The sequence below is a fragment of the Bos taurus genome, chromosome 5 (genome assembly GCF_002263795.3).
Source record: "Bos taurus isolate L1 Dominette 01449 registration number 42190680 breed Hereford chromosome 5, ARS-UCD2.0, whole genome shotgun sequence".
Taxonomy (NCBI): Eukaryota; Metazoa; Chordata; class Mammalia; order Artiodactyla; family Bovidae; genus Bos; species Bos taurus.
In genome coordinates this window covers 111,151,723-111,257,736 of record NC_037332.1, presented here as the reverse complement: position 1 = coordinate 111,257,736, position 106,014 = coordinate 111,151,723, and the positions used below count along the sequence as shown (strand labels likewise).

Here is a 106,014-nt window from a genome sequence, read left to right as displayed (position 1 = left end):
TACTTTATAAAGTCCAACACCTTATCATGGCCTTCAAGGTCCTGAACCACCCGTTTCCAGACCATCTTTTCAATTTCCCTCTGCCTTCTGCTCTCATTACTCTATATTACAGCCAGCTAAATTGGTTATAATGCACCAATTTCTTTCGTATTTCCTATCATTTTATATTATACTTACCCATCTACATGCCAGTATCAACAATGTAGGCTGTTATTATAGTAATTATGATTGAAGCAGTAGGAACTAAAAGCAAAGGTAACTTTCATTTACTAAGCATTTTCCTATTCTCTACATGTGTTTTCGTCCATTCTAGTCAGTATTCCACACAGCCACCATGGTTCTTTAAAACATAGGTTTGATTACACTTTCATTGCCTTCTGGATAAAACCCACCTGGCAGTACAGACAAGGCGCTTCATGATCTGACTGTCCTCTGCCACTTCACCTCCCTCTGCTGTTTCACTAACAGTCTTTGTGACTGCCATGGTAGCTACGGAGCTTGCAGTTTTACCAGGATTATAGGCTCTCTCAGCTTTCAAGCCTTTACACATGATGCGTCCTTTGCCTCTAATAGCTTCCTCTTGTCTATGCAGTGAACTCCTGTCATCCTTTAAGAATCAGTTCAGATATAAATTCTTCTCTCAAGGCTGCCCTCAACTACTCCTTGGTAGAATCAGATGGTCTCTCCTCTCTCATTATGCTATGCATACCTTGTCACAATCTTCTGTGATGGTGCCTGTCACCTCCACTAGCCTGTCAACTTAATCGAACTCGATTCTATCTGAGTCCTTGATGCTTTAGGTGCTCAGTGAAAATCAGTTGCCTGTTTCAATGACTAGCCATCAGGGGTACCCAGGGCCCTCACTGGAAGCACTCAGTCATTTCCCATTACTTTTCATCTCTAGAGACTACTACTAGAGATTATATTCTTTGTCCTTCAGATCACGTTTCCAGTCAGTTAAAATTAGACTAATAACACGGATTGTAAAATTTATTCTTTCATTGAAGGATTAGGCAGTGCCACAGCCCAACTGATCACAAAAGGAAGACATCTGCCTTCATACCGCTGGATAGTCACAAGCAGGGATTATTTTAACCCGAGGCGTCTCCCTTCCTCGAAGTCCTGGGAGTACCGGGCATCAGCCGAAGGAAAGGCCGGAAGTGAAGAGCCGGAAGTGAGGAAGCGGAAGTGGGGGAGGGCGTGAGCTCTCCGGCCTGGTTGGAGGAGGCGGATCAGCTTGCGGGGGGCCGGCCTGGTGTTTGGTAGGGAAAAGGCCCAGATGCCAGGTGGCTGGACATTCCCCTCAGGTAGTAGCCTCTCATTTGGGGGTGGGGCTGGGGATGGAGGGGGCCTGGAGGGGTGCTCTCCGACTGCCCATTCCATGCGGGTCCCTACGCCTTGTCAGGCGAGGCGAGAAGGGGACAAGGCCCGCAGGTCTCCCTGAGGGAAGGTCACTGTTGTGTGATGGTGTTACATCACTCCCTCCTTCTAGAAGCTTCTCCAATACCCACTCCCACTACATTGCATGCTCTCTGAGGGCAGTCACTGGTCTGAGTCATCTGTGTGACCCAGTGTCCCCCACACGGCCTGCATGGAACACAGTGGTCGTTCTGAAACCACTGTTGAACGAATTAAGTGATGCCAAGGAATGGATACAGGAAGCGGATTCTTCCTCTGCTCTTTACCTTCAGTTCTTTGTGGAGCATGTCATGTCTTTCCCACCACCCCTTATGTGGTGATTTTTTCCCCTTATGCTGCAGATGGGGAAACTGAGGCTCAAAGAAACCTTAATAGGAAATGGCAGACTAGGACCTCAAATCCATGCCTCTGGAGTCCTAATTAAAGTAATGAGGTGAGGTACTGAATGCCTAGGTGTGAGCATGTTGTGAGCCTACAGCGAAGAGTAGCACTTACACAGCGCTTCACTGAAGGGACTCAGTGGTTAAGGATCCACCTGCAATGCAGGAGATTCAATCCCTGGGTGGGAAACATCCCCTGGAGAAGGAAATGGCAGCCCACTCTGGGATTATTGCCTGGGAAGTCCCGTGGACAGAAGAAGCCTGGTGGGCTACAGTCCGTGGGGTCACAAAGAGTGGGACACGACTTAGTGGCTAAGCAACAACAGCATGCCATTTACACCAGAGGGTGGAAACTGTGTCTTGTGCTCCTGTTTCTCTGTTTCTTAGAAATGGAGCCTGTCACACGGTAAACTCTGGGAAATAATAGTTGAGTGATTTAGTGAACGCACAGGCAGGACTCTAGTTTCTCTGCCTCTTGCAGTGTGCTTTCCATCAAAACAGTAACACCTGCTAATGCCCTGGTGATCTCTGTAATCCTTCTTCCAAAACAATCTTGGCCAGAGTTTATTTTCTCCTGAGTTGATCTCATGTCTGCAGGCAGAATCGGTATAAACACAAAAGTTGTTCTGTCTTCATAGCACTACCCTAAATGTGTCTTTCCAAAGATGCCTCTTGGTACTCAGCCTCTTAGATGCTGTTATAGTTAGTGTCCTAAATCTTTGGATAAAGTCAGTGTAGCCCCTCAATCTCTTATTCTCAATTCTGATATCCAAGAAGTTTTGAAAACCACTTTTTCCCCCCTAACTTATCTAGGTCCAAGATTTGAACTGAAACAGCCATTTGTCTTTACTTATTACAAATATTTGCAAATTTTTATTGCAGTCATGTTGATGTGTTTAATTGTTCAGACCTCTTTACTTACCCCAGACCTTTGTGTGGATATCATGTAATATATAGTGTAGGCATGGCATTACTTTTCAGAAGGTTTTCACACACCCCCCCCCCATTAAGTCTGAAGTCCCTAACTTATTTGGCCTCAAAAGATTCAGATAAGAGACTGTGGACCTGTAGTTTAATGTCAGTTGGCAACTTAAATAGTCTCCTGTTATTCAGGTAAAGTTGAGGGAGAAAACAGCCTTTGTCAAAGAGTTGAATAAGTGGGTAAATGGAGTAAGAAAATTAAGAGATGTTTTATACCTCATTATTTATCTTGGAAGTGTTAATGGGAGAAAGCTCCTTAACTAATTGATATTTTTAAATGTATGCAGCATGTTTTACATTTATTATTTCTTCCACAAAGCTATATAAAAATAAGTACTCAAGAAATACTTGTTGATTGCTTTGAAAATGTTTGCTTTAAACTCTAAAGTTAAAACTAGATATTAACTCTAGTTTTAATTCTAGATTCATAAGTAAACATTAGAACTTTACTTGACTGTTGCAAGGGTTGGATTATATTTTTAAATGTCATATTTATAACCCAAAGCTGTAGAATCAATTCATGTTTGTCCCAAAGCAAAATCAATCCACCACTTGGTCATTCATGCAACATATTTGAGTGCCTGCTAGGTACCTGTTTATGCAGTAGAATTTACTGATAAGATGATCATGGTTGCTGCTCTCAAGGAGTTTCTAATCTGGTGGTGGAGAAAGCCGAAGAGAAAATGACAAACACGTAATTATACATCCTGATAAGTGTCATGAAGGAAATAAACTGGGTCTGAAAAGAGCATGATGGGAGGACCTAAGTAGTAAGTGTGGTGGGTGAAGGCCTTTCAGAGGAGAAAACCCAAATTTACAACATGAAATATCTTACTTCCCTATATATTGTAAGGACTTGGGTAGCCAGGCAGCCAAAATTCAGGTGTGAACATTTATCCTCTCGGGCACTACGTTTGTCTCGTATCACTATATTTACAATCTCAAACTTTTGAAGGACTGAGTAAACTGAGTGTTTGCATATAGCCAGGCGTCTAAACACATAATAAACCAACCTAATTTACAGTGAACACAAATGAATTTCTTGTTAGCTTGAGAAGATTTCAAGATTTCAAGTAGTAGAATGGTGTGTTATGTATTCTGTGTTCATGTCACAATGTACTGTATGTTAGTAAATAATACTAATTCACTTATGTACTGTATGTTAGTAAATAATACTAATTCACTTATCCAGACATTTTTCTTTAGTTTTTTGAATGGTTAAGAATATATTTAATTTTGATAAATCCAGCACATCCCATTGTGAACTACTCTATTGGATGGAAGGCTATTATGTAGATAATTTTCTATGGCAGAAACTTCATCTAAGAAAGCATTTTTTTAATTTAAAAATGCAGGTTAAGAATAGAGGAAAACCTAGATATTACGATTTTGTCCCTCCAAAATATACATAGGTAGCTATTTGAAAAAGAAAAAAATTTTAACAACTGTATTCAATTCTAGCAAGTTATGATTCTAACAAGGCTTTTTTTTTTTTTAATAGACTTGTAAAGAAACAGATCAATATTTGTTGCTCCAAGCCAATGTCACAGTACATCGCTGCATTGAGTGAGCTTGGTAGAGGGCAAAAAAGGACAATAGAAAAAGAAAACCCTCATGACTGAAAATTTTAATAGCTTATTGAAACACATTATAAGTCGAGTTTTCACTGTAGGAGTGAGTCAGGTAAAAATGTCTGTATTCAAAGTGCAAACAGGAGAGAAAATCAGAAAATTGTAAAAATACACAATTTCTCTTTTTTTGTCTAGGGTTGATGATGGTCTCTTTAGGAGAAATCTTAATTAAAAAGATACATTTTCTGCCTTGTTTATTTGAGAATGCGTTGCACTTCTACCAAAAAAAAAAATGATTACTTATTCCCTTCTTTTATTTTTTAAAAAAGAAGTGATAGTTTATTTAGGTTGCTTCTGAAAATTATGTCTTCCTTAAATACATACAGAGAAATTCATCAAACCTGAGCTAAAAATCAAGAAGGTCAAGGAAGAGAAACAAAACTAAAAATAGCAAGCATATTTGTTATGGATTTTTAGCATTTTTTCTTTAGTATGTATGCAGTTTCTCTAGTAAAATCTGATTATAGATTGTTGAGCACTCATTGGGTCTGGATGCTTATCAGGGAATATGTTTCTAAAGCTGAGTAAAGAAAGTAATTTAACCTTTCCTTCGACATACCAGCCTTACCAGGACTAAAACATTGGTTTAGGGCACCGTGGGTTACATGTAGAGTCCACTGAGGACAATTTCTTAATAGTTGATGATCCTCCCTTCTTTTAGATTAACAAGAAAACAGACCATATTTAGATTTGATTCTAATGACTTGTAAGTTCTGAGAAGGATAGGACCAAAGGTCAGTTGATGATTGTAAGACTCAGTTTTCGCTTGATTAGTCTCGGGACATAGCATATTTATACGTGACAACAGATCTTGAGATGTCATAGTGCAAGTTCCATTTTCTTGTCCACCATTAATTTGTCCACTGTTCTTGTAATACTTTATAATAATTTTATTTCTGGCCAAAGAGGTTCAGGGATACTTTTTTTTTTTTAATTTTTGACTGTGCTGGGTCTCTGTTGCTGCGCCTGGGCTTTCTCTAGTTTTGGTGAGTTGGGGCTATTCTCTCGTTGTGGCGCCTGCGCTTCTCATTGCAGTGGCTTCTCTGGTTGCGGAGCACGGGCTCTAGAGCGTGCAGTCTTCAGTAGCTGTGATACATGGACTTACTTGCCTTGCAGAATGTGGAATCTTTGCAGACCAAGGATCGAACCCGTGTCCCCTGGCATTGGCAGGCAGATTCTTAACCGCTGGACCGCCAGGGAAGTCCCAGTGATACTTTCAATGGAAACTTTTAGGTCTCGAAAGACCACTTATGTTTCTTTAAATAACATAGGCTAATCCCTCGTGAGATATTTTCCCGTATTGATCCTAGGAACATTTACATGGTCCCCTCAGTTCTGGCTGATGTATGTGAGGCGCTGATTTGGAAACTACAGCTAGATTTTTCAGACTGAATTGCTCTTCTGGAGACTTTTAAAAAATGTTTAACTTACTTATTTTTCGTGTGTATTCCTTTGCAGAAAACTGAAACCTTGTCAAGATGGAGAGGAGTCATTTGTATTTGGGAGCAGCAGACTTGGGGACCAGCTACCTCTCAAGGGTTCTGTAAACCAATGACACAAGCACCTATTGTGTTGCTTTCAGCCCCCGTCCTACCTTCAGACTGGTCTTACCTATGGCATTCAGGAGGCAAGTGAAAAACTTCGTGAAGAATTACTCAGATGCTGAAATAAAAGTCAGGGAAGCAACTTCTAATGACCCTTGGGGTCCTTCCAGTTCTCTAATGTTAGATATCAGCGACCTGACTTTCAACACAATTTCTCTCTCTGAAATTATGAACATGCTATGGCAGAGACTCAACGACCACGGGAAGAACTGGCGCCATGTGTATAAATCCCTTACCCTAATGGATTATCTCATCAAGAATGGATCAAAGAAAGTTATTCAGCATTGCAGAGAGGGGTACTGTAACCTTCAAACGCTAAAAGATTTTCAACACATAGATGAAGCTGGAAAAGATCAAGGTACCAGATGAAGAAGTTTATACAGTGTGCTAGTAAAGAGTAAGAGTGTGGGAGGGGGGTTACTTTAAAGCAGAAGCTGGGGAAAAGTAGTTCTTAAATGTACGAGCTGCCTTTCCTCTGGGACAGTTTGGGTTTCCTGTTTAATCCTTTGTGTTGACTCTTGAGTGCCTTTGAAAACAATGTATGTATATTTTTCAAAATGATGTGTGAAACTAACACAGTTAGGTGCCTCATAAAAGGACACCTCGTAGACAATGAACATAAAAGAGAGATCATGTAGTATTCATCCTTCTCAGCCTGACTTATTTCACCTAGCATAATGCCCTCAAGGTCCATTCATGTTGTCGCACAAGGAAAGATTTTATTCTTTCGGACCTCAAGGGCATTATGCAAAGTGAAATAAGTCAGACAGAGAAAGACAAATATTGTATGATTTCTCTTACATGTGGAGTTAAAAAAAGGAAAAGTTTATAGGTACAGAGAGCAGATTAGCAGTTGTCAGAGGCGGAGGGAGGGAAGAAAATGTGTGAACTATTTTTGTTTTAGTCTAAATAAATTGATTTAAAAAATAAAGTGAAAAAAAAAATACACCAAAAAGTTAAAAAGTGGAACTTGAGTTCCTGCTTAATTTACATATGACAAAATAGCAATGAATAATTTTCCATGAGCAAGCTTCATGATTAAAGTCAAGGAACTATGTCCTTGGAGTAAATGTGTTATTTTAGGGAGCTAATCTAAAGTATTACTCCTGGTACGATTTTATAAAGATACAGGATATCATATTAAGATCTCTTTCATGAGTTAAAAGCTCAGAGTATTTTTTTATCAAATAGGGTTTTCTTTCAACCTGGGGTTGAATCCTGACTCTGCTGCTGCCTAACTGCATATACTAAGGTAACTTATTAGATTACCTCAGTTTAGCTCTCTGTACATTGGGATAAGAACAATGTCTGTCTCATAGGATGGTTGTGAGGAGTGTAAATATGTTTGCCTGTTTCTCCCCAAAGGATGTCAGCTCCATGAGGGCAGGGACGTTGTCTACCTTGCCCATTGCTGGTTCTCAGCAGAAGAGGCACCATCAACATTTGTTAAGAGAGATAATAAATGGAAGAAAGAATATGCAAATTGTCCCAATTTTGTTTAAAAAATTATATTTATGTATATGAAATTTATTATATAAGAGTTTAACAAGTGGTCCTGGTAGGACTAGAGATGATTTTTTTTAAATTTTGCTATTGTGTTTTTTGTTTGTTTTGGCTGCTGTGCACGGCCTGCGGGATCTTAGTTCCCATACTAGGGATCAAACCTGCGCCTCCTGTAATGGAAGCTTGGAGTCTTAACCACTGGAGTGCCAGGGAAGTCCCTAGAGATGATTTTTATTTTGTTTTATATAAACTTGTATGTTTTAAAACACAGTTTATAATTAGACCAAATAAAACTAACATGGCCCTGTGAAAAAAAAGAACAAAGTGAATAAACTAGGAAGCATGACAACTTAATATAATAATGTCACTGTAATTATAATTAGACTGGAATTTAGTCATAAGTGTGATAAACTGTTTCCAAAGACTATGGACTCTTCAGAAACTATGATGGGAGTAGTTTTATGAATACAGAAATTTAGGTCATGAAGTAATATTGTCGGGGGTGGAAGAGAAGTCGGGAAAGGCTGCATAGGGTATTGCACTGGGATGATTCAGTAGTGCCTGATATTGTTCTACAGTGGTAAAGAATCAGCACTTCCTCCCATCTAAAGTCAAATTATAATTTGTTGAAGTGAATAGCCTAATGAATCATGAGAAGAGGATAAAATTCAGTGCAGTCTCTGTTAAGTATACCTTTTAAAAATAGAGTCTTTTTTAGAGCAGTTTTAGGGTTACAGAAAAATGATGCAGAAAGTAGAGTTCCCACACGCCCTTCCCCACCCACACATGGTTTCTCCTGTTAACATCTTGCATTAGTGTTGCACATTTGTTACAATTAAACCAGTATTGATACAGTAATATTAACTAATAGTCCTTAGTTTACACAAAGTGTTCACACTTTGTGTTCTGCAGTTCTATGGGTTTTGGAAAATGCATGATGTCATGGATCTGCCATTCCAGTATTGTGCAGAATAGTTTCACCGCCTTCAAAGTGCCCTGTGTTCCACCTGTCCATCCTCTCTCCCCTGCCTTGAGCCCTTGGCAGTCACTGATCTTTTTATTGTTTCTGCAGTTTTGTTTTTTCCAGATTGTCATATATTTGGAATCATTCCATATGTAGCTTTTTCAGAATTTTTTTTCTCTTAGCAATATGCTTTTAAGATTCTTCTATATCTTTTATAGCTTGAGAGCTGATTTTTTTTTTACTTTAAAAAACAGCTTTATTGAGACATAATTCATACACAATACAGTTCACCCATTTAGAGGTCACAGTCCTATGACCTTTGGTGTGTAATTAATTTTTAAAATTGAGATAAAATAAATGTAACATAAACTTTGCCATTTTAAGTGTATGACTCAGTGGCATTCATTACATTCACACTGTGGCACAACCATCACCAGTGTCTGTTTCCAGACATTTTCATCACCCCCAACAGGAGCTCTGTAACCGTTCAGCAGCAATTCCCGTGCTAACCTCTAATCTGCTTCTGGTCTCTCTGATTTTGCTTATTTTGGGTGCCTCGTGAAGTGGAATCATGTAGTAGTAATTGTGTTTCTGTGTGTCTGGCTTATGTCACTTACCATGTCCGCCAAGTTCAGCCATGTTAGAGCATGTAGCAGAACTTCATTCTTTTTATACTGAATCACATTAATCTGCAGGTACTTAACCACATTTTGTTTATCTGGTCATCTGTTAATGGGCTGTTTTCACCTTTTGGCTGTTGTGAATAATGCTACAGAGAACTCTAGTGTACAAGTTACCAGACTCCTGCTTTCAGTTTCTTTCTTTCAGAAAGTATACTTAGGAGTGGAATTGCCAGGTCATGTGGTAAGTCAATATTTAGCTTTTTGAGGAACCACTAAACCGTTTTTCTTAGCAATGGCACCATTTTACATTCCCACCAGCAGTGTATTAATAGGAGGATTGCTGTTAACATCCTTGGTGATCCTGTTTTTGTTTTATCTTTTGTATTATAGCCATTCTGCTGGATGTGAAGCAGTATTAATACTTACTGTGGTTTTAATTTACAGTTTCCTGAAGACTAATGATGTTGAGCATCTTCTCATGTCTTTGTTGGGCCATTTATATGTCTTCTTTAGAGAAATGTCTATCCAAATTCTTTGCCCATTAAATTTTTTTTTGAAGAGTTCTTTATATATTTTGGATATAAGACCTTTATCCAGATAGATGATTTGCAGGTATCTTCTCCCATGCTATATAGGTTGTTTTCTTCCTTTCTTGATTAAATTTTGAAAAAGTCCATTTTATCTGTTTTTCCTTTGGTTGCTTGTACTTTGTGTCATAAGTAAGAACTCATTGCCTAGTCTAAAGTCACAAAGATTTACACCTATGTTTTCTTATAAGAATTTTGTAGTTTTAGCTATTACATTTATCTTGGGTCCACTTTGAATTAATTTTTATATATGGTGGGAGGTAGAGATCCAGACTCATTCTTTTATACCCAGTTGTCCCACTACTATTTGCTGAAAAGAGAATTCTTTCCTCATTGAATTATATTGACATGCTTACAGAAATCAATCAACCATAGATATATGGGCTTACTTCTGTACTCAGTTCTGTTCCGCTGATCTGTGCATCTATTCTTATGCCTGTGCCACACTATTTTGATTATTGTAGCTTTGTAGTAAGTTTTGAAATAAAGGAATATGACTTTATTTCCAACTCCAACTTTGTTATTTTCTGGTATTGTTATGGCTGTTCTGGGTTCCTTGCATTTCCATATCAAGTTTAGCATCAGCTTGTCAATTTCTTCAAAAAAGACATCTAGAATTTTGTTTGACATTACGTGGAGTCTGAAGATCAATTTCAGGAATATTGGCATATAAATAATATTATTTCCTCAAATTCATAAACATAAGAAATCATTCCTTTTATTTAGGTCTTCTTTCATTTCTTTCAAACATGTTTTGTAGTATTCATTGTACAAGTTTTATTTCTTTTGTTAAAATTTATTTCTAATTTTTTTTTTTGGTGCTACTATAAATGAAATGATGGGTACTTCCGTGGAGGTCCAGTGGTTAAGACTCCACACTTGGGCTGCAGTAAGCATGGGAACTAAGATCTTGCACAGACCAAAAAAAAAAAACCACAAACATTGTTTTTTTAATTTCATTTTCAGATTTTTCATTGCTAATGTGTAGAAATTCAGCTGGTCATCTGATTTTTGTATATTAATCTTATATTTTATTACTCTGCTATAATATTTTCTGTAATAACTATTTGCTGTAATACTTTTGGGGTATTTTGGTCTTTTTTTATATAGATTTCTTTGAATTTCCTACATACAAGATTATGTCATCTGCAAATAGAGATGATTTTACTTCTTCTTTTCCACTCTGGATGCCTCTTATTTCTTTTTCTCTCTTAGTTGCTCTGTCTAAAACCTCCTGTACAATGATGAATAGAAATGGTGAGAACAGACATTCTTGTCTTGTTTCTGATCTTAAGAGCTTTCAGTCTTTCACCATTAAGCATGATGTTCCATCCATCATGTGCTCAGTCGTGTCTGACTCTTTTTCGATCCCATGGACTGTAGCCCACCAGGCTCCTCTGTCCATGGGATTTTCCAGGCAGAATACTGGAGGGGGTTGTCATTTCCTCCCCCAGGGGGTCTTCCCAACCCAGGGATGGAAACTGAATCTCCTGCATTGTAGGCAGATTCTTTCCCACTGAGCCATTGGGGAAGCCTCGAGTATGATATTAGGGATGGGTTTTTCATAGATACTCTTTATAAGGTTGCTGGAGTTCTCTCCTGTTCCTAGTCTGTTGAGCGACTTTCTCAGGATAGGGTGTTGACTTTTGTCAGATGCCTTTTCTGCATCAGTTGATGTTATGTGTTTTTCCCTGTTTCCCTTGCATTTTTAGCAGAAATCCCATTTGGTCATGGTGAATGTCCTCTTTTTTTAAGTGTTTATTTTAGGTCTGGTTGAGGCTTGATGATAAAACTGGAGAATATCTTCTTGAGTCTTGAGCATGCTGTACTACTTAATCCAGAAATTACAAAGAAATTACAAATTATTAGTTCCCTGAGTCATACAGCAAATTCCCATTGGCTCTCTATTTTACATATGGTAATATAAGTTTCCATGTTCAGTTCAGTACAGTTCAGTTGCTCAGTTGTGTCCTACTCTTTGTGACCCCATTGTCTGCAGTACACCAGGCTTCCCTGTCCATCACCAACTCCTGAATCTTGCTCAAACTCATGTCTGTCGAGTCAGTGATGCCATCCAACCATCTCATCCTCTGACATTCCCTTCTCTTCCTGCTTGCAATCTTTCCCAGCATCAGGGTCTTTTCCAGTGAGTCAGTTCTTCGTATCAGATGGCCAAAGTATTGGAGCTTCAGCTTCAGCATCAGTCCTTCCAATGAATATTCAGGGTTGATTTCCTTTAGGACTGACTGGTTTGGTCTCCTTGCAGTCCAAGGGACTCTCAAAAGTCTCCAACACCACAGTTCAAAATCATCAATTTTTCGGTGCTCAGCTTTCTTATTAGTCCAGCTCTCACATCCATGTATGACTACTGAAAAGCCATAGCTGTTACTCTCTGCATACATCACACCCTCCTCCTTCCTTCTTTCCTACCCATAAGACTGTCTTCTATATCTGTGTCTGCAGTGAAAATGAAAGTCCCTCAGTCATGTCCAACTCTTTGTGACCCCATGGAATAGTCCATGGAATTCTCCAGGCCAGAATACTGGAGTGAGTAGCCATTCTCTTCTCCAGGGGATCGTCCCAACCCAGGGATCAAACCTAGGTCTCCCATATTGCAGGTGGATTCTTTACCAGCTGAGCCACCAGGGAAGCCCAAGAATACTGGAGTGGGTAGCCTAAACCTTCTCCAGCGGATCTTCCCGACCCAGGAATCAAACTGGGGTCTCGTGTGTTGCAGGTGGATTCTTTACCAGCTGAGCTACCGGGGAAGCTCTGCTGCCCTGCAAATAATTTCATCAGTACCGTCTTTCTAGGTTCCATATATATGCGTTGTGTGTGTACCAAGTTGCTTCAGTCGTGTCCAAGTCTTTGCGACCCTGTAGAAAGGTTTCTCTGTCCATTGGATTATCCAGGCAAGAATGATGGAGTGGATTGCCATTCCCTTCTCCAGGGGTCTTCCCGACTCAGGGGTTGAACTCGAGTCTCTTATGTCTCCTACATCAGCAGACGGGTTCTTTACCACTAGCGCCACCTGGAGTATATGATATTGTTTTTCCCTAAGAGTTAGGTTTTAAAGGCATAATTTTTTGGATAATGGTGAATGGGGTATAATCATTTTTGTACTTCACAAAACGGCTATGTTATTACTGTATTTACCACTATGATAATATCTTTTTAAATGGAAAGAGAGGGTCAGCCATTGCTTTAAAGAGTTTATGAGCTATTTTGAGAAAGTAGATAAGCATGCAGTTATCAATATATAGAAAAATCTATTTATTCATTTATACCTTTTATATGTACAAAGTATCATATGTACGGTTATGTTTGAATACACTGTCTTTCAGATTACCTAACGTTTGAGTTTAGGATTAAAGAAATACAACTATGCTGTGTTGGACTTTATAAATACTCGCTTTGTTAGCATCAAGAAAGAAAAAAAAAAAAGGCAAGTTAGAACTTTCAGCAGAAGTATACTACAGTTGACCCTTGAACAACTGGGGGGTTAGGGCGCTGACACCGTCCCCCTCCGGTGAACAGCGGAAAATCTGCACATAACTTTATAACCTGTTTTCAGTTTCACATTCTCAGGTTCACCCAGCAGTGGATTGTGTGGTATCATAGTACATATTTCTTGAAAAAAAAATCTACATTTAAGTGAACGCACGCAGTTCAAACCCGTGTTGTTCAAGGGTCAACTGCATATTCATTTGTTGATTATGGAAGGCATATTAGTTATCGATTGATAACTGGTGCACACTACTAATTTAATAAATATTAATGAAAAACTATTGCATTGGGGAAAGTATTACTTATTTTATGTTTTATACACTTCTCTTTTTGTGTTTGTTCTCTAGTGAGTGTAACATATTAGAATAGTAGCTCTTGAGATAATTCATACATAAGTAAATATACATATATTTAGGGGGTGGATACATATGTAAAACTTTGTTATTGAGATGTGCTGTTGAAATAGTTCAAAACGACTGGTTCTCATGATAATGTCAGGACCATTAATGTGTTTCCAATCTACCTTTCTACTCATTTCTTTAGTTTTCAATCTAGTGCATTGTATCACCAAGCAATCCTGATATATTATTTGCTTATACACCTCTACTTGTACTTAAGATGTTTCTTCTTCCCTGTAATATTCTTTCCTTGATATCTGCTCTTTGAATTCCTATTTAGCCTTCAGATCCTAGCTCAGAAGCGTCTTCCTTTGTACCCCCCACCCCCAACTCTCTTCCTTTCTTCATTGGGCAGAAATAATTGCTCCAGCAGTTTATGCATAATATCAGAGTGGTATTTTTATAGTGTATCTTATCTACTATGTATATCTGTTCTTATCTAAATTCTGAGGGTATATACCATATGTTAAATGATTAGTAAATTTTTATTGAATGGAAGTCATAAAAATAACAAGAGACTTGAAGAAAGGAATGTGATCCTTAAAAAACTGCTTGGTGCGAATAATTTTGTTCAATCAAAGAAGAAAAAAAGCAGAGTGAAATCTGTAGGGAGAAATTAATCAAGGAGAAATTGTAGTGACCCAAGTAATCTACAGCTGGATCATACCCTAGATACAGGTTATCAAGAAGAGACCGGAGAAAAGATAAAAGTAGAAGATATTATAGAAAAGAGTCTTTTTTTTTCCTCCATGGTCTTTATACTTGCTGTTCCCTTTGCCTGGAGTCCTCAGATATCTGTAGTGCTTTCTACATCCTTCAGATCTCTGCTCAAAAAGTCATCTTATTAGTGCAGGCTTCTGTGCTGTGCTGTGCTGAGTCGCTCAGTCGTGTCTGACTCTTTGTGACCCCCATGGACTATAGCCTGCCAGGCACCTCTGTCCATGGGGATTTTCCAGGCAAGAATACTGATGTGGGTTGCCATGCCCTCCTCCAGGGGATCTTCCTAACCCAGGGATCGAACCCAGGTCTCCTGCATTGTGGGCAGATTCTTTACTATTTGAGCCACCAGGGAAGCCCAAGAATACTAGGGTGGGTAGCCTATCCTTTATCCAGGGGATTGTCACAACCGAGGAATCAAACCCGGGTCTCCTGCATTGCAGGTGGATTCTTTACCAGCTGAGCTACTAGGGAAGCCCATGCAGACTTCTAGATCTACCCTATTTACAAAAAAGCAGCCCCGCCCACTCTTTGCACTGATAAGTTTTGCACCTTCTGTTTTCTTTTTCTTCATGATATTTCTTGTCAGATGTTGGTATGTTTTATCTTATTATTTATGACATAGCTTCTCCTACTAGAAAGTAAGTTTCATAAGGACAGGAACATTCTGTGTCTGGTTTGTTTTTTTTTTTTTTAAACTTTACATAATTGTATTAGTTTTGCCAAATATCAAAATGGATCCGCCACAGGTATTTGTCCAGGCTTCATCTCCAACGTTACAACGGTGCCTATCGCAAAGAACATGCTTAGTAATTAATAACAGAGATACTACTGGGGAAAAAAGTTGAGAAAACAAGTCAGAAGAGGTGGGAAACGAGAGAGACTTATTTGCAAATAGTACGTTAATATTTTCAAATGATATTCTCAGTACGGTTTTATTCAACCTCCAGACAGCTTTTCAGGTGAAGTAAATTTAAAGCAATGAATCAAATTGTTTATCTCAAAATAAATACATGACTTTTAAAATCTGTGCCTCAAGATTTTGACGAACTCTTAGAAAGCGTTTTCTGCCTCTTACTGGTTGTGGAAGCATTTTCCCTGCAAAAAGTTTTGAGCTGCTTGAAGAAGTGTCAGTTGGCGAAAGGTCAGGTGAATATGGCGGATGAGGCAAAACTTTGTAGCCCAATTCATTCAACTTTTGAAGCATTTTTTGTGTGATGTGTGGTCGGGTGTTGTCGTGGAGAAGTGGACCCATTCTACTGACCAGTGCTGGCTGCAGGCGTTGGAGTTTTCAGTGTATCTCATCGATTTATGAGCATATTTCTCAGAGGTAATGGTTTCACTGGGATTTAGAAAGCTGTAGTAGATCAGACTGGCAGCACACCACCAAACAGTCAGTGACCATGACCTTTTTTTGGTGCAAATTTGGCTTTGGGAAGTGCTTTAGAGCGTCTTCTCGGTCCAGTCACTGAGCTGGTCATTGCCGATTGTTGGATAAAATCCACTTTTCATTGAATGCCACAGTCTGATTGGGAAATGGTTAGCTGTTGTTGCATAGAATAAGAGAAGATGCTTCAAACGATTTTTTTTCATTTTTGGTCAGCTCATGAGACACTTATGGAGATTTTTTTCACCTTTCCAATTTGCTTCAAATGCCAAATGACTGTGGAATGGTCAATGTTGAGTTCTTTGGCAGCTTCTCAGTTGTAAGAGGATCAGCTTTGATGATTGCTCTCAGTTCATTGTTGTCAACTTCTGATGGCCAGCTACCACAATCATCTTCAAGGCTCTCGTCTCTTTTGCAAAACTTCTCAAATCACCACCGTACTGTATGATCATTAGCAGTTCCTGGTTCAGATGCGTTGCTCATGTTGCAAGTTGTCTCTTCTGCTTTACGCCCCATTTTGAACTCGAATAAGAAAATTGCTCAAATTTACTTTTTGTCTAACATAATTTTCATAGTCTAAAATACATATAAAATACAGAGCAAGTAATAAGTCATTAGCGAAAAATCATAAAGCAAGAAATGCACATTAAAATACTGTAAACATAACCACATTTATTTAAGAATATATTCCAATATCAAACAGTAAATTTCAACAATGCAAAACTGCAATTACTTTTGCACCAACCTAATAGTTCACACAGTGACAGAGCCAGGATTGCAGTCTAGGTGTTTCGGTTTCAGAATCCATGTTCTTAACTACTGCAGTGTATCGGTGAATGAATGAATGACATTATCCCCATCCTCCTGATGCTCGTCACACTTCTACTCCGTCTTGTCAACACGTGTCTGTCTCCAGACTTGACCAAGCATTTAACTAGTTACACAAAGCAGATAGGAAGGACCTAAGAACTGAACTAGCTCTATTCACTAATCTGGAGCAGGAGCTGAGCAGTTTATCCTTTTTTGCATGTTTCAGAGTTATTTATCTTATACCATTTATGGTTATTTATCTTATACCATTCAAAGATGGTATAAGAAATGTACCCCTTGCAGCTCTCATGGCTTAAAAAGTCCTTCACTCACAGGAAGCTCAAATCTGGTGTTCTGTGACAACCTAGAGCGGTGGGATGGAGTGGGAAGTGGGAGGGAGATTCAAGGGGGAGGGGACATATGTACTCCTATGGCTGATTCATGTTGATGTATGGCAGAGACCAACACAATATTGTAAAGCAGTTATCCTCCAATTAAAACAGAAAATGCTTCACTCAAGTGTAACTAATTTGGGCAAGTAACTTGATACAGCTAGCGTGACTGGCCAGTTTTCTTTTATCTTTGATTTAGGGCCCATTACAGGTAAGGCTCAAACTCATCAGAGAAGATGCCTTGTTTCCATAGTTGAGTCAAGAGTCCTGAATCTGCTTGACATCCTCAGGGAGAGTGTACCATCCTCTCCTTTATGTCCACAGTGTCTGTATACCTCTGTCAGAGTACACTGATATCCGTGTCTGTATCCCTTACAAAACTTGAATTTCTCTTCTTTTTTTAAAAAATACTTATTTCCTTATTTTTGGTGTGTTGGGTCTTAATTGTGGTTCTTGGGATCTTCGTTGCAGCACGTGGGCTCCAGTAGTTGTGGCGCGCGGGCTCAGTTGCCCCACGGCACGTGGGGTCATAGTTCCCTGACCAGGTATCAAACCCGCATACCCTGCATTGGAAGATGGGTCCTTAACCACTGAGCAACCAGGGAAGTTCCCCAAACTTGAATTTCTTAAGGGCGATAATAGTGTTCCTAGTACTTAGTATGATGCCTGGGTGTAGGATCACCCAATAGGTATTTGGTGAATGGATGATTAATACCTTTATGTATTTATACTTTCAGCAAATTTATAGCAATTGACTTTCTTTTAGGAATATAAAAACTGTAAAAGTGATAACTGACTCCTTTAATAATATTTTCCATTTCTTTACTATAAATTATTTTTAAAGTATATTTTTAATGCTAACAGTGCTTTATTGAGATGTAACTTACGTACTTTAAAACACATAGATCTTAAGTGTACAGTTTGGCAAATGTTGATAAACATATCCATCACCCACTTAAAATAAAGAACATTTCCATCATCCCAGAAAGTTCCTTTATTACCCTTTCCAGTCAAGCCTCCCTTTTTCCTAGAGGCAACGACTATTTGATTTCTTTTACCATATAAATTGGGCTTCCCTGTGACTCAGTGGGTAAAGCCTGGGGGAAGCCTGGGATGTTGCAGTCCACGAGGTTGTAAAGAGTTGGACATGACTGAGCAACTGAACAACATATGCCATCAAGTGATGGGACTGGATACCACAGTCTTAGTTTTTTGAATGTTGAGGTTCAAGTCAGCTTTTTCACTCTCCTCTTTCACCTTCATCAAGAGGCTCTTCAGTTCCTCTTTGATTTCTGCCATTTGGGTGGTGTCATCTGCATATCTGAGGTTTCTGATATTTCTCCCAGCAATCTTGATTCCAGCTTGTGAAACATGCAAATGTTTCTTAAGTTTCTCTTAAGAGAACAAGGATAGTTTTGGCCTTCATGGATATTGTACTCTAATAGAAGAAAAAGACATTTATCACACAGACAGTTACAAACCGTGGAAGCCTCTGAAAGACAGGTATTGGTGCTGTGAGTGTGTGAAAGTGAAAGTGAGTGAAGTCACTCAGTTGTGTCCGACTCTATGACCCCATGGACTGGAGCCTACCAGGCTTCTCCGTCCATGGAATTTTCCAGGCAAGAGTACTGGAGTGGGTTGCCATTTTCTTCTCCAGTGAGTGTGTGAAGGGGGGCCTAATGTGACCAGTGAGGCCCTGAGGTACGTGTAGGGTGAGGCGGAAAGGGGTTGTTATCTCTCAGTAGGAGGCTTTCCTGAAGAAGCGAAATCTGGGTTGTTCCCTCTGCCAGGAGCTCTCCCTGTGCAGGTCTGTGCAGCTGGCTTTTTCTTGCTGTTTAAGCCTCAGCTGATATGTAACTTCCTCAGTAAGACTTTCCTTGACCGCACCCTGAATTGATGTTAGCACATCTCTCTTCTTCATTTCCTGTAAAACATGAATTTTTATCTGAAATTATCTTTGTAAGGGATCTTGTCTGTCTTTTCCTCACCGGTGCCCCCACTACTTAGAATATTTCCTGAAACTTAAAGTATACAGGAAACGGTTAAACGACTGCGTAAGTTAACATCCTTGAGAATTACCTGTTGCGTAGTTAATCTAGAGACTTGCATGTTCTCATCCTTTGAGTTTGGGAGGATTGTTCATACTGGCTTTTTCCTCGTTCATTTTTCTATCCTGTTGATCCTCCTCTCACCCGACTGTGTCTTTTTAAAAAAATTTTTTTCTAGTTTTCTTGAGGTGTATTTGACATATGGGACTTCCGAGGTGGCATTAGTGGTTAAGAACCCGCCTGCCAGTAGCACTGTTTAAGTTTAAGATATACAGCATACTTACGTACATCATTAAATGATTACCACCAGAAGTTTAGTGAGCATCCATCATTTCATATGGGTACAAAATTTAAGAATTTTTTTTTTAATTTCTTATTTTGTATTGGGGTAAAGCCAATTAACAAACAGTGTTTTGATAGTTCCAGATGAACGGTAAAAGGACTCAGCCATACATATACAAACCCTCCTCTCATCCACGTTGCCACATACCATTGAGCAGAGTTCCATGAGCTATACATTAGGTCCTTGTTGGTTATCCATTTTAAATGTTACAGTGTGTACATGTCCATCCCAAACTCCCTAACTATCCCTCCCCCCATCCTCTCCCCTACCACAGCCCAGCAACCATAATTTTCTTCTCTTAAGTCTGTGTCTGTTTCACAAGTTCATTCGTATCATTTTTCTTTAGATTCCATGTATAAGGGATGCCATATGGTGTTTCTCCTTCTCTGTCTGACTGGCTGCGCTCAGTATGACAGTCTCTAGGTCCGTCAGTGTTGCTGCAGACAGCATTATTTCACGCATTTTAATCCACTGGGTCTTTCTAATGAGGGTTGCCAATGGTAGCATCCTACTCTCTGGCCATAGTGACGGGTAGATGACTTTCAAGCTGGGCCACTCAGTGTGATTCTCGTGGAATTTTCAAATTTGAATAATGAAGAAGGAGACTTCTCAGGTGACACAGTCTGAGGTGTGAGTATGGAGCTGTCTGTGGCCTTTTCCACATCCAGATTGAAGAAGTGGACCTGTGAGAAGAGAAAAGGCGTCACAGAGGGAAGCAGAGGTGGTTGGGCGAGGGTGCTGACAGTTTGCTAGTCTCTGCTTCATTTGTATCTGTAGCCCAGTTGCAACCCCTGATTTTCCCACAAGCAGTTCAAATTGAGGTTTTGTCACTAATGACCAGAAGATTCCCAATGAAATGGTATACAGCTTTGTTTTTGTTTCAACCTTCATCTCAACTAACAAGCTTTCCATCTTGATGTGTCTTATGTAGTATCTGGCTGTTGATCTGTTACGTAGTTTAATTTCCTATCTCAGAGAATCTGTTTTCTCTCTCCTCCCCATCCTCTCTTTGTCTCTCTGTCTCCCTCTCCTTCCCTCCTCCTCTCTCCCCCTCTTCAGTCCCCTTCACTATTCTCCCTTTTTCCAAACACAGAGCGGTTGCTGCCTAACTGTTTCAGCACTATCCTGTTTTAGTTTGTTGTTGTTGTTTAGGTGCTAAATCGTGTCTGACTCTTTGCGACCCCATGGACTGTAGCCCTCCAGGCTCCTCTGTCCATGGGGTTTCCCAGGCAAGAATACTGGAATGGGTTGCCACTTCCTTCTCCAGGGGATCTTCCCAACCCAGAGATCGAACCCATGTCTCCTGCACTGGCATACAGATTCTTTACCACTGAGTCACCAGGGAAGCCCATTATATTTTAGTACTATATATTCATCCTTTTCAGAAATGTATTGGTAAGAAGTAAGTAGATGCCATCTTATTACTATTGTTATTATTTACCTCATCATTGAAGCAGGTTTATTGGGTTCTTGAATCTTTTCACTTTCAACTCTGATCCTTTTAAACATCCAGGTTCCTACTCTCCAGTACCTAGGGGATGATGGGAGGTGGCTAGGGCAGTGGGCATCCTTGAATGGGAAGTTCACTTTGGGATGATTTCTTCCCAGTTTTCTGTGAAGTGTTGTGGCCTCACTGTCCTGATGCTGCAGACTGCTCAGGAAGGAGGCCTGAGGCTGTGGGGGAAGCCCCTCATCCTTGTATTTGACATTCCGCTCAAGGCACCTGCTTCTCCCTTTGAACTATTGCAGCTGTCCCCAAAGCCACCCATCCCTGCAGACTCTGAGTAGAATGTTCCACATCTGCCCCATAATTTGTAGTTCTAACCTTTTCCAATTAGGAAGGTTCTAAGAAATTACTTCAGGCCAAATAACTTTCTCAGGCAGCTAAGTTGTAAATTGCAACCAGTATTTTTCATCTGTCGGCTCCATTTGCACTGCATCAAGAAGAAAATGGAGACTTTTTGGTAATTTTCTCCTTTATTGATTCATTCACTCAGTAAATATTCAGTAAGTATTTACTATGGGCTTCCCTGATGGCTCAGTTGGTAATGAATCCGCCTGCAATGCAGGAGACCCCAGTTCGATTTCTGGGTTGGGAAGATCTGTGGGAGAAAGGGTTAGGCTACCCACCGCAGTATTCTTTGGCTTCCCTTGTGGCTCAGCTGGTAAAGAATCCACCTGCAATGCGGGAGACCTGGGTTCGATCCCTGGGTTCAGAAGATCCCCTGGAGAAGGGAAAGGCTACCCACTCCAGTATTCTGGCCTGGAGAATCCCATGGACTGTATAGTCCATGGGGTCGCAAAGAGTCGGACACGACTGAGCGACTTTTACTTTCACTAACTGTGTGCCAATCATCTTCTAGACACTAAAGAGTCTCTACCCTCATGGAGCTTGTATTCCAGGTGAGAAACTAATAAACAAGTAAACAGACGCCTATATAGTACAGTATTAGGTGGTGCTCAAGGCCACTTTGAAAAACGAAATAAATAACGTAGTGCTTTCAGAAGAGAAATTCAATGGCATATTTAAGATGAAAAATGTAATGCCAGTGCATGATGTGATTTCATCATATGCTTACTTCTCAAAGTGTAAGAATAGGAGTATAGTCATTGACAATTCTGATGAAATTTGGATTTCCCTCTACATTTGCTAAAGGTTTTTACAACTTTGCTTATTTTTTCTTAGAATAAAATTCTATGGTAGCCTTAATTAAAATTTTCTAAGCCAATTAATGTATTTTTCAGGTTATTATATCCGGGAAAAGTCAAAACAAGTTATAACGTTGCTGATGGACGAACAGTTGCTGCATAGAGAGAGGGAAGTGGCGTGTCGGACTAGACGGCGTACCTCCTACTCTATGACATTTCCTAAAAGATTACCTGGTGCGGGTAACTCACCAACAGCGTGCGCTTCTGCCCCCACACCAGAAATTCCTGTTTCAGAGAAGAAGAATAAGCTTCTTAAGATTGCACGGCTACATAATAAAAGTGCGTATAATGGGCATTGGCCTAAAGTGCAATAGATAGCATTTAAGAACAATTAAAAAGTAGAAAACATTGGGTTTTAGTACTGAAGTATTAATGCTATGTTAGTAGTACTGTTACTACATTAGACATCATAATGTAGACAACAGTGATGAAGGATACTGTTCAGTAGATAATTTTATGACAGTTTCTGAATGCAGTTATCTGGGATGCAAATAAAATGTTTTTGAGCTTTAAAGGTATTAACTAGTACTACCCTATTTGGCATCCGGATTGAGTTTTAAGATGTTAATCATAACTGGAGATGAAGGAGAAGTGTGTTCGGAGACTAGGGGTCTGGGTGTGCACACATTTGCATTCTTTGATCCTCCAAATCAGGACATTGACATTAAAAAATGTGCCTCCAAATTCTGAGAATGCTGTAAAACTCTTCTAGGAAAGTTCCCTGTGTTATATAACCCTTTCCTTTACCTAAAACGTTAAATCTGGACCACTGAAAAGTAGTCCTTCTTAGAAAAGAAGGCACTTATTTATAATGTTTTAATAGAAATCAGAAAGGCAGTTATCTTTTCTACTGAATTTGCTGAAACACAAAGGGAAATCCCACAGACAGATGAGCCTGGCGGGCTACAGTCCACGTGGTCAAAAAGACTCGGAAAGACTCGGACACAACTTAGCGACTAGACAACAACAAAGGAATGTCATTTGGCTCTAACTTCTCCAGTATAAACCCTGTTCATAAATTGTGTGTAAAGAATGGACAGTTTGAAGAAGCAAAAATATTAATGAAATGTGACTTAGGTAACTGGCCCTTGAAAGCAGCTACACACTTTGTGCCATAGTGAGGGGCATAGTAGGAGTAACATACACATATGTTATGTTACATATATATATGTATGTTACATATATGTTACATACATATAGGAGCACATAGTTGAAAGCATCTTCAAATGCCTGACTCCCAGCTTTATCATGTAACCATATTAAGCAAGATATTGAAAGATAGACATTCCAGGTGTCAGTTAAATATTAAAAATTTTAAATGTTAATATTAATGCCAATACAAAACAATCCTGCTAAAAATCATTAAAGTATAATACTATTCTGACAAGTCAAGAGTTCTCAAATGTTCACTCCATTTGCACTGGTGTGGACTGGGCAGTTGAGAGATAGTAAGAGAGGTGGGTGTTGTAATTATAATAGTATTAATAAATACCAACCAAATACTTCTAAAAAGTACTGGAACCTCTTTCTTTGGGGACCTGGTCCTTTGAAACAAATCTTGAAAGAGACACATTCTGAAATTTTCTCATAGAAGCCTTAAATTCAAACTGATACCTAAAATGAAGTAACAGAGTAAAATAACCAATTATGACTCACCTAGAGTTTCTGCATCTCTTTCACTACTTCTCTGTTATCATTTTTGTTCTTCCTTCTTCCATTTGCTTTCCTCTTCCTTTCTTTCATTATAAATATATTTATTAAATTTATAATTTGAAATTTGGATATCTAGCAGAACTTTGGAGTGAAAGCAGCGAATAAAACAAAGCCCCTCTCATCATGTAGCAAATATTCTAGTGCCAGAGATAAATATTAAACACACTTAAATAAAACAGATGTAAAATACTGTGTCAGATAGTGTCAAGTCCTGTAAAGCAAAGGGAAGCAGTGACAGGGCAGAGAGGGACAGGAATGGCTTTATTTTAGGTCAGGTAGTGAGGGGGGTTCTTTTGGAGGAGGCAGAGATGTAAACAGAGACCTGAATGAAGTGAGGGAACTGTCCAGGTATATCTGGGATCTTTGGGCAGAGGAAACAGTGGTGCAGATGCTCTGAGATGGGAGAAAGCTTGGCGCCCTTCACCGTCAACTCATGAGATGAATCCCTAAACTGCTGCAGAAGTAGCTCAGCTCTGAGCCATTTTCGTGATTCATATACGAAAATCCAGCTTATTGCCTTACAGTCACTGCTTTTTTTAAACCCAAAATGATACTTCCCAGCTTTATGATAGCTTGTTATTCAACTAGACTGAGCTCTGAATACCTTTTGACTATTAAAAAAAATCAGTCTACCTGCAAATGAAGAAGTTTTGCTACAATTCATTTTTTTCATACTACAAACATGTATTGAGTACCTGGCTACTATGTGCCAGGCACTGTTGGCTAGGCCTGGTAAACAAATCGGGTGTATTTCTGCTCTCACAGAGGTTATATCCGGTGATGGACTTTCAGTCCGTTTAAAAAAAAGATGTTCAAAAGGAGTTTTGGTGGATTGCAGCATCGCTGAGGTGCATTTGTAGCGAAGATTTAAAGTGAATAATGAATTTTTACATATAAAGCTGTAGTAAGTTTGTTAAAGAATCTGTTACATGATTTTAACATTTCATTTACCATCACTGTATATCGTATACATACAAAGGGGATATATAGAAGTGCGTGTTTGTGTTCAAAAAAGAGAAACTGGATTAAGTAAGCTTAGCAATACTGGCCATATCCATGTAGGCGTTTGAATCTGAAACTGTATTTTAAAAGAAGAAAAAAAAACTGTTAATTCGGCTGGGCCTGGGGAAGATAAGAAAGTTTATTAGGAGGCATTATTAATAGGACAGGAAAAACAGCAAATAAAAACTTGGAGATGTGTGGATCAGTTAAAATCAGGGGCACCCGTGAGTGACAGTATTAGGGCCACAGAACTGGTAGTGGTGTAAGCATAGTAAGAACTTCTCTCTTCTAAAAATAGTCCGGAACTAGGTATTCTAGGACCAGTATGGCTCTTCATGATGTCAGGGCTCTTTTCTTGTTCCACCAAACTCACCATGTAACTTCCACTTTATGATCCACAATGGCTGCTTGCCTCCAGCCATAACCTCTGCCTTCTAGCCAGCAGGAAGGAGGAAGGGTTGAAAATATGAATGCCCCTTCCCTTAAGGACGTTTATGGAAATTGCCTGTAACGTTTTGGCTTATGTACTCTTATTGTTTAGCACTTAGTTACATGGATGCTCCTAGCTTCAAGAAAGGCTAAGAAATGTAGTCTTTATATAACAGCAGCATGTGCCCAAATGAAAGAAAATCTGTTGTTAAGGAAGAAGGAGAGAATAAATATAGGGGACAACAAATAGTCCCTACCATAGTGGGAAAGAATACAAGAAATGAATTAATCATGGTAATACATGGTTGTCAGATTAAATGGAATAGAAAATATAAATTTTAATACATAGAAAAATGCGGGCAGATAGTTGAGAGTACTCTGCACCGTTTATAAATACAGTTTATTAGCAGTATTTGGAAATTTGTTTGATACAACTAGCAAGAAGGATCCATAGTAGGCCTTGGAGAACAGAAGGGATGTTCAGCTTAGTCACAGAACTTAGCTTTCTTATTACTGAAAACAGCTGTTGGTGGAAGATAATTCTTATTGCTTTGTGTAGAAATGAAGGAGCTACAAATTGGAGGGAAGCTTTCTAGAAGACAGTTGTTTGAATCTAGGACCCGCTCAAAGGTTATTGAAATGAGGAAAAGGTAATGTTTAAAGACAGAATATAGAGAGGGAATGGATACATAGATGATATATTGGAGAAGAAAGACAGAAATCGAAAATGACTCTAACATTTGAGTCAGAGAAAATGAAGGCAAGTTATAGTTTCATAAGGGTAAATTTCCATCAGAAGGAATTTAAAGATGCTTCTGAATTATTTAGTTATAATGAAATGTAAAATTGAATGCATTGCTAGAAATCTGATACCCTGGCTTTAGGATCCTGAGCTGAAACAGCTGTGCCTCACTTCTTTGTGGTGAATTAGCAAGGGAAAAAAGATACTTTAGAGAAGGTGTTATACACACACCGCTGCTTCTACTCCTTTTTTCCTATTCCTGGATGTTTTCCTCATGTTTTAATTCGGGTGGATAGCTTGGGTATTTTTTATTTAGATGATTTTGTTGTTTGAAGGAAGAGATGAGCTGAAGGATAAGTGCTGCTTGATGGCAAGACAGAAAGCTGTATAAAGCACAGTGATAACTCAGCTTTTCTGAGCTGTAAGCATCAGAGTTAGGGCCTTTCCTCAGAGGTAATAATTATAAAAACTATCACCGGAGACATTGCTTACAGCTAGACCAGCAAAGCATTACCTCTGTGGATCATCAGGTCTTCTATAAAGAGCTCTTTAGCGGTACTATTCTTTGCAGTGGAACTTGACCTGTATCAGAGAAGGATTGCTCTGGCCTGTGTTAAATGTAATAACATTTCACATCATGGAAATATTTCCCTAAAAATTGCACGATTCCTGCTGAACCAAAAGTTAGAATTCAAAGCAGCTGTCATACTTTAATAAGCAAAAACACCCATGTTGGACTTCCCTGCTGTCACAGTGGATAGAGTCTGCCTGCCAATGCAAGGGACACAGGTTCGATCCCTGGTTTGGGAAGATTCCACGTGTTGCAACTAAGCCTGTGTGCCACAGCCACTGAGCCTGTGCTCTAGAGCCTGCGAACCACAAGTCCTGAGCTCGTACACCACAGTTACTGAAGCCTGTGTGCCTAGAGGCCGTGCTCCATAGCAAGAGAAGTCACTGCAGTGAGAAGCCCACGTACCACGACTGGGGAGTGGCCCCCACTTGCTGCCACGAGAGAAGGCCCGTGCAGAGCAGTCGGGACCCACCACAAAGATAAACAAACAGTACATGCATCAAAAACAGAAAAACCACCAGCATTTTCCCACAGTGAACTTTATATTTATGGAGAGTTGATGTAGAGCCATATTTGGTGGCTTTATCACAGTCTCAGCTGCAGAGTGTGTGGTTCAAGTGTGATTGCTACTAAGACATTTACACTGATGAATGTTTAAGCAGTGATTTTTTTAAAATTTAAAAATAAATATACAAAAAAGAAACAGCAGCTTATACCTCTACCACCCTAAACCAACCACTATTCACATCTTAGAATATTTGCTTCTTTTTTTTTTTTTTTTCTTTTTTCTCCAATTTTATTTTATTTTTAAACTTTACATAATTGTATTAGTTTTGCCAAATATCAAAGTGAATCTGCCACAGGTATACATGTGTTCCCCATCCCAAACCCTCCTCCCTCCTCCCTCCCCATACCATCCCCCTGGGCCGTCCCAGTGCACCAGTCCCAAGCATCCAGCATCATGCATCGAACCTGGACTGGCAACTCGTTTCCCACATGATACTTTACATGTTTCATTGCCATTCTCCCAAATCTTCCCACCCTCTCCCTCTCCCACAGAGTCCATAAGACCGTTCTATACATCAGTGTCTCTTTTGCTGTCTCGTACACCAGGTTATTGTTACCATCTTTCTAAATTCCATATATATGCGTTAGTATACTGTATTTATGTTTTTCCTTCTGGCTTACTTCACTCTGTATAATAGGCTCCAGTTTCATCCACCTCATTAGAACTGATTCAAATGTATTCTTTTTAATGGCTGAGTAATACTCCATTGTGTATATGTACCACAGCTTTCTTATCCATTCATCTGCTGATGGACATCTAGGTTGCTTCCATGTCTTGGCTATTATAAACAGTGCTGCGATGAACATTGGGGTACACGTGTCTCTTTCTCTTCTGGTTTTCTCAGTGTGTATGCCCAGCAGTGGGGTTGCTGGATCATAAGGCAGTTCTATTTCCAGTTTTTTAAGGAATCTCCACACTGTTCTCCATAGTGGCTGTACTAGTTTGCATTCCCACCAACAGTGTAAGAGGGTTCCCTTTTCTCCACACCCTCTCCAGCATTTATTATTTGTAGACTTTTGGATCGCAGCCATTCTGACTGGTGTGAAATGGTACCTCATAGTGGTTTTGATTTGCATTTCTCTGATAATGAGTGATGTTGAGCATCTTTTCATGTGTTTGTTAGCCATCTGTATGTCTTTTTTGGAGAAATGTCTATTTAGTTCTTTGGCCCATTTTTTGATTGGGTCGTTTATTTTTCTGGAGTTGAGCTGTAGGAGTTGCTTGTATATTTTTGAGATTAGTTGTTTGTCGGTTGCTTCATTTGCTATTATTTTCTCCCATTCTGAAGGCTGTCTTTTCACCTTGCTAATAGTTTCCTTTGATGTGCAGAAGCTTTTAAGGTTAATTAGGTCCCATTTGTTTATTTTTGCTTTTATTTCCAATATTCTGGGAGGTGGGTCATAGAGGATCCTGCTGTGATGTATGTCGGAGAGTGTTTTGCCTATGTTCTCCTCTAGGAGTTTTATAGTTTCTGGTCTTACGTTTAGATCTTTAATCCATTTTGAGTTTATTTTTGTGTATGGTGTTAGAAAGTGGTCCAGTTTCATTCTTTTACAAGTGGTTGACCAGATTTCCCAGCACCACTTGTTAAAGAGATTGTCTTTAATCCATTGTATATTCTTGCCTCCTTTGTCGAAGATAAGGTGTCCATATGTGCGTGGATTTATCTCTGGGCTTTCTATTTTATTCCATTGATCAATATTTCTGTCTTTGTGCCAGTACCATACTGTCTTGATAACTGTGGCTTTGTAGTAGAGCCTGAAGTCAGGTAGGTTGATTCCTCCAGTTCCATTCTTCTTTCTCAAGATCGCTTTGGCTATTCGAGGTTTTTTGTATTTCCATACAAATTGTGAAATTATTTGTTCTAGCTCTGTGAAGAATACTGTTGGTAGCTTGATAGGGATTGCGTTGAATCTATAAATTGCTTTGGGTAGTATACTCATTTTCACTATATTGATTCTTCCAATCCATGAACATGGTATATTTCTCCATCTATTAGTGTCCTCTTTGATTTCTTTCACCAGTGTTTTATAGTTTTCTATATATAGGTCTTTAGTTTCTTTAGGTAGATATATTCCTAAGTATTTTATTCTTTCCGTTGCAATGGTGAATGGAATTGTTTCCTTAATTTCTCTTTCTGTTTTCTCATTATTAGTGTATAGGAATGCAAGGGATTTCTGTGTGTTGATTTTATATCCTGCAACTTTACTGTAGTCATTGATTATTTCTAGTAATTTTCTGGTGGACTCTTTAGGGTTTTCTATGTAGAGGATCATGTCATCTGCAAATAGTGAGAGTTTTACTTCTTCTTTTCCAATTTGGATTCCTTTTATTTCTTTTTCTGCTCTGATTGCTGTGGCCAAAACTTCCAAAACTATGTTGAATAGTAATGGTGAAAGTGGGCACCCTTGTCTTGTTCCTGACTTTAGAGGAAATGCTTTCAATTTTTCACCATTGAGGATAATGTTTGCTGTGGGTTTGTCATATATAGCTTTTATTATGTTGAGGTATGTTCCTTCTATTCCTGCTTTCTGGAGAGTTTTTATCATAAATGGATGTTGAATTTTGTCAAAGGCTTTCTCTGCATCTATTGAGATAATCATATGGTTTTTATTTTTCAATTTGTTAATGTGGTGTATTACATTGATTGATTTGCGGATATTGAAGAATCCTTGCATCCCTGGGATAAAGCCCACTTGATCATGGTGTATGATCTTTTTAATGTGTTGTTGGATTCTGATTGCTAGAATTTTGTTAAGGATTTTTGCATCTATGTTCATCAGTGATATTGGCCTGTAGTTTTCTTTTTTTGTGGGATCTTTGTCAGGTTTTGGTATTAGGGTGATGGTGGCCTCATAGAATGAGTTTGGAAGTTTACCTTCCTCTGCAATTTTCTGGAAGAGTTTGAGCAGGATAGGTGTTAGCTCTTCTCTAAATTTTTGGTAGAATTCAGCTGTGAAGCCGTCTGGACCGGGGCTTTTGTTTGCTGGAAGATTTTTGATTACAGTTTCAATTTCCATGCTTGTGATGGGTCTGTTAAGATTTTCTATTTCTTCCTGGTCCAGTTTTGGAAAGTTGTACTTTTCTAAGAATTTGTCCATTTCTTCCACGTTGTCCATTTTATTGGCATATAATTGTTGATAGTAGTCTCTTATGATCCTTTGTATTTCTGTGTTGTCTGTTGTGATCTCTCCATTTTCGTTTCTAATTTTGTTGATTTGATTTTTCTCCCTTTGTTTCTTGATGAGTCTGGCTAATGGTTTGTCAATTTTATTTATCCTTTCAAAGAACCAGCTTTTGGTTTTGTTGATTTTTGCTATGGTCTCTTTTGTTTCTTTTGCATTTATTTCTGCTCTAATTTTTAAGATTTCTTTCCTTCTACTAACCCTGGGGTTCTTCATTTCTTCCTTTTCTAGTTGCTTTAGGTGTAGAGTTAGGTTATTTATTTGACTTTTTTCTTGTTTCTTGAGGTGTGCCTGTATTGCTATGAACTTTCCCCTTAAGACTGCTTTTACCGTGTCCCACAGGTTTTGGGTTGTTGTGTTTTCATTTTCATTCGTTTCTATGCAAATTTTGATTTCTTTTTTGATTTCTTCTGTGATTTGTTGGTTATTCAGCAGCGTGTTGTTCAGCCTCCATATGTTGGAATTTTTAATAGTTTTTCTCCTGTAATTGAGATCTAATCTTACTGCATTGTGGTCAGAAAAAATGCTTGGAATGATTTCTATTTTTTTGAATTTACCAAGGCTAGCTTTATGGCCCAGGATGTGATCTATCCTGGAGAAGGTTCCATGTGCGCTTGAGAAAAAGGTGAAATTCATTGTTTTGGGATGAAATGACCTATAGATATCAATTAGGTCTAACTGGTCTATTGTATCGTTTAAAGTTTGTGTTTCCTTGTTAATTTTCTGTTTAGTTGATCTATCCATAGGTGTGAGTGGGGTATTAAAGTCTCCCACTATTATTGTGTTATTGTTAATTTCTCCTTTCATACTTGTTAGCATTTGTCTTACATACTGCGGTGCTCCCGTGTTGGGTGCATATATATTTATAATTGTTATATCTTCTTCTTGGATTGATCCTTTGATCATTATGTAGTGACCTTCTTTGTCTCTTTTCACAGCCTTTGTTTTAAAGTCTATTTTATCTGATATGAGTATTGCTACTCCTGCTTTCTTTTGGTCCCTATTTGCATGGAAAATCTTTTTCCAGCCCTTCACTTTCAGTCTGTATGTGTCCCCTGTTTTGAGGTGGGTCTCTTGTAGACAACATATGTAGGGGTCTTGTTTTTGTATCCATTCAGCCAGTCTTTGTCTTTTGGTTGGGGCATTCAACCCATTTACATTTAAGGTAATTACTGATAAGTATGTTCCCGTTGCCATTTACTTTATTGTTTTGGGTTCGAGTTTATACACCGTTTTTGTGTTTCTTGTCTAGAGAATATCCTTTAGTATTTGTTGGAGAGCTGGTTTGGTGGTGCAGAATTCTCTCAGCTTTTGCTTGTCTGAAAAGCTTTTGATTTCTCCTTCATACTTGAATGAGATCCTTGCTGGGTACAATAATCTGGGCTGTAGGTTATTTTCTTTCATCATTTTAAGTATGTCTTGCCATTCCCTCCTGGCTTGAAGAGTTTCTATTGAAAGATCAGCTGTTATCCTTATGGGAATTCCCTTGTGTGTTATTTGTTGTTTTTCCCTTGCTGCTTTTAATATTTGTTCTTTGTGTTTGATCTTTGTTAATTTGATTAATATGTGTCTTGGGGTGTTTCTCCTTGGGTTTATCCTGTTTGGTACTCTCTGGGTTTCTTGGACTTGGGTGATTATTTCCTTCCCCATTTTAGGGAAGTTTTCCACTATTATCTCCTCAAATATTTTCTCATGGTCTTTCTTTTTGTCTTCTTCTTCTGGAACCCCTATGATTCGAATGTTGTAGCGTTTAATATTGTCCTGGAGGTCTCTGAGATTGTCCTCATTTCTTTTAATTCGTTTTTCTTTTATCCTCTCTGATTCATTTATTTCTACCATTCTATCTTCTAATTCACTAATCCTGTCTTCTGCCTCTGTTGTTCTACTATTTGTTGCCTCCAGAGTGTTTTTAATTTCACTTATTGCATTATTCATTATATATTGACTCTTTTTTATTTCTTCTAGGTCCTTGTTAAACCTTTCTTGCATCTTCTCAATCCTTGTCTCCAGGCTATTTATCTGTGATTCCATTTTAGTTTCAAGATTTTGGATCAATTTCACTATCATTATTCGGAATTCTTTATCAGGTAGATTCCCTATCTCTTCCTCTTTTGTTTGGTTTGGTGGGCATTTATCCTGTTCCTTTATCTGCTGAGTATTCCTCTGTCTCTTCATCTTGTTTAAATTGCTGAGTTTGGGGTGTCCTTTCTGTATTCTGGCAGTTTGTGGAGTTCTCTTTATTGTGGCGTTTCCTCACTGTGTGTGGGTTTGTACAGGTGGCTTGTCAAGGTTTCCTGCTTAGGGAAGCTTGTGTCGGTGTTCTGGTGGGTGGAGCTGTATTTCTTCTCTCTGGAGTGCAATGAAATGTCCAGTAATGAGTTATGAGATGTCTATAGTTTTGGGGTGACTTTGGGCAGCCTGTATCTTGAAGCTCAGGGCTGTGTTCCTTTGTTGCTGGAGAATTTGCTTGGTATGTCTTGCCCTGGAACTTATTGGCCCTTGTGTGGTGCTTGGTTTCAGTGTCGGTATGGGGGCATTTGATGAGCTCCTGTCAATGAATGTTCCTTGGAGTCAGGAGTTCCCTGGAGTCAGGGTTTGGACTTAAGTCTCCTGCTTCTGATTATCGGTCTTATTTTTACAGTAGTTTCAAAACTTCTCCTTCTATACAGCACCATTGATAAAACATCTACATTAAAGATGATAAGTTTCTCTACAGTGAGGGTCACTCAGAGAGGTTCACAGGGTTACATGGAGAAGAGAAGAGGGAGGAGGGAGTTAGAGGTGACCCAAATGAGATGAGGTGAATCAATAGTGGAGAGAGTGGGCTAGCCAGGAGTCACTTCCTTATGTGCACTCCACAACTCGACCACTCAGAGATGTTCACGGGGTTATACAGAGAAGAGAAGAAGGAGGAAGGTAACAGAGGTGGCCAGAAGAATAAAAGGGGGGAATGAAAAGGAGGGAGACAGATCCAGCCAGTAATCAGTTCCCTAAGTGTTCTCCACCGTCTGGAACACACAGAAATTCACAGAGTTGGGTAGAGTAGAGAGGGGTTAGGGAGGAGACACAGGCGACCTGGTGGAGAAAAAGGAGGGTCCAAAGGGAGAGAGAGCAGTCAAGCCAGTAATCTCACTCCCTAGTGAAAAATGGGTCCTGAAGATTGGGTCCTTATAGGTACAAAATTGGTAACAAATACATAAAAGCAAAAATTAAAAATCTAGAGTAGAGTTTGGAATTTCAAAAATACGATGTTAAAGAAAAGAAGAAGGAAAAGAAAGAGAGAAAGAACGAACAAACAAAAACAAACAAGGTCGCGAAAATTATAGAGAAAGTACAGGTACAAAATTGATAACTAATACCAGAAAGCAAAAATTAAAAATCTAGAGTAGAGTTTGGAATTTCAAAAATACAATGTTAAAAAAAAAAAAAAAAAAAAGAAGAAAAATAAAGAGAGAAAACAAACAAATACGAACAATGTCACAAAAATTATAAAGAAAATACAGGTACAAAATTGATATCAAATACCAAAAAGCATAAATTAAAAATCTAGAGTAAAGTTTGGAATTTCAGATATACAATGTTATATAAAAGAAGAAGAGAAAGAAACAGAGAAGAAGAAAAAAAAAAAAAAGTCACAGAAATTATATAAAAAAAAACTATAGGTACAAAATTGATAACATATACCAAAAAGCGAAAATTAAAAATCTAGAGTAGAGTTTAGAATTTCAAAAATACAATGTTAAAGAAAAGAAGAAAAAAACAAAAACAAACAAAAAAAAACAAGGTCAAAAAATTATAAAATATATATATATGAAGTTTGCTGAAGAAGAAAAAAATAGGGTCTTTTTTTTTTTTGCAAAGTAATAGGATATAAAGGTGAAAATTAAAGGAACAATAGAGGACTTAAAATTTTTTTTTTTTTATTTAAAAAAAAAGAAGAAAGAATGATCGTAAAAATAATAAAAATATATCTAGGACTTTTTTTTTTTTTTTTTTGTGGGTGTTGTGGGTTCAGTTCATTTTTGGCTAGTTCCTTGGTCAGATTTATATTTCTCAAGATCTATAGGCCCCTTTCTATGTAGTCCGTAGTAACCACAGGGTTTTGATCTATTGCCTGTAGCTTCCAAGGCGTTTCCCTCTGTTATATCTTCTTCTGTTTGCTAGTCTCTTCAGTATCTGGTTTCCGCCCTGACTCAAAGGGCACGGTGGAGGACACTTTTTTTTTTTTTTTTTTTAGGCTTACTTGTTCAGTCGCGCTGTGGGGAGGGAGGGAGGGATGCTGCAAACAAATAACACTGGCGTGGGCTCGCAGTGCCTCAGCCACCCTGGGTCTGCCCCCGCTCACGGCGCGTGTAGCCTCCCTGTCCACACTGCTCGGACTCTAGGTTGTTCCACCGGGAACAATCCGAGGCTGGCCCTGGGCTGCATGCACCTCCCAGGTCCAAGCCGCTCAGGTTCAGGCACTCGGGTAGTCCTCAGAGGCGCAGACTCAGTTGGGCCTGCGTTTTGTGCTCTTCCCAGGTCCGAGCGCCAATTTGTTCTTCCCAGGCGAGCGCCAATGCTGCGACTTATCGCCTCCCCGCCACTCGGTTATCTGGATGTAAAACCGGCGCACCTTCTCAGGCAGATGTTGACCGTCCAGACCCCCAAGAAGTTTTAGTTAGCAAAGAAGCCTGCTTACAGTTTTATAGATAATGTCTCTCTGGGGCTGCGATTGCCCCCTTCCGGCTCTGGCTGCCTGTCACCGGAGGGGGAAGGTCTGCAGCCGGCTATCTCTGTTCAGTCCTTTGTTCCGTGCGCGGGCCTGGCGGTCTTAGGTTAGGGCTGGCTTTTCTCGTGGTAGGTATCCCACAGTCTGGTTTGCTAGCCCAAATTATTTCGCTCAGATAGCACTCAGGGTATTCAGGCCAGATTCTTACTCTCAGCGATGCAGCCCACGCCGCGCCTCCCTGCCCAGCCCCGGTTTGCTAATGGCGGATGCAGGCGTCTGCGCTGCTTCTCTGCTGGGGGAGTTACCGTAGGGCTCGCAATCTGCGAGTTTTAAATTGTTTATTTATTTTTTCTCCCTGTTATGTTGCCCTCTGTGCTTCCAAAGCTCGGCACAGATTCGGCAGTGAGAAGGTTTCCTGATGTTTGGAAACTTCTCTCTTTTTAAGATTCCCTTCCCGGGACGGAACTCCGTCCCTCCCTCTTTTGTCTCTTTTTTTTTGTTTTTAATATTTTTTCCCTACCTCCTTTCGAAGAGTTGGGTTGCTTTTCTGGGTGCCTGATGTCCTCTGCCGGCATTCAGAAGTTGTTTTGTGGAATTTACTCGACGTTTAAATGCTCTTTTGATGAATTTGTGGGGGAGAAAGTGTTCTCCCCGTCCTACTCCTCCGCCATCTTGGCTCCTCCCCCCAGAATATTTGCTTCTAGTCCTATTATTTTTCTTCTTTTGTTTCAGAAAAACCACCTTATTCTTGTAAAAAAAAAAATAGACCCACTGAAAAGCATCAATCACTTCCAATCCAATCACTCAGAAATAGCCATAATTGATACCAGATGAATGTAAATTCTAGGCATCTTGCTAACCATCCATCCATACAAATACGTATGAAGATGAATAACTAGAGAGAAACTTTTTATAAAAATGGAATTGTGCTAACGCTAAGTTTCACTGACGATATTTCAGGTCTGCTTCTGGTAATAACACTTATGAGGAGCTCCAAGAAACTCATTTATTGCACAATAATTAAAGACTAGAAATGATATACTGAGACATTTCTGGACTCACCAGAGGTATGGGAAGTCTCCAAGGATCTTCTAAAAACTTAAATAATGAAATATATATATGTATTTTTTATTGAAAGTCTAAAAAATAGTAAGTATCAGTTGTCTCCAAATTGCACAAATTTAGTGGAGGGTTTCTAAAGCCTGGTACTATTGACATTTTAAGCCAGATAACGCTTTGATGTGGGGACCGCCCTGTGCAATGTAGGTTGCTGAGGCTTATCTCTGGCCTATACCCACTAGATGCTATTATCTCACACCCCTTCTCTTTGTGAGAACCAGAAATGTCTGCAGATGTGGTCAGATGTCTCTTGGGGGCAAAAATTGCCCCAAGTTGAGAATCACTGATTGACTACATTTAAAATCAAAGTCCCAAAAGGATTTTAAACATGGAGTTTGATCAGCTAATTCCAGAACTCATCCGAAAGGAGCAAAAGGTCAGGCATATCCAAAATGTTCCTGAAGAAGAATAAGATGGAGGGCTTGCCTTTCTAGATCACAAGAACAAAGAGCTCTGATCATGGCAGTGTGGTAGTGATGCAGGGATAGGTGCTTGGCCAGTGGAGCCAACGATAGAGCCCTGAAAACAAGCCTGTACAACTGTGTTATCTTAGCGTATGACCGAGGTGGTGTTTCACATGGTGGGGGGAGGATGAACTGCTTAACAGTACCAGGACATTCATTTATCCATGCTGGGAAAAGTGAAATTAGGTCTCTGTCTCATATTGTGCACAAGAATGTGTGTGTGTGTGTGTGTGTGTGTGTGTGTGTGTGTGTGTGTATGTTAGTCACTCAGTCCTGTCTGACTCTATGCAACCCCATGCACTGTAGCCCACCAGGCTCCTTTGTCCATGGGATTCTCCAGGCAAGAATACTGGAGTGGGTTTCCATTCCCTTCTTCAGGGGATCTTCCCGAACCCAGGGATCAAACCCAGGTCTCTCACATTTCGGGCAGATTCTTTACCATCTGAGCCACCAGGGAAGCCCACACAAGAATGTATCCTGGAGGAATTAAGGACTTAAAGGTGAAAAAGCAAAACTTCAGAATGTTTAGAAGAAAATATAGAATATCTTTTCCACATTGGAATAGGGAAGGATTTCTTAAACCAAGAAAAGCGCAAACTATTAAATACTATTTTTTAAAGTATTTGTAAATTTGACTACTGTGGTAGGCAGAATTCTGTGAATAGACCTCAGTGACCCTTACCTTTGTTGAACCCCCTCTTTTGAATGTAAGGATAACCTGTGAATTATGATGAATTATCACTCCCATGATTATGTTACATTATATGTCAAAAAAGGGAGTATTCAGGTGGGCTTAATCTAATCACATGAACCCCTTATAAGCAGAATTTTCTCTCACTCAATGATCCCCCACCTTTTTGGCCCCAGGGACCAGTTCTGTGGAAGGCAGTTTTCCATGGGGAGGGGATGGTTCAGGCAGTAGTGGGTGATGGAGAGCAACGGGGAGTGGCAGCTAAATTCCATGGGGAGGGGATGGTTCAGGCAGTAGTGGGTGATGGAGAGCAGTGGGGAGTGGCAGCTAAATTCCATGGGGAGGGGATGGTTCAGGCAGTAGTGGGTGATGGAGAGCAACGGGGAGTGGCAGCTAAAGCTTCACTAGCTTACTCACCTCCTGCTGTGCAGCCTGTTCCTAACAGAGCAGGGGTTAGGGCACCCTGCTCTTGCTGGTGTTAGAAGAAAAAGTCGGACAGGTTCCAAGATTGAGAAGGATTTGATGCACCCTTTCTGACTTGAAGATGTGCACGCTCAGCCACTCAGTTGTGTCCAGCTCTTTGTGACTTCCCTGGACTGTAGCCTGCCAGGCTCCTCTGTCCGTGATACTTCCCAGGCAAGAATACTGGAGTGGGTTGCCATTTCATACTCCAGTGGATCTTCCCTATCCGGGGACTGAACCTGCATCTCCTGCGTTGGCAGATAGCAGTTTACCACTGCTCCACATGGGAAGTTTGAAGATGTAGTGATAAGCAGTGTAGGTGGCTTCTAGAAACTGTCCCTCTGAAGCATTTGTCCTGAGTAAATACAGTAGTAAAGTGAAATCACAGAGGTGGTGTCTGTAGTGGATGCTGTGGTGTTTCCCAGATTCCTGCTTCAAAATCAAGGCACTTATTCCGTCAGCTGCTGGGGGAGCTGGCGCAAGAGAGGTCTCGGCTGAGTTCTCTTCAAACTCCCTACAACTGAAGGAAACCTTTCTGCCTAAAGTTCTGCCCCATCCCTAAAAGAACCTACTTTCAATGACTTGTGGATATGGGCCAGCCACCTTGCTTCAAGGCAGGACAACTGTGAAGGGCTGTTCCAGCCCCAGAGCTCCCAGGAGGATTGGCCAAGAGCTCTGTTGCAAGCACACTGCAGTTCAGTTTCTCCCTTGGCCCAGGCCTGCCTCCTTCCCTACTCTAGATGTGGTTTCTGAGAGTGTTTCCTAATGAATCCCCCTCATACAAATCTGAGTCTCAAAGTCTTGTTTCCTGGGGAACCCAACCTACAGCAGTGACTTTGCCTCGAGACTCAGGATATAGGACAATGATATGTACATAAATGAGGAAAGAATTATAAAGCAAAATGTTAACAATTGGCGGCTCTGGATGAGAAGTCTTTGTACTATTCTTGCATCTTTTCTATCAGTCTGCTCCATGATATTAAAATTGTTAAGGTTCCAAACTCGTGATAATCTTAATCACCATGAGGCTTTGAAACCTTATCAGTTCTTCATTTTCTATGATTGATGCACTTGTTCATTTTTAAAAGTTAATTTTGGGGGCTCCCCTGGTGGTCCAGTGGTTAAGAATCTGCCTTGCAATGCAAAGGACACAGGTTCAATCCCTGGTCCAGGAAGATCCCACATGCCAAGGAGTAACTTAGCCCATGTGCCACAACTACTGAGCCAGTGCTCCAGAGCCCACCAGCCGCAACTACTGAGCCTCCGCACTGGAGCCACTGAAGCCTTCACACCTACAGCCTGTGCTCTGCAACAAGAGAAGCCACTGCAGTGAGAAGCCAGAGTGCTGCATCAAAGAGTAGCCCTTGCTCACCACAACTAGAGGAAGCCCGTGAGCAGCAACAAAAACCCACCACAGCCAAAAATGCTAATAATAATTAAATCATATTTTTAAAAGTTAAGTTTGTTAGGTAAGTGACTTAGTTTACTTCAATTACACCTAAAAGGACACTATTAATACATAGCCAAAGTGTCTATTAGATGCTAAATAATACATAGAACAATTTGTGCACTCACGGAGCATTTCAACTCCAAAATGCGCAGTGGCGTTGTCACTGTCTGATAGTTTGAACATCAGTTTGATATCTTATCTGAGAAGTATCACAAGCTTCACCAGTTCTGCTTTGTGTTATTATCTGAGTGATACAGGCTCAATGAGATCTATAGCTTCTCTCTAGATTGTTTCTGCCAAGTAACTACAGCCTCGGTATCTAAGCGCTCATCTTTGAATGACTCAATAGCATCACTTCCTGCAACATCTTGACTTTTTCCTTTGAGGTTTCTCATTCACATACTGGTCCTCCTTGGCTGTGACTTCACAGTCTCAATTCATAAATAGCTTGTGATATACAAGGTACTTCATTTCCACTAGGGAGCTAAATGTGTGCTGTGTGTTCTCCCCCTCTACTTGATTGTGAAAACCCAGAAAGCAATGTTGTGTAATCACCTAATTTAATTAAACACACTTCACTGGCAATGTTGTGCTGATACTAAAAAAAAAAAAATCTAAATGGATTTCTGTAGACTCACTGTATTCTGCCTGCCTTCTTGCCCCATAAGATTATTTAATATACATGCAAGGAGTATGTCAAGGCTGTATTTTGACATGCTGCTTATTTAACTTATATGCAGAGTACATCATGTGAAATACTGGGCTGGAAGACACACAAGCTGGAATCAAAATTGCCAGGAGAAAATACCAACAACCTCAGATATGCAAATGATATCACTCTAATGGCAGAAACTGCAGAGGAGCTAAAGAGCCTCTTGATGAAAGTGAAGGAGGAGAGTGAAAAAGCTGGCTTAAAACTCAACGTTCAAAAATGAACGTTCATCACTTCGTGGGAAATAATGATGGGGAAAAAGTGGAAACAGTGACAGATTTTATTTTCTTGGGCTCCAAAATCACTGTGGATGGTGACTGCAGCCACAAAATTAAAAGACACTTGCTCCTTGGAAGAAAACTTAGGACAAACCTAGATAGCATGTTAAAAAGCAGAGACATCCCTTTGCCGACAAAGTCTGTATAGTCAAAGCTATGGTTTTTAAAGTAGTCATGTACAGATGTGAGAGCTGGACCATAAAGAAGGCTGAGTGCCACCAAAGAATTGATGCTTTCAAATTGCGGTGATGGAGAAGACACTTGAGAGTCCCTTGAACTGCTTGCTAGGAGATCAAAGGAAATCAACCCTGACTATTCACTGGAAGGCCTGATGTTGAAGCTAAAGCTCCCAATACTTTGGCCACCTGATACAAAGAACCAACTCATTGGAAAAGACCCTGATGCTGGGATAGATTGAGGGCAGGAGGAGAAGGGGGTGACATAGGATGAGATGGTTGGATGACATCACTGACTCAGTGAACATGAGTTTGAGCAAACTCTGGGAGACAGTGAAGGACAGAGAAGCCTGGCATGCTGCAGTCCATGGGATTGCAAAGAGTTGGTCACAACTGAGCAACTGAACTACAACAACTTCTGGGATGTCTAAAACTTAAGTCCATATCATTTCAAGGATAATAAGTTGCTGAATGCTCAAAGACTGATAGTATAGATCTTCATTAAATCACTTGAAAGTCCATAGATGATCTAAACCTCAAATTACTGCTGTTTGCCAGGATTAGTTATAGAATCTCTAAGTCCAAAATAAGCTCATTTTAATGATTAATTTTTGGATAAAGTTATAAGAAAATGAAAAGTTAGAGCCATAAATGCAAAATTTGTGTTCTTCAGCATCTTTGGCTTATACCATACTTGCTCCTTTTGCCTATGGAGTTCCTTCTGCTTGGAATCATTTCTCCTCTGTATTTATCAGAATCCTAGCTGTCCATCAAAGCCTTGTTCAAATTTTCCTTCCAGTTTGAGGCTCTTTCTGATTACTCTGGGGCACACTGATTATTTTTTCCTTAGAATATCTATTCATTGTTGTTGTTGTTCAGTCCCTGAGTCGTGTCTGACTCTTTGTGACCTCGTGCACTGCAGCACGCCAGACTTCCCTGTCCTTCACTATCCCCCTGCGTTTGCTCAAAGTAATGTCCCCCAAGTCAGTGATGCCATCCAACCATCTCATCCTCTGTTGTCCCCTTCTCCTCTTGCCCTCAATCTTTCCCACCATCAGGGTCTTTTCCAATGAAAGTTATTTTAAGAAAGTTTGGCCTGTAATTGTTTTCCTCTAATTGTTTCCTATAAGTCCGTATTTTAGACTTACCTCACTAGTCAGTCTGTAAACATTTTGAAGGCAAAAATCAGGCTATTTTTCTTGTATAACTCTTAAAATGATTTTGAAAAATTATATACCCCCTTAAATATTTTTAATTGACATGTGAAATTCTGTCTTAGCTATAGCAAATGCAAAGGATATAATTCAAAATATTGACTTTAAAGACAAGAAAACAATCAGAAGTGTTTCATGAGTTTTTTAAGAGCATCTAAAGGAATATAGACAATGCACCCCACTCCAGTACTCTTGCCTGGAAAATCCCATGGACGGAGGAGCCTGGTGGGCTGCAGTCCATAGGGTCGCTAAGAGTCGGACAGGACTGAGTGACATCACTTTCACTTTTCACTTTCATGCATTGGAGAAGGAAATGGCAACCCACTCCAGTGTTCTTGCCTGGAGAATCCCAGGGACGGGGGAGCCTGGTGGGCTGCCGTCTATGGGGTCGCACAGAGTCGGACACGTCTGAAGCGACTTAGCAGCAGCAAAGGAATATAGATACTATTGTGATTGATATCTGTAATCGTTCATTTTAAAAAATGCATGGTCTTCTTTGTTAGAAATTTTGTATCATTCTCTTTTCTCCTTGAAGTCATATTTCTATTTCACATCTCACAGAATTTTTCCTAACAGAAAGTATGCTTATGCTTGAAAGCCTTCTCTACGTGAAATATGTATATAAATTGTGATTATTTTTCTAAATTGTCTGCAACCAGAGGCTTTAAGTGGAAAAATAGTCCCTTTAGATTGACTTATCATTGTAATTATTTTTAGTACACAGTCAATCACAACCACATAAATGTGTTATACATTTTTATAAATACTTATTAAACATAAAGAATAAAATTTTATTGGAAGGACATGTTTTTTATGAACTACATGAAACTGTTCATTTACCACATGTGAATATTACTTATTGCTTGAAATAAACAAGGTTCAATGAAAATTCTGTTTCTGTTTTACATTTTTATAGATATAAATGCTGAGAAGACTTGTTCACATAAAATTGTCGGTGGGAATAGAAGGTGTTTTATTATAGCAGTGTCAATCAATTCTATGATTTCTTTCCAAGTAATATGCCCAGAATTATACAGTGATTTATTATAAAAATGTTTTCCATCACTTGTCAACTGTTAACATGATTAGGTCTTTCTTCATTGTTGAAAGCAAAGGATTGGAAACAGCCTACTTAGGAAAAGACTTGTTAAACAGTCACTGGGAGCAATTTATGTTCTCAATTTCTGGGAATAATACCAAAAAACTTTCGCTAAAATGTATCAAATGACTATCAATTATACTGGTTACACATTAAGGTAACCCAATATACTCAGAATGTGTGGGAAAAATAAAAACACTAATTGCAATGTACCTGTCAACACAAATGTTTCTGAGAAATGATTCTTTGTGTGTGTCATATGCTTTAAATGAATTTTCATCAAATCTTCAGAACTGCAGGTTTGTTTCATTCAATTACTGGAAACTATTTATCATATTTACATAGTTTACAAAGCTGGTCCTCATTGTCAAAACAACCAGTCAAATCAGATTTAAACTTCCTTTCAGGAAAACATTTTACTTTATTTAAATACACATGGAAACAGCCATCACTCTGGTTGTATTAACACTCTCAAAGCTAAGGCACAAAGCCTCGCCCAAGTGTGTTGCATTGGTGGAACTCCCCTTAGGGCTTCCCTCATAGCTCAATCGGTAAAGATTCTGACTGCAATGCAGGAGATCCAGGTTTGATCCCTGGGTCGGGAAAATCCTCTGGAGAAGGAAATGGGAAGCCACCCCAGTATTCTTGCCTGGAGAATCCTATGGACAGAAGAGCCTGGCAGGCTCCAGTCCATGGGGTCATATGAGTCAGACACGGCTTAGTGACGACACCACCACCACCACAAAGGCTTGCCCTGAGTGTGTTGCGCTGGTGGAATGAGGTGCTTCTATGCCCGATGATTTCTTTGCTCTTCTCTTCTGGGACTCTTCCCCAGGAATGACGCATTCTTTGACAGTACCAGGGGGTGGGAAGCAAGAGGACACTGTCCTGCTTCTCCATACTGTGATACATCTGAGTACCACACATCCTGGTGTGGCCCCAAAGGCCCGTGACTTATGCCATGCTTTCTGAGAGAAAGAAATACGTGTAAGACGGGACAAACTTTGAAGCTGTGCTTTGGGTTTTTCATGCCTTGAAGAAAAGAAGCTTCCCTACACCAGTCTGTTTTACTATTGTTTGGTGCCTCGGAGATTCTTATTCTTGTAGCTGAAGGGAAGATGCTCCATGATTAGGTGGGTGAAGAAAATGTCTTTCTTTGTAAAGTGGGAGAAAATTGATGATGAAAGGAGGAGGAAAAGAACTAGCCAGATGCTTCTGCATAGCTGCATTCTCAGGCAGGTCAGTTTTTGGTAAGAATATATACAAAACTTGCGGATCTGAAAGTTACATCCTTTATAGCTGTCTTAAGTGAAGAGGAACTAAAAAGCCTCTTGATGAAAGTGAAAGTGGAGAATGAAAAAGTTGGCTTAAACCTCAGCATTCAGAAAACGAAGGTCATGGCATCCGGTCCCATCACTTCATGGGAAATAGATGAGGAAACAGTGGAAACAGTGTCAGACTTTATTTTTCTGGGCTCCAAAATCACTGCAGATGGTGACTGCAGCCATGAAAATAAAAGGCGCTTACTCCTTGGAAGGAAAGTTATGACCAACCTAGATAGCATATTCAAAAGCAGAGACATTACTTTGCCAACAAAGGCCCATCTAGTCAAGGCTATGGTTTTTCCTGTGGTCATGTATGGATGTGAGAGTTGGACTGTGAAGAAGGCTGAGTGCTGAAGAATTGATGGTTTTGAACTGTGGTGTTGGAGAAGACTCTTGAGAGTCCCTTGGACTGCAAGGAGCTCCAACCAGTCCATTCTGAAGGAGATCAGCCCTGGGATTTCTTTGGAAGGAATGATGCTGAAGCTGAAACTCCAGTACTTAGGCCACCTCATGTGAAGAGTTGACTCATTGGAAAAGGCTCTGATGCTGGGAGGGATTGGGGGCAGGAGGAGAAGGGGACGACAGAGGAATAGATGGCTGAATGGCATCACTGATTCAATGGACGTGAGTCTGGGTGAACTCCAGGAGTTGGTGATGGACAGGGAGGCCTGGCGTGCTGGGGTCGCAAAGAGTCGGACACGACTGAGCGACTGAACTGAACTGAACTGATGCCCACCTAACCCTTGGGAAGTCTTTAAATACCCCCTGAAGTGTGTATACTACTTTGAAGATAGATTCTTAGACTTTTTGTGGTGCCCAATAACATGCTGGGATATAGTTGATTCTAATACTTTCATTTACATAGTACTTAACATAGGAAGGAAAGTGATACTGACTACAAAAATCATTAAATTCAGCAAATAGATATAAACAAAAATAGCTTATCTTCATTGGCATGTTCTTTTTCTTTAAATTTTTCAAATAAAAAATTTGTTTAAAGTTTCTTTTTCTCAAAAAACCTGTATATTTCTGATTACTTTTGCCTAGAACACATGAAATTCACACCATAGTAATAAAGTTCTTTTAAGTATTAAAATAATTATAGATGTTACTCCTGCTTTGCTAGAATTTCATTTGAGTAATTTTCACATTTTCAAACTCTGTTTTCTATATTATACCTTATTTTTTAAATGATTCAAATAATAAAACTGTAAAATAGAATCATTGATGGGAGAAAGGGCTAGAAATGAAGCTGTATTTTTAAAATCTGTCCAAACTTGTCAGTTATGATAAAGGGATATATTAAATGATTAATACTCATTGGTTACCACTGGCGCATAATGTTTTGTAGACAAAATGGATCGTCAGAAGTGATTAACTGAAAAATTGTGAGCCAGTGTGAAAACATGACTACTTTTTTGTCAAAGTAAAATCTTAGCTTTATGTTGTTGACAGAAAACACTTCCAAGGCAGGACAGAAACAAGAGCAGTGTCAAGACATGGAGGTGCCCAGTGGAACTGTCTTGTCCCAGGAAACACCCATCAAGATTAATGCTTGGAAATCGACAGAGGTGAGTCGTCACCGTGGTTTCCTATTGCTGCTCTAACAAGTTCCCAGAAGCCTAGTGCCTTAAGTCAACACAAAAGTGGCATTTGACAGTCCTGTAGGTTAGAAGTCTGACCCAGGGATCACTGGGCTAGAATCCAGGTGTCTACAGGACTGCATTTCTTTCTGGAGCCCTGAAGGGAAATTTTGTTTTCTTTCTTTTTCGAGCCTCAGGGAAGAGAAACTATCTTCCTTTAACTTTGCTTTTGATACCTTCTGTTATTCAAAATTTTATTAACAAAGTTTTCCTTTATACTTTGTGTCTTAAAAAATCTTAAGAAAAAAATTTTTTATCCTAATATAAGAAAAGTCTCTTATTTTTTCTTCTAAATGAAAGTGAAAGTTGCTCAGTTGTGTCTGACTCATTGTGACTCCCATGGACTACATAGTGCATGGAATTCTCTAGACCAGAATACTGGAGTGAGTAGCCTTTCCCTTCCCCAGGGGATCTTCCCAACCCAAAGATCGAACCCAGGTCTCCTGCCTGGCAGGCGGATTCTTTACCAGCTGAGCCACAAGGGAAGCACTTTATGCACTCTAGGATTTTACTATATAGTGTTAAGATAGGGGTCTTATTTTATTTTATTTGCACGCCCTGTGGGTAAGCAAGGGCTTCCCAGGTGGCTGTCTTGTAAAGAATCCGCCTGCCAATGCAGGAGACACAGGTTTGATCCCTGGATTGGGAAGATCCTCTGGAGGAGGAAATGGCAACCCACTTCAGTATTCTTGTCTGGAAAATCCCATGGACAGAGGAGGTTGGCAGGCTACAGTCCATGGGGCTGCAGAGTCAGACATGACTAAGCAACAGAGCATGCACTCATGGATAAATAATATTGAATTTATCAAAGAGTCCATCTTCCTCTATTCATGTAAACATTTTTTATTGTGAAGTAATTATAGACTTATAGGATGTTGCAGAAATAGTACAGAGGCCCAGGTACACTTCACCCAGCTTTCCAGCAACAGTTTTAAATTTTAGTGAAGTCCAGGTTATCAATTTTTTACTTTATGGATCATGCTTTTGGTGTTGTATCTTAAAGCTCTTTGTCTATCCCAAGATCATGTAGGTTTTATCCTCTGTTTTCTTCTAAAAGCTTTATAGTTTCATGTTTTACATTTATATCTCTGATCTATTTTGGTTTAATTTTTGTGTAAGGTGTGAAGTATAGTTGAGATAAAAAAAAAAAACAAACATTTTTCTCTACTGATATCCAATTGTTTCAACACCATTGTTGAAAAGACTGAAATTTTACTCTAAGTGTTTAAGTGTAGATTTTCCTTATCTCTCTTCTTTCTCACCCTGCGAGACTCTCCAATGGACAATCTCTCACCTCTATTTAATTCTGAGACAGTTATCTCTGGTTCAAATATTTCCTACTGTTTATTTTTATTTTTCTCTCTTTCTTGAGCTCTTCTTATCTGAATATTAGTAATTCTATTTCTACCTTCATATCTCTTCAGTTTTCTTTATAAACTCAATTTAATGGTTTCTTTTTTCTTCATGTAGAGTTTCTCAGTCTGATCTTCCAGTTTGATATTTGTTCTCGGCGAATCCATTCCACTGTTTATCCTGACTGTGTTCTCTGTTTCCACATTCTGTTTTTACATTTGATATTTAATGTTTCTATTTCATTCTTTTTATTGTGTTTATTCCTGTTACATATTGCTTATCCCTTTATTTATTTTAGTTTGTATACTGACTTTAAGTTCTTGGTCCATCTTTTCTAATATCTATACTTTGACAAAACCTGTAATTCAGTGTTTTTTTAAAATCGTTTTGGTCCTCAAATGACTGTTAACCCCTCGAGATTATGGCTGCTTTGTCTAGGACTGCTAGAGGTCAGACCTTAGTCCGTGTCAGCTCTGTCAACTTAAGTGAGATGGGGGAGAAGTGGACTGCAGGATGGAGAACATGTCCTTCCCCTCCCCTCTCCGTCCAAGAATACCAGAGTTAATCATTGCTCATTCTGAGGATCAGTGCCTCGGATTAGGTCTGTATCCTTAGCACCCCAAGAAGCAGCTTTAAAGGGAGGTACTCCAGTGGTAAACCACCTGCCCCAGGGGATTGGAAGAGGAAGGGTGAAGAAGTGTCTTCTCAAGCCTGCCTGCTCAGTCCCACGGATTCTTCTCACCTGCTCAGGGTTTCTGCACTCACTGGAGGCACTCCCTTCAGAGGACAGCCCCTTTCTTTCACTCATGTCAGAGATACTCCAGATCCAGTCTCCAGACCAAGGGATACTGTGGCTCAGTTGCTGGTGAAGTTTAGTCTGTGTCCTCTCGAACCCACTTGTGTAATACTTTGAGAAGCCAGAGTCCAAGGCCATGACTGATGCCAGGTTAATTATTTCAGGTTCCTTTGTAAGTAGGGGAGCCCAATGCCCAGGCATCATTTTAAGCAGTCAGCCCATGTTCAGCACTCCTGTCCTCGATGATCATTTTAAATCTGTATTTACCCCTCTGGAACTGACCCTCTGGTTTTTTCTCTCTTTCTCTCTCTCTCTTTTTTTTTTTTTTTCACTCAAAGATCCACAGCTTCAACCTCCTCACTGTCATGTGTTTGCATTCATGCTCTCATCTGTGAAGATGTTCGTCTTGTCCTTTAGCATGATGATGCCTTTAATTCTCACACTTTTCTCTTTTCTTTTCCGTTGCTCTGTGTTTGGAGAACACATATCCCTGCAGTATGATCAAGTAGAACCATTTTGACTGGAAATCTGTTCCAGTCAAGGCCCTATGAAATTGTCTCATTCGTTCGTTTTTCTGTTTTATGTATTTCTCCTACTAGAAAGAAAGGTCCGTTTCTAGAGCTTTGGAGACTTTTCTGGTCCATTATTGAATCCTCAGTTGCCCACTTTGTGTTAATGAAAATGAAGTGCATGAATGAGGAGACAGTCAATGTTAGTGCCCTTCCCCTCTTTTCCTGTGATAGAGGCTTGTTCGGCCTCCTGCTCTGAGTGCTTCATTCAGGATTTTGCTGGAGGTCTTATGAGGGGGTTGGAACTATTTCCTAGTCTTCTGTTCCCAGCCTTTTCCCCGTAGCCACTAGGTATCGGATTTACCTGATTTTCTAGTAGCTCAGAAAAGTGCATAGGATTAAAATTCCACTGTATCTTAATTGCAAAGTAGCCCACAGATTGAAAATCTATAGGTTATTTTCAAAGTTATGAGGTTAAGTCAAAATGATTTTAAAATTTGCCATCAGTTTATTTGCTGCTGCTGGCTTTTAAGGGAGAGAATAGACTTGAATAATCTTATATGCTATGGAGTCTCACAAAGACATAAAATGTCACCTACTGGGTTTTTTTTTTTTTTTTAATATCAGTCTTTAAATTCTCATCATTATTATTTTTTCTTTAGAGGAATCCACTGTAATTGATTTACATCATTTCACATCTTATATCCATGAGCAGAAAATGGTGCCCATCTCTCGAAGTTTAAAGCTAGATTTTCCTTTTTCAAAGCATGACTATGTCAGAACACTCTTCCGTCATCCCATTGACAAACATTGCTGTTATTACTGTCAAGAATACTTGATGCAATCCAGCATGTCCTCTTCAGTAATCTTCTCTTGTAGCAGAAGACAAAACCTACCAAGATGAATAGTAAATCTAATTGTTGTTGCCAAATGTCCTGCATCTACATTAAAATTCTCATGTTCTTAATACAGAATGAGAAAGAAATGATATTGTTGATTGCTTTGGCAGAATGAGGGGTACTTAAAAATCTTTTAAAAACTTTTAATAGCAACTTCTTTAACTATTCTCTTTCTACAAATGCAAAAATGATCTAAAAGCAGTAAGTAAAATTCTGAACAGAATAGGACTTTCAAAACCGAATAGTACTTGCCTCTGATACATTCAAAACTAGAGAAAGCCTTTAAATTTATGACACTTAGACATGGATGAGTTCTGTCTTTGCATACTGTCCAGAATTTTTATTATTAAATTTGCTAATTAGTAAGGCTATTTGTAGCTTTTCATCAGCTCAAAAGACCTTCCTCTTTTCCTACTTGAGAAGATCCAACAATGAGGTTATGATTTTTTTGGCTCTCAGTTGTTTCCATAGCAACAGTTAGGGATGCTATAAATTGGTTCACACAAAATTAAAGCTGACCAAAGCCTTCAGTGTAGTTCTGAGTTACTAAATCGCTAGTGACAGAAGAAAAATGTTTATTTCTTACTGCCTCTGTTTATTATTTATTAAGTGAAGAGTAAACAATTTTTATTCTTGAGTCTATTAACATATATCATTTATGATATTTGCAAAAATTTGAACATATCAAAGCTGTTAGAGAAATGAACATTATACTTATTCTAATTATGTTAATTCATCTTCCTTTTACCTCTTTTTTGCATCTTTGCTTTGTGCTTAAAAGTCATTTGTTTCCATTTTTATATTTTTATTCTTTTTAAATTAGAAAATACTGAGAAAAGTTTAAACAATATAAAAGGGTAAGAACTTATTTATCTTATGTTGTATTCTTGATGTATAAATTAATCTTAATTTATTTAACCCATCCCTGTTGGTAATCATTTTGGGATTTTTTTAATGTTTTTGTCTATTAAAAGCAGTGTTGCAATAACAACCTTGTACATGCATTTTTATGATGCTGTCCCAAAAGTGGAATTGCTGAAAGGTTATATTTATTTTTAGTTTTGAAAAGTACTGCCAAATTGTCCTCCCAAAAGTTGCACCACTTTATATCCACCAAAAGTGTATCCCCTCATCTTTGTATATACTGAGTATTATCAAATTTCTACATCTTTGTCAATCTAAAAGGTAGAAAAATCTTGTTTAAATTTCTTTTATCTTAATTGTAAGTTTGAACAACTTACCACGTGTTTATTGGGCTTTGTGTTTCTTTTTATTTATTTATTAATTCATGTCTTTTGCCCATTTTTCCACTTGGTTTCTATCTTTTTCTTTATCAGTTACTAGAGCTATTTGTCTGTTAAATATTTAACCCATTATCTGGTCCTTTATCTAATCATTTTTAGTTTTCACTTGATTTTTTAAAATTTATTTATTTTTAATTGGAGGATAATTGCTTTACAGTGTTGTGTTGGTTTCTGCCATACATCAACATGAACCAGCCATAGGTACAATGGCCCCTACCTCTTGAACTTCCCTCCCACCTCCCATCCCATCCTAGCCCTCTACGTTGTCACAGAGTACCGGATTTGAGCTCCCTGCATCATACAGCAAATTCCCACTAGCTCTCTATTTTACATATGGTAAAATATGGGCCATAAAGAAAGCTGAGCGATCCCATAGACGGCAGCCCACCAGGCTCCCCCATCCCTGGGATTCTCCAGGCAAGAACACTGGAGTGGGTTGCCATTTCCTTCTCCAACTTCATATCTAGATGCCATATCTAGAGCAGAATTTGACTACATTAAAATTGGACTTCTATAAGATTGTGATATTGTGATCATAGGAAGAAAGACACATTTGGTCTTGTCCATGGGTCCTGAACTTCCCAGGTGGTACAGTGGTAAAGAATCTGCCTGCCAGTGCAGATTTAGAGATGTGTTTGATCCTTGGCTCAGGAAGATCCTCTGGAGACAGAAATAGCAACCCACTGCGGTATTCTTGCCTGGGAAATCCTATGAACTGCACCATGTCAGGCTCCTCTGTCCTCCACTCTCTCTCAGAGTTTGCTCAAATTCATGTCCATGGAGTTGGTGATGCTACCTTACCATCTCATCCTCTTTCACCCCCTTCTTTTGCCTTCAATCTTTCCCAGCATCAGGGTCTTTTCCAATATCAGCTCTTTGCATCAGGTGGCTAAAGTACTGGAGCTTCAGCTTCAGCATCAGTCCTTTCAATGAATATTCAGGACTGATTTCCTTTAGGATTGACAGCTTTGATCTCTTTGCTGTCCAAGGGACTCTCAAGAGTCTTCTCCAGCACCACAGTTCAAAAGCATCAATTCTTGCGTGCTAAGCCTTCTTTATGGTCCAACTCTCACATCCGTACTTGACTACTGGAAAAACTGTAGCTTTGACTATGCAGACCTTTGTTGGCTAAGTGATGTCTCTGCTTTTTAGTACTGTGTCTGGGTTTGTCATAACTTTCCTTCCAAGGAGCAAGTGTCTTTTAATTTCATGGCTGCAGTCACCATCTACAGTGATTTTGAATCCCAAGAAAATAAAATCTGTCACTGCTTCCACTTTTTCCCCTTCTATTTGCCATGAGGTGATGGGACTAGATGCCATAATTTTTGTTCTTTAATGTTGAATTTCAAGCCAGCTTTTTCACTGTCCTCTTTCATCCTCATCAGGAGTGTCTTTAGTTCCTCTTCACTTTCTGCCATTAGAGTGATATTATCTGCATATCTGAGGTTATTGATATTTCTCCCAGCAATCTTGATTCCAGCTTATGATTCATCCAGCCTGGCATTTTGCATGATATACCCTGAAGACTGTTGAGAGTCCTTTGGACTGCAGGGAGATCAAACCAGTCAGTCCTAAAGGAAATCAACCCTGAATATTGATTGGAAGGACTGATGCTGAAGTTGAAGCTCCAATACTTTGGCCACTTGATATGAACATCTGACTCAGTGAAAAAGACCCTGATGCTGGAAAAGACTGAGGACAAGAAGAGAAGGGAGTGACAGAAGATGAGATGGTTAGATGGCATCGCCAACTCCATGGACATGAATTTGAGCAAACTGGGGGAGAGAGTGAAGGACAGGGGATCCTGGCATGCTGCAGTCCATAGGGTCACAAAGAATTAGACATGATTTATCTACTGAACTCTACATTAGAAAATAATAAGCAGGGTGATGATATACAGCCTTGGCCTACTCCTTTCCCAATTTTAAACTAATCAGTTGTTCCATGTCCAGTTCTAACTGTTGCTTCCTTGACCTGCATACAAGTTTCTGAGGAGACAAGTATGGTGGTCTGGTATTCCCATCTCAAAAAATTTCCAGTTTGTTGTGATCCACATAGTCATAGGCTTTAGCGTAATCAATGAAGTAGAAGTAGATGTTTTTTGAATTCCCTTGCTTTCTCTATGATCCAGCGAATGTTGGCAATTTGATCACTGGTTCCTTTCCTCTTGGAAACCCACGTTGTACATTTGGAAGTTCTGCTGAAGCCTAGCTCAAAGGATTTCGAGCATAGCCATGCTAGCATGCAAAATGAACACAATTGTACAGTAGTTTGAACATTCTTTAGCATTGCCTTTCTTTGGGATTGAAGTGAAAACTGACCTTTTCCAGTCCTGTGGCCACTGCTGAGTTCTCCGAATTTGCTAACATATTGATTGGAACACTTTAACAGCAGTATCTTTTAGGATTTGAAATAGCTCAGCTGGAATTCCATCACTCCACTAGCTTTGATCCTTCCTAAGGCCCACTTGACTTCACACTCCGGTATGTCTGGCTCTAGGGGAGTGACCACACCATTGTGTTTATCTGTGTCATTAAGACCTTTTTTGTATAATTCTTCTGTGTATTCTTGCCACATCTTCTTAACCTCTTTTGCTTCTGTTAGATCCTTGCCATTTCTGTCCTTTATTGTGCCCATTCTTGCATGACATGTTCCCTTGACATTTCCGAATTTCTTAAAGAGATCTCTAGTCTTTCCCATTCTATTGTTTTCTTCTATTTCTTTGCATTGTTCATTGAAGAAAGGCTTCTAATCTCTCCTTGCTATTCTCTGGAACTCTGCATTCAGTTGGGTGTATCTTTCCCTTTTTGTCTTGCCTTTCGCTTCTCTTCCTCAGCTATTTGTAAAGCCTCCTCAGACAACCACTTTGCCTTTACTGCTTGGCAATAAAAAGGAACAAGTTATTGATGCATGCAACAACTTGGATGACTCTCTGGGAATTATGCCAGGTGAAAAAAACCAATCTCCAAAGGTTACATCCTGTATGATTCCATTTATATAACATTCTTCAAATGTCAGAATTACAGAAATGAACACACTAGTAGCTGTTGGGAGCAGGGCATGGTAATAAAAAAAAGCATCAGGAAGGAGACTTATGGTGATGGAAATCTTGTGTATTTTGACCATAACAATGTCAGTATCCTGAATATGATTTTGTTCTATAATTTCGCACAATGTTACTTATAGGGGAAACTGTGTAAAGGACACACAAGATCTCTCTGTGTTATTTCTTACAACTGAATGTGAATATACAATGATTTCAGAATATTGATGAATTATAAAAAGTTGCAAATCACCTGGAAAATCTATTCTATGACTGAGCCATTCTCCTCCCGTGTAGATATCCAGGAGTAACAAATACAGTTGTCCACAAAAAGATTCATGCAAGAATGTCCATAGAGCTTTATTCATAATAGCTGAAACGTGGAAACAACCAAAATGTCCATGTGCAGGAGAGCAGATAAACAAATTGTGATATTTTCATACAGTGTTATACTTTTTACAGAAAAAAGTACCAATACACCCAAAACATGGATGAATCTCACAAATACTATGTTAAGCAGTGGGAATCAGATACAAAAGAATACGTAATGTATGGCTACGTTTATATGAAGTCCAAGAACAGGCAAACATTGATGGTGGTATAAAGTATAATACTCTTTACTGGTGATGAGAGGATGGTATCAACAGGAAAGGATCTTGAGAGAACTTTCTGGAGTGAAGGAAATGTGATTACTTAAGTATACACAGAATATTAAGTTATTGAGCTTTATACTTACAGTTTTGCATTTTACTGTTTGTTAATTATGCCTCAGTAATTACTGAAAAAAACATTTTCCCCTATTCATGGGGGAAGAAAGACAAGTCATCCAATCCCACTGTGAAGACTTTGTTTGGATCCTTCTCCAGACAAGCTGTAGAAAAACCTATTTATGACAGTTGTGTTAAATTGAAAGTCTGAACAGTTTATCATTATTGATGACATTGAGTTATTGTGACGTTCATCAGTTCAGTTCAGTCGCTCAGTCGTGTTCAGCTCTTTGCAACCCCATGGACTGCAACACATCAGGCCTCCCTGTCCATCACCAACTCCCAGAGTTTACTCAAACTCATGTCCGTTGAGTCAGTGATGCCATCCAACCATCTCATCCTTTGTCATGCCCTTCTCCTCCCGCCTTCAGTCTTTCCCAGCTCTTTTCAAATGAGTCAGTTCTTCACATCAGGTGGTGGTCAAAGTATTGGAATTTCAGCTTCAGCATCAGTCATTCTAATGAATATTCAGGACTGATCTCCATTAGGATGGACTGGTTGTATGTCCTTGCAGTCCAAGGGACTCTCAAGAGTCTTCTCCAACACCACAGTTCAAAAGCATCAATTCCTCTGTACTCAGCTTTCTTTATAGTCCAATTCTCAGATCCATACATGACTACTGGAAAACCATAGCTTTGACTAGACGGACCTTTGTTGCCAAAGTAATGTTTCTGCTTTTTAATATGCTGTCTAGGTTGCTCATAGCTTTTATTCCAAGGAGCAAGCATCTTTTTAATTTCATGGCTGCAGTCACCATCTGCGGTGATTTTGGAGCCCAGAAAAATAAAGTCTCTCACTGTTTCTACTGTTTCCCCATCTATTTACCTTAAGTGATGGGACCAGATGCCATGATCTTAGTTTTCTGAATGTTGAGTTTTAAGCCAACTTTTTCACTCTCTTCTTTCACTTTCATCAAGAGCCTCTTTAGTTCTTTGGTTTATGCCATAAGGATGGTGTCATCTGCAAATCTGAGGTTATTAATATTTCTCCCTGTAGTCTTGATTCCAGCTTATGCTTCTTCCAGCCCAGCGTTCCTCATGATATACTCTGCATATAAGTGAAATAAGCAGGGTGATAATATACAGCCTTGACGTACTCCTTTCCCGATTTGGAACCAGTCTGTTGTTCCATGTCCAGTTCTAACTGTTGCTTCCTGATCTGTATACAGATTTCTTAGGAGGCAGGTCAGGTGGTCTGGTATTCCCATCTCTTTCAGAATTTTCCACAGTTTGTTGTGATCCACACAGTCAAAGGCTTTGGCATAGTCAATAAAGCAGAAATAGATGTTTTTCTGGAACTCTCTTGCTTTTTCAGTGATCCAATGGCTGTTGGCAATTTGATCTCTGGTTCCTCTGCCTTTTATAAATCCAGCTTGAACACCTGAAAATTCACGGTTCACATACTGTTGAAGCCTCGCTTGGAAAATTTTGAGCATTACTTTACTAGCATGTGAGATGAATGCAATTGTACAGTAGCTTGAGCATTCTTTGCCGTTGCCTTTCTTAGAGATTGGAATGAAAACTAACCTTTTCCAGTCCTGTGGTCACTGCTGAATTTTCCAAATTTGCTGGCATATTGAGTGCAGCACTTTCACAGCATTATCTTTTATAGGTGTAAACACAACTATTATTGTTAGAGTTCTTATCATTTGAGATACATATTGAAATAAGTGATATATCTAAGATTTGCTTCAAAATAAAATAGATGGGAAGTGGTAAAGATACAAATGAAACAAGACTGGTTGAGTTGATTCTTGTTTAACCTACTTGACTGGATTATTGTCTGCTTTCTTTACTCCGTGATAAAAAGTTTAAAATTTTAAACATGGATAAAAGACACACACAGGTAACTTTAAAACAGAATCTGCCTCTGAGATAGTAAGTTCTAAGGATGCTCAAGAAGTGGTAGGGAAAGTTAATCCCTCAGAGAAATCATTGCTTATCTGCACTAGGTAGCAAAGAGCAATTTTTTTCATACTTAGAAGGTACAGATTGCTTTTTTACTTATTTATTTATATTAATTGGAGTATAGTTGATTTAAAATATTTTGTTAATTTTGGACTACAGCATAGTAATCCAGTATTTTTACAGATATACTCCATTAAAAGTTATTACAAGACAATGGCTGTCATCTCCTGTGCTATCACAATATATCCTTGTTGCTTGTCTGTTTTATCCATGGTGGTTGGCATCTCTTAATCCCATGCTCGTAGTATGCCCCTCCGCCTTGCCTCTTCTCTTGGTAACCGTTAGTTGTTTTTTATATATGAGAGTCTGTTTTGCATATACATTTATTTGCATTATTTTAATATTCCACATGTAAGTGATGTCGAACAATATTTGTCTTTCTCTGTCTGACATTTCACTAAGCATAATATTCTCTTGGTCCAGCCACATTGCTGCAGGGAGAGGGGATTTTTAAGGGTAGAAAACCACTCAACACTCAGTGGACACCCAAGTGTAGATAACTTCTGTGCTAATTTTCAATCCAAATGTATGATAATGTTAGCACATACAGACACATTGTGTCTACGTAAATTGTCCATTTGCTGTAGCAAATTGGAGCAATGGGATTAATTTTTTTCTACTTTCGTGTTCTCTTTTGCTTTCCATAAGGACCTGATGTTATTTTGTGAGGATGATCCAAAGCCAGTTTTGCCGATAATTCCTACTTCCATTGTCTCATCAATGGCGCGGTTGTCAGAAGGGCAAACAGATGTTTATAATCTCTGGGATACAGGTAAATTAAAGAATAAACATTGTACTCAGAAACGTGAATAAGAAACACTGGACAGATATTGTTTTTCGTCAGATTTTATTTTGTGAAATATAGCAACAGTGGCTTTAACTTTGGTCCTGTGGGAAAAGATTAACATGGATAAATTCAGTCCACACAGGGTCCAAGAATCTTGTTTTACTGTTTGTTTCAATGTTTTTGTCTGTTTTGCTTTATTCATTTTCATTGTTTCATTTCAAAAATTATTAACTACAAATGTTAAATCTTTTATATTTGTAAATTTTTTTTCTTTAAAGCATAAAGTTCATTTTAGCACCTTTTCTTGTTTGTATTAATCTTCTCTTTGATGAAGAGCTTATATTTTTCAGAAGCAAGCATTAGATGAAAATGTGAGAAAGTGTGAAGCATGGTGTCCCACAGATTGGTTAATGATCTCTTGAGTAATTAACACTAGAGAATGGCACAGTGCACTACTGGCCTCCAGTAAATTACACTATCGAATTCCAGCCAGGCTCTACTGCTACTCAAGAGCTGATTGATCCACTGTCCAGCCACTCCAGCCTGTCTGTTCTCCATGAACTCAGTTTCCAATACATTCTTCCCTTGATTTTCTCAGGAAAAAAGGATAAAAGGTCTGTGAAGATGAACAAAACGTTCCGAGTAGTTTTTATCCGCTCATATATCTTTGCTTTTATTTTCATCCAGGCATCCTTTTCACAGAGTTGGCTCCTTATATTCCGAGTTTCATCTTCTCCCTCATCTTTGGACCATGCACCTTAGTTTCCCATTATATAGAGTCCCAATATCCAAAATATTAAAACTGAAGTTTATTAGTATAGTTTTACTGTAAAAGTTCACTTGTATATAGTTTTCTTATAAAGCCAGTTCTGAGACTGGTGAGGATATTTTAATCAACCCAGAAACAAGAAATTGTGGGTTATGGTGATATTTGTAGTATAAGGTTGGCGTTATTCACATAAATAATTGGTTATAAGTGGTAACAATTTTTTAGACAGCTTGCTTTTATTCTTAGAATACACTTTATGTAAATTGGTCCAGATCCAGAAATTTGAAAGAAAACGTAAGGAAAATGTTTTTGTGTTTTAATATCTCCTAACATTTCCATCCCCTAATATTTTTAATAGACTTTTCTAAGAACAGTTTTAGGGTCACAGCAAAATTGAGGGAAGGTACCAAGATTTCCCCATATACCCCTCTTCCCCAAACAAGCGCCACATTCTGCACTCTCAGCATCCCACACCAGAGTGCTGCATTTGCTGCAAACAGTGAACCTACATTAACACTTTTCTTTTTAATCATCCAAAGACCATACTTTTTGTTAGTGTTCACTCTTGGTGGTGCACATTCTATGGGTTTTGACAAATGTATACAACACGTATCCACCATTACAGTATCCTACAGACTGCATCTCTGCCCTAAAAATCCTCTATGCTCTGTCTGTTCTTTCCTCCCTCCTCTGTAACCCCTGAAAATCACTGACACTTTAAATATCTTCAGAGTTTTGCCTTTTTCCAGAAATTCATGAAGTTAGAATCATGCAGTATGTAACCTTTTCAGATGGCTTCTTTCAGTTAGTAATGTGCATTTAAGGTTCCTCCATGTCTTTTCATGGCTTAATAGTGCGTTTTTTTTTATTAGTGCTGAGTAAGATATATGAGGGAATTTATCCATTCACCTACTGAAGAACATCTTGGTTATGTCCAAGTTTTGGCAATTTTAGCTAAAGCTGCTGTAAATACTCCTGTGCAGGTTTTTGTGTGACATGCTTCTCTCTGCCAGCATTTTAAACAAGAAATTGAGTATAAATGAGCATCAGAAGCAACCCTTAAGAGGAAAAAAGTCACAAAGCATATCTCTTGAGAGATGATTCTACCCTTTTACTTGTTTAGGACTCATCTTAATTGGAGGAGCTTTTCCGATTTTTTTTAAAGATTTTTTTTTTTATGTGAACCATTTTTAAAATCTTTATTGAATTTCTGTTTTGGTCTTTTCTCCAGTCTTCCCTTCACACTGATCTCAGAGATAGCTTGCAAATGCAGATCTTAGCATTTCATTTTTTTCCAGCTTAAAACCTTTTAACAGTTCTCTACTGCCAGTAAGTCTAATTTTTTTTTTTTTTTTTACTGTCTTGTAAGACTTTTCATAGTCTGGTTCGGGCCAACCTTTACAGCCTCATCACCAATACTGCCAGTATTCACAATACTTTGTGACATTCTATTACTCTCTCCTTAGAATGTCTTTGTTCCAGTTACTTCAGCTGCGTAACACATCGCTCTAAAACTTTTGTGGCATAAAATAGCCATTTATTCTGCTCACAGATTCTCTGGGTCGGGAATTAGGACAGGGCACAGTGGGGGCGACTGGTCTCTGCTCCATGACGTATGTCTGGGCCTCAGCTCGCGAACACAGAGGCTGGGGACAGGAATCATCTGATGGCTCATCCACTCACTTGTCGGGTAACTGATGCTTGCTGTGTCCGCTGGGCCTCAGTTTCTCTCCACATGCGTCTCCTTATGTGGTCTCTCCCCGTGGGCTAGTTTGGGCATCCCTGTAGCACGGTGGCTGGGTTCCAAGGCTCAACATCCTGTGAAGGCAACGACCAAGCAGAGCGGAATAATTTCAAAAGCCACGCCAGGATACTTCCCCCACCCCATTCAGTTTATCAAGGCAATCGAGAAGTCTTTCCAAAGTTCAAGGGGAGGGTACGAAGATGCCTACCTCTCAATGGACAAGTGTCAATGTCATATTGAAAAAAAAGCATATGGAGTGGGAAGTGTATTAGCACAGTTGTCTTTGGAATATACAGTCTGCCACAATTCTTCACCAAATAATGAATGCTTAACAAAATCCTATTCAAACAGCAAGGCCCAGCTCGTTTGGCAGAAACCAACACATTTCTGTAAAGCATTTATCTTGCAATTAAAAAATAAATAAATTAAAAAAAAAAAAACAAAAACCAGCAAGGCACAGCTCAAATGTCACTATTGCTATAAAATCTTTCCACACACTAGTTTCTCCTTTCAATGTGTTCCCACAGGACTTTGCCCATACCCCCAAAATAGAATTTATAGTTTTGTATCATAATTATTTATTTAATAAGATTTATTTATTTTTACATTACCTAAATAATAAGTGAATATATTCTGATTTTTAAAATTCAAACCATGTAGATAGAACTAAAATCTCCCTTCCTTGTTTTGGCTGTTGTAAACAGTGTTGCAGTGAACACGGGGGTGCGTGTATCCTTTCAGACCATGTTTTTCTCCACGTATATCCCCAGGAGTGGGATTGCAGGGCCATCAGTGAGTTCAGTTCAGTTCAGTCACTCAGTCGTGTCCGACTCTTTGCGACCCCAGCACGCCAGGCCTCCCTGTCCATCACCAACTCCCGGAGTTCACTCAGACTCACGTCCATTGAATCAGTGATGCCATCCAGCCATCTCATCCTCTGTCGTCCCCTTCTCCTCCTGCCCCCAATCCCTCCCAGCATGAGTCTTTTCCAATGAGTCAACTCTTCACATGAGGTGGCCAAAGTACTGGAGTTTCAGCTTTAGCATCATTCCTTGCAAAGAAATCCCAGGGCTGATCTCCTTCAGAGTGGACTGGTTGGATCTCCTTGCAGTCCAAGGGACTCTCAAGAGTCTTCTCCAACACCACAGCTCAAAAGCATCAATTCTTTGGTACTCAGCCTTCTTCACAGTCCAACTCTCACATCCATACATGACTACTGGAAAAACCATACCCTTGACTAGACGGACCTTTGTTGGCAAAGTAATGTCTCTGCATTTGAATATGCTGTCTAGGTTGGTCATAACTTTCTTTCCAAGGAGTAAGCATCTTTTAATTTCATGGCTGCAATCACCATCTGCAGTGATTTTGGAGCCCAGAAAAATAAAGTCGAACACTGTTTCCACTGTTTCCCCATCTATTTCCCATGAAGTGATGGGGCCGGATGCCATGATCTTCGTTTTCTGAATGTTGAGCTTTAAGCCAACTTTTTCACTCTCCACTTTCACTTTCATCAAGAAGCTTTTTAGTTCCTCTTCACTTTCTGCCATAGGGGTGATGTCATCTGCATATCTGAGGTTATTGATATTTCTCCCGGCAATCTTGATTCCAGCCTGTGTTTCTTCCAGTCCAGCGTTTCTCATGATGTACTATGCATAGAAGTTAAGTAAGCAGGGTGGCAATATACAGCCTTGATGTACTCCTTTTCCTATTTGGAACCTGTCTGTTGCTCCATGTCCAGTTCTAATTGTTGCTTCCTGACCTGCATACAGATTTCTCAAGAGGCAGGTCAGGTGGTCTGGTATTCCCATCTCTTTGAGAATTTTCCACAGTTTATTGTGATCCACACAGTCAAAGGCTTTGGCATACTCAATAAAGCAGAAATAGATGTTTTCCTGGAACTCTCTTGCTTTTTCCATGATCCAGTGGATGTTGGCAATTTGATCTCTGGTTCCTCTGCCTTTCCTAAAACCAGCTTGAACATCTGGAAGTTCACGGTTCATGTATTGCTAAAGCCTGGCTTGGAGAATTTTGAGCATTACTTTACTAGCGTGTGAGATGAGTGCAATTGTGCAGTAGTTTGAGCATTCTTTGGCATTGCCTTTCTTTGGGATTGGAATGAAAACTGACCTTTTCCAGTCCTGTGGCCACTGCTGAGTTTCCCAAATTTGCTGGCATATTGAGTGCAGCACTTTCACAGCATCATCTTTCAGGATTTGAAATAGCTCAACTGGAATTCCATCACCTCCACTGGCTTTGTTCGTAGTGATGCTTTCTAAGGCCCACTTGACTTCACATTCCAGGATGTCTGGCTCTAGGTCAGTGATCACACCATCGTGGTTATCTGGGTTGTGAAGATCTTTTTTGTACAGTTCTTCTGTGTATTCTTGCCATCTCTTCTTAATATCTTCTGCTTCTGTTAGGTCCATACCATTTCTGTCCTTTATCGAGCCCATCTTTGCATGAAATGTTCCCTTGGTATCTCTGATTTTCTTGAAGAGATCTCTAGTCTTTCCCATTCTCTTGTTTTCCTCTATTTCTTTGCATTGATCGCTGAGGAAGGCTTTCTTATCTCTTCTTGCTATTCTTTGGAACTCTGCATTCAGATGCTTTTATATTTCCTTTTCTCCTTTGCTTTTTGCTTCTCTTCTTTTCACAACTATTTGTAAGGCCTCCCCAGACAGCCATTTTGCTTTTTTGCATTTCTTTTCCAAGGGGATGGTCTTGATCCCTGTCTCCTATACAGTGTCACGAACCTCATTCCATAGTTCATCAGGCACTCTATCTGTCAGATCTAGACCCTTAAATCTATTTCTTACTTCCACTGTATAATCATAAGGGATTTGATTTAGGTCATACCTGAATGGTCTAGTGGTTTTCCCTACTTTCTTCAATTTAAGTCTGAATTTGGCAATAAGGAGTTCATGATCTGAGCCACAGTCAGCTCCTGGTCTTGTTTTTGTTGACTGTATAGAGTTTCTCCATCTTTGGCTGCAAAGAATATAATCAATCTGATTTTGGTGTTGACCATCTGGTGATGTCCATGTGTAGAGTCTTCTCTTGTATTGTTGGAAGAGGGTGTTTGCTATGACCAGTGTGTTCTCTTGGCAAAACTCTATTAGCCTTTGCCCTGCTTCATTCCGTATTCCAAGGCCAAATTTGCCTGTTACTCCAGGTGTTTCTTGACATCCTACTTTTCATTCCAGTCCCCTATAATGAAAAGGACATCTTTTTTGGGTGTTAGTTCTAAAAGGTCTTGTAGATCTTCATAGAACCATTCAACTTCAGCTTCTTCAGTGTTACTGGTTGGGGCATAGACTTGGATTACTGTGATATTGAATGGTTTGCCTTGGAAATGAACAGAGATTATTCTGTCATTTTTGAGAGTGCATCCAAGTATTGCATTTTGGACTCTTTTGTTGACCATGATGGCTACTCCATTTCTTCTGAGGGATTCAGAAAAAGTAGTAGATATAATGGTCATCTGAGTTAAATTCACCCATTCCAGTCCATTTCAGTTCGCTGATTCCTAGAATGTCGGCATTCACTCTTGCCATCTCTTGTTTGACCACTTCCAATTTGCCTTGATTCATGGACCTGACATTCCAGGTTCCTATGCAATATTGCTCTTTACAGCATCGGACCTTGCTTCTATCACCAGTCACATCCACAGCTGGGTATTGTTTTTGCTTTGGCTCCATCCCTTCATTCTTTCTGGAGTTATTTCTCCACTGATCTCCAGTAGCATATCGGGCACCTAGGACCTGGGGAGTTCCTCTTTCAGTATCCTATCATTTTGCCTTTTCATACTGTTCATGGAGTTCTCAAGGCAAGAATACTGAAGTGGTTTGCCATTCCCTTCTCCATTGGACCACATTCTGTCAGATCTCTCCACCATGACCTGACCGTCTTGGGTTGCCCCACGGGCATGGCTTAGTTTCATTGAGTTAGACAAGGCTGTGGTCCTAGTGTGATTAGATTGACTAGTTTTCTGTGAGTATGGTTTCAGTGTGTTTGCCCTCTGATGCCCTCTTGCAACACCTACCATCTTACTTGGGTTTCTCTTACCTTGGGCGTGGGGTATCTCTTCACGGCTGCTGCAGCAAAGCACAGCCACTGCTCCTTACCTTGGACGAGGGGTATCTCCTCACTGCCGCCCTTCCTGACCTTCAATGAGGGATAGCTCCTCTAGGAGCTACCATATGGAGCAGGCCATATGGTAGCTCTATTTTTAGTTTTTTAAGGAACCTCTGCACTGCTCTCCATAGTGTCTGTACCAGTTTACATTCCCACCAACAGTGTAGGAGGGTTCCCTTCACTCCACATCCTCTCCAACATACATTGTTTGTGGATCTTTTGTTTATTCTTTTATTTATTTATTTTTGTTTGTGGATTTTTTGATGATAGTCATTTTGACTGGTGTGAGGTGATACTCGTTTTGATTTGCATTTCTCTAATAATTGGGAATATTGAACATCTTTTCTTGTGCCTCTCAGGCCATCTGTATGTCTTCTTTGAAGAAATGTCTATGTAGGTATTCTGCTCATTTTTTGATTGAGTTCTTTGTTTTGATGGTGTTATGCCTCATGAGCTGTAAATTTTGGAGATTAATCCCATCAATCACATCATTGCAAATATTTTCTTCCAATTTATGGATTGTATTTTCATTTTGTTTATTGTTTCCTTTACTGTGCAAAAACTTTTGAGTTTAAGTAGGTCCCATTGTTTATTTCCATTATTCTGGGAGTCAGAGCAAAAAAGATACTGTTGTGATTTATGTCAAGAGAGTGTTCTGCCTATGTTTTCCTCTAGGAATTTTCTTGTGTCCCGTCTTTAATCCATTTTGAGTTTATTTTTGTGTGTGGTGTTAAAAAATGATCTAAATACATTTTTTTTTTTACATGTAGCTGTCCAGTTTTCCCAGCACCATTTTTGTTGAACAAACTGTCTTTCCAACACTGTGTAATCTTGCTTCTTTTGTCATAAGTTAATTGACCGTAAGTGCCTGGATTTATTTCTGGGCTTTCTATCCTTTCCATTGATCTATATGCCTGTTTTTGTGTCAGTACTACACTGTTCTGATGACTGTAGCTTTGTAATATACTCTGCAATCAGGCAGTAGGATTCCTGCAGCTCCCTTCATCTTTCCTAAGATTGGTTACTCAGAGTCTTTTGTGTTTTCAAACAAACAAACAGAAAAATTTTGTTCTAGTTCTCTGAAAAGTGCCATCAGCAATTTGATAAGGACTGCATTGAATCTGTAGATTTCCTTGGGTGGTATGGTCATTTTAACTATTAATTCTTCCAACCCAAGAACACAGTATATCTTTCCATTTGTTTGTGTCATCTTCAGTTTCTCTCATCAGTGTCTTATAGTTTTTGGAGTACAGATCTTTTGCCTCCCTAGGTAGACTTATTCCTAGATATTTTATTCTTTTTGATGCAATGGTAAATGGGATAGTTTGCTTAATTTCTCTGTCTGATATTTCAGAACATGTACGGTTAATGTATGTTGTTAGTATATAGAAATGCAACAGATTTCTGTATATTAATTTTATATCCTGCAATTTTATCAAATTCATTAATGAGGCCTGGTAATTTTCTGGTAGCAGAAGTTCTTAATTTTAATGAGGTAGAATTTCATTCTTTATGATTTGTACTTTTTTGTATCTTGTGATCTATAAAATTCTTTCTTGTCTTAAGACCATAAAGGTTAAGATTTTTATAATTTTGCTTTCCACAATTAAGCTCTTAATGCCGCTGGAATTGGATTTTGTGTATGGTTGAAGCAGGAGTCCATTTTTACTTCTAAATGAATAACCAGCTGTCCCAGCATCAATTATTGAAAAGTCTGTCCTTTCCCTGATGAACTGAAGTACCATCTATAGCCTAAAGCAAGTTTACACATATGCATGGATTTTTGTTTCTCAGCTTTCTGTTCCACAAGTTCTGTTCTGTTCCACAAGTCATTTGGCTATCCCAGAACCAACAAATACTTGTAATTACTCAACCTTTGTAATAATTCTTGATAACTTTTCCTTTATCAGGAAGAGTCATTGTTTCTTTTCCTTTTTTTTAATTTTTTTGGCCCTTTGCTTGCTTTCCCACATAAAAGCTTGTCATGTTCCTTGAAAAAACCTCTTAGAGTTTTTTATTGGCTCGCCAATCTTTAAATCAATTTGGAGAAGTGACCTCTTTACAATATCAAATTATTCTGCTTATTTAAGTCTTCTTCATTGAATTGGCTTCCCTGATAGCTCAGTTGGTAAAGAATCTACCTGCAATGCAGGAGACTCTGGTTCGATTCTTGGATCAGGAAGATCCCCTGGAGAAGGGATAGGCTACCCACTCCAGTATTCCTGGGCTTCCCTTATGGCTTAGCTGGTAAAGAATCCTCCTGCAATGCAGGAGAACTGGGTTTGATCCCTGGGTTGGAAAGATCCCCTGGAGAAGGGAAAGGCTACACAATCCAGTATTCTGGCCTGGAAAATTCCATGGACTGTAGAGTCCATGGGGTCACAAAAAGTCGCACACGACTGAGCAACTTTCACTTCACTGTGTTGTATTTTATAGTTTTTCCCCATACAAGTCTTATGTATCTTTTGTTAGATTTAGTCCTATGTACTTTATGTATTTTTTGTTGCTACTGTAAAAGATATAATTTTATAAATTGCATATTCTAACAGATTGTTGATGATGAGAATGAGTAGAACTACTTTTTGTATATTGATTTTATAGCCAGTAACCTTGCTCAACTAATTCTTATCAATTTTCTTGTAGATTCTTCTCAGTTTCTTGGGTTGAAAATCACATCACTTGTAAATGATGGCAGATTTATTTCACACTTGTAAACTGTACCTTGTATTTCATTTTCTTACCTCACCTTGCTAGGCAGAACCATTCAGGGAATGCTGAGTAGAAACTGTGATCGTGGTCTTCCTAGATTCAGTCTGTATCTTAAAGAAAACGATTTCAGCATTTTGCCATTAAGATAAGTTTACTGTATGTTTTTTGCAGATCTCTATTCCTAATTTGTCAACAGTTTTATCATGAATATGTGTTGAATTTTATCCATTTTTAGTATCTATATTGATGGTTATAGATTTTTCTCCTTTAAGCTGTTAATTTGGTAAATTAACTGATTTCCAAATGTTGAAACAACCTTGAATTTCTGTAATACACTCAACTTGGTGATGATATATTATCTTTTATATATCTTGCTGGGTTTGGTTTGCTAATGTTTTATTTATGAGTTTTGCATCTGTATCCATGAGTGAAATTAACCAGGACTGTCTTTTCTCATATTTTATTTGTTATGTTTTGATACTGGGATGTTGCCAGACTCATAAAAAGATTTGGAAAGTGTTTGCTCTTTGTTTATACGCTGGAATAATTTGTGTAGGGTTGTTTGTGAGATGATATGAAAGTAGATAAAGTATTCTGTACCTTCAGTAATGGCGCTGGCAGAAGGACTGCAGGCAGGGAAGGCACGTGGCTACCCAGAATACATCTGTCTCCTCATGAAGACAAAGCACTGCCCCCTTTATAATGAGTAGGTCCAATATAATCAACCTGACACCAGGTAATTGGCTGCTTTTCCTGGGAAATGGTGACATGCTAGGGATATAGCATTAACTTCTACTCTTAACAGGTTGGGCATTCAGCAGCTATGGTAGCCATGATCTTGGTGACAGAAGACTCGTGTTGTTGAACCCATGCAGTCTCCACCCCTACCACACGGCCAAAGTCCACTGCACAGCTACTAGAACGACTAAGGGAAGAGGGCGGTTGACGTCCATTAAACAGAGTGTCTTGCCTGTCTGATTTTTGAGAGCCTCTTCTGCAGTGAATGTTCTCTGGCAGGCACTTCTATGGGGCGTGAGTGTCTTCACACAGTGTGCGCATACACCCTGAAGATTCATCCGCGTATTGGTCTCCAATCCTCCAATCTTTTTTTTTCCAGGTCCCTGATAGCCCCCATCGACCATGAACTGCTTCTTGCCTTCCATGTGAAGTGTGCATCTGTTTGCAATTCTGTCTTCTGGAGGATTTTCCTACTCTTTCAGGGCACTTGTGAGTGAGACTCTGATTTAGCAGTTAACTACTGCTGGCTACTCCTGGCATTCCAGAGATTCATCTGTAAACCAGCCCTATACTTTTCTCTGTTAACTGGCAGTTCTGCATGGAGCTAGAGGTGGAAGTTGAGCGGGGAGTAGTAAATAATGAGAGCAGATTCCGTGGAGTCTGAGCCATCTGTCTGTATAGTTTCCATGGGCCTTCTGGCTCGGTCTGGACTCGTCTGTTCCATTTGCTGTTACAATAGAATGCTGCTGTGCAATCCCAATTCTTTGTCCTTTGGACCAGGCAACACCCATTACATGATGGGCACACAGTTGTTTGGTGTTCTGAGGTGTAGGCAAAAGAAGACATGACTCCTGAGTCCTAGAGGTCAGCTTTGTGATTTTCCTACTGGGGCTCACTAGGTGCTCTGCTTACCATCTCTCTCTGCATCAGACACTTGTGTTGGTTCAAGGTTATATGGTCCAGCTGTCTGAGAAGCTTATGCAGTGGCCTCGGCCTGTGGCAGAACCTTTTCTTGCTTTGATCCCCACTAAAAAATGGCAGTAAATGGTCAGAGCAGCACAACCCAAATGTGGTATACATTGCCTCTGAAATTCCAAGACGCCTGTTTCACTGTGATTTATTTCTTTGTGTTGGATAATTCAAGGGGCAGCGACTTGTCTCTCACTGCTTTTTTTTTTTTTTGGCTGCAGCTGGGGTTGCAGCATGTGGGCTCTTAGTGCGATCTAGTTCCCTGAGCAGAGATGGAACCTGGGCCCCCTGCATTGGGAGCACGGAGTCTTAACCACTGGGCCACCAGGGAAGTCCCAACGACTTGTCTCTCACTTTAGAGAGGATATGTTAACATGCAACAGACCACTGAATACTCTAAAAACTCCACAAATGTTGCAACCCTAGAGCATTCTGAGGATTTATCTCCCACCTCTGCATGCATGAAGCGCTGAGGGCTTGTTTCTTCCTGCTTATTAAGTCCGGTTAGCACTGTGTCATCAACGTGAAGGACCAGTGTGATGTTCTGTGGGATATCAAGGAAATCCAGGTCTGTCTGGTCTCTGATGAAAGAGATTGAAGCAAGACAGTAAAGGTATACTCTGTCTCTGCCACATGAAGACTGATTCTCATTATTAATAGAGGTTTTTAAAGAAACATTTCTAGGCCAATAACTGGACATAAGATTCCAGGGGCTGTGTTGATTTGCTCTAAGGAAGATATCACAGCTGGAATTACAGCTATGATTGGTATCACCACTTGATTATATTTGCAATGATCTCTAGTCATTCTCTACAAACTATCTGGCTTTTCACTGCCCCTATAACTTTTAAGTCTTTGATGGTAGCACTAATGTCTGCTGTTTCCCAAAAAATATTTTTTGGAGTGAGGAGGTGTAATTAATTCTTGAGGTTTCTATGTGGTCTGTCTAACCGTAATAGCCTGAACTCCATGGGTTGTGAAACTAAAGTGGGGATTCTGCCAGTTACTAAGTGTATCTATTCCCATTATACATTCTGAAACCATGGAAATACTGGAGGTAGGTCTGTGATTTTACGGGACCCATTGTGAGCTGTTGCCTAGGTGGAGACTTCATGTGCTACCTGATTTCCATAAATCCCTACTTAGTACAGCATAATGGCATTGTTGGATCTCCAGAGATTAGTGTCAGTTAAGAGCCAGTATCTAACAAGACCGGGGAGTTTCTGTGTGTTTCCCTTCCCAAGGAGAGTCACTATTGTAAATGGCTTCGGGTCCTCTAGGGAAGGTTTAGGAGATTTACCATATATACCTGTGGTGGGCATTTCGGGATTCTTTCTCAAGGGGATCTGACCTTCCCCTCAATCAGGAGATTCTGGCTTTGTGAACTGGCTTGAGTTTAGGAATTGAGTAAAAGGCCGTGACTTCTCCCATAAGGACACTACTTAGGTTTTCCATCTGTGTATGTAGAGCAGCGTCTGCAATGTGGGAGACTTGGATTCAATCCCTGGATTGGGAAGATCTCCTGGAGGAGGGAAAGGCTACCCACTCCAGTATTCTGGCCTGGAGAATTCCATGGACTGTATAGTCCTTGGAGTCACAAAGGGTTGGACACAACTGAATGACTTTCACTTTCACTTTTTGCACTTTTTCATGTAGAGCAGCACTTCAGAAGCTGCCCACCTATTTTCTATTCATCTTGTCATTCATTAACCATTACCATATATCTGGACGTGAGTCTCAGTGAACTCCCAGAGTTGGTGATGGATAGGGAGGCCTGGCGTGCTGCAATTCATGGGGTCGCAAAGAGTCAGACACGACTGAGCAACTGATCTGATCTGATCTGATATATCCCTGAAAGTAAAAACAAACACACAAAAAAACCCCTGATATCATTGCATCCCTGTGGCCTGCTGTGGTTCTTGTGCCTCGCTTGTCTCTAAGATTAAGCTGTTGCCACTCCAGATGCCATTATCCCCATTGCGATCAGGGAACCCAGTCCCACTGCATCATCCCTGGGGTCCTCTCCAGCCCGCAGATGACAGCCACTACAAGCTCTGCAGTGATGCTGGTGTGCCGCCACGATAGTTTCTAGTGTGTTGGTGAAGAGAGTTTATTCCAGGGCAGTTAGAAGGTGTCTGAGCACACTGCACGGAACAGATCCCTTCCAACAGTCCCATCTCCCAGAGCCTTTACGCTTCCTTCTACAGCCTGCCAGGGGAGTGCGTTTCTTCTGGAGGCCACTTCTGAGTCCCACACACAGTGTTCTCTCACTCTTCTCTGGCTCTTGGCGTCGCTCTTTTCAGGTGCTGCTGAAGCGTCACAGCCTCGGGAGGCTTTCCTGAGCACAGTACCAAAAACTGACGCCTCACCACCTCCACTGGCACACCGTCTCCCTGCTTCCTGCTTTATCTTCCTGGAAATGCTTAGCATCATCCGATGTGTGTCACTTGTGTGTCTCTTTGATTCTGTAAGAGAATCATTTGACTCAGGGGTTTTGTGGGCCACCCCAGGGCATGGTGACTCTGCTCTGACTGTGAACTCTGCTCTTCGCTACTTCCAGGTGTATATGACGCTGTTCAGGCCGTTGCTCATGGGTTAGGTGCATTGCATTCATGGTTTCCATTTTGAGGGGGGTTGCTCCATGCTTTCACATTTCCCTGAAAGTATCTTTCTATCATCAGAGTATTGCAAGTTCAGTTCAGTTCAGTCGCTCAGTCGTGTCCGACTCTTTTCGACCTATGAATCGCAGCACGCCAGGCCTCCCTGTCCACCACCAACTCCCGGAGTTCACTCAGACTCACTACAGAAATTTGAGTGGTTATCAACATAGTAACTATGTTTTATATGGTTGGTGAAGAAATTCAGTTAAAACCTTTTTTGAAATTTAATTGTTCCCACCTTATTAACTTCAAAAATCTGGAAAACATGATTCGTGCATGAAAAATTGACATGAATGGAACTGTGAAAGGTTCTTACTAAAATGAATAGGGCAAAGCCACAATCATCTGCAGAAGTCAATTAAATAATTAAAAGACTAGAAAGATGGTAACTATATTTAAAGATGTCACCTTTTATTTGTCATGCAGTGGCCGACTCTTTTCATCATTGCAATGATTAAAAGAAACACTGACTTTTGAATTATTTATGCACATTAGATCAAGAGCCATCCCACCTAAATCTTTTTCTACATTACTAACAAGTGCATGCATTATAAAAATATCATATAACTCTCTGAGATTTCAAATTAGGAGAAACAGTCTTAATGTAAACTAAGGTGACGAGTTCTTTATCAAATGACTGTGACACCTGAGGTGTATATGTCCCAATTTGACTTTATTTGAGTGAAACAGGTGGCTGTGTGTCTATTTCCAAGTGAGTGAGTTACGCAGCCTACAGCTATTTACTGAATACCTACTGTGTGTCAGGCCCTGTGCCAACTGCTGGATATGCAATGATGACAAAGATCCCTGAGTTTATGTAGCTTCCAGTCCAGGATCTAATCAGGACTGATCAGGTCTGATCAGACAGATGAGGCAAGTGTCAGGATAGAGAGTGGGCCGGGAAGCACACGAGAGGGCACCTGACTTTGACTTCAGATGTTAGGGGAGACTTTCTAGAGAAAGTGATGTTCAGGAACCTAAAGGATAGATAATGACTAAACTGCCAGCCCTGGTGTCATGTGTGTGGTGGGTATACTTTTATGCACTTTAATTCCTTTACTCTTCAAAACCGTCTCATGAGATCAATGAAGAAAATCCACACAGAATTTTTAAATAACTTGCCCAAGATCACAGAGCTCGGAAATGGCAAAGTCAGGATTTAGACCAAAATAGTCTGATCCCCGAGCCTATGCTGAGTGTTTCAAACCTTTTAACTGTGATCTGCAGTCCGAAATTCCTTTTATGTAATGACCCAGTACACACACTCACCAGAAACAGTAGTGTTGCGATAGTTATTGGAAATGTACTCTGATCCATTCTATTTTATTCTAGACAGTTTTTTTTTGAATATTCGATGTGACCTACAAAATCGATCTCATAACCTACTAACAGATCACAACCTGCAGTTTGAAAAACACTTCACTACACTGTTTTGCCTGTTACACAGAATCAGCCAGACCAAGTGAGAGAAGAAGAACAGAGTATCTTGGTTTGTGAGAGGTGTGAGGGTGTGAGAGGACAAGGGGGTGGGGTAAGAGGAAGTCGGAAGGGGATCTTAGACCTCACACAGCTCCCCAGCCCTCCCACCAGCTGAATACACGGTGAGCAGTCAGCAGTCTTTACCTAAAAGAAGGCCTTGCAGGACCCAGCTATCTTGGTACCCTGACCTCAGACTTCAGCCTCTAGAACTGTGAGAGAGAAATTTCTGTTGTCTCTAAGCTACCCAGTCTGTGGTACTGTGTTATCGCAGCGCGAATGGACTAAGGCAAGCATGTGCTGGAGGAGTTTCAGTTGTGTCTGGATAATGATGGGGAGCCTTTGAAGTGATTTAAGCGAGGACATGAGACAACCAGATCTTCCTTGCTTTCAGGAAGATGACTGTGGATGTGGTGTAAAGAAAAGATTGGAGGAGGACAAGTTAGGAAGAGCAGTCAGGGGTCAAAACAGAACTGGAGACTAAGAACATTTCTAAAATGCAGCTCTGATCCGGTCAGAATTCTGAGAAGCTCCCCTTAGGATAAAGTCTGTCACCTTAGCCTGGCGGATAAGCTCCTTCCTCGTTGGCCTCCACTTTCCTCTGCAGCTTGCCTTTTGCCTCCTCCTTCCTCCATCACACGCAGTGGTCTAGCAGTGGTTGCTGAGCAGCTTGCCAAAATGCCGTGTTCTCTCCCACTTTGAATGTGCCCCTTACCCTGTTCCCCATTCCTGTTCATTTGAATCTTGAGGGTTCAGCTAAATGTTGCTTCTTCCAGGAAGCCTTTCCTAACATGCTGGAGACAGAGTTATTGCTTCTCTGGGCTCTCCGGTCCCATCACTTCATGGCAAATAGATGGGGAGAAATGGAAACAGTGGCAGATTTTATTTTCTTGGGATCCAAAATCACTGTGTACAGTGACTGCAGCCGCAAAATTAAAAGACGTTTGCTCCCTGGGGTTGTGCAGAGTCGGACATGACTGAGCAACTTCACTTTCACTTTTCACTTTCATGCACTGGAGAAGGAAATGGCAACCCACTCCAGTATTCTTGCCTGGAGAATCCCAGGGATGGGAGCCTGGTGGGCTGCCATCTGTGGGGTCGCACAGAGTCGAACATTACTGACATGACTTAGCAGCAGCAGCTCCTTGGAAGAAAAGCTATGACAAACCTAGACAGCACACTAAAAATCAGAGACATCGCTTTGCCAACAAAGGTCCGTCTAGTCAAAGCTGTGGTTCTTCCAGTACAGATATGGAACTTTTCCACAACTTTAACATGTATGGATGTGAGAGTTGGGCCATAAAGAAGGCTGAGTGCTGAAGAATTGATGCTTTCAAAATGTGGTGCTGGAGAAGACTCTTGAGAGTCCCTTGGACACCAAGAAGATCCAACCAGTCAATCCTAAAGGAGATCAACCCTGAATATTCATTAGAAGGCCCGATGCTGAAGCTAAAGTCCCAATACTTTGGCCACCTGATGTGAAGAGCCAACTCATTGGAAAAGACCCCGATGCTGGGAAAGATTGAGGGCAAGAGAAGAAGGAGCTGACAGAATATGAGATGGTTGGATGGCATCACCAAGTCAATGGACATGAGTTTGAGCAAACTCGAGGAGATAGTGAATGACAGGGAAGCCTGGCATGCTGCAGTTCATGGGGTTGCAAAGAGTCAGACATGACTTAGCAACTGAACAACAAGAACAAAATATAAGCCAAGGGGAAATGCGTTATGGAGAAAAGCAAAAGCAGAAAGACCAATGATGAGGCTCTGGAGACCGTCCAGATGACCATGGCTGAGGCAGAACAGTGGCTGTGGAGGAAAGTGGACAAATTTGACATGCAGTTTAAAGTTCAGCCCTGAGGATCTCCTGATGGCCCGTGGTCAACATGAGGAAAAGGATGGAGGCAAAGATGATTCCTAGTTTCCTGCCTTTGTGAAGTGAATGTGTGACGGTGCCATTCACTGAGAAGGGGAGGACAGGAGAGAAGAGGTTAGGGAAATAGTAAGAGTTGCATTTTGGAGTTCTATATTTGTTCTGGAAATATTGACTATCAGTACACTAGAATAACTGAATTCCACCTTAGACGATTATTTTTCCTATTTCTTGAATCAGTCTTTCCGTGAGACACCTAATTAAAGATTCTGTATGTGCTTTCTGGATAGTGGTTATGTCTACAGTGCATTTCAGAGATCTGAGAATTTTATTACTGTTTTAAAAAGCATGGCACATCTTGAATGTAGGTCATCATCAAACATGCCCAATCCCTTAATAAAATTCAGAGAGAAATCTAGAAGTTAATCATTTTGCCCTTCTTGTTGATCACAGTCCAGCATATCCAGCATGTTCAAGCTACAGCTTCGTTTCCCTCAAGTTAGCAGTTTTAACAAAATGGAAATAGTGGTGCTTGATTTTCCCTCTTCGTGTTACTATCAATACCGTCTGTATACAGGGCATGTCTTGGGAGGGAGCTAATGCCGTATGCCATGAGTCTCCACACACCGCCCCCTTTGGAGGAGCACTGAAGAGACTGCTACTCACTGACCCCAGTCCCAGTGAGAGGGGCTCTGAGATATATTCCCTGGAATTGGAGAACCGGTGCCTGACTCGTATCTGGAATTTCAGCCAGGATCTGACTCTGGCCTGAAGTGAGAGACACTGACCAGTCACGTTGGCAGTAAAGCCACTGAGGCCTGGTGAGTTGGTTTCGGCCTGTGCCCCAGAGTTGATCAGAGTGGGGAGCTGCCCAGAGGTGTGTTTGGCAGGACGGAGAGCCATCGTGGTCATCTTGGGTCCTGTCCAGTAGGGCTGCCTGGAGGGCAGAGAGACCTCAGCAGAAAGAGCAGTGACCGCCAACAGTATATGACCACAGCAGGGACCAGTGAGGAAGAGACAGACCCTTGTCCCTTACCTGTCCCTCACCCGCCCCTGTGAGCTCATAGGAGGGAGCTTTGTTCCTTTAAGTCGACCTCCAGAAGACAGAGGGAAAGAAAAGTAAAAGAGCGGCTGGAGCAAAAGCCAGGTGGGACAGCCCCTGGTGTGCGGGGGAACCTTTGAGGCACTTGAGAATGGCTGACTCGCATGGGGCAGGCAGCTGGAGACTGGAAGGAGAGTTGGAGCTCTGGCCACTTGGATGGAGCACCTCTCACTCCTCGCATCCGTACTGTCTCTCCCTCTGATCTCTGTGCTGTGCTTCTGAATCTTTGTACCTGTCTTCCAGTTCCCAGTTTTTTCTTCAACTGGAGTTAATCTGCTGCTTAAATCAACCAGTTACATTTAAATTTTCAGTTATTTTATTTTTCATTTTTAGAGGAGGGCATGCAACCCACTCCAGTATTCTTGCCTGGAGAATCCCATGGACAGAGGAGCCTGGTGGGCTACAGTCCATGGGGTCACAAGGAGTCAGACACGATTGAGTGACTAAGGATAGCACAGCACAGAAGTCTATTTGGATCTTTGTCAGATCTACTTGGTTTTATTTATTTACTTACTTTTAGCCATGTCCTGTGACATATGGGATGGGGGATCTTAGTTCCTCGCCAAGGGATTGAACCTGCACCCCCTGCATTGGAAGCACAGAACCTTAACCACTGGACCAACAGGAAAGTCCTGTGTTCTGTTTGTATAATTTCGTATTTCTTGCTCATGTTTTCAAGCTTTTATTTCTTTATAGAAGTTAAATGTATCTGTGGTCATTTTATATTCTGTATGTTATAATTCCAATGAATTAACAATGTCTGAAGGCTTTGCTGGTCTAATTCTGCTGACTTTTGCATTTTCAAGCACAATGTACAGTACATAATCCATCCTCAATATATTCATTGCAAAAATGAATGAATGAAAACATGTGAAATAAAAACAGCAAAGGAAACAATAGATAAATTATAGTGTTGTAAATCATATTATATTAAAATGTAAGCTGTGGAGGAAATAGGTGAAGGAGATTAAGAGGTACAAACCTCCAGTTATAAGTAAGCTATGGGGGTGTAGCATACAGCATAAGGTAATATTGTAATAACTTTATATGGAGACAGATGGTTACGAGACTGGTCATGGTGATCATTTCATAATGTATGCCGACATCAAAGCGCTATGTAGTACACTTGAAGCTCACATAATATTGTGCATCAATTATATTTCAATTAAAATGCATATATATGTGTATAAGCAGAAAGCTGTAAGAACAAGGACCATCCCCCTCTGCCAAAGGAAGAGAAACAGTACCTAGCATCTTAGGTGTTCTGTAAGGTATTTTCCAAAGGGACATATATAATTTGTGAAGTTTTAATAGTTGAGAGGTTTTCATGTGTGCTTATTTTGAGTAACTCATGCATCATGAGAAATAGTAGTTGCTTTTGAATTCACAATTTAAATTATATTTAAAGGTTTTTTGCAGTATTTCAGACTTAGGCATGATTTTTACTCAGTGTTAAGTAAAAAATAGTTTGTCACTGGTCTGTACATCTATGGGGAAAACGTTTGACAACTGTAGTTCTTCAACGTCATCTTTCCACAGCACGCCAGCTCCCGTGTTCTCAAATACAAGAACCAGCGCTCACAAAGTCTTGGTTATGCTTTGTGGTCTGCGAATGCAGAAATTTCTGGGGGGAAAGGAGAGTACCTGGTGTGTTCAGGTCCCCATCTGCTTCCAGACAGGGCCATGGCAGCAAGTCCCTCATAATGCCACTTCTTTAGACTGTCCCGGAATAACAGTACCTGTTTACTACATTTGTTTACTGTGGGCCAGGTACCAGTTCAAATGTTGCGTATGTTTAAGTCACGTCAGAATTAGACCGCTGGTCCAGTTCCGCTTAATATTTCACTCTCCTGGAGTCACATGCAGGGTTTTACTGTGCTTATAAGGGTTGGTTGGATGGTGACAAACACTTGCGCCCTCAGGCACCTGCCCATTGCAGTCAGCCTGGAGTGTGCTCTGTAGCACACGGAGACCTCGGCCTGCCAGACACCGGATCCACGTAAATGCTAGCCTAAAAGACAGAAAACGGCGCTCTAGGTAATGATCACCAGCTTCCCGAAGATATTTAGAGCTTCAGTTTTGATAATGATAATCTGTTAAGGGAAATTAGGATTTCTATTATTGGTGAGACCATAACTATGGTGTAAAATTTAATAATAAGCATCCAGTACCTATATTATTGGGTTGGCCAAAAAGTTTATTCAGGCTTTTCCATGATATGTTACAGGAAAACCCTAACATACTTTCTGACCAACCCAATATAATCCAATCATTATGATCTGTTTTCTTTTTTTGGGGGGGGGAGGGTGAAATTAGCAACTATTTATTGCTGTGTTCATTGAAAGGACTGATGCTAAAGCTGAAACTCCAGTACTTTGGCCACCTCATGCGAAGAGCTGACTCATTGGAAAAGACTCTGATGCTGGGAGGGATTGGGAGCAGGAGGAGAAGGGGATGACAGAGGATGAGATGGCTGGATGGCATCACTGACTCGATGGACATGAGTTTGAGTAGACTCTGGGAATTGGTGATGGACAGGGAGGCCTGGCGTGCTGCGATTCATGGGGTTGCAAAGAGTCGGACACGACTGAGCGTCTGAACTGAACTGAGCTGATTGCCGTGATCATCCTGTCTCTTCTGCTAGAGTTTTTATCAGTGACAGTGGACGCTGGCTTTTAGACCACTGTCCCTGAGTCCCCTTGCCAGAGGTGCTAATTTATTTGGTCTTGGTGTAACCTGACCCAGGGGAGTTTTAAAAGCTCCCCTGGTGGTACAGTCAACTTAGTAAAAGGTTGGGCAGGATTTATTCAAGTTGAACATACAGTCGTCTGGTTCTCTGAGGTCACGACAAACACTGACACCTTCCCTCCTGAATCCCTGCTCCTGGGAAACGGACTCAGGTTCCCATGATCTCTGGTCACAACATCACTGCCAGCCGATCAACACATAACCTTGTTTTATGTGTGTTCCTGTCTCAAGACACTTTATTTTATACAGTTGCTTCATTAGCATTGAACTCACAGCTCACAGCACAACATTACAATCCATTTTCATGGCCTGAAAGTCTCAGCTGTCCCATTTGATGATTTTTAAAGAAAAGCACCTTTAAATGTGTCCATATCTCTATTTCTCTATGCAAAGCTAAGCCATTACCTCAAACATATATCAAAAGAAGTAGTAAATATACTTGACATATTTCATAACTATAATTCCAAATATATTTCCTTATTTTAATATCTGGATATAATATATACTACAGTTAAGTATGATGATACATGATAAAAAATTCTCAGAATCCACAACTGTGTGTCTATACATCCACTATACACACACGTACATACACACACTTAACATAGATCGTAGGGAGAGTATAGCTATGCTACCTTATAATGATTATTTGGGGCTTTATGTAAATATTGTAAGGTAAATATATTAAAATGTTCATGTCAAACATGTTATTTAAGTTTCACGTTAAATATCCATTTTAAATTTATAGCTTGTCTACTCTAAACGAATATATTAATGAGCAATTCAAATCACCCCTCCGTGTTAATAATTTACAACTGTGGCCTCTTAGCAAAATGGCCTTACTATCTTCAGGTCCTATTTTCTCTGATTAACATAATTACTAAAGCAGAAGCGCCTTTAGTTACACGATTTTAAACTACAGAAAGACGCGGTGTGGCATCCGTCTTTTGTCATCCTTGCCAGCTCTCTGCTTTGTAGCTGTAATTAGACACTGTATCAGACCAACAGGAGAATTGACCACAGCAAGAGCGCTGTTGGAATATAACACCCATTATTAGATTCTCAGTATAATAGAATATAAAATAATTTGCAGTGATTATAGTACCTGAAACAAGGCAGTGGAATTATTGAAAATTGTAAAAGAGCTACCAGTATGGGAATGTTCCTGTCTGTAGGCAAGGTTTCTCAACTCAGAATTAAATCTGATGTTCTCTTTTAAAAATGATTTCATCATTGTCTCTGAACCAGCAAAAACATTTTCCAATACCTTCGGCAGCATAGCTATTTCTCTTTTGTCCTTAGGCTCAAAGCATGGAGTTGTGTTGTTGGCTGTCTTTTTTCCTTCCCTTGCTTCAGGCATTTTGGTGATATCTGTATTTAAATTTGCTGTCTGATGTCCTACATAGGGAATAAGCTTCTTCCTAAAGATAACTATCAACCAGTTTTAATATGACTGACATTTCAAGGTCCTGTTTTACATTAATCAAGGTTTTTAGCAGGTGTAAAGCACTGTTACAATAAAGAAACTGAGTACAGTCTCATAATTCAATTCTAGACTTCCCATCCAGGAGTCTGCTGGATAGATAACTTGAGAATAAAGCTTTTTGACATTCAGGTTTAAATGGAAAGAAAATGAGAAACCAGATAAAGCAAGCCAACCAAATTAATTCACTCTATATTCCTCTCTGCCTTTTCAGTGGAACTCACAGAAATTCTCTCCCAGAGAAATTTGGGAGTCCCTCATGAAACAATCCCTTTAGTGTTTTAGTGTTTACAGAATATCCACTTTTGTGCTTTGTGTTCAAGCATAAAAAGACAAACCTTTTGCTGTTCTCCATCAAGCCCCCACAGGTTCTCCTGGGCTTCTGAAATTTTTCCATAAATGCTATTCTTTCTTCATATGAATCGAAGAAAAAAATCTACCCCACCCACACCCCTTCCTAGGAGAAAACAAACAGGCACAGATACATAGGTCAACTGTGTACTTAACTCTGTCCCCCTCTGCAGGGTCCCGCATCCCTAAAGGCAGCCCCAGGGACAAATGTCCTGATCCCAAAGCTCCAGTCACTTCAGTTATGTACCATTACAACAGTTGTTGGTCAAGAAGTACTTGGTGCAGCTGGTTCTCGTTATTCTCTCTCATAGTCCCCTAATAAAAAGAGCATTGACTTAGAAATCAGGAATTTGGGCTTCTGGTCCTACTTCTGCCCTTGAATCATTTTGTGAGCCTGACAAGTCACCTGACCTCTAGAAATCTCAGGTTCTCCTGTGTATCACAAAAGGACTGAATTAGAATGTCCTCTAAGACATCTCTTGTCCTCTACTCATGTTCCTTTTAACAACTGGATCATCCAGATAAAGATTCCTGGAACAAACATTTATCAAGTGAGTGTTAGGTACTCTGCCAGTCACTTATGGATTGAACAAGTTGAACACAATATATGCCATGAGTGAGTGTGCAAACTCTAGGGGGTGTCAGAGCTGTCAACAAGCTCTAACGAGGTGTCAACAACAAGATTTGTTCATTGCTGACATCAGAGCTTAGTGCCTGCCACATACTAATACTTAATAAATATTTGGCAAATGAATGAATAATATTTGAAATATGATGTGTGTGCATGCTTAGTCATGTCCGACTCTTCACGACCCCATGGGCTGTAAATATTTGAAATGATAAGTGAAAACAAGAATATTCCCATTGTATCATGCAAAACAAAGAAAATAGGGGTTCATTTTAACTTGGATGATATATAAAGGATTTCACCAAGGAGGCAGTATTTGAATTGAGTTTAGAAGAGTGGAAAGGTTTTTGATAGAGAAGAAGGGTAAGGATGAGGATGTTCTAGATTGAAGGAAGAGCACAGAGAGACATGAAACCAGAGACGTGAAAGTGTATGTCCACCTGATGGCCATCAGCCTGGAGGCTGGAATCAGGTATAAAGAGGGAGGAGCATTTCGGGCAGAAGGAGCAGCATGGGTGAAGACTTGGTACTGGAAATAAACATGGTGAATGTGAAGAACTGGGAGAGGTTCAGCAGAACCGTACAGTCTTAGGAAGAGTATGCTGCAGTCCATGGCGTCGCAGAGGCTTGGACACGACTTGGCAACTGAACAGCAACAACAGCACAAAATGAGACGAGAGGTAAATGGGGACGGACTTACAAAGAGCCTTGTAAACCCTGTTAAGTAGTTTGAAGACGTGCTGGAAAGAAGTGACATGAGCAGGTTTTCAGTTTGGAAAGGCCACTCTGGCGGTACCGTGCAGAATGAACTGAGAGAACGGGCGGGGAGACCTCTTAGAGGCGGTAGTAGCAACTGTGCTCCAAATAACCTGCATGACCGGGGAGTTAATGGTCATGTTAATAGAGGTAGAACAAGCACCCAGGGTGAGCAGGCTGGAGGGTAGTGAGACCGCCCTGTACAGAGAGATGGGTATGTGCTGGGGGCTAGAACTCAGCAGAAGTCAGAGCTGAGAATTAAAATGTGTGAATTACTTGCATACAGGTGATGGATCTCATCCTCCTTTAAGAGCAGTAATAGGTGACATCACCCTGGGATATGGTAGAGGCAGAAGAGAAAGGGGCCGAGGATAGACTGTCTACATTTTGGAGGAGACAGAGCCAGGGAAGAATACTGAAAAGGTTGCTTAGTGAGATGGAGGAGTGCCAGCAGAGTTCACTTGAAGCATCCACAGAGGAATGAGTTTCAAGGAGTGTCTTGAGATTTCAGTTTCTTTCTTTCTTTAGATTTAGATGGAGTATTATTATGACTATTGTCATCAGAAAGTCACTGTCATTCTGAATTATCTTAGTTTACATGTTGCTAAATTTCAAGATGATTTCATTACTTATAGAAAGACTTTTCTCCTAAGAAAAATGAAAGTCAATGGAAAAATATTTGACTAAAATTCACTTCTTAGCCATGCTTTTATGTAAATATGGTGAGCACACATGCACTGTGGGATACCATTGATCTCATATTCTACTAAGAATATATTAATCTTTTTATCAGAACCTTTATCCACTAGATATAACATGATCATATGAAACCTGGAACATTTTAGATATTATTTTTATCTAACAATCTTCTGTTTCCTTTAATCACTATTAAGTGGTTAAACGATATTCAATTTAAAAACCAAAGCCATCACCTTTTTTATCCTTGTGCTTCAGTTTGGCCTTCCACTCAACAGGCATGTATCAAACACGTCCTATGGGAATGGCACTGTTGGGTGCTGGGGTACAAAGGAAACTCCTAGTGAGGTCTCCTCAACTAACCTGTTTTCAGGTAGGCGGCCAGACTTGTATTAATAGTTAGCGAGATGACATGTTACAACTGCTCACAGGGCTCCTGACAAGATACCATAAGATAAACAGTAATAGGATAGAGCGAGGAAAGACGGGATCAAAGCAAGCGTTGTAGAGAAGGCGAGAGTTGAACTGAGTTTTTAAGTATGAAAATATCCGGAGATGAGAGGGCTGGGGGGGCGGGGGATGGGATTCCTGGTAGAGGTAGAGATTTAGGTTTCTTGAGCTGTCTGATTCTGTGGTGAACCAGCAGCAGTTTTGCCCAGGTTAGCCTCCAACTGTGGATGAAATGGGAAAGAAGGTTAGAGTCAAAGAAAATTTGCTTTTCATTATAATAACTCACAGCCTGAGAGTGGTAGCGCCGAGCATCTCGCTGCTCACCGTGAGCTGCCCTTTGATGAGCACTGGGACGCGCCAGCACTTCATAGCAACTCGCACAGCTCCCATGCCTCCTGTCTTCGGGGGAGCTCAGACGAGACAGTCTTCCTTTTGCCCTCTGTCAGTTTCCTTTCTTTCCATATACTATTTCACGTGAAATTATTCGAGAGCGAGTCCCTAGCACTGACAGTGTTGGTAACAATTTACATCCAGAAACTTGGACCAGGCTCATAATTCATATTCAATAGATAAATTTCAATTCCTCTCCATTCTCTCAATCCCTTTGATTTGTAGTAAATATTACTTGTCTGTTATATTCCAGGTACTTTTCCCATTATATCCTAGGTACTTTGATGATATTAATGAATAAAAAGGACAAAGATCCCTGACCCAGTGGAATGTACATTTTAGTAATCGTCACAACGGTTCTGGAAAAATTGCTTCTTTTCTCCCACCGAGTTATTATGAAAATTAGGTTGCTATCTAAGAGAGTGATTTTCTTTCATGGGCCCTGGATTAGACACTGGGGCGAGAAGACATTTTTTATTTTGGGGCAAAAAGACTTTTTTGTAGCTGGGGGTTCTGTGAGGATAGACCAGTATGAGGTGGCATGTTTTCTCTAGTTTATCTTGTAAGAGATGAAAGTTTGAAGGAACTAAAAATAGAGTGGTTTCAGAGATGGAAAAGTGGGTGAAGGGAGAAATATTTAAAGACAAGTTATTTGAAGCTTGCCTGGCCTTGGCTTCAGTGAGGAGAGAGAGAGAGAGAAGACAGCCACAGAACGACTAGTCATCACTTAAGCTTGGGTATACTTTAAATAGACAGAATAGAAACAGTGAAAAAGTAGAATCGACTAAACAGCAGAGAATTCTGTTACAGCATAAAAATACCCAATTATTAAAAATGCAATAAAGTTGACATAGAGTACTTTCCATTTTACTATTTTTATAGCTCTTTCATTTGTTATTTTACAGATGCTGTGCCTGTTCCCTCAGAAAAAACCCCATCTCTGCAGACAAATGTGAGTCTGGTCAAGAACTTGGACAGTACCATTACAAAGACCGTCACAGGAAACCCTCTGCAAATGCCTTTAGAAAAGCAGCCAGCTGCAAAAAGCTGTGACACGTTGACGACTTTACAAGCACATTGGCCATCTAGTCAAGAAGAGTTCATTGGCCCTCATTTAAGGACATCAAAGTCGGATTCTACTTTCCGTAACCAGGCCTCCGTGGAGACATTGTATGTATCTCCCTCATTCACAACATTTGACCCAATGAAAGAGACTGTAATCAGTAAGGGTCATCAGAAAGCAACACGGTCCGGCCTGGTTCCGATGGAGGATGAAAACCTCAAGACCTTAGCCACATGGGGTGAGTCTACAAGAAACCCCTCTTTTGAAGTACTCTTCTTTTACTTTTCTCTGCTTTCTTTCTCCTCATTTGTTGCCTTCTCTTATTTTCCTCCCGTTGGTATGAAGAGAGGTACTTCTGAGTTGGGAAAGTGCCCCTTTTAAAAAGGGCTAATAGCAGATCATCATCATCATGGTTACATGTGCTTGAGTGAAGCCCAAGTTCTGAGCAGTTTTGATACAGAACAAATTAGAAAGAACTAGCATTAAATACGGAGAAGGCAATGGCACCCACTCCAGTACTCCTGCCTGGAAAATCCCATGGACGGAGGAGCCTGAGGGGCTGCAGTCCATGGGGTCATTAGGAGTCGGACACGACTGAGCGACTTCACTTTCACTTTTCACTTTCACGCATTGGAGAAGGAACTGGCAACCCACTCCAGTGTTCTTGCCTGGAGAATACCAGGGGGAGCCTGGTGGGCTGCTGTCTGTGGGGTCGCACAGAGTCGGACACGACTGAAGCAACTTAGCAGCAGCAGCAGCAGCACCAGCATTAAATAAGAGCTTCCTGTCAAACATTTAGGTTACTTATTTAAAATCTATATAAGAGAAAGTGATTAGTGTGTATATTGGTGTGTATGCATACACATACATCCATATGGGTATGTATGTGTGTGTTTTCCCTTTTTTAAAAGCGCTGTGTACTGATAACAAAAAAGGGGCAGGGGGAGTAGAGAATTGCTTCCCTCTTCTGTCTTACAAAACATGGAGAGGGTTGCAGTATTGTTAGACTGGTTGATAGAGGATAAAGCCAGTTGAGATCCCAGGTCATTGGCTTTCAGTTGTTAAATCCTACATTTCATAGTTTATACTTTCTTCTTAGAGTTAATTAGTAAAAGAATAACCCATTTGCTGGTACATACCCCTGGTGGCTCAGATAGTAAAGAACCTTACTGCAATGAAAGAGACCTGGGTTCAATCCCTGGGTTGGGAAGATTCCCTGGAGAACAGAATGGCTACCCATTCCAGTATTCTTACATGGAGAATTCCATGGACAGAGGAGCCTGGCCTTCTACAGTCCTCAGAGTCTCAAAGAGTCGGACATGACTGAGCGACTAACGCTTTCACTTTTTTTTCATTTCAAAGACTAAGTAGTTTATTGATTCTCATGTGTAATAATGCTTACTAACTCATAAATATAATTTTTAAAATATGAACTTTTAAAATATAAATCCTTTAAACTGCCTCAAATTCAGGTCAGAAGTACAATAGAAATACAAACAATGGAAGCCAAAATTGTTTGAGGTTAAAGAAACTTACCTTAATGCTAGTAAGGTCAGTGACTAGTAAGAGATTCTTCTTACTGCTCTTCCCAGAATTTTTTTTAATTGAGTACCTAAAAATAAAACTAATTCTTAGTTTTGTCACAAAATTAACTTTTCTGCTGAGACTACTGATGGAGAAACCAATTAGTGCTGGTTACAATAGCCAGTGCATGTTATGATTAGCTCATGTGCATGCTGTCCCCTGGGAAGCTGTTACTTTGGTCCATTTCTTCCACAAATACCACAAAAAGAAAACTGAGAATACTTTGGGTCATAGCTTGTATATCAAGTATATTTAATTATGAAAAATTACAAGAGGTTCCTCTAAAATCAGTTAGCAAGGAAGACTTTTCCTCCTACTTACAATGAAGTAGATAGCATTAGTCTAATCCTCCACGAACAATATTGGTTAAAGCTGGAAAACTATTAGAAATCATTATAAAACAACGAAGGTAGAAAACGCCTGATGGTCAGGCTCCTAGGGGAAAGGATTGTGATACTGTGATGCAATAAGTAATGTATATTTGGTCTTCACCCCTGGTTCCTAGCACGGAACTTCTGAAACCCTTGTCATTTTCCTGAGTGATAGAAGAGAAAGAGGCATTTTCTGTTATTCATCATAAACAGAATATGTTTATGTTTCAACTCCATCCCCGACCTCTGGGGAGAGGAGAAGGAATGGCCAATGATTTGATCAATCAAAAGCCAATGGGGACTTCCCTGGTGGTCCAATGGATAAGACTCCATGCTCAGGGAACTATTAATAAGATCCCACATATTCCAACTAAGCCCACATTGCAGCTACTGAACCACATGCCCTAGAAGCCTACACCACAGTTAGAGAAGCCCACATGCTCCAACGAAGACCCAGCGCAGCCAAAACAAATAGTAAATGCTTTTTAAAAAAGAGCAAGCAGGTGACAGTGATGGATAGTTTCAAAAAAACCAGGGGCCAATACTTTGATCAGTCATGCCTATGTAATGGAACCTCTGTAAAAACCGTGGGCCATGAGGTTGAGAGGGCTTCCAGGTTGGTGAGCTCATGAACGTTCTGGGAGGACGACCGCCCAGAGGAGGCACGGCAGCTCTGTGTCCCTTCCCCATACCTTGCCCCGTGCATTTCTTCCATTTGGTTGTTCCTTTATAATAAACCAGTCATAGTAAGTAAAGCAAGGTCCTGAGTTTTGTGAGCCATTCTAGCAAATTATCAAACCCAAAGAGGGTACCGTGGGATTCTTCAATTTACAGCCAGCACATCAGAAATAGAGGAGGCCTGGACCTGCAGCTGGCATCTGAGTAGTGTCTCAGTTTTCTCCCCCTTGCCTGTTTGCCTGTTAGCAGAGCAGGGTGATAGAAGCCAAGGAAACACGAGAGGCCTGGGCTTTCTGCTGTCTCAATGAGCTTGGGAGGTAGGGTTGGCGTTTGGGGCTTCCAAGGTGTCAGGGACTTAAGGGGCTAATATTTCAGAGGGGAGGGAATCACAGAGAAAAAGTCCACAAGTCTTTGTGTAATTTCTTACTGTTACTTTTGCCTGCTGCTAAACTGCTCAGGTTTTGGATAAGGTGCCGAGAAACTAAATGGGAAGAAGCCAAGAAGCTAACCAGAGATTCTGATAGTCTTGTGGTGCTAAGAAGACGGAGGTTGGAGTTTAGGATATGCAGAATTGTAGGGGCTATGGTAAATACACCGTCCTTTCAGCTGGGCCCTCTAAAGGGCTACACCCTATGCATCAGAGGTACATTCTGGAGTAAGGACAGCCTGGAAATAGAACAGCCCTCCCAAATGCTGAAACCCAGCTTCAGCTAGAGCAAAGTATCTGAAGACAATGAAATCCTTTCTTGAGTGGTGCTACAATTTTTCATGCATAAGGTTTGGCATTCACCAAAAAATTACCAGGCATACCAGGAAATGAACAAATGACCAGAAATACAGGATAAAATAAACAACAGAAACAGACTCATAAATAATCTAGATAATGAAGTTATAAGATACATACTTTAAAATAATTATGATTAATATATGTAAAAAAAAAAAAAAAGAAGAAAAGATGGGGGAATTTCATTGGAATAGAATACTGCTATCTGTAAAAAGGAGTCAACTGAATTCCTGAATTCCAAAGCAGAAAAATAATTAGCTTAAATTAAGACCTTGAGGATACTATTCCCTTCATAAAGGTTAAGGTGTCAAAAGAGAGAGCTCAGTACTGGCAACAAAGTTGAAAAGTTATAAGGGAAACCCTGAAAGGGAGGGAGACTCAGAAGGAGTCTCATATTCCATTTGTAAACTCTGCCCAAATTCTTGACCAATAAGACACACATTTCTACTTTTCTATAAAAGGCATTACTGGAGCCGACCCCGGCTGCCTGGGCCTCACCTACCTGCAGCTTTGCCCCGTGCCCTCCACAGTCAAGACTGGCCCCCATGGCAGGCCCACCCTGTGCCCTGCTGGGTGCCCGATGGCTTTGGCGTGGGGTTTGGACTGTCCTCCCACTGAATGAAGAGGGTGGAGCAGTTATTCTGCGTGGAATAAATGGTCCCAAGTAGAGCTGTGGGGAGAAGGCAATGGCACCCCACTCCAGTACTCTTGCCTGGAAAATCCATGGACGGAGGAGCCTGGTAGGCTTCAGTCCATGGGGTCGCTGAGAGTTGGGCATGACTGAGCAACTTCACTTTCACTTTTCACTTTCATGCATCGGAGAAGGAAATGGCAACCCACTCCAGTGTTCTTGCCTGGAGAATCCCAGGGACAGGGGAGCCTGGTGGGCTGCCGTCTATGGGGTCGCACAGAGTCGGACACGACTAAAGTGACTTAGCAGCAGCAGCAGTAGAGCTGTGTTAACTCCTGACCCCACTACAGCCCCACTCTCAAAATCAGGTCCTCGCTTCAACACAGTAAAAACCATGGTGAGACTCTTCTGCACCCCCGGTTCCATTCTCATGGTCTGGAACGGGCCCAGCCCTGGAGGCTGCTGTTGGGGAAGGCTCCCCCCGGCACCTGGGTGTTCCTGAAGGCCCCTGTGGTCTGTGGAGCCGATCCCTGGTAAGTTGGTCCTTTTGGGCAGCACTTGATGACCTGGCCTTGAAAGATGCTCTTGTCCGGCTCCATGGTGGCCTGGGCTGAGCTCTCAGTGGCAAACTCTATTACGTAGGCATAGCCCTTGAGGGTGTCCAGAGAACTTGCCACCCCGGATGGGGACCCAGTGGATCTCACCACAGTGGTTAAAGCCATAATATATGTCTAGGGGAAGACTCCAGTGAATCGTGGGGGAGGGGGGGAAGATAGCACTAGAAATTATAAGTATGTGGGTAAATAGAAAATGCCATATATTTTATTTTAAATTTTAGTGTTAAAAGTGTTGCTGTTGTTCAGTTATTAAATTGTGTCTGACTCTATGAGTCACCATGGACTGCAGCGTGCCAGGCTTCCCTCTTTCACTGTCTCCTGGAATTTGCTCAGATTGAGTCAGTGATGCTATCTCACCATCTCTTCCTCTGCTGCCCCTTCTCCTTTTGCCTTCAATCTTTCCCAGCATCAGAGTCTTTTCCAATGAGTCGGCTGAAGGAAAAGATTTGAGGTGAGAGATAGAGACAAGAGCTGGTGAGCAAGGTAGGGGGAAAGATCCTGAGACGGAGGGCGATATGGGGAAGGCAGACTAGAATCCAGACCAGAAAGAGAGTCACCTTGTGCTGAGAACCCATGAGGAAGGAGGAGAAATGGTGTACCGGATGTGAGGGAAGGGTCTTATTGTTCTTAATAATTAAATGTACTGAACATTCATGAGCTGCACTCCGTATGTCATGGCCTCCGTATCTTACTGTCTGGGGTCACCTGCCAAGCCTGAGGGTTTGGAGTGGTTTCGTTTTTTCCATGAAGAAACTGGAAAAAAATTAGAACAGCCACTGCAGAAAATGGAAGAAGGAGCTGCTGAGACTCTGAGAAGATGGAGGAGCAGTAATTTGTAGTGGTCCAGTTTTTCAGGTCTGGGCTTTTTTTTTTTTTTTTTTTTTTTCCTGTGCTGAGCATCCCAGGGATAGAAATGAAAAAGGCAGATATTTAAATTGAAATAGGCCTATGACAGGGATTGACCAACTTTCAGCCTGGACTGAATCTGGCCCACTGCCTGTTTTTGTAAATAAAAGTTTTATTGGAAAACAACCATACTACTTGGTTCACATATTGTCTTTGGCTGCTTTTGTGCCACATCAGCAGAGCTTAGTAGTTCAAACAGAGACCGTATGAACCACAAATCCTAAAAGGTCTCCTATCTTGTCCTTTATATCAAAGTTTTGATGACTCCTGAATTAGCAATTAGCAGCAAGGAGACTTCTCTGATGGTCCAGTGGCTAAGACTTCATTGTGGGGGGCACAGTTTCTATTCCCTGGTTGGGGACCTAGGATCCTGCATGCCACCCAGCGAGGCCAAAGAAAGAAATCAGCGGCAAGTAAGGTCCCTTGGACTGCAAGGAGATCCAACCAGTCCATTCTGAAGGAGATCAGCCCTGGGATTTCTTTGGAAGGAATGATGCTAAAGCTGAAACTCCAGTACTTTGGCCACCTCATGCGAAGAGTTGACTCATTGGAAAAGACTCTGATGCTGGGAGGGATTGGAGGCAGGAGGAAAAGGGGACGACAGAGGATGAGATGGCTGGATGGCATCACCGACTCGATGGACGTGAGTCTGAGTGAAATCCGGGAGATGGTGATGGACAGGGAGGCCTGGCGTGCTGGGATTCACGGGGTCGCAAAGAGTCGGACACGACTGAGTGACTGAACTGAACTGAACTGAACTGAAGGCAGAAGACATTCAGCAAGAGAGTAGCCAGAAAATGGCTAAAGTGATGGATCCTGGGATTCTAGACTGGTTTAAGAAAGGAGCCAGAACCAAGAGGACACTGATAGAAAGACAGAAAAGAGAAAGATCATTGCATCTTTGCATGGCATCATTGCATCAATGAGGCCAAAGTGCAGATGTATAAAAAGGAATGTAAAAGGAATCCATAGAGCTGGAAGAAACTGAGAAGAAAAAGTAATCTTGGAAAACAAGGTTTCAAAGTAGGGCAGTTGTGAGTGATGACATTCTAGGGAATACTCAGAGGAATGGCTGAAGGTCATTGTGGTTGAGGAATTCAAGAAATGATGAGACTAAATGTATGTTAGTCTCCATGGATACTGGGTGGTGGAGTATAACAACAGTACTTTTTTTCTGGTTTTCATTTAAGTGTTTGTTTACAGGAAGGGTCCAGGTCCAATGTCATAAAACTCTTTGGAGATAATGAACTGGACAAATTAAAAAAATACTTGCATATTTTAGCGGTTCTCAGATACCAGGGAGACTATCTAAGGCAGCCAGCTTTAATATCTTTACTGAATGAGAGGAATGAATTTGCTGCAGCAACCTCCTTTGACCTTTTGATGCTCAGTACCTCTGTTCTGAGAACAGCCCATTCCTTCTGCTCCTGTGCTTATTTGTCTGAAGCTCAAACTGTTGTTTTAGGTCGTTAGTTTAACACGCACTAAAAAGGAAGAAGGAGCTAGTACATACTTCGAAGCCAATTTGGTGGCAGGCAGCTTTCCTTATAGTCTTATAAGCCACAGTCAGGGTGAGTGTGTTAGACACACTGGATTTTACTTTCTAATTTGGGGGAGGAAAAAATTATCTGTACTTTGTCTTGTTGAGATAGCAGTGACCATTCTCACTGGCTTCCTCCTCTCTGTCTCATTTGGTTCCATTTTTTTTTTTTTACTCGATTTCAGCAGTAGTTGCTCTTTGTAGCTGTTTTTCAGTTCACCTTTGCTAGGAAAAGAAACTAAAGTGACACACACACCAAAGACTCATTTTCAATGCCTTTTTCTTTTTGCCTATAAAAGCCTTTGGAGTTAGAACGATTAACAGTGTCCCTGAAGCAATGGGGGAAATGATAGAAAGCAGTTCTACAGACCATCCCAGCTAACTCTGGTGAGCTAGTGGTCAGTGTGGTCCACAGGCACCGTGTGGAGAAGAGCGTTGACGGGAGAGGAAGGCTTATCACCCTCCAGGGAAGTCACGGCCAGGGTGCTCCCGCCCCCTAGACAGGGCCGCAGCAACCCTTCCAGCTGTGCAGCTCCTGCCTGCTCTTGTGCAGACAGAAAGACGCACCGATTTGATTTTTTTAATTTAATGAACTACATTTATACTTCATAAGTAAGTGAGAAAACTCATCTTTAATCCAATAATCCAATTTTCCCAATAAAAATCCAGCATAAGTGATTTATAACTACTTAATAATAAGCGGCAGACTTACTAGCATTTCTCTCTAGCCCCATGTTACTCCTAAATCTGGTTCTTTTATGTAGCTTATTTATAATAATGATACTAAAAATAAATTTTCAAATATGGCAGCTTTTAAAAATTGAGATCTAATTCCTGTACCATAGAGTGCACCCTTTGAAAATGGACAATGTAGTGGTTTTTCAGTGTATTCTCAGGGTTGTACAGTCATCACTACTAATGCCAGAGCATTCCCATTACCCTCAAAAGTTCTGTACACACGAGCAGTTGCTCTCTGCCTCCTTTATCCCAGGCCCTGGTAGCCACTGTCTACTTTCTGTGTCTTTGGATTTACCTTTTCTGGACATTTCACGTGATGGAGTCATGCAACATGAGGCCTTTTGTGATTAATTTATTTCACTGAGCATCGTGTTTTCAAAGTTTACCCACAATGTAGCATAAATCAGTAAGTCATTCCTTTTTGTGGCTGGATATTATTCCAGTGTATGGATAAACACATTTTCTTTATCATAATCAGTTCACAGACGTTTGGGTTGTTTCCACTTTTTGGCAGTTTTGAATAATTCTGTTACAAAGAATTTTGTAAATGTTTCATTCTTTAGCCATAGAACAAAATCAGGATAATATAATTCCTGTGTGTAGGTAACTTGACAGCCATTCTATATTAGTGAGGAAAACTGAAAGAGATGAATTGGAGAATGAGAAAAAGAAAAAAATCCCTCTCTTGTACAGTGAACTGTTTACCAAAGACCAGCTGCTTGCAGAAAAATTTACATTTACTGCTAAAGATAACTTTAAATATTTCCAGAAGTATTTGTTATCTTATTTTTTTCAACCCAGTACTTCCAAATGCTTTTTAAGTTTAAAATTGTAGTATAATAATTAACAGTGTGTGCCTGCTAAGTCGCTTCAATCGTGTCCAACTCTTTGTGACCCTAATTAGCAGATCCAGTGTTATTTGTGAGTATAAAAAATTAGAGATAACACATCAGCATTTGGAAAAATCTTGTCACTGCTATCTTCAAGCGAGTCTGGCATTCATTAGCATGCCTGTATCACACAGTGAGACTTTTAAATCCAGCCATTTGCTGCAGCTGATTTGCAATACTTGCTGCATTTCAGCTCTGGGGGGTCGACTGTATGAAGAGGATGCTCGTTAACAACCTCCGCAGTGAGCCAGAGAAGGGTCACTAACCGGGGAGGGAGATGCGCCCTGAGGCGCAGTGTGCAGTGGCTGGTACAGCTGCAGTGTGTTTGGAAACAAAAGTAAATTGGCGTGCAGCAATTAGAGATGAAGTGGGTTCTTATGAGCAAAAGCATCAAGCAGCCTACGAATCAAAGCTGCAGAACTATAAACAGTGAGAAGCTGTTTACTCAGCAGTTGTAGCTACGCAGCAGGATAAAGGTGGGCATACAGCAAGAAGCAGTGATTCTCTGACCAGAGCACGTAGCAGAAACACCTGCAGGTTTGTTCAAACCCAGTTTTCTGAGCCCCAATGCCCAGTGTCTGATTCAGCTGGTCTGGGGTGGGGCCCTAGAACTTCATTTTAACAAATTCCCAGGTGATGCTGCTGCTGGTTCAGGAACCCCACTTTAAGAAACACTGGCATTAAACTGTGGGCTTCCCTGGTGGCTCAGCTGGTAAAGAATCTGCCTGCAGTGTGGGAGACCTAGGTTCGATCCCTGGGTTGGGAAGATCCCCTGGAGAAGGGAAAGGCTACCCACTCCAGTATTCTGGCCTGGAGAATTCCATGGACTGTATAGTTCATGGGGTCCCAAGAGTCAGACACGACTGAGCAACTTTCAGTTTCAGCATAAAACTGAAGCCAGGTACTCGTCATGTCACACGTGTGTGCCTACCATAACTGTGTTATCTTTAAATATATTTGTTGTTGTTCAGTGACTAAGTCGTGTCCAACTTTTTGCAACCCCATGGACTGCAGCACGCCAGGCCTCCCTGTCCCTCACCGTCTCCTGGAGTTCACCCAAGTTCATGTCCATCAAGTCGGTGATGCCATCCAACCATCTCATCCTCTGCTGCCCTCTTCTCCTCCTGCCCTCAATCTTTCCCAGAATCAGGGTCTTTTCCAATAAGTCAGCTCTTCACATCAGGTGGCCAAAATATTGGAGCTTCAGCATCAGCCCTTCCAATGAGTATTCAGGGTTGATTACCCTTAGGATTGACTGGTTTGATCTCCATGCTGCCCAATGGACTCTCAAGAATTTTCTTCAAATCACAATTCAAAAGCTTTAGCATTCAGCCTTCTTTATGATCTAGCTCTCACATCCGTACATGGCTACTGGAGAGACCATAGCTTTGACTATGCGAACCTTTGTTGGCAAAGTGATGTCTTAGCTTTTTCATACTCTGTCTGGGTTTGTCATAGCCTTCCTTCCAAAAAGGAAGTGTCTTCTAATTTCATGGCTGCAGTCACCATTCACAGTGATTTTGGAGCCCAAGAAAAGAAAATCTCTATCATCTCAATTCCAAAGAAGGGCAATGCTAAAGAATGTTCAAACTACCAGACACTTGTGCTCACTTCCCATGCTAGTAAGGTTATGCTCAAAATCCTTCAAGCTAGGCTTCAGCAGTACTTGAATCGAGAATTTCCAGATGTACAAGCTGGGTTTAGAACAGGCAGAGGAACCAGAGATCTTTAAATATATAAGATAACATTATACTAACATTTGACTGAAATATTATTTTCCTCCTGGCCTTCTTAAATCTTCCTTATGAAATCATTCTTTCTTACCAGAGTGAACTATTTCTGGAATAGTTCCTTAGTACTCTCACGTGTGTGGTTTGGGTCCTAGAATCCTAGAATCTCACCAAGGATATATAGCTCTGTCGGCTGATGCCTTGATCTTGCCTGAAACGTTCCTGCCAAATGGTTGCTCAGGCTGTGCATGAGCTCCATGAGTGTTAAGAACCTCACCGCTTCCCAAAGCAGCGCGTGTCAAGTGTGAGAAACCACAACTATTTAAACGTTTTCATTTTTCAACTGGACTGAAATCTCTTTTCCTGTTACTTTCTCCTGCTAACAGCAGTTCCAACATGTACACAATATGAGAAATGGAAGATAAATATTACTAAGATTTTCTGATTGTTTTCAATTAACTAAATATAGCCTCCTACCCTTTGTCTTCCTATCTGTTTTGGGGTAAAGATTTGCATATACATGACTGAGCGATTTCACTTTCACTTTTCACTTTCATGCACTGGAGAAGGAAATGGCGGCCCACTCCAGTGTTCTTGCCTGGAGACTCCCAGGGACAGGGGAGCCTGGTGGGCTGCTGTCTTTGGGGTCGCACAGAGTCGGACACGACTGAAGCGACTTAGCAGCAACAGCAGCAACCCTTCTACATCCCTCATCATCCTGGTTGCCTGCCTTCTCAACTTCATATCTAGAATTTAACATAACTCTCTAATAGAGTAAAAATAATTATAATATACTAGAATGGTGTGGATGTAGAGCTTAGTGGATTAGATTATGTGCTTTAACATCACAGACTTGAATTTGAGTCTCATCTCTACCCCTTTTTAGCCTTGTGATCTTGGGAAAGTTTCTTTGCTTCTTTGAGATGCCTTTGCCTCATGTTTTAAATGGGATTATGAAGCCTATTCCACAGGTTGTTGTTGGAGTGTGGTGCTAAATAAAGAGAATTCGAAAATAGCTAATTGAAAAGCAGTTTAAATCCTTAGACTTTTCCTCCTTGTCAAACAGATGAATAGTTGCCCTGAATATTCAACCAACTCTCACAACCTCTGGCAGAAGTCTAGAGATGTGTTTTCTGGAGAAGGTACATGGAGGGTCTCTGAAGTGAGATGCTAGCCACTGGAGAACGTGTTACTCTAGCCTGAGAATAGACCAAGAAAGACAAGGATCCAGGATATATTGATGGAAAATAGGAGGGTGGCATAGAGATGTGTCCAATGACAGCTGTGAGTACAGCCCAGAGAGTTTCAGAGTGACTCAGGACACGCATATATAGAGGCTTCCGTCATTGGCAGGATGGTAACCACGTACCCTCTTTTTAATCCAAGGATAGCATGTTGGATAAGCCTGACCTGGATTCTTAAGTGTGCTTGTCCTGTCTTGACCGTTTGTTAATGAAGTTCCTACTTTCCTTTCTGTGGCCTGCTGCTGCGCCAGCTGAGAATACTCATTTCACCCCCTTAAAGTTTCGTGATTGGAATTCTCTCCTGAGAACTGGAGCTAGGCGCTGAGAATACTCATTTCACCCCTTAAAGTTTCGTGACTGGAATTCTCTCCTGAGAACTGGAGCTGGGCACCAGGTGGCTTTGAAACCAAAAATAGAAGCTGTCTGCCCTGGCCACATTTTTAGACAAGAGGTCCAATTTAGTTTAGAATGACATGAATATGTAAAATAAATAAAATAAGAAAGAAAGATAAGTCTTGTGTGCTAAGTGGTAAGCATTAATCTCCCTCTTCTATGACTTATAGTGAATAAGGTTTTGTTTTTTTAATTATTTTATTCTCAAATTATTCTCACTGTTATTTTATTTACTTTTAGTTTTTGGCCATGCCTCGTGGCGTGTGGGATCTTAGTTCCCAGAGCAGGGATCAAACCCATGCCCGCTTGCAGTGGAAGCACAGAGTCTTAATCACTGGACTGCCAGGGAATTGCCAATTAAAATTTTTTTAAAGTAGTAAGTCCAGAGTTAATTTCAAAGACTTCGGCACTGGAATTTGACAACTTGTATCACCTTTTAAGGCATACGAGCTCAGTCACATCAGTCGTGTCTGACTCTTTGCAACCCCATGGACTGTAGCCACCAGACTCTGTCCATGGACTTTTCCAGGCAAGAATACTGGAGTGGGTTGCCATTTCCCAACCCAGGGATTGAACCCATGGCTCCTGCTTTGGCAGGTAGATTACCACTGAGCCATCTGGGAAGCCCACGTAAGGCATAAATGAATAAAAATAGACATTCCAAGGAGACAAGAAAATGATCTATGTCCAATAAAGTTTGGAAAACACTTGAATAACTTACAGGTGGCCTTTGAATACATGGGTTCAAACTGCATGAGTCTACTTATACACGATTTTTTTTTCAGTAAATACATAGAACAGTACTATACAATCTGAGGTTGATTGAGTCTGCTGATTTGGAACTGCAGATATGGTGGGCCAACTGTAAAGTTATATGGGGGTCTTTGAATGTGGGGCGGGCCAGCACCCCAAGCCCCATGTTGTTCAAGGGTCAACTATACTATGGATTTCTCAGAACCTTGAATATGCTAACGGATATTGTTAATCTCCTAATGGGAGGCACAGTGTGCGATTGGCCAATCTTATTTGACTTTGAAACCCAGTTCTCACAAAACATCTTTTTACATCTTAAAGGACACAGTGTTCTCCATAATGGTTTGGGAAATAATGATTTAAAATAAAGTGTGAAAGAAGAGGTTTAATATGATTTTTGCCGGAAGGGAAGTTAAAAACATTATCAAATCTTTAATTTTATGGAAAATAGGCTTAGAATGCTTTTCATTTTATTTGTAGTTTCTTGGTGGAAAAAAAAAATTATATGCAAGTGCTAAAGTGTCCTGGATCTCGATGGGTTGGACTCAGCCTTGACTATATTTGACTGTTGAGAGAAAAAGCTCAGTTTTTTAACTCCAAGGCACTTGTAGTTGGTGGTTCGTTTTGCCATAATATTTTCTGTTAAAAACCAAAAAAAGAAGGAATCTAAGTTACAGGTTTCTTAGACTTTCTGTTTTAAATGTCAACTTAAAATTCTGGCAGTGAGTAGAAGAGGGTATAATATTCTACTTTTCTGCTCTCTGATAAGTGTAGTGTAAAAATATATTGGGCAAAGTTTGAGAGTCAAGATGAATATTGATATTTCTACTTAAGTCCCTTTTCTAGGGTATTATTGATGTATCACACATCTTTAGATTTTCTCTGTTTCCTGCTTTGGTTTTCTTTGGGCCTATTGTGACTCTTTAACATATAAAATTCTAAGTAGTTTATACTGAGACCAGATAGAATCTGACATTGTAAAATTATGTAAGCTGTTACTCTTATTTGTATGTTGCCTAATCTTTGTCTTTCATTTATACATTTTAGTTTCAGCTGCCTCTGAGGGAACATTCTCCTTTTCTACTTTATCTGTGTCATCCCCTGATTCAGCCTCTCCAGTGAAGTCTGTTCATCCCTTACCCCCAGTTTTGGCCGGACCTTCCTTTTGGACTTTGTCCCGTCAACAATCTTCTTCTGCCTCTGTTAAAAATATAGATAAGACAGCCAGGATTCATCACCCTTTCGCTCCTAGGAGTCCATTGTCCTCCGATGAAAAAGAAAATGAGCACCTCAACCTACTGGAAATTCTTCCAGACAACTCTGGTTCTGCCGAAGAGAAGACAAGTTCTATTTCTAGCAGTAATTGGGTAGCGTTTTCCACTCAGAATGTAGACCATTTCACCTCAATGTCCTGCTCTAGTTCTCAGGCAACCAAAGACCTGTCTAGGGAGCCTGAAGCAGACAGTTCCACTAATGTTCTTCTTGGGGAGGTAAAAAATGCCATAGTCACGTTGCACGAAGACCTGAGCATGGTGATACGAGAGCTTAATGTCATCAGTAGCCGTCTGGTAAGCATGAGTGGCTCCAGTCCACAAATAAGCAAGTCTCTGCAGTTCCCCCAGTATTCTGAGGCGGGCTCAGATCAAGTCTAATTATCTCAGTAGCTATTTTTGATAGAATACAAAACATTTTATAGATTCTCATACTGTGCAAAAATAGAATGATAGTTTGATTATTCTTTGTCAGGTTTATTAAACAAGTATACATCAAACCAATAAATTCGTCTGGGTGGTTTATTTTTTAAAGAGAAAAAGAATCACCTTTGATAATATTTTCAGGTTTAAATATTAGTTCATTTGAAACTGAAGAGAATTTCATTCCTCCATGCTCTGAACTTTACCTCAAAATAACATTGAGCAGTAGTGAAAGTTGTGGTAATGCTTCAAACAACAGATGACTATTCCAGAGTTCCTGGATAAGTTGGCAGTAAGAAGCCTCTCATTTTCCATCAGTAGGGAGCTTCATCGTTAACAAGCCTTTGCCTTGTCTCAGGAGAATTGAGTCTGGGGTATATGTTTCACACCTTTTCATGTCACCTTTCAGGTTCTGCAAAAAAGGGCCAAAAATCTTGCCCTTCTTGTGGATGCCACAGGTGGCTGCGAGTTAAGTTGAGATAAGTAGGGCATGAAATAGGTGGGGTTTTGCTGTTTTTGTTGTTGTTATATGCAAAGTGAATTTAAATGTGTACCTTTTTCTTGTATTTTGGAAAATAAATTTGGTGTTTTTAGTCTTTTATGTATCTTTTTTAATTCTTTAAGACAGCTTTTTAAATAGAACTGTCTCAATTATTTATGGGGGAAATGATCTGGTTTGGGGATTACAGACCAGTGATTCTCAATCCTGCTGCGATTAGAGTCACCAGAGAAGCTTTTGTTTTGTTTCATATTTATTTGAAAGAACAATGTAAAGGGCTCCATGTACCCATTGTTCAGTCTCGGCAATTACTAACCAAAGGCTAAAATAATCTCTGATAATTTTGAAGAAATATGAGACATTTAAAAAAGAATTCTAGTGCTCTGGGTGCTGGTCCCAAATGAAAACTGGTTTTCGTCATGCACACTGGGTTAAGAACCAGAGGACACTGATAGTGCAGGAACGTGGGGTGAGGAAATAAGCCAGTTGGAAGGCTGTTGAAGTTACCCGGATAAGAGCTGGACATGGCTCAAGCCAGGGTCAGCACAGTAAAGGTAAATGAGAAGTGATTCACTTAGGGGTTTGCTGATGAGTTGGATAAAATATGTGAAAGAGAAGAGTCAAGGATGAACCCAAAGGTATTGGACTGAGCAACTAAAATTCAAGATGAAGTTGCCATCAACTAAGATGAGGAAAGTTGCAGATAGAAAAAAATTTAGGGACTTCCCTGGCAATCCAATTGTTCAGACTCTACTCTTCCACTACAGAGGGCATGGATGGGTTCACTCTCTGATCAGGGAACTAAGATCCCACATGCTGTGTGGTGTGGCCAAAAAATACAGGTCCCTCTAGTCAAGGCTATGGTTTTTCCAATAGTCATGTATGGTTGTGAGAGTTGGACTATAAAGAAAGCTGAGCGCTTTAAGAACTGATGCTTTTGAACTGTGGTGTTGCAGAAGACTCTTGAGAGTCCCTTGGACTGCAAGGAGATCCTAAAGATCAATCTTAAAGGAATCAGTCCTGAACATTCATTGGAAGGACTGATGTTGAAGCTGAAACTCCAATACTTTGGCCACCTGATATGAAGAGCTGATTCACTTGAAAAGACCCTGATGCTGGGAAAGATTGAGGGAGGAGGAGAAGGGGACGACAGAGGATGAGATGGTTGGATGGCATCACCAACTCAATGGACATGAGTTTGAGTAAATTCTGGGAGTTGGTGATGGACAGGGAGGCCTGGCATGCTGCAGTCCATGGGGTCACAAAGAGTCAGACATGACTGAGCAACTGAACTGAACTGAACTGAAATAATTTTTTTTAATTTAAGGCATCCATTTTTTAAAATTTCAGATGTCTATTAGATAACCAAGTAGAGATATCAAGTAAACAATTGGATAGAAGAGTGAGTTTGAGAGAGATCTAGATTGAAATGGAGGCTAGTAAGTGATTTTTATTTAAAGTTATGAGACTAGATGAAATTACCAAAGGACTCAGTGTGATAATGGAAAGAAGTTGAAGGCCTGAGCCCTGGGGCATTCTAACATAAGATCAGGAAGAAGCTGGGAAACTAAGGAAGGAAGTTGAAAAAGAGGCACCACTGAGGTAGGAACAAAACAATATTGTCTGTGGCATTTGGAATCCAAAAGAGTTTTTGTTTTCTTGGCCCTTTTCTATATATATTATAGAAGCAGCTTGTCAAGTTCTTTCCAGAGCCCTATTCAACTTTGAATAAAGTTGCATTAACTCTATTAATTTGGAGAAATTTTTACAAATTTAATCTTCCAATCCATGAACATGGTATATCTCTAAAACCTCTGTCTATATAGATGTTCTTTTCATGTTTTTCAATAAGCTCATTATTTCCCCCCAAGAAGGCTTCTATTTCTTTTTTTAAAGACTTAATCCTTTGTTCTTCATATTTTTGTGCTATTTAAGTGCTACTGTTTTACCAGTTTTATTTGTAATTTTAGAAGAGTTTATAGAAATGTTCAATGTACAATTGTACATTGCACATCCATATAGCCTTTATTCAGATTCACCAGTTGTTAACATGCTGCTATATTTGCCTTACCTCCCTCTCTTGCTAAACACATCTGTGTCTATATACACATTATATAGATAAACACACACATTTTGCTGAGCTATTTGAAAATAAATTTCAGATATCATGACACTTCACAGCAGAATATTTCAGCATACTTATTGAATGAATCTCAGGGTGATTATTTCCCAACCTACCTTCAAGTTAACGAATTCTGTCTTCAGCTATATATGATTTGTTGTTAAATCTTCACTTAGTTTTTAATTCAGCTACTGTATTTTCCATTTCTATAATTCTACTTGATTCTTGTATTCCAAGGCCAAATATGCCTGTTACCCCAGGTGTTTCTTGACTTCCTACTTTTGCATTCCAGTCCCCTATAATGAAAAGAAGAAATATCAATAACCTCAGATATACAGATGACACCACCCTTATGGCAGAAAGTGAAGAGGAACTAAAAAGCCTCTTGATGAAAGTGAAAGAGGAAAGTGAAAAGGTTGGCTTAAAGCTCAACATTCAGAAAACGAAGATCATGGCATCTGGTCCCATCACTTCATGGGAAATAGATGGGGAAACAGTGGAAACAGTGTCAGACTTTACTTTTTTGGGCTCCAAAATCACTGCAGATGGTGATTGCAGCCATGAAGTTAAAAGACACTTACTCCTTGGAACGAAAGTTATGACCAACCTAGATAGCGTATTGAAAAGCAGAGACATTACTTTGCCAACAAAGGTCCATCTAGTCAAGGCTATAGTTTTTCCAGTGGTCATGTATGAATGTGAGAGTTGGACTGTGAATAAAGCTGAGCACCGAAGAATTGATGCTTTTGAACTGTGGTGTTGGAGAAGACTCTTGAGAGTCCCTTGGACTGCAAGGAGATCCAACCAGTCCATTCTAAAGGAGATCAGTCCTGGGTGTTCTTTGGAAGGACTGATGCTAAAGCTGAAACTCCAATACTTTGGCTACCTGATGCGAAGACTCATTGGCAAAGACTGATGCTGGGAGGGATTGGGGGCAGGAGGAGAAGGGGGCGACAGAGGAATAGATGGCTGGATGGCATCACTGACTCAATGGACACGAGTTTGAGTGATCTCCGGCAGTTGGTGATGGACAGGGAGGCCTGGTGTGCTGCAGTTCATGGGGTCGCAAAGAGTCGGACACGACTGAGTGACTGAACTGACTGACTGACTTGGTTCTTGTAAAATTGGCTATATTATTTTTCACAGACCTCTGTTTATTACAGATAGTGTCAAGCATATCTTTGTTAGTAGAAATGGTAAGTAAACTAGTATAAAATTCTTACTGGTAAGAGTAATAAGTAAACTAAAGAGTATTCTTGCTAGCAAACTATTAAGAATGGTCTAATACATGCATAAGGCTATAAATTTTCCTTTGCATAACTGCAATCCACAAATTTTTAAAAATTGAGATATAATTTAAGTTCCGTTCAGCTCAGTCTCTCAGTCATGTCCAACTCTTTGCCACCCCATGCACTGCAGCACACCAGGCCTCCCTGTCCATCACCAACTCCCGGAGTTTACTCAAACTCACGTCCATTGAGTCGGTGATGCCCAACCATCTCATCCTCTGTCATCCCCTTCTCCTCCCACCTTCAATCTTTCCCAGCATCAGGGTCTTTTCAAATGAGTCAGTTCTTCAAATCAGGTGGCCAAAATATTGGAGCTTCAGCTTCAGCATCAGTCCTTCCAATGAGTATTCATAGTAGTTAGGTAAATCATGGCCATTGCTTGAAGTCTTCTAGAATAATCAGGTTAATCTCAGACTTAAATTCCTCATAAGAGATTGTTCATTTCAAATTCATTATCAATGCATAGCCATATGGTTCCACTTCACCATAAGGAGTGTCTTTTGTTTAACGCCCCACCTTATGTCAAGTAATTTGTTCTCATCACCTTTCAAGGCCACCAAAATGAAAATTGGAATGTGTTGAACTCAACACGTGCCCTTAGGGAAAAGTGGCTTCTGCAATCATCTGTCTATCAGGTCTCCATCTTTTTCAGTGCCATAAGACTCTACACCAGGCCCTGAGGATACAGTGCTGAACAAAATCAGATATAACTTCTGTTTTCCGACAGCTTGAGTTCTAGAATTCTGGAGAACTTTGACAGATTAATCAAGTTGTGTTTTAAAATGTGAGAGGCTAATAGTTCTGGGAAATAATATATAGGATTTGATTGGTGTAAGAATTCTTTAAGGAAATAACTTTGGAGCTGAAATACAAGTTCCAGGATTATTGAAATAAATGCCACTAATGACATGTTGGGCAAATAAAACTTCTTTCTGAAATAAAGCAGAGCATAAAATAAGTATGAAATCATAAGACACCTTCTATTGGCTTTCTTCATCATCTGGGAATATCCACCAATGGATTCTTAAGGGATAGAAAGATGGAAGATCTCTTTTTTGTAACAGCTATAAAATTTCTTAGTTGTACATTGCCAAGAGTTGAGAATAAAAAGCTTCCAAAAAAATAAAAATAAAAAGCTTCCAGAGATACAGCATTCTTTCCTCCCCACCCCCATCACTGAAAAGTGCTATATCAGACATCTTGAAATTTACTCAGAGAAACCCCACAAATAACGGAGAGAACGAAAACTATCCTCTTGAGAAACTAACTTACTTCCTATGCACTTATTACATGCACATAGTAACTTCAGATTTTAACTAGGTTTTACATAGCTCATATATTTTAATTCAACCGTTTGTTAATTAGTATAATTAACAAGCACTTATTTCAGTTTCTATTTAGCCAACTCCATTAAACGAATAGAACAAACTTGGCTTAAATTAGGAGTGGGTATGTTCTGATTGACTTTGTAATTATCTCAGATTAAAAATACTTCATTAGATGTTATTCTCTTAAGCGTTTTACTTGGAATTGAGGATCTTATTATAAGACAATTATAAAAATATTTTCTAGTTTACTTTCTGTCAAATTACTTATGTGTTCATTCTTTAAATATTTATTAAGCACCCTTTATAAGTAGGCAGTTTCTTAGACATTGGAGATACAGTGGTGAACAAAATGGATGCGTCTTGTCTTCAGAGGCACAGTTTGGTGGAGTCACAGATCAATGGGTAATTAGAGTATAATGTGTAAGTCCTGTGAATTGGAAGGCAAAGGATGGTGTGGAGAGCCTGGTAAAGAACCACAACCAGCTCCAATCTGGGGTCAGGGAACGCCCCCCAGAGGAAATAAAATCCAAACTGAATCCTAAAGGATAAGCAGAATTTAGTCAAGCAAAGGGAGTTAGGGTAGAGAGAATTTCCTAGGCAGAGAGAACAGCATGTGCAAAAGCTGGGAGCCAGAACGAGAGTCTGAGAATAGGATTATGAACTGGTGGGTCAAAAATATCAAAAAGTCTACAAACAATAAATGCTGGGGAGGATGGGGAGAAAAGGGAACCCTCTTACACTGTTGGTGGGAATGCAAACTAATATAGCCACTATGGAGAAAAGTGTGGAGATTTCTTAAAAAACTGGAAATAGAACTGCCATATGACCCAGCAATCCCACTGCTGGGTATATACACCAAGGAAACCAGAATTGAAAGAGACATGTGTACCCCAGTGTTCATCATAGCACTGTTTACAATAGCCAGGACATGGAAGCAACCTAGATGTCCATCAGCAGATGAATGGATAAGAAAGCTGTGGTACATATACACAATGGAATATTACTCAGCTATTAAAAAGAATGCATTTGAATCCGTTATAATGAGGTGGATGAAACTGGAGCCTATTATACAGAGTGAAGTAAGTCAGAAAGAAAAACACCAGTACAGTGTATTAACACATATATATGGAATTTAGAAAGATGGTCACGATGACCCTATATGTGAGATGGCAAAAGAGACACAGATGCAAAGAACAGGCCTTTGGACTCTGTGGGAGAAGGTGAGGGTAGGATGATTTGAGAGAATAGAATTGAAACATGTATATTATCATATGTGAAATAGATGACTAGTCCAGGTTCGATGCGTGAGACAGGGTGCTCAGGGCTGGTGCACTGGGGTGACCCTGAGGGATGGGATGGGGAGGGAGGTGGGAGGAGGGTTTAGGATGGGGAACATATGTATACCCATGGCTGATTCATGCCAATGTATGGCAAAAACCACTACAATATTGTAAGGTAATTAGCCTCCAATTAAATAAATTTTAAAAATAAAAATAAATGTTAAATAGGAATCTAAAAAAAAAAATGTGAGCACTTTAGTTTCCTTTTATGCATCTACAATAGGAGATGAGAGGTAGCATTTAGGGCTTCCCAGGTGGCTCAGCTTGTAAAGAACCAGCCTGCTAATGCAGGAGATGCAGAAGACAAAGGTTTGATTCCTGGGTGGGGAAGATCCCCTGGAGAAGGCAATGGCAATCCAGTCCAGTATTCTTGCCTGGAAAATTCCATGAACAGAGGAGCCTGGTGGGCTATGGTCTGTGGGGGTCATGAAGAGTTGGACATGACCCAGCACACGCACACACACATAGGTAACATTTATAGACTGAGTAACAGAAAAGGACCAAGCAACAAGGAAATGGATCATACTGAAAATAAACCGTCACAGAAATGTGAGAGTTAAAGGGTTTCCAAAATCCACTCACAAAGTGATAAAAATAGGCTTTTAAAAGGGTTTTGGATGGGACTTCCCTGGCAATCCAGTGGTTAAGACTTTACCTTCCAATTCAGGGAGTGCAAGTTCAATCCCTAGTCAGGGAGCTAAGATCCTATTTGCCTTGAAGCCAAAAAACCAAAGCATAAAGCATAAGCAATATTATAACAAATTTGATAAAGACTTTTTAAAAAATGGTCCACATCAAAGAAAAATCTTTAAGAGTGAGGGAGTGGGGCTTGGGGCTTGGAGATCTTGGTGACTCATCGTCCCACCAAATGAGTTTGCTGTGACAGTGGCTTGTTTCTGGTTGCTCAAGGAGTCCCTTCTCTCCCGTGTCTTCATTTTACAGAGAAAGGGAATAGAGAACAACTTGGTGAACAGTTATGCACTCAGGCATCCTGGGGATTGTTTTTCTTAGTTTCACTTTATTTTTAATAGAATGGATTCTGAGATGTGATTTTTAAAAGCGGGCAGGGTTTACTTACGTGGAATTGAGAAATTTTTATTTCTTGCAGAACACCAAGTCGTTTGGGGAGGCCAACCATATTATTGTTATGCTAGAATATATTG

The 106,014-nt window shown here is 40.2% G+C and overlaps 1 protein-coding gene across 5 annotated transcripts; it reads left to right on the top strand.

Annotated features, from left to right (window-relative positions):
- Nucleotides 1-1,198: 1,198 nt before the first annotated feature.
- Nucleotides 1,199-98,874, top strand: ENTHD1 (ENTH domain containing 1). 5 transcript variants are annotated; one of them, XM_059886591.1, is made up of 7 exons: nucleotides 1,199-1,286; nucleotides 5,870-6,373; nucleotides 22,040-22,282; nucleotides 45,370-45,485; nucleotides 56,844-56,967; nucleotides 83,563-83,958; nucleotides 97,627-98,874. In XM_059886591.1, exons 2-7 carry the CDS (start codon nucleotides 6,025-6,027, stop codon nucleotides 98,229-98,231), a joined length of 1,833 nt encoding a protein of 610 aa, XP_059742574.1. In that variant the 5' UTR covers nucleotides 1,199-1,286; nucleotides 5,870-6,024; the 3' UTR covers nucleotides 98,232-98,874. The 5 variants fall into 5 exon arrangements, with proteins under 5 accessions (XP_059742574.1, XP_059742576.1, XP_024847742.1 ...); XM_059886593.1 differs by having other exon boundaries at nucleotides 1,204-1,262; XM_024991974.2 differs by having other exon boundaries at nucleotides 1,222-1,307.
- The last annotated feature ends 7,140 nt before the right edge of the window (nucleotides 98,875-106,014 follow it).

Bases quoted from the DNA above. Each gene is read 5' to 3' on its own strand.
- ENTHD1 (XM_059886591.1), top strand. From the start codon at position 6,025: ATGGCATTCAGGAGGCAAGTGAAAAACTTCGTGAAGAATTACTCAGAT. The intron at 6,374-22,039 runs GTACCAGATGAA...TGTATTTTTCAG, and splicing joins TGAAGCTGGAAAAGATCAAG to GTTATTATATCCGGGAAAAG. The intron at 83,959-97,626 runs GTGAGTCTACAA...TATACATTTTAG, and splicing joins CAAGACCTTAGCCACATGGG to TTTCAGCTGCCTCTGAGGGA.